We start from the raw sequence: 143,846 nt of genomic DNA, 5'->3' as shown, positions 1-143,846 counted from the left end.
TAGACACAGAAGGTGAGAAACCAGAACAAAAGTAGTCCAAATGGGCCCATTTCACAGGACAGCACAAAGTGCAAGTTGGAGGGGCCCCAGAATGAAAACAAACAAACAAACCTGAGACACAGGCCAGGAACATAGCTTCTTGCAAGAACATTACAGACATCTGCCAGGAGACCCAACAGCTCAATGATGGTATCTATGACAAAGGAAAAAGAAGTGACCCAAAAGGAAGAAGTAATGCTGTAGACCTCATGACTCATCTAAAGATGGCATACAACCGGCCACCATGTTCAGTTGCTTAGTACCACATATCCAAATATATTCTGTGTCTCATCTTTAGGACAGAGAAGTGTCTTTCAGAGACAAAATTTAGGTTTTGACTATAAGGATCTCAAAGGACACATCTGCATCATCCCCAGATACTGATTCTAGAAATAGTTTTTTAAGTATTACAGAGGAAACATTCATTATACCCTCTCTGCCAGTTTGATCAATAGACTCAATAGCCAAGCTTGACAGAATTCCAGAAATAGAGGTTTCTTCCCCATAGGCCCAGGAAGGGTCTTGTATATAATCTGCATATTATGTCTCTACCAATGGGACAGTCCCGGGTTCCATTCCTGGCCATGACCTAAGCCTTGCACATAAGCAATTCATCTTCTCCATGGTCTCTCTACAGAGTTGGACCCCTTGATACTATGAGACTCTTACCTCATTTAGCATGAGTCCTTTCTAGTTAGTACTACCAGCCTTTCTCCTGTTAATCCTCCTGCAATGGTACACTGAAAGGCTAGAATGACAGTCCCAGATTTTTTCTAGTTACCTATTGACCGAGACACTCACCTCCACCAGAATCCCTGTGCTGCTGCCTGTCTCACAGAAGGTCCTATTTCCTTGCCTTAGCTTTCAGATAATTCCCATAAACATAGCCTGCCCCTAATGGATGGGAAGTATAAACCTTTCAAGGTAGCCCAAGGCAACCAGCCACCCAAGCTGAGGCTGTCTTTCAACATCCTCAGTCTAGACCTCTGACTTGCCAGCATGGTCTAAGATGCTCCAGCACCCTCCCATGAGACCATCTGAGTCATGCTCAGGGTCCTCAGAGACTGTGCTGCCTGGCCCACCCAGGCTCTACAAGAGAAGGAGATAAATCAAGAAGAGCCTTCTTGCTGCTCCCTAGGATACCTTGCCACTTACCCCTATGACTCTGAGACCAAGTTAATTATCAGAATATCAGAGCTGTCTGTAAAAGGACATGTTGGCACACCCAGATCTCTGGCCACTTGTCTTGTAGTACCAGCAATTTCTGAATAAGTTGTAACCTGCTATGTCTGCTGTACCTGTGAGCTCAGCTTCAGGGAGAAGTGGCCCGGGGACATACTATGTCCTGAATTGAGTCTCACATTCTCAGGTTAGAGAATGGAAGATGAAAACTAGAAGATCTCATGAATAAGAAGTCTCAGTTATGCAGAGCCTGGAGGAAGACAAAGGAAGTTGTGAAAGTTATACTCACCCCCACATCTGCCAGCCCAGATATTGGCCATGTATCTAGGTGTAGAGCACTAGAGGAAACTCAGCACCTTTACCAACAGTCTGTCCTGACAGACTCTATGCCAAGGGCCCATTCCATACATTTTGTGAATAGCCTACAAGGAAAGGCAGACCCTATAAAAAAAGGAAGCAAAATCCCACATTTCAGAATCACAGAGAGTAGTCTATAAAACCTGAGATCTCACTGAAGAAGAATCAGACTCGTGCTCAGCAGACCAGAGATGAAGAAGACGACAAGCTACACACCATTTTAATGCCACAAGTCCCAGGTAGAAGGGAGAGGCAACAGGTTTTAGGCCATACAGACTAGCTAGACCATGGGAAAGGACACAGTAGAGACCTCTGGTTTCCAACATGTGGTTGTATTTTACTTCTGGGCATATACCTCAGAGAGCAAAGATGGAAGATGAAGACATCAGGGCACATAAAGCAGTCAGACCTGGGCAGGTCCCTAGCCTGAGGTAAAGCCAGGTGATAGCTGTCCTCTGTAGGGGACATAGGCATCTGAGTGACATCTTATGTCCCCAGGACTGTCCAGTCTACCTAGGTCCAAGAAACTAACCTACCTACCAGCCAGAATTCTCTAGCCTGAAACTCAACTTTCTCCTGAAGGTAGAAGATGTCTGTATATGGATACATATGTCTGTAACTGGATACATATGGCCCCAGGAATTTCCATATTTCTGCCTTTCTGAAGATGCTAGAAGACTTTCACTTGAAAGTTAGGTGTCCCAGAGATACTGGGATCTCAAGCTTGTGAGATTCCCAAGGGTACCCTGCCAGAGTCAACACTAGGACAGCCAAGTGACTTTCATGTTTCACCTCTTAGTGAGGTGACGTAGAGGACTGATAGGGCTCCTGGACCCCGTCCACTCAGCGAGTATATTCAAGAGTTTAATAGCAGAGATGTTCTTTACCCCACCCACAGCATGACCCACTGCTCAGCTATCACTGACCTGTGAGATCAGCACCTTCAAGACCAGTTCTAAAGCAGAACTGGAGAGTGTCTCATAGACCTCAGAAGATCCAGGGTACAAGGGAAAGATGGCAAGAAGATATATTGCTGTGCTTACCTGTTCGTCAGGTCCCCATCACTTTAGTCCTTCTAAGGTCGCATGTAAGAATGCTGCTAGTTCTCAGTGGTCATGAATCTGGTTGAGAAACAGACACATCTAGTTCTGAGAGAAAGCCACAATTAGAGCAAGAAAAGATGAAGAGTGAACAACAGTGGATAACATGGATTCAGAATAGATATAAAAACAAACAAACAAACAAACAAACAAACAAACAAAAAACTTCACAAAATGCTAGATCCCAAGAGTGCAGAGTCCATGACCAGAACAAGGAAAGACAATTTGGGGAGCATGCCAGCCTAACCCAGAAGGGCTACAACTGGATTAACCCAGGCACGGCTAAGCAGGGTAAGGTGGTTTAGTCACAACAGATTACAGGACCTGGAATGGGCAGCCCGGAGGCCAGCCCAAGTGTAGAAAATACCAGGAACTTGCAGCATCTCTGGGGTCACTTAAACACAGGAAGTAAAGAAGAAAAAGAAGTGTGTGGTAGGTACCCAAAGGTACTGCAGGGCAAGGAGAAGAGTCTGGAGGGATGGGCCTCAGAATCAGGAGTAGAATGGCAGGGTGAAATGCTGTTAAAGAATCAGAGCTTGAGAACTGCTCTCTCAGCAAATTTCCAGTATACAGTACAGTACTATGTTCTCACCAAAGAAGGCAACTATGTGAGGTGATGAATGTGGTAAGTTCATTGTGGTAATCAGTTCACAGTGTATCTGAAATTGTGTTGTATTGTCAATTATACCTTGAAAAAAAATAAGCTTCTAGAAAAGAGATAGATGCCATCATGTCATGTAAAAGCAAATCTATAGGAAGCCCTCATGACAAAGGGAGAGGGAAAGTAGAGACCCCAGAGGAAAGGGAGAGATTCTAGACCATATGGCCATCATGAGCCACATGCTTGGCCTCCCACTGCTGTATGATAATTCTATGTCTGCTCTTAGCAACAGGGATAGTGCCTAAAGAATAAAAGTTCTGAGAACAATAGGCTACGATGTATATCTTCTAAAACAATTCTTTCTTAGGTAGGTGATGGGGGAGGAGAAAGACCAGCAAAACATATAAGCCCTCAAAGTTGGGTTTTAAAAAGTATATTTCATTCCAGTTTTTGGCTCTACATGTAAGGAGTTTGTAACTTGCCACTCTGTTCTGTTCTAACATGTTAAAAAAATAAACAGAACAGGGGGAGGGGCTCTTTTTGTCCATAAGAGAGAGGAGGACACAGGACAAAGCACTCTTCCCTCCCCCAGATTGGAGAGATAGATAAATACAGAGAATCACAATTTACCAAAGCAGGAACTCAGGAGCTGAAACTGCTGGGTAGGAAAACCTGAACTGTAATTGGCAAGATGCTGGAGGCTCAGTGCTGACAACTCTGAGAGTTAGACACTCCAGGGGACCCAGTCTTGGGACTGGGGCAGAGGACACAATATTGTAAGATTTGCCTCTAGGAGTCTGACCAGGTCCCCACAGTAGATATCACAGAAAAACGCCTCTGGCTATGGCAGGAAGGGAAAAGGAGCCATGGTGAAATATGCTAGAGCGCTGTTTTTAACAAGGACTGCCTCAGGGGAAACTAGTTAACTGGGCCTTCACCTACTGGGTATCATCAGAGCCTTGCTGACCTGGGGAAGGGAAAACCCAAATTCAGCCTCCTCTAGCCATCCAGTCCCACCCAAGTGGGGAGAAAAACAAACTGAGAAACACTTGGGAAGTTCACCGTCCAGAGGCACAGACACTAAGAAACTGAGACCTAATCACAGGACTGTAGAAAACTTCTCCTCCCCACCCACCTCACCACATTACTAAAGGCCCATTTATAGCAGTTTCTTTCACCCAGTATGTCATGTATGGCTATCAAGTTACAAGTCATACTAGAAAGTAAAGAAACACATTTTAAAGAGACAAAACAGACACCAAAACCAGACACGACAGGATGTCGGAATCATCATACTGGGAGTTTAACTGATTAATATGCTAAGGGCTCTAATAGATAAAATAGGCAGCATGTAAGGTCAGATGGGCAGTGTAATAGGAGCTGAAAATCCAAGAGAAGAAAATCAGAGAAGAAAAACCAAAAAAAAAAAAAAATGCTAGAGATTAAAAAAACACTAATGGAAACAAATAATGCCTTTGATGTGCTGATTAGAAGACTGGACATGGCTAGGGAAAGAATCTCTGCATTAGAGGATATCGACTGAATCCTCAAAAAACAAAAAAGCAAAGAGAACGAAGACTGAAAATAACAGAATACGTAAGGAATGAGGGCAAGGTTTAACATGCACATAATGGGAACGCCAAAAGGAAAAGAAATATTTTTTAAAAAAAGATAATGACTGAAAATGTCCCCAAATTGATGTTAGACACCAAACCACAGCCCAGAGAACACCAAGCAGAAGTGGCACACACACGACCCAAGTTTCCGTATCATTTTCAAGTTATAGAAAATCAAAGAAAAATTCCTGAAAGAAGCCAGAGGGGGAAAAACACCTTACTTATAGAGGAACAAAGAATTACATCCTACTTCTCAAAAACCATGTAAGCAAAAAGAGTAGAGTATAATATTTGAAATGTTAAGAAAAAAAAAAACACAACTAACCTAAAACTCTACCCTGCAATGTTATTCGTATCCTTTAGAAGTGATGAAATAGAGATTCTCTAATTGAATTTGTTACCAGTAGACCTGCCTTGCAAGAAATGTATTTTTCTTCTCTTGAAAGAATTTCCAAGTCAGAAACTCAGATCTAAATAAAGAAAAGAGCAAAGAAGGAATAAGTGAAGATCAAATTTTTTATTCTTAATTGCTCTAACAGATAACAGTTTACTCAAAATAATAGCAATAATGTATTTGGTTATGTATGCTGACCCATAAGTAAAATGACAGCAATGATACAAGGATGGCAGAAAGGAATTAGGGTGGGTTTTTTTTGTTTTGTTTTGTTTTTTTGCTATAAGGTACTCACACTACCCATGAAGTGGTATAGTGTTATTTGAAATTGGACTTAGGTTAGTTATAAGAGTATATTGAAAACTCTAGGGCAACTACTAAAGAAAGTAGAACTAATATGTTAAGAGAAAATAGAATAAAAAATGCTCAATTAAAGCTACAGAAAGCAGGAAAGTGGAAGACAAAAACAGGAAAAAACAACAAGGACAACAAATAGAAAATACTTGTGACTGCGATAGATATTAATCCAATTTTATCAAAAAATACATAGGGAGGTGGGACTCCAAAATATAAATTTTGGAGGGACACAATCCAACTCTAACACTGCAATAATCTTCAACCTAAGGTCCAAGTGTCTGCTAAGTTTAACTTGAACCTATTACTGAGCTCACAGATGTAGCAGTACACCTTCCCCTTTAGGGAAGGTTGCCAACACTTCCACCAACAGTTCTCCTCGGGCCTCATGTCAATCCCTTTACCCATTCTTGCCAGATAGTCAGAAAGGAGTAATCTCCTTTCCCCACAGCCACCAGAGTACTCGGTTTGGTTTAGGGGTTACTCTGCCTCAAGCAAAGCAATATCCATTGAGACAAGTCCCCACAGATCTAGATGACCAAGGGCAACCTAGAGGATTTGTATATGTATACTCTCCCCCTTTCTACCTCTGATCTTTATAAATGGAAGAATAACATGCCATACTACTGAGACTTATCATCCTAATAGGGGTGATATGCAGGTTCTCATGAATACCCTCCTGACTCTGGAGGAATGGGGGATGGTATTAGAGAAGGCTTGCCAAGAAGCAGGGAGGCTCCATGATTTAAAATGAAACAATCCTATCAGGATCCCAATAGTGCAGGCCGTCCCAGGGACAGAATCAGATGGAACTCCAATGACCCAGGAAGCCAGGCAAAGTTAAAACATTATTAGGAATGTTCGATAGCAGGACTTCACAAAGGAGTCCCAAAATTAATGAGTTTGAATAAGATTCAGGAAGTAGAGCAAGGACCTGAGGAGAACCCATTCACCTTTCTTAAAAGTATTTTTGAGGATTACCAACAATATGTCAATATTGATCCAGAAAAGTAAGAATGGTTAATACAGACTTTATGGGTCAGAGTGACCCGGATATAAGTAAAAAGCTACAAAAATTGGAAGGGGGTTTGGGAATGCCAATATCTCAAATGGTTGAGATTGCTTTTAAAAATGCTTAACAGCTAAGATCAAATTTAGGAAAGGCAGAAGCAACGCTGCATGAGACAAAAAGCTGCTCTGCTCACAGCAGCTCTCAGCCATGACCAGCCAAGGCTCAATAAGATGACTACAGAAAAATACAAACGACCATGGGTGAGACTCCCGGGACCCCTACGACCCAGCTGAAAAGGCCACTCGTGTGTTGGACTGCAACAATGTGCCTTTTACGGACAAGGAAGACACTGGAAACAGGAGTGTCCCAATCTATTTTGGCAAGAAGGAAAAGGCCATTGCTCCAAAAACTCCCACCAGATGCCATAACTTGCTGATAGCAACCAGGAATGATGGGGCCAGAGGCTCCTTTTAGAGCCAATCAGCAAATTGTAGACATCTGGTGCTGTTAAACCCTTATACTTTGCTTACAACTTTATCTGGGGACTTACACTGGTTTACAGTTCTGAATTTAAAAGGCGCCCGTAAGTCCTGAGTTCCAGGAACTGTTTGAATAGAATGATCTAGAGACTAACATGAAACAACAACAGTACTGAATGGTACTACCACAAGGATTTAAAAGTGCCCCCACCATTTATGGAGAAGTCATAATACACGCTTCATGGGGGCCTCAGTCTGTAGGAAGAACAAAAGGATAAATTGGTCAAAAAACCAACTTAACTTGGGATAAGGTCTTATCAGTGCTTTGCTTAGGGTTAGAGTAGCTCCTAGAAGCAAGCTCTGATGAGCCCCTATGAAATGTTACATGGAGACCCTTCCTTAAGACTAAATATTATTATAATCTTGAAAATGATCACATTGTAAAAGAATTAGTTGCTATAAAATGTATACAGTTTCTAGGTACTACTTTATCTGCTATATATAAATGTGCTTCTAGTTAATGTTTCCCACAGACGTTCCCTGACATTGCATAAGCCCTGGGGCATAAGGTCCTCCTCAAGTCCCTAGACCCCAAGATTGAGAAATGAACAACAAAAAGGGGGATTTGTAACTGCAGAACCAGCTCAAACTGGCCCTATCCTGTTTCTTGCAAGATAACTGAGCTGTTCCTCAGAGACAATAAAATAAAACTGCAAGTCACAGCACAGAAGAAACTGTACTGCGAATTATGCAGCCAAAGCACACAGAGGAAAGAATGCTGCACATTATGCATGGAACCAAAGGACCAGGACATGACCAGGACCTGAATGCCGGGACCCTATCGAAAGTGAAGGGTCCATCACCCAGGAAGATTTGATGCTAAAACCCCTTAAATCTCACCTTGAAGCCTGGATTGGGGAGAAAGATCCGAGACTTGCCTCCTATCTTCTCACTGGTTTACTTCACAACACAATGTTTTATTTTCTCAAAAGCTCATGCCATAGGATTGGCCTCTATGTGCATTAAACAGTGAGCCCTTGCTTGGTAACAAATTCGTACAGAGCCTCAGCTTGCAAGTATCTATAGAAACAGAAAAATTTAACCAAAAATAATATCAGCTTAAGATGGCTGAAATGGGGCTCTTTTGATACCTCTAAATTAATTTTTGCATGCTTAATTGGAAAAAGCCAGCTCTAAAATTGAACGGAATAAATGTGGAGCTTAGCTTGAGTGGAAAATAGAAGCCTCTAAAAGGAAACAAACAAACTCTTTGGGAAATTAATAAACTTTTAGAGACTGTCTCTGAACTAAAGAAGGTTTTCAAAACTGCTCAGTGTCAGCACCCCACTTCCCCCCATTCTCCAGCTGCCCCACTACATTCTGAGCTCCCTTGTCTGGATTTATCCTCCCTTTCCCCTGCCTCCTTTTCTCTCCTCTACACCTTCTCCACCACCACCCTCTACTTACTTAGGGGAAACTAAGACTAGAGAGCCAGACCAGGAGAGACTAAAAGAACCAGAAATCCTGGCAGCTACCTTTGGAGAAAAGCCAGTCTCAGGATGAGGAGAACCAGAAATAATTTACTCTCCTTGGACTGAAGCAGAATTAAGGAATCTAACCAAAGATTTTCCTGTTCCTCTACAAGACCCTATTGGGTTCACAAAGGAATTTGATTTAATTGTTGGAATATATGATCCTGGCTGTTTTGACCTGCTCCAACTAGTATCTATTGGTTTCTGAGAGCAAAGAAGCAGATGGCTAAGTAAGGTTTGCTGGAAAACCCTATAGAGAATTTTTTAAAAGAGAAGAGACCTGGAAAAATTCAGGGGTTTTGCCCACTAGCTTCACTAAGCCACACCTGAAATTTTCCCCCAGAAAACTAACTAGATGAAAATGCAGCAATGTAAATGAAAACCTAATGAAACTGTACTTGAGCTCTTTGAACATTTTGAGAAAACTTTCAAATAGTACTCGGGTTTATTTCCAGGGAGTGTTAAGGATCAACAAAATGATCCACTGCTCAATTTGGCATTTTTGGAAGAATTAGATGAGTTTGTAATTCTGATTAAACAATATGAATTAAAACGACTGACCACACGTACTGATAAACTAGCAATTCTGGTCAATCGACTATTTAAAACCACTCAAAAGAAAAAGATAAAGCAACTAGAATCATGAGTTTACAGCTCCAGCAATTAAGCAGTGAAGTCAGATCTCCCTGAAGGCCTTTTCAATGATGGGAAAGCTTACTTTTACCGCAAAAAAAAAAAAAAAAAAAAAGTTGGGTCATCTCAAGAAGGATTGCAGAAAACGGAAATGAAATTTACAAAAGGAAAATAGGAGAAAGTATAGGATAGTTCTAAGAAGTATGAGAGGGAATTTCTCTTTTCCTTACCAATACTTTTGGAAACTACTAAGGCCCTCGTAGATAATTTGGGCTACTTCATCTGCTTTTAACCCTACCCAATTAAGTTGCCCTCCCCCTCAGAGTAAAGCTTCTATATGAACGGTAGGAATATTTAATCAACTAATGTTTGTTTTTTAATCAGAATCTATTCCCTTCTAGCTACGAAAGTTTACAAGACAACACGTTTTTTTTTTTTTTACTAGTCAAATCCACCCCAATTCACCTGATAGGGCAAAACTTCCTTAAAACCCATGACACCCACAAGTTCTTTTCTCAGAAGGGTGAAATGTATTTAAAACTAAATCAGATCCTGAACCAATTGAGAAAGCAATTTTAAAGGAAACTTCACAAGAGAAAACTAATCTTGAGACTGAATGTTTGCTGCAGAAAATTTCTATCGGTCTCTGGGCTCTTTCCAGTATGGATATTGGCAAGATTAAATAAGTCACTCCTATACAAATAACTACTGACAATACTTTGCCTCTACCTACTATTTATCAATCTTTCATTCTCAGTGTTCTAGCTGGACTTAAGCCAATTATACAGCATTACTTTGAAAGGAGGCTTATAATTCCATGTACGAGTCTCTATAATTCACCTACCATTCTAGTAAAGAAACCTAATGGAAAAGAATGGAGATTTGTATAGGATCTAAAAGCTATAAATAATTATTCCCAGATATCCTGTGGTTCCAAATCCACATACCCTATTATTAGCCATTCCTGTGAACTGACAATATTTTTCAGTAATAGTTTTATGGAGTACCTTCTCCACCATTCCCGTAGAAAAAGACAGTCAATATTTCTTTACCTTCACCTGGGAAGATGGCCAATATACTTGGACTGGAATGCCCCAGGAATACAGGAAAGTCCCATCTATTTCTTTTAGATAGGAAAGGCTGATTTAAATGATGTTGAATTTCCCAGAGATTCCACTCTAATCCAATATATGGATGATTTACTTTTATGCTCTAGGACATTACTAGACTCCCAAAAGGACACAAATTACCTATTATAACAACTAGCTATAGAAGGGTATAAGGTCTCAAAAGACAAGCTTCAATTTTATTTGCCCCAAGCAAAATACCTTGGCCATCGTATATCTAAGAATGGGCTAATAATTCTGAAAGACTCAGAGAAATCTTATCCTTTCCTCTTCCAAGAATTAAGAAACATCTTAAGGGATTTCTAGGGCTGACTGGATACTGTCATAACTGGGTTTCAAAGTTTTCATTAATGGTCCAACTTCTCTATACCTTATTAAAATCATATTGACCTGATCCAATCAATGAAATCCCAAGGGGAAATAAGCTGTAGGAGCTCTAAAGGAAGAATTATCTAAGCTCCCACTTTGGGACATTCTAATTATAAACTTCCTGTCTTCCATTTCAAACATGAAAATAAAGAAAATGTTTTAGAAGTTTTAACTCAGAAACATACAGATCATCATGGACCTATAGGATATTATAGCCAGCCAGTAGACTCAGTAGCAAAAGGGCTCCCTCCCTGTATGAGAGTCATTTCTGCTACAGCCATGTTATATATAAGCGAACAGAAGAAATAGCTTTGGGTTCTCCTTTAACCATTTATGTTCCTCACTCTGTTGAATCTTTGCTGAACTCTCACCAGACTCAGCATTTCTCAGTCAGCAGACTGGCTTCTTACAAAGTATTCATCCTCTCTATGCCTAATATTACTTTAGCCCAATGTAGCAGTCTTAACCGAGCAACTTAGCTACCTTCTTTACAGGACAAAGTCACCCACAATGGCACTTTAATTACTGACCATTTTCTTGCTCCTGGGAATGATTTAGAGAAAACTCTTATTGATAATGCTGACTTAATTTGGCTTACAGAAGGATCTCATCTCAGAGAAAGGGCAAGTACTGAGCTGGATATACAGTAACTTCCATGGTGGATGTAATTGCAAGTTCCTATTTACCTGAAATGAGATCTGCCCAAGAAGCCAAGTTAATTACTCTAACTCAAGCTCGTCAACTGGCCAAAGATCAAATAGCCAATATTTATACTGATGGTCTCCATGTCTTTGGTGCAGCTCATGACTTCAGAATGTTACACAAGCAACAAGGTTTCTTAATGTCCTCAAGGTAGTCCATTAAAAAATGGAAAACAGTGCAGACATATTAGATGCCATACAGCAACTGAGACAATTGGCAATTATCAAAATTACACAGTATTCTAAAGGTACCACCATGAAAGCAAAAGGAAATCCTTTAGCTGATACTGCAGCTATACAAGTAGTATTTAGCAGTCAAATTATCCAAACCAAAGAATGTGCTTTGCTCCCTGCTAAATCAATAAAAGACTCTTTTACAGTTCCAAAAGATAACTGCAGAAGAAGATATGGCAACAAAAAGGGGGAATCTTTGACCCAGACAGATATGGGTTGAACCCAACTGGAAACCTACCTTACTTATAAGAGCTATGCTTCCATATGTACATGAGCATTGGGGTTCTCAAAAGATGACTTCATGGAGTAAATAATATTACTGGAAACTTTCTCCCACTGTAGCTCATAAAGTGTATAGCAGATGTACTATTTGTCCAAAATATAACCCTGAAAACCACTCCATGGATCCAATGAACATTTCCCACTTCCTTTAGGTCTGTTTGAGGTTTGGCAATTGGATTGTACCCAAATGCCACCATCTCAAAGATATAAATATGTATTAGTTGTGATTTGCATGTTCTCTCATTGAGTTGAGGCATTCCTTTGCAGACGATCAACAACCTTAATGTTAGAGATATTTTTATTGGAAAAAATAATTCCCAATTGGGGAATTTTTTTTCTGAGTTGAATAGTAACTGAAAGACTCATCTCACTGGGTAAATAATGGAAACCATTTGTAACATTTGGCCTATTCTACAGCATTTTCACTGTTCTTACAATTCCCAATCCTCTGGATTGGTGGAACATGCCAATCGTACAATAGAATCCAATGAGTTAAATTTTCAGAAGCTTTTAACCTCCCTTACCCAAAAGCTCTCCCTATAGCACTGCTTAACCTGAGATCTACCCCTTTTGGTAAACATAGCCTTTCTCCTTATGAAATAGCCACTGGTCATCCTATGCATCTGAATGAAGGGCTATATGAACCAACTTTACTAAAATGAGACATTCTGCTTTATTGTTAAGAGCTTATTAACCAGCTTAAAGATATAGATAAATTAGTAAATGATTAATTTTGTTGTGGTTCACTCAAATCTAAGACTCACCGAGCCAATTGAGATGAATTGTGAACCTTTATTTAGCCGCCCAGCTTCTGACTCTCTACCACGCAAGGTCAAAGGAGATCAGCCCTGAGCTCCCAAAAGAGGCAGCTAATAAAGCCTAGAACCATACCCTGGTTAACAGAATCAGAAGTTGGCCATTAGCATATCTTTGAGCAGATTACCACACCCTGGTTAACAGAATCAGAGTAAATCCTTAATTCTGGTTTACTGGAAAATTTTCCACCCTTATCATTCCCCACTGGTTTTCTAGGATAATTCAAATCATTGATTTGTCAACCTGGAGTCGTGGGTAGTGGGCTCTGAGAATCATGAGTTTCACTGTCTGCACCTTTTTGACATACGTGGGTAACAGTAGGTCTAATCCTCTCCTATTCTGTCAGGTTTCACCTAAAGCCATACAAAGACCCTCTTACTTTAGGATGGAGAGAATTAAGATCGTCCAGACTGGACCCTTGATAGTCTTATTTTTAGTGGGTCCTCTGTTCGACGCAGGGTCCATTGTCCTGATGTCTGTGGTGGATGCGCAGCCTTGATCCTGGTACGGTGAATCCAATGATGACGTCCAGCTACCTTGACTGCAGTGGGTGTTGCGAGGATGACAGGGAAAGGTCCGTCCCAGCGGGGCTCAAGAGAGGCAGGATATACCTTTCTCACCCAGATCCAATCGCCTAGAGCGTGGTTGTGTGGCTGGACTGGATACTGAGCGGTTGTTCTGGTGGCAGAGACCAGTTGGTGGATCTCCTGTTGTGCGAGAGAGCTTGCAAAGACTTAAGCAGTGACCAAACATTATTTCATAAGGCGTGATGCCCTTACAATAGGGTGTGATTCCCTTACAGTAGGGGTGCACCGTGCCCTTAATAGGGCGAAGGGAAGGAGACTTACACGGTTTTCGCCAGTTTCTAGCCCGAACTTAGTTAAGGTCTCTTTCAAGGTTCTATTCATTATTTCTACTTGCCCTGAACTCTGAGGCCTATAAATGCAATGTAATTTCCAATTGATCCCTAACACTTTTGCTAGAGATTGGCTGGTCTGGGCGATGAACGCTGGGCTGTTATCAGACCCCAGTGTTGTTATGGGCAAGCCAAATTGAGGCACTATGTCTGAGACTAATTTCCTTGCTACTTCCTGAGTGGTCTCCTGCTTGGTGGGGAAGGCTTCAGTCCATCCTGAAAAAGTGTCAATGAACACAAGCAAGAACTTGAATCCGAAGTTTCCTGGCCTGACCTCAGTGAAATTCAACTCCCAATGTTCCCCTAGTGCTTGTCCACAAAGTCGCGTCTCTTGTATTTCCTTGGAGGGCCCTGGATTCACTTGTGCACAGATATGGCACTGGGCTGATCAGGGTGGATCGGTGGAAGGATGCCCGTTGGGCTCTAATACCGTTTTTGCAGCCTCCCTTAGGATTCGTTCCCATTCCTCTGAAGTGAACAGGACTTGGAGGAGTTGCTGACAGTCGTCCCAGGTCAGCTGAAAGGCTGTTTGCAGGTCAAGTGACCCCTCTGATGGCCGCTCTGTTCCAAGTATGGGCCAATCTAATTGGCAGAATCTCTGAAAGTCAAAGGGAGTGACACTAGCTCCATAGGCTTGGGCTCGTCTCCTGAAATCTTTAAAATGGTTAAGGAGGCACTGAAGAGGGGTAGGATGATTCGAAGAAGAAGCTTGATTTATGTTAATAAAAACAGGCAAAATCTCCACAAAAGCCAAATAAACCAGGGCTAGGATCAGCCACTGACCCAGAGTCTAGTCGGATGGGGCCATGGAGGCCAGACCTAAAGAAAACAGTACGTTTGACCAGTCCAGACAGACAGACACAATACAGACAGATAAGAACAGTACATTCGACCGGTCCAGACAGGCACAATATAGACAGACAAAAACCAGTCTAGACAGACAGACAATATAGACAGACAAAAACCAGTCTGGACAGACAGACACAATATGGAACACAAAACGCTAGCATACCCAAAAACCTGTGGTCAAGTCTGACATCCCAGACCTTAACCGAACTAGGGAAGTATTGCTGCATCCAGCCTTCCACTAGTTTCCCTCTGGGCCCACTGACAGACAGATACCCAGAAACCTGGATACCTGTAGTGCAGCCTGACTCACCAGTGAAGCTACTCCAGAATTGTACCTTTTATCCACCTGGCCTCCTGGGCGAGTCTGCCTGGTGTCCAGGGCTGAGGAACGTCTCTCAGCAGCTGTGCCCTGGACGGGGCAGGTCCTTGCCCAAGGTGGCCACAGTCATGGGTCTTAGGAGATCTCCCCCTTTGGAGAAATCTCGCTAAGACCTCCAAATGTTGTGGTTTTCTCAGAGCCAATTGAGATGAATTGTGAGCCTTTATGAGCTGGCCGGTGACTGACTCTCTACTATGCAGGGTCAGAGGAGATCAGCACTGAGCTCCCGAAAGAGGCAGTTTATAAAGCCTAGAACCACACCCTGGTTAACAAGTAAGTAGATTATCATACCCTGGTTAACATCAAACAAGTAAGCAGATTACAGAAGCAGAGTAAATCCTTAATGCTAGCTTACTGGAAAATTTTCCACCCTTAACAATTTCATAGTGTGCTCCTGGGAGACAAAGACTTCAAAGACCATTGTTTAAAAGCAGGAGATTTTCTTTATTTGAAGAGACATCAAATAAAAAGCTGTTTCCAACTTTTTATGGAAGGGACCTTATCAGATATTACTACTGCATGTTTGGTAAAACTTAAAAGGTTAACTCATGGTTCCATATTTCTCATCTAAAAAATGGACATCTACCCTCAACTCTGACACCTCTATCTACAACAAACACCAAAGATTCCTCAAGGATAAGAAGCTGCTGATATCAGAAGTAGATAGAAGACCTGTATACCAACAGATCAATGTTGAACTCAGAAACCAATTGTGTGATTATCCTTACCTAATGATATTAGTCATAATAATATATTTGTTCTTTATATTTGTTCTTTGGGTTTTTCTATATAGTCCAACTGCTAATAATTACTGAAGATATAAAAGGTAACTTTTAATACTTTTTATGGCTTAAGTAAATGTTAGACTAGCTGAAAAATATGAGAGACAGATGGATAGGGACAGAGACAGAGAAACAGTAAAACTCAGATGATAATAGTTGAGAATAGAAATGATCCATAGTTTTTTTTTTTTTTTTTTTTTTTTTTTTTTTTTTTTTTTTACAATGAAAGCCATAAGATCAGACTGTCTTTCATTTATCTGCCCTTCCCTTTTGGAAAAATTCGGCTTCAACTCATATCCCATGGTTACAGTATTGCTTCATCCGCAGTGGTCCACCATTTCAACAAGATGATGTCAATGCTGAGACCTCCTAAGAATGACCATTCCTAGCACTGTCTAACCTTATCTTACCCTATCTAACCAAAAGGTTGGTCCATCAGTGTATCCTTCTGATTGATTCATGACCAAAAGTGGGAATTATGAATGAAAAGACGCTCCAAAATAAATCAGACAAAGCTCAGTGACCAAAAGTAACCACAGGGTGATCTGATTACAAATTCCTAACTGGCTAGTTACACCTCACATCTTTAACTTCCTTAGTAAAGGGTTTATTTTTGCCTTAAGCAAGCCCTTTCCATTGTTCTTGTGTATCTAGGTTAAAGCACCCACCTTTCAAATGCCAGAGTAAACCTCTTTTTCAGACACCTCAGAGGTGTGACCACCCTTAAGGGAGCACATAATCCTATTTTGTGATCCAGTCATAGAGATTTCCCTGCCTTGATTTCTCCCACTTTTATGTAATCTTTCTTATATTGTTCCCTCTTTAATTCCAATGTATAAAAAAAATTGTAAAACTGTCACCCTTGGTAACATTTTCTTAGTCCTTTGAGAAAATGGCATGTCCTCTGTTTGGCTCAAATAAATTCTAATAAGCTCTTTTCTACAGGTTTTCACATTTTTAAATTGACACTATCTAGAGATAGAGGACTATTTGGCAGGGTTTGGGGATTCTTACATTGACAGTCTCTAGAGACAGAGCACTATTTGACATGGTACTACTCTGTTGTAAACAGTTAAGCTATTTATTCAGCCTAGGAGTCTGAGCCATGGCAGGGCCCTGTTGGTGGAATATGCCGATCCACCCCTTGATGAGAAGGGAAGTTCTTATTGCAACTGGCTGTTCTATCAAGGTCTACCTGATCTCTCTTCTGCTTCCATATTTGGGACCAAATTCCAAGGCACACTCACCTCTTTTGCCATAATGCCCAGTCCACGCCTTTCAGGTTTACTGAAATATCTAATTCAAATTGCAACCTTGGCCTATGAGACATCCCCCCCCCCAATTTTTTTATTTGACCAGTATTTTGCTTTCTCAAAGGCAGCCTGTTGTTCAGCTCCCCAGTTTCATATATATTGCTTTTTAACTAGGCAATATAATGAGCAAAAGCATTCTGCTAAATGGGGTATGAAAGTTCACCAGTACCCTATAATTCCGAAAAGAGATAAAAGCCTATATCTCTTTTGGTATGCGGTAGGCTTGTGCTTTGTCTATGACAGCCTTGGGAACAACACAGGTCTTACCCAACCATATGATTCCCCAAAACTTTACTGTATAGCCCAGATCTTGAATTTTTATAGATTTATTGCCAGCCTCCATTGTAGATGGTCCAATAAAACCTACGAAGTTTTCTGTAGCAGAGGCAATCTTCACAGGTTAACATATCATCAATATAATCCCATTTCACAGAGGCTGGGAAGGAAAACACGTTCCAAGCCACCATCCCATGGCATATAGTAGGGCTATATAAACAGCTTTGAGAAATCACTTGGAAGGTATACTCCAAGTGGGAAACACATTTTTTAACAGTTTCTTTGTCACTGTGAGGGTATCAGCCTTTCCACGGAGAAAGGCTTCGGCCCATTCAGAAAATATACATACAACAACAAGAATATGTTGATAACCCATATTAAGTGGCAACTGAAATAAGTTTATCTTAAATGCACTATGGTTTATGAAGAAATGCACAAATAAATAAATAAATAAATAAATAAATAAATAAAAATAATGGGCCTTGCCAGGGAACCTAGAAGAACCAAACAGCTATCTTGGGTTTCCCATAATTTCAATGATTCATTTAATTTACAGCTATTGTTTATCCATCCTAATTTCTAGTTCAGGAGCGGATTGTCACCATATTACAAGGACACCAAGTTAGCAAAAGTCTGGAATTAGAGTGTATTTTTGCAGAAGCAGAGTGGGCTTTATCCACATGTACCAATATCTTTATAGATTTTGTTGCTGCTTCCTTTTTACAAGTTGGCTAGACCCTTTCAAATACAGGTTACTTTTTACTATCAAAATTCAATTTTATTAAGTAATCAAGGACCTAATTAAGACAACATAAAACATAAAAAGATATTTCGATATGACATAGAATCTTTGTATTCTAGGCAGAAAGCTTTTCACAATATCTTACCAAGAGCAGACTCATAGTACAGGAAAGTCAGCAGAGAGAGAAAGAGAACCAAATTCTAACTTTACATCAGCTTACTTTTGATATTTAAATTCATGTACTTAATTTATTTCAATCTTATCTTGACCACATTAAACTTTCTTTCCAAAGAGATTCCTTTTCCATAAATCTACAACTTTTTGTCCCTTTTCATTTGTCTCTGACTCATTTAGAAATAACCAAGGCTAATTTCTTCAGTTTCCTGGATGGTTCATCCAAGAGATTTCCCAGGCCAAGAGACTGGAAAGAGTCTGACAACCCCGGCATTACATCATGAGTTTATTAAGGGAACTTACATAACAGGCATGTCTTGGGTGGCAGCAAAACAACAATGTGCATGTCCTCCATGTCACTTCACAGATGGTAAATAATTATATAGAACAGGGAAAGATGGTTAAGGGTACTAAGGTGTGACCCACACAGACAAGGAGAAAACAATTTATCTGTTTGTCAGGGGCAGGGCAAAGGCCTGCTCTAGGAACCAGCATGCCTTAGGGCAAAGGGTGGGTCACTTAAACAGTCTCTGAGAGCATTTATGGAAAGCAATCTCTGTTCTAGCTCAGATCTAGCTGGAGGGTCCAACAGCAGTCACATCATGGGACAGTCTCTCCTCCACATTAGATCACAGGCTCAAGCTACATCCTTATCTTGAGGTTTACAGCACTGGACCTTCCAAACAGCCAGCCTTAGCTAGACACCCAAATCCCAGCATCTCTTAGTACAAGGAAGACCCACAACCAGCAAGCTCCCAGGCCATCCACTTACTTAGGAATACTGTTCAAAGATAACACCAAGGGTAATACTACCACTTCAACCAACACTGGCAAGACCAATGTAACTGGAAAAAGTAGCAACTGAAACCTTGAAATTCACTTGGCCAATAAACAAACCAATGAATAATAATCAGATCCAATCTTAAGATAAGGCATGTACTTTGGTAGGCCTAGGACTAAGCTTAAAGGTATAACATTTTTTTCTATAGTCTTTTCTAAAATGTCTGAATTAAAAACAGAACCAAGGCCAAGATTCCCAAACGTACCCTGAAAATAGAGACTCTGTGGCAAGAGGAAGGGAAGATGTCCTGGGAATACTCAGCTAACTGTGGGAGGCAGCAAGTAGACTTAGAGATGCAGATAGAAATAGAGAATCTGAAGGGCAGCTGATGGGACCCCAGGAGTGCAAAACAGAGATTGGGACCAAGGTAGAATAATATCAAACCAAGTTGATGACCGCGGAAGTCAGACCCGGAGGATGAGAAGAGAACAATGAAGGTGACTCAGGGGACAGAATGAGAAGGGTCCCAGGATGAAAACACCAGAAGACAGTCTGGAAGCCATTCTCTTTATAGGAGCCAGCACTCCCAGGGAAAGAGAGGGAGGTGGCCTGGCTTACTAAGGCCCACACCTGTGCGAAGATGCCATGGCCAGAGGGAAGGCCAAGAGACTCCACTTGTGAAGAAAAGGAAACAAATGACCCTGAGGCAAGGGGAATACTATAGGTCATGCAACTCCCTGTAGAGCAGATACTGCCATGCTCAGTGACAATATGGTAGGGCCATAAGTATCCCCAGAGGAATCCTAGCATGGGCCCAGTGAGAAAATCAGAACATTCTACTAGGGGTCCTTGCAACATGGACCCCAGCAGAGGTGAACAGGGCAGATCCCAGGAAGAACCATGGCTACCCAAGAGTGACTAGAGGCCAGTAAGCAGAGCAGTTTCCTGCCCAAAGTCTCTGTTCAGAAAGATATTGCCCTCTTAGCAGATGCAACTGAGAATTTGGCTAGACCAAGGTCCAGGCTGGAGAAATGTCAAGAGAGAAGAACCATTATTGTCAGCTAGGAAAGCTCTCCTAGTCAGAATCCACTAGCAGGAACATCAGCCCACATGGAGAAAGTAGGCACCAAACCCATCTTACGGCCACACATTGGATACCAAGCATCTATAGCATGAAGGGATTAATACCAGTGGAAACAGGTGGCCAGGAGCAGACCTTGATCAATTCCACCTCATAACAATCTTCTCTGAAGACCTGACCCACACCCAGGCCAGTCACCAGCCCACAGATCAGTCTGGCACCAGTCTGGTGGCTGCAGTACCAGCTACTGTGGAGCTAAGGACAATAAGCAGTCCCACTAGAAGATGAGGGAACAGGAATAAAGAGGCAAAAGAGCCCAGCAGACAAGAATCCACAGCCAGGAAGAAGCTTGAGGTGAGCAGTGAGGATCCCCCAAGGCAGTCTATACCCTTCCACAGGAAGAGAACAGCTCTGAGTAAGGTGAGAGGTCTAAGGGAGAAGCCACCTGCTTGGCCATTAGAAACACTTCTCTAGTTCCACTGTAGACAAAGGAATCAAACAGAGTCCACAGGAATTACCCCTGCACACTCCTGACCACTGAGCCATAGACATTAGCACAGCTCATCTCTGATCTTGGGGACCTGTCTCACCTTCTTTCCCTTAGGCTGCCAGGCAGGGACCCCTACCTGCTTCCAGGCAATAATGTGCCACTGCCTATATAACCAGCCTCTGCTAGTTCCAAGCATTTTTTTTATAACAGCCCAAAATAGGAAACCAAAGAGTTCATCAACAATAGGCTGGCTATTCAAATTGTTGACTATTTATAGAGTAGTCTATAGCAGCAACATGAACTATTACTGCTATTTGTGCCATAGATAAGGTCTCAAATATTGGAAAAATGGTAAACACTATGAGGTTTTTATAAAGTTGAAAGACCGAGGCAAAAATAGAACGAGCTACATTTTCTTTGTATCAGTTGAACTTCTCTGTCTGAACATGAGGGGTTCAGACAAAAGAAGCAGGCTCCAGAGGAATCAGGAAAGATTTCCCACCATCAGCCCCAAATCTGTAACAGCAGAACCTGAAAGTCACGGAGGGCCAAGTATAGAGCTATCCAAGTCCAACAACTTCACCAAGCGGCTCAGACAATCCGCTAAAGACTGCAAAGCTCCTCGTCATCAGAAAAGGGTGCAGTTCTAAGAATGCCCAGACCGAAAAGACACCAATTTATCCTTTACCTCCAGCCAATATTGTGTACCAGGCATTCCATAGACTTGTGCTAGCAACTCAAGCTGAATGACCACGGCATGAAGTTAGAAGTGTAAGCAACTCTACCAATGTGATTGTCCTAGTCAAGTTGGTCCTGCCAGAAAAAAAAGAGGAAATTTCTAGAAAGAATACATTTCTAGAAGCTCAAAAAGCAAGCTGAGGGAGCCATCGCCACTAAGGGGGCTGATACTTTTGTCATTCCTATTTCGGCCTAAAAATGCTACTTTACCTTCATGGGCAGAAATTATAGGGGTGTGAGTGGCCTAGGCAACCACTTTCTATTATTCCCAGTGCCACACAGAAGTCTAAGTGTCAGGTGGCAAGTAGTAACATGGGATCATCTCCCTACTGGAGATGCCAAACTTTGGAGAAAAGAATGCTGATGTCTAAGATAAATGGCAGAAAATGTTTTAGCATGCAGATATCCTGAATTTTATTTGGTAACCCTGTACCCTGAAGATACAAAGTTAGCTGTCACCTATGGTTTCTTACTGGATAAACCCAAAAAATCATGAGAAAAGAAATATCCATTACCTGTCTATAGTCTGCCACATCTTCACTTGGAAAACAAGATGTTGCTCCTTGAACACATTCCAGATATAGAAACTTGATGAAAAGCTTCCAACAGGACGATACAAGAAGACAACCAGGGCACTTTCTTGGCTTAAGCGAACAGTGAAAAAACCAATCTCAAGGAATTCCAGTGTGCAGAGGGCTCTCACCCTCACCCCCGCCCTCCACGCCTCTGGCCACAAGCAGATGACAGATGGTGCTTACTCTGGGCTCTCGACTTCAAGTTCCCAGTGGTGACCACCACTCTGTGAGCTGGTATACAGAGACACTAAATAGAAAAACGTTTTTCATACTGCACTTAGCCATTCATTCCAGTTCATGCTGTTTGCGCAGCCTACATCTTAACTCTCCTCTGAAGCAGAGGCAAGTTCAGTAGCTCTTCAACAGGAAGCTTTCCAGCTGAGCATCATTAAGGAATTGAAAGAAAGAATTGGAGTTTGTTTCTTAGTGTTCCTGCTCAGAAAGCATTCCACCCCAGCAGCAGTCCCTTCTCAACAGGCATGTAGTTTGGATCACTCAACTGCTGGATTTTAAAGAAAAGTGAAGCGGGGGGACAATATGTATACACATGATAGTCACTATTCTTAATCTTCAAACCAACAGTTTCTGGTTTCCCAAACAATCTAAGAGTTCTGCAAAATTGGCACCAAGGTCAAGACAGGAGAGCTGTCTCCAAAGTCACCAGAAGAAAGCAGTTATGTTTTCAGTGCTTAAGTAATATCAGATAAAAACTCTGTAAGTATTTAATGAATGAAGATACCTTTTTAAAAAAAATCTAAACTACTTAGTAATCATTTTTATCACATGTAAATTCTCAATCCAGAGCAGGACTAAGCCAGTGAGCAGAATTCTTTAGTTTTATACCGAAGTTTAATCTTGAGTAGCCAGGAAGAGACCTGGTTTACTTGTATTTTTCATTGCAGTGATTTCACAATTAGGAACTTTCCTCCATATAATATGTAAAAGCAGCACAGCTCTATGGAAAATAACTACAAAATTTCAAATGTCCATGTTAGAGGGCCAGCAGGCATTGGAGCCACAGGGTTTGGCTCTCAACTGGGGAAGAGAGGAACCTTGGGTAAGTAACCTTTGTACTTCAGTTTCTTTAACTGTACAAGTGATACATATGCATATGTTCAGTGTCCCTGGGATGTGTTAATTCAGTTAATCTTTAAAACATGTTTGCAGCACTTCTCTGCCTCAGTTTTCATGTGTGATATAGATGTAGCATTCACCTTACAAAGGGTGAGAATAGGCAGTTAGACATGTGAATTGCTTAGTATTCTCTAGCATATCATACGCATTCAGATGCTAGTTAACATCTGCCACATGAGAGCTCCATAAATATTAATTCTATGAAATAAGAAGAGCATTCCCCTAAAACACCAGGGAATAAGATAATATTTTTTAAAATGGGCAAGACTAATGTAAACCCATAGGAGTCAGGATTCTATTACCTTGGGGTAGTGACTAGCCCTCAGGACAGGACTTTAGGGGGACTTCTGGAAATGCTGCCAATGATTTTTTGCTCCAAATGCCAGTTACATGAATGTTTACTTTGATAGTTTATTCACCTATGTACTGGAATTCTGCACATTTCTGCATGTATGTTATTCACAGATTCGAGGATGTTCATAGCAGCCATATCCAAAGTAAAACTAAGCTACTGTGGATGAAAAGGGGGCCACACACTAAACCCAACAAGTTCAGGGCAAGCAGGCCTTACAAACTCAGACCAAAATCAAATAGGAATTTTTAAGTTCAAACCATCCAAACTAAAAGCAAGTCATGGCGGGTAGTCCTGTCCTAGAACTGTAGTTTTCTTGACAATGGTCAATCTTTACCTTAAGTAAGCCTATTGTTTTTTGTATCTAAGATAACACAACCTTAGAATGGCAGAGTAATCTTTTCCATACTCCTCAAGGCACAATAGCCAGCACCAGAACAGGAGGCCACAGACACCTCATTGTTATCTTATTCCCTGCATACCATCTCTATGTGCTGTAAACTTTAATTATTAACTATCCTGTACCCACCAATGTAAAAGAAGGTTGTCTTTTCATTTTACTTTTAATCTAATCCCAGAGATGTCTCCATTTTCCTTTCTCCCACCCCCTTAATTCACCACCAAAGGATTTCATGTAACCCTCCTTATGTCTCCTTTGATTCTAATGTATAAAATAAGCTGCAAAACTGGAGCATTTTCTCAGTCCTTTGAGATTTTGCTTCCTGGCAATTGTCATCAGTTTGGCTAATATAAACTCAAAAAAATTCTCTACAGGTTTAGACGTTTCTTACATCAACACCATGGTTCCATGCATACTTTGACGTTACAAGCTAAAAAAAAGTAAGAAAATAATTTCCTTAAGAGTCAAGCTAATTGTTACCACTAACAGATGAAGAAGTCAGGATCTATAAGGCAGTTCAGGACACTGACAGTTCTATGGTTGTACTCTGATGGTAGTCATACAAGAGTTAGTTTTGCTAGACTTTAAGTATTTACTGTCAAACAGTACTCATAGGCAGTTTAAGTTGTAATACAGTTTTCTTCTGTTTACTGAAGAATGATAACTTTAGGAAGCCACAGGGCTCTTCATATCTTACCCACTCTTGCATGACTACTTTGAACCCAGGTGTACTGGGATTCTGAAATGGTTGATGGGTTGGCTGATCCTCCTTAGGATCTTCTTGGTTAAACAGGTGGATAAGGGCAAAGAGATCATGGGAAAATTGTGGGCTAGACTTAAATGTAGTACACATTCCTTGTCATGTTTTACTGTCTAGAACTCAGCCAATGACCATATCTAGATATAAGGAAGGCTAAAAGCTAGTCAGGCTTGGTGGCCAGGAGGGAACTCCCATGTCGAAAGCACTGGAAGTCTCTACTACAAGCGTATATATCTTTATAGGTGTTTAAAATAATCATATCTGAGGTTTTCCCCAAGCCATGTATCTTCAATATACCACACTAGATCCTATTTAACATAGAGCAGGTTTTGTTTAAGGGTCATTGAATCTATAGTGTTTAGAAGAAACTTGAGTTTTACTGATAGGAATCCTTTTAAACAGCTTATCTGATCTGATCAGTATAAATATGAACCTAAGTGACTTTAGGAGTCAGGACCAACGTGTCCGTAATGTCTCAGAACTGTTTCTCCGCTTTTCCCTAGCTTTATAATCTTAACACTGACATTTCAGAAGTTCTTATTTTTAAAAAAGTGTTTGTTTTTTTAACCTGACAGCATTCTTTGGGGGTAGGTTTCAATTTCCTGCCTATTCTTTTATCAAAGGCTAATAATTATACACCCAGGCAATTTTGACCTACACAAACTAATACAATTTTACCTGCTTTACAGATTTCTATAAGCACTCAGTGTTCTATGAACTCACTTTTGAGTACCTGAAATGCCATGCATTGTAATTGTTGTAGAAGAGAGACTATACTATATGCTTATCTGACCATCACAAGATGTTTCAAACTGCTATCATTAGATAAAATATAGGTTTTTTTTTTTTTTTATCTTTGGTTAAGATACAGGAACTTGTAGATAAAGAAACCTTCATTTATCTTGCCTTTTTTTTTTTTAATGGATAGCTCTTTAGAGATAGAGAATGATAGAATGCTGCCACATTGCAATCCCTAATAAGTAGAAATAGGTGATAATCAGTGGCTGTCAACCTCAACAAGCAACACGAGAGGGTACATATCTCTTGCTGGTCATACACAGTTACCTAAGAGGTAGCCTTTTCAAGAAGTAAACTTGAATTTCCTCTTTTAGACCTAACCACAGACCTATAGGAAACACAGGAGAGAGGGGGGAACATATCGAAGTACACCGTGGAGATGCCATTAGCGAAGTTCTAAAAGTGGATGAACCTGCAGGTCTAAGGACACTGCTTCAAAGAATTGCAAGGAAAGATGGAGAAACGTGTACCTTGAGACATAAAGACTGCCACCATTGTAGTATATAGACCTATTTAGAACCTAGTTTCTGTAAAAAACTAGAAGGAACTATAATACAAATGATAAAATGTGAACTCTGAATGTCATTAATGATTAATAACTTAGGTTTGTTTAGGTGCGAGTGGTATCGATTGCCAAAACAGGATCACAGAACTTGCTCACCAGGGCAGCTGATACCTTTGCCATGACCTAAAGGTGAGGAACTAGGAAATCACTGCCCAACTTCTTTCATGCCTACGAAGTTAGTGCCAGAACTAGAACACCTCTGCCAAGAAAGTATCCCCAGATCCCAGCTTGCCAAGAGAAGGCAGCCTCAAGTGCATCTACTTGGCAGAATTTGACTGCATCTAAAGTATTAGTTATAAGAATGTAGGAAAATAAAGACTGGGAAATAAGTTTTCTATTTTTATGCATTGTAGGAAGAGGGTGGAACGGTCAGAAAAGAAGCTGAATCTACCATCCTTACTACATACTCTGACCTTGTCCTATCTGCCTTTTAGCCTTACTTTATGCTTTCTCTTCTACGATTTTAGTTACACTGTCAAGCACCACTAACCATTCATACTCCAAGCATTGAATGGAATTAGGTTGGCTTCTGATTGCAGCCAGTGACTGAGCCAACCTGGAAGATTGGAGATAGAGGTATCTAAGATGTTCCAAATCCTTCAGGACTCACTTAAGGTTAGGTCAAAGAACCGAGGTCCTGGGACATCTAGACTGCTCTACATCCTAGCAGTCCCAATATTTGTTCTATGACCCGAGCAGTTGTGGTTTTGTTACTCTTTAGGGTAGAGGAGCTATCCAGAGACCTTCATGGTCAGAGCTACATAGATGCTTTCTGGTCATCAGCAACTCTTTAACATTGAGAAATTGCCACACTGCTCAACAGCAGCTGCATCACTTTATATTCTCACCAACTATGTATGAGAGTACCGACTTCTCTATACCTCTCCAACAACTATTATTATCTGTCTTTATTGCAGTCAACATAATGAGTAAAGTGGTATTTGCAGACAGCCTATGTCAATCCGGTTGGGTCATTCAGTGGTATGTATACCCTCTATTTCTGTCCCTATCCCTCTCTTTACTGCCTATATACCAACCATACCCCTGAACCCTATACCTAAGTATTCAACTAATGCTTTTATTGATGAAAATTAAAGCTAATCAAGTACAATCTTATAATACAGGTCTACTGACAAGGTATTCATACTTGATAGCACCTTTTTACCTGAAGATTTTCCAAAATGAAACACATACAGATTTCACTGTAAGTCAGCATTGAGAACTCAAATTTTGTGATAAATTTTGATAGGAAAACAGAAACTTTGAACCTCAAATAGTTCTCAAAACAAATTTAGTTCTTTACATTTAAGAAACTTTATGACAAGTTGTACTCAGTTATATTTTTAATTTTAGAAATGTCTTGTGACGTTCTCTTGTCATTAGTACCTCCATAATACCCTGTTTTGCTTCTTAGCCCACAAAACCTAAGATATTTACTACCCAAACCTTTATAGAAAAGGTTAGCTGATCTGTTTTAAGAGGGAAAACACCATAATACAACTTCTAGCTTACTCTATATTAGCAGTGTATTTTATTAATATTAATTTATGTTATCTAATTTCCACCTCCAAAAGGTAGTATAAGATCTCACTCAACCCCTGGCAGGCAGGTTATTGCATTTGAAATTGTGACCATATGCAAGTTCGAATAGTCTTACTTTGAATTTAATGACAAGGAACAGAAATTGGACAATAGCTAATTCAGGATGGAAGGAGTTGCGGGCTCGAACCTCAACATATTTTGCTGATTCAGCAGCCTTCATTTGCTATTAAGTGGTTTCTTGTGGCTTTCCTAAGCCTATCATCACTAAGCATTTCCAAGGTGAAGAAAAGATTCAGTCATTAAACAGGTTGTGAAGATACCACATGTGAGTGAATAAGCATGGGAGGTGCTACCACATCACAGCCCCTGCAGCCTTGTTCACTAGAGCAACTGTATTTTAAACTCAGGCGTTAACTTCAAAATTTAGCTACTGTTGGTAACTTATAAGACAAGCTCACTTGAAAACTTGCAGGTCAAATGAGAGGAATTAAGAGCTGCATAAAAAGATGTTACATTCACTTTCAGTCATTAAATACATCTTGAAGAAATCAGATCAGACCTTCTCCATGAAACTGAATGTTTTGTCCTGATGTTATGCCCTCAATGGCTTGAAAAAGTAGATTCAGTTTCATATCATCTTTCTTTACCATCACTCCACGAATCAGAGATAGTTATAGCCCACCACATTCAGAGAGATTGAATAAGATAGGGCAAAGTATAATATACAAAAGAAAGCTTTTTGAAAATCCAGATTTATGCATCCCTCACTACCGATGGAATACATCTCCAATTTAAGTCCTATTCACCATACTAATAGTTCTTGTAAAAGCCTTTAACTTATAGCCCTAGAATACCCAATAAGTTTTTAAAGTTCAGAAACCAAATGTAAGAAAATATGAGACTTTTCCTCTAAGATCTGGAAGAAGGCAAGGATGTCTATCACCACTTCCTTTCAACATAATATTATAAGTTCTAGCCACAGAAATCAGACAAGAAAAATAAAAGGCATTCAAATCAGAAAGGAAGAAGCAAAACCCTATTACAGATAACATGGTACTAAACACTCCACCAAAAAAAAAAAAAACTAATTAGTTTTAAAACTATCAGAATAAATGAATTCCGTAAAGTCGCAGATACGGAATATAGAGAAATCTGTTGTATTTCTATATGCAATAATGAATGATCAGAAGAAGAAATTAAGAAAACAATCTCATTCACAATGGCATCAAAAAGCATAAAATATCTAGGAATAAGTTTATACAAAAAGGTGAAAAACCTGTCTTTTGAAAACTGTAAGACATTGAAGAAGATAAAAAAACATGGAAGGATATACGTTGCTCATGGATTGGAAGGATGAATACTGTTTAAATGTCCTTACTACCTAAAGCAATATCCAGATTCAGTGGAATCCTTATTAAAATATTGATTACATTCTTCTCAGAAGAACCAATCCTAAAATTTATGTGGAACCACAAAGGACCCTGAATAGCTAAAGAAATCTTGAGAAAGAACAAAGTAGGAGATATCATGCTCCCTGATATTGAACTATACTATAAAGATACAATAATCAATACAGTATGGTAATGGTATAAAAACAGTTATATGGATAAATGGAATAGAATAAAATAGAGAACCCAGAAATAAATTTTCACTTCTATAGTTAATTATTCTACAACAAAGGAGGCAACTATATACACTGGGGTAAAGACAGGCTCTTAAATAAATGGTGTTGGGAAAACTGGACAGATACATGCAAAAAAAAAAATGAAATTGGACCACTGTCTTGCACCGTGTACAAAAATAAACTCAAAGTAGATTAAAGACTTAAAAGACTTGTAACCATAAAAAAATAAAAGACACAGTAAATAAACTCTTTGACATTGCTCTCAGCAATATCTTTTTGGTTATGTCTCCTCGGGCAATGGCAACAAGAAGAAAACAAACAAATGAGACTACATCAGACTAAGAAGTTTTTGCACAGTGAGGGAAACCATAAACAAAATGAGAAAACCTGAATGTGAAAAAATATTTGCAAATGATACATTCAATAGGGGGTAAGTATCCAAAATATTAAGGAACTCATACAACACACACACACATAATCTGATTTTAAAAATAGGCTGAGGACCTGAATAGACATTTCTCCAAAGAGGATATACAAGTGGCCAACATACATATGAAAAGATCCTCAACATCACTAATCATCAGGGAAATTCAAATTACAAGATCACCTCTTACCTGTCATGATGGCTATCATAAAGAAATCAACAAAGTGTTGGTGAGAATATGCAGAAAAGGGAACCCTCATACACTGTTGGTGGGATTATAAATTGGTGCAGTGTGGAGCCAGTATGGAGCTTCTTCAAAAAATTGAAAATAGAGCTACCATATGATCCAGCAATTCCACTTCTAGATATTTATTTGAAGCAATCAAAACACTAATTTGAAAGAAATATGCACCCCCTATGTTCACTGCAGCATTATTTACAATAGCCAAGATATGGAAGCAATCCAGGTATCCACAGATAAATGGATAAATGAATGTGGCACATATATACAATGAAATATTACACAGCAACGAAAAAAATGAAACCTTACCACTTGTGACAACACAGATGGACCTAGAGGGTATTATGCTAAGTGAAATAAGTCAAACAGAGAGACAGATACTATATGAGTTCACTTATAGTGAAAACAAACAAAGCAGAAACAAACCCACAGATGTAGAAATAAGCTTATGGTTGCCAAAAGGGTGGGAGTAGGAGGATGGTCGAAAAGAAAAATCAGTATTTTTTAGTAAATTGTTGTTACTTTCTGTATAAACAATACAGATCTTTTAAAAATAAAAATAAAATATCTGTGTAAAAATAAACCTAAGTATTTTATCTAGACTAATATCCCAAAATAATTTGATAATGTGTGGCAAAAAGAAGAGAAAGTCTGAAACTAGAAATGGGAAGATATCAGAAAAAAATAAAATATTACAGAAAAGCAACAAGGACCTAGGAATTTCCCAACTGACTTCTTGGTGTGTTTTAACTAAGTACTTAGTTTCTGTTTGCTATGAGTGCCAGAACCAGTGCAGTCCGGTTTGTAATCTGTCAGTGCTTTTATTGAACTTTGAGAAACAAAGAGATTGGGTCTAATTCTTGTTTTAAAAATGCTGATCACAATTGCTAGGTTCTCCACCAGGACTGGTCTGCAAAAGACTAAGATGTCAACAAACTGGAGAAAAGACAAGCAGCCCTCGGGTGTGGGGGGGCTGTTTTGACCTGGTGAAGGGGCAGGTGGCTCTCTTCTGGGACAGGAGGCAGCCTGGCTGGGTGTCAAGGAGTTATGAACCAAGGTAGTTTGAATTCTGCATCTACTTCTTCCCCATTACCTTGAGACAGGGTCTGCCTTGGACCTGCAGCAACTCACCACTCTGGGCCAGATGTCTTCAGCAATAAAATCAGGACGTGGCAGAAGCCCTGAGCTAAGGAAGAACATGAATTTCATGGCATTTCTTTAGCAAGGAAACTTCCCACCTCTGCCACCCTTCCTCGCTGACTAGGAAGTTATAGTCTGAGAGTGTCCTATGGCCCCTCTGCCTGGCAGGCCCTGCCTGAAGAAGGCCTATTCTGGGGTGAATCCCCCAGGCTCCAAGTCCTTTGAGGAATGTGGTCAGGACTCCCCCCATTGGCCTGATCCCCAGGAAAAGTGGGACATTAGGAATGCAACTTTTTCAAGATGGATCACGGATTCCAGAGGTACAAGTGTGAAGACAGACCAAGGGTTTTAATGGTATTAGCAATATTAAATTCAGCATGAAAAGAGTTAAAATGAAGGCTACGATAGATCTGAGAGAATCAGCTTAGCTAAGGAATAAACTTACTTGAAATCTAGGTTGAAGAATCTCACAGAAGGGCAAAAGTAAATGAAAAGAAAAGCTAAGATATGCAGGACAGATGTGTCAACACCCAGAGAAGAGTCTTAGAGAAAATAGAAATATCTGAAGGAAACATCCCAAGGTTAGAGATATGAAACCCAGAATGAGAAGGCCCACAGAGAGAGGTAAGGAAGACCCCAAGACCTCCAAGAGCTGGCTCCTATATTCCTACAGTCCACTGGAAAGAGAAAGAAGCTGCAGGAAGGCAGATCACACACAGGAAGTTGGACCCCCACCACGGCAACTTTGGGTAGAAGGGCAAGACTGGGTTCTTTAAATGAAGTGACCTTCCAAAGAACAGAACTGGGAGGTAGCTCTCAGGATACACACAGAAAGCTGCCCCTGCCTAGAGACACTGCCCCCAGCAGGAAGCTCAGGGAACAGTTGAGACAATATCCAGACACCTGAGTAAGGGCCCATCACAGCCACACAGTGGTCGGAGAGTCTTGTCCCGGTGCCAGGACAGGAACACCCTGGGTCCCTTAACAACTACAGGGACAGCAGGGGGCAGCAGTGTAAGCAGAGCAGCCTGGCCCATGAAGCCCTACCTGTAGGCCTCAGACCTGGGAGGGCCAAGGCAGCCCAGCTGAGGAGGCTTCGTAGCTGGTTAGGGAGGAGTGCCTTCAAGACATTATATGCCATTTAGCTGCTTCCACTTACCTTGGTACTAGCCTCACTCCAGCCCTTCATAGTAACTTGGCCTTCCATGCATAGTCCACCTATTCTCCTAGCCCTGAGCTCTTGCTCTAGAGAGACTCCAGCTTGACTTCAAACCTTGGTCCAGTCTCTACCATGGCCTGGCCTCTTAGAGAGCGAGAGGCAATAACCCTCATTGCTACAAGGGAGAGAGCACATTTTTCCCACCTGCAGCCCATATTCCTACTGCTACCCACCTCCTCCTCACTCAGAGTATAGAGGCCATGTGGACCTTCCTTTCCCAGTGATCAGCCAGCGTCTGGTCTTACTTCTCTCATAGGAGCCTTCCTTATGAGACTAGAGGCCTCGAGGCAGAGTGGGGCCTGTCCTGTTCATCCCTGGCACTGGTACCCATCACAGAGCCAGGATCACACTACATGGAGGGAGTTTCAGAGGCCTATTGGGGGGCTGGGAGGATGTGTTCCTGTAACAGCGAAATGTTCAGTCTCTGACTCCATCTTGTTCAAGTCCGCTTTGTTCCCATAGCCTCCAGGCTAATAACTTCTGCTTAGACTTGCATATAGACATACTGATCACTAGAGGAATTCTGCTTGCGGCTTGAGGAGATAAGGGAAGTATGTATCGTTTATTAAAGATTTGCAGGAACCTCATGACCAGACTCACATCAACTAGGATCAACAGACGAAGCACTGTCTTCCTCAGACCCTGGCGCCCAGATGTCTGCGGTTGTCAGTCACCTCTTGTCCCTTCTATTTCTCCTTCCCTTGACATAAAAAAAATCTCAACTCTACTTTTAGACTTGAGGGCTAGGTTTCCTGTCTTCTCAGTTGGCATCTTTTCAATCAATAAATCTTTTCTTACTTCAAACTCTGATGTTTTGAGTTTGGGTCTTTTGAAGGATCAGGCTCATGGACTTTGGACTAGAAATGTTTCCAGCTCACTGAAGAGCCTCTGCCTTGGGTCCTGAACCCAGCTCATGAGCTTTCCTGAGTCGTTGTCCACTCGACTACTACTGTATCACAGGGCATGCCCAGGGAACACAGAGCCATTGTCTACTTCTCAACAGTCAGAGAGCCTGCCTTGTGCTGGGGAGAACAAGTTGGGTGGCGGCAACAGAGAACCCATCCAGTATCGGAGGGCTCTCCTGCCAAGGAAGCATATATACGAGCAGCATGGCCGGGCCTGTGACAAGGCATTGCTAAGACAAGCATCAGTGATGGGGACACTGCGGCCTGGCCCCCTCTCTGTCAAGCATCTCTAAGCTATTTCTTCACTAGAGGTGAACATTTCGATGCAGATCCTAAGTGTATCTGACTGAAGTGATGTTTCCTGGCCACAACCACAGTGCAAGAAATCCTCAGGCCACCAGTCTAGACTTCTAAGCTCAGGGTCTTCCTGGCCACAAGCTCATCTTCCTCAGGTGGCAGCTGAGAACAGATAATAAGGTTCTGCCACCCCCTAGGCACCAGGCACCACCCAGCTAAGCTTCAATTTGGGGCAGTATGTAGCTAAGACTGGGGCTCTCACATAGGAGACCTGCACACAGGACCTAGGGCTCTGCCTAGCCCCTTACACCAGGTACCATACTCATGATGCCCACACAAGTGTTCTGAGCTTGTGCACTTCAGCTCCTTCCTGAACCACAGACCAAGCCAGACTAATGCCAGATCTGGGGTTTCATGACAGTTTCCAGGGGTTCAGGTGACACAGAGGTTACTGGAGAATTTTATGGCCACCTGGTCATTAGCTTCTAAGTGAGCTGGACAGTTCTTAAAGACCTTGATCACCTCTCCAGAAACCAGCCCTGCTCAAAGAAGCCCCTTAGTCCCAGCAGCCAGGTACAAAACATGTGATCCCAGGTCTAACAGTGGCCTCCACTGGGATCTTGCCTATGTCATTGCCTGCATATCTGAGGCACTAGATAAGAGCAGCCCTTCCAAGAGCAGAAAAGCGGTGGCTGGGGGATCAGTCTCATGTCAGTGACCAAGGCCAAGACTCTACCTTTTTTCCCCAAGGGTCCCTCAGCCCCGCAGTCCTTTTCCCAAGGTGACTGGGAAGCCCCCAGTTAGGCTGCTGGCCTGAGCACTCTATCCCCCATTTCCCTTGAGAAGTGTTACCTTAGAACCTTCTCCCCTTGGGGAAGCTTCCAGGCCCCATCCAATTGGAATGGCATTGGGGTGGGGGCTGCAGTGTGCTGATAAAGGCAGGACCCACATCCTCTCAGGACTTACGCCCAAGCTAACAGCTTCTCATTCTGAGCAGTGGCCACTAGGATATATCATGCTGAGGACAGGCTGATCCTCGGAGTTCCCAAGTCAGAGAGGCATAGCCAGTCATCAAGCTAGTTATCTTCAACCAGCCCAAAGCAAGCACATCACCTGGAAAGGCAGCCTTCAGCCCCTTCTGTTGGGATACAAATTCTGGTGGTCTTAGCCTTCAATCTGACCTTCATCTTCAGCCACAAGTGAGCATGTGTTCCCTAGGTCATGGCTCTCCTAGAACATGCAGTCTCCTCCAGAGCCAGGCAGGTATGGCGACCTCCCAGTTCAGGCAGTACTCCTTGCCCATTGGCCATGGCCCGAGGGGTTTACTGACTCCACTCAGACATAGATCACTTCATCGCTTCACTGGAGCCACCTTCTTGGGCCTGGGATTGAGTTGCTAAAGATGAGTCCTCCAAGGGTTCAGCTTGGCCTTAAGAAGGTATGGCAACAGGCCCATCTTCCAGTCCAGCCAAGCCTCTGTGTGAAGGTTTTTATATGTCCCTGAAGGATTCTCTTCTAGAACAGTGGTTTTCAAACCGTTTACATACATTAGAATTACCTGGAAGGTAATTACATACATTAGAATTACCTGGAAGGTAAACAAGATCATTGGGCCTAAGCCCAAGAGTTTCTGATTCAGTAGGTCTAGGATAAGATCGGAGAATTTGCATTTCAAATGTATTGCTAGTGTGAGGCCCACATGCTGAAAACCACTGTTTTAGAGTTTCCAGAAATGAAAAGGGCCTATGCCTCCCCTGTAATAAAGATACAGGTGGAGCTGGGTTTACAGGGGTAGTTTTAGGGTTTGGAGGTTGATAAGGAGAGTGGCCCGCCTTGGTTTTAAAGGGTCCTAGGGTCCCTAAATTAAACCAACCCCATGGGGTACAGGTATCTCCTGGGAATGAGAAGGCAGTGCTGGGTGTTTCTATCTTTCCTACTTCTGGGGTTCCTGGAGCAGAGTTATGGCAGATGGGGAACACAGGCAGAAAAGGGTATGGAGAGTATGGGGAGCACATCCTAGTAATTAGAGCAGGTGAGTTCCTCAGGGTCACCTGCTGGGGGTGGACTACATCTATCATAGTTCAGTCAACGTTCATTTAGGGTCTGTTGTATGGCGGGCACTGTGCTAAGTGCTGGAAGCAGGCAGTAAAAGGTACAGCCCTTTGCCTGGAGGAGTTTGCAGCCTAGTGGGGGAGAGATAGGAAAACAGGGGCAAGTGAGGTGACAGTGGGGAGCCCCTTCTGTTGCCCTCTGCGTATCCTTTCACCTGAGACCCGAAGAGAAGTAAAGGCAGACAGAGGAGAAGGGTGGTCCAAGCTCTAGAAAACAAACTTTCAGAGGGAAGCATGTTATTTAAGTTAGATGCAAAATCGAGCTTTTAAAAATTTATCCTTCTAACTCCTGTGAAGCTCATTTTGAGGCAGATTGCAGGCCTATGGAAGTCTTATATGTTTTATTACTTATACTAAGCTTATAGTTTACCAAGTGTCATACAGGTTAAGATGCTGATGCCCAGGCTCTATCCTAGAGCAATTTAAGCAGATTCTGGAGGCAAGATCCAGGCATTGAAGGTTCTCTGTGTAGCATCTTTAGTTGGTTGGTTGGTTGGTTAGTTGGTTGGAGAATCACTGCTCTAGAGTAAGAGGAAAAAGATTTCCAGAGACCAGCTGGGCTTGGGCAGTTCTAGCAGAGAGGAGGCAGTATAGATAAGGGTTCAGAAGATAAACCTCCCTGTGTGACTGCTGGAGTGGGCAATGAGAGAGGGTGGAAAGGTGAGTTGGGCTCAGTTTTACAAAGGACCTTCCTTTCGAACTAAGCAATTAGGCTTTTCCTTCTTGGCCAAAGGGGAGCCAAGCCATTGAAGGTTACTGAGGAGGGGCACAGTGTGATCATAGCTGAGTACCAACCTCAGTTTCTTCCTGCTTCTTCCCCACCTCCTAGACTTTATTGTTTCAATCATGTGATAAAAAAGGAAAGGGCTTGGGCCTTGGGAGCCTATCATGTTAAAGGATGCAGCTTTGGGGGGACATTGGTGAAAGGATATCCCAAACCCAGAGATCAAAGGATGACAACCGTCAGAGCTGATGCCCACTCTTTGCAACCATGAAAAATTTCTTCTGTGGCCTCAAAAAGGTAAGTTAACGTCTCTGAGCCCAAGTGGTCAAAGATGGCTCCTCCTGCCTGCTTAGGAATTCACAATGTGCAGAAGCATGCTTTGAAAAGGTGAAAGCGGGCCCACAAGCAAGCTTCCTCAGTGTCCTTTGATGAGCCTAGCTGGGGCAGGCGGTGCTGAGAAGCCAGGGAATCAGATGATAGGGAGAACATTTGAGCATGATCACTTCCTGTTAAGTCCCAAACCTGGGAAAAGTGTAAGGAAGCATGGAGTAAACACATCTATTTTTCATAATCTCTAGCTCAAATGTGAGAAGACGGTAGCAGGGTGATATGGGGTAGAAAGCAGATGAAACATTGATAAGAACCAGATTAATATTACAGGAGGGGCCAGGCTACAGTTGTGGAGGCAGGACCCTAGGGCTCCCCTTCCAGATGCCGCTCACCTGGAAGAGTGTAATTGCACCCGTGGCTTTAAAGGGAACTACCTGAGAATGAAGGGGCTAGGGCGGGGGCTGGGGGATTTGAAGAGGAGTTTCCTCTTCAGAATTCCAGGCCTAGTTTTGCCGTGTGACTTGGACACATAGTGTCACCTTTCTGGACCTCATTAATGCTAATTTACCAGCTCTCCCTAATTAGGCTAGAACTCGAACCCTTGCTTGGGTTATTAACACATTGCTCTGATCAAGTTGACATCAATATAGGACCACATGGTATAAAGTGGTAAGATGAGTCTAAAATGAGTGATGAGAAATAAAAGAGCAACTTAAATAATCAGAATCCTTCAAAGTGGTTCACTTGGCTCCCAGCCCCATCTCAGCCTCAGGCCCCAGAGACTCAGCCAGCAGGGCCTTCCCCAGGTGACCAGCCCTAGGGCAGCCCGCCCAGCTCTATGTGACCTGCCTGAATCTAGCTCCTGGCTTGGGATGAGTCCTTTGCTCCCCAGCTCTAGAGACTGGCTGTCCCCAGATAAAAGTCTTGTCCCCAGGTTAAGCTCACCAGTTATTATACAGCCAGAGAGCCAGCCTGCAGCCCTACCAGAAGGCCCCTCCGCTGTAAGGCCTCAGTCTCCAACCCTCCCACCATTCACCAGATCCCCACCCTTAATTCCACTGCTGCGAGTTGGAGAACCACAGCCTCGCTTCAGCTTTTTTTTGTTGTTGTTTTTCTTTTCTTTAAAAAAAAAAAAAGTGTTTTTTTTAACCAGTATGTCATATCAAACAACCTAGTAGCATACAACACAAGTCACCTTATTTTAACAACTGCCATGTTCCTGTCCCCAACCAAGATACCAGGGAAATGAAAAGGTAATTTAAAAGTTTGTCTTCTCTATTTTCTTCTTTACGCAAACACTCACTGAGTATTTAATATGACCCTGTCACTTCTACATACGCCATCTGCCTGAATGCTCACAACAGCCCCACCAAGGAGCAGGAAATCCAGGCTCTGAGAATCACAGGGCTGGCTGAGCCAGGATCCCAATCCAGGCTGACTATCCCCTAGTGGCTCTGTTACTATTAGGGCAAAGCTCCACTATGGCCTCAACACCCTCCTCTGGACATTGGATATGGTTTGCTCTATGGGGTGGTTTCAGGGAGCTGAGGGGAGGCAATGACCTTGAGAATGCCACCAGACCTCCTTGTAGCTTCATCCCAGCTACTCCTCTCCCACCCATGGAAACGAGTCCCACTTCAGATAGCATATGCCAGAAACCCCAAACCTACTTTGGGGCAGAAGAATGTAGTGAGGGATTGAGATTTACAGCTCAACGCACTGGTTTGCATTACAGCTCTCACATTCATGGTCTTCCACCGCCTGTGTGGCCTTGATAAGTTGCTTAACTTCTCTGAGGCATACTGGCTTTTTGCTTATTCTTCTCTCAAGTAGGGCATCATGTTACCTCACAGGGTTGTTCTGAGACTTTGACATGAGAGTGCAATAACAAACTCAGCAGGCTCACAGCTGATGTTAGCATGAGCAACATCAACTTGCCATAGACAGAATGTAGCTGAAGAGAGGCTGACTTACACACTACCTAGAGGGCCTAATTACCAAAGATCAAAGATGCCCTGGCCATGTGGCCTCACCTGTAAATGACTTCCAAAGGGTGACCCAGGGGGTATGGGATGAAGCGTATGGAGTGTGTTGCCTGAGGGTATGTGTTGCTGCCCCCTCCTTTACTTTTTTGGGACCCCCCCCCGCCCCTGCCTTCCCCACCCCAAGCTGCCTGGCCTCTGACACCTGCTGAAAGCCAAGACCCTAGACTCTGCCACCCTCTCTGGAACTTTGGAATATTTCCACACTAGCCAAAGAGCCGAGAGGAACCTCATTATCCACCAAGTCCTGTGCTCCCGTTATACAGAGAGGGAGACAAGACTCAGAGAAGAGAAATCACACCATCCACACACCCAGGGGTGGCCAGGACCAGACCCAGCTTCCCCGACTCCCATTCCAAAGTTCATTCAGTTGTGCTGTGCTTACTAGAATTGTTCTTTTCTTGGGAAAAAAGAAAAAACTACCATTTTGTAGGCCAAACTAGTAACTGGGGCCAGATTTGACTTACTGATAGATTTACTTTTCCAGTACCCCTCCTTTCAATATTTAAAAATTTTAACCCACATTTAAAAATCAAGATTTTTACATAAAAATCCACACTCTCACTTCCCCTTGATAGGTCAGTGAAGATGGTAACCCAAGACCCTGTTCCCACATGGCATCATTAGCTATGGCCAAGTAGTAGCCCCCTATTTTACACAGGACAGGCACCTCCAGTTTGCCATAATCCCCACCACTCGCCCTCACTCCCAGCTACCCTTCATTCAGTGTGAATTATTGCCTGTCTCCTACGGGAAGCCCTTTGAGGGCAAGGTCTGTGTGTTCCCTGTGTTTCACCCCCATTCTCTCCAGCCCCCAAAGTGTCTGGCCCAGGTCTGCCCAAATGACAATATGGCCACTCTCAGACCTTCACGCTGTCTTTCTTGGCTTTAAAAATGCTTTCCCAGCTTTTCGAAGCAATATTATGTCTGCTTCCCAAACCACTGAGGTGCATGTGTGTGTGTGTGTGTGTGTGTGTGTGTGTGTGTGTGTGTGTGTGTATGTGTCGGAGGGGGGCAAAAATGAGTATTAACAGCCCCATTTTACAGGTGAGGAAACTGATCAGCAAGTGGATGTGGGATCAGAATTAAATAAACTGATAGCTGCCTACTGGTGTGGGGTCTAGGGACACTTCCTACCTATTTGAATATTAGAATTGAGACTTGGGGGAGTGTGGGGTCTAAGACCTGGCTTGGCCAAAGGGTTTGGAAAAGGTACTCTGTGAGGTGGGCAGAGCTGGCCCCCCAGCCTGATACCCTCCCTCCCCACCCTGGCCAGTGGGGGTTTTGCTCGGGGAGGAATGGTGAGCAGGCCGAGGGCCTGGACCCAGCCCTGCATACATTAGGAGTAACACAATTGTGTGGAGAGCTGTAGAACATTATTGCCTGTGCATTATTGATAGTTATTGTACTGTGCAAGACATAAATTATTGACAGGACAGAGAACTGAGAGGTGGGGGCTGCGGGCCAAGGGGAGAGGACTGAGACCAGATGTGCAGCAGGCCTGCCAGGGTGAGATGCAGTGGATTTGGTCAAGAGAACCCAAGTTGAGGGGAGGGGTACGGCTATGTTCAGCCCCAGGCAGGCTACTCGTCAATCTTCCCTCGACTTCCCCCTTCCTAGGCACTGTCATCTCTTCCCTCCTACCCCTTCCTCCTCCTCCTCCTGCTTTTTGACCTGGAAGAGGTCCTCTGAAGGACTGACTGACATCCAAAAGAGGCCTCAAGGACAACTACAAGTGCCAGACACCCAAGTACAGGGAGTACCGTGTCCTGGGAAGGGGGAAAGTTAGGGGAAACAGATATTTGGGTGGAGTGGAACCAATAACCTGTTTTAGGCAAGTTCAGTTTGAGAAAATTGTCATACTTCAGGTGGAGGTATAGCGGGGTTCATTATAACAGTGGCTAACATTTAGTGGGCACTTTCTACAGACGAAGAGCTTTAGGCATGTTCACTTAGTCCTCACATTAACACTAGGAGAGAAGTACGGAGGGGTTAAATAATTTGTACGAGGTCATAGAGCTAGTCAGTGGCAGAACAAAGATTCAAGCCCAGGTAGTTAGCCTCAAGCCTGAGCTCTTAACCATCACACTAGATACGCTAGTGTCCCTAAATGGGAGAGATTAGGAGGGGTTTTATTTGCTTTTTGTGCTTATCTCTATTTTCCAAATTTTCTACATGAATATGCATTGCTTTTGTAATCAGAAAAAGCACACACAACAAATTACGTTTTTAATAGCATCTCCCCTCCTCCCAAGCCCCTAGATGCTTCTAACCTATCTCCCCACCCCAACTCCAGGCTCTGGGTGTAGGGGTCCCTCTGGCCCCTCTTCCAAGCCTGGCAGGTTCTCCTTTGACTTTTCAAGGACTGAGGGTCAGCTCCAAGCTACCCCCACTTCAGTTCTATCTGCCCACAGCAGCCAAGCTGGCAGTCGGGCCCAGGGCCAGGCTAGTACTGTGGAAGGGACCCTCTGTAAGCCATTCCTAGCCCTTCCTATGCCTCCCAGAATACCGTCTCCAACTCTTGGTACCAAGTTCCCTGGATTAATTAGTGTTCCCAGACCAGAGCTGCAGGAATGCTGTTCTACTTCCATCCTCACAGCTTCAACTAGGACATTCTCCTATGCCTCACCATTCTCTTTCTCCCCTTGGAAAGGCCGAGAAGGGTCCAGGAGGGAGCCAGAGCCCATTGTAAGGCGTGATGTCTCAGGAGAAAGGCTGGGGGCTGCCGCCAATCTGCATGCTCTACTTGCCCACCTTCCCAGAAGTGGGCAGAAGGTGATGCACCATCCGCACAGTCACCCAGGCCTCCAACATCCCGGGGACTTATGACATCCATTAACAAGGCCGGTGGCAGGGGCTGGCCTAGGGAGCCTTGAAGCATTGTTTGTGTACACACACGTGCACACACACAAACACACACACAAACACACACGGTACCTGAAAAACTCGAGTGGACCACTGGTGGAGGACGGGCTAACAAAGTCATGGTGCATCCAGTCCGTGGAACGCCAGGCAGGTGCCGAGAAGAGTGACGGAGATCTTCATGCACTGCCCTCCAATAACATTAACATGATAATGTCAAGTGGAAAAGCAAGTTGTGCCCCAGCATAAAATATATACCCATTTTTGTTTTTAAAAATAGATATTTTAGCTACTGACATATCTCTACAATCAAAGCACTTGATTGAGACATGCACCCAGAAATTGTTGAAAGAGGTTCAGTGGTTAATTACTTTCATTGGCTGAGTAAGAATAGGCCAGAAGGAAACTAATGCACCTTGTTTTACACCATGCAGAAAAAGAACTGATGACATTATGAGCTATTTTTTTTCCTACCCATACTAAATAACACTTTAAAAAAATTAAACGTGGTGGCACATTCATTCTCCAGATGCTGGCAGTGACTGTACAGCAGTCCTGTAGCTGCAGATAAGGTGCCCACATGTTTCTTCCTGCCTTGGAGCAGTGTTCCTCTCCAGGGCACCCTTGGAGATACACCCTTGATGGCTGATGGCTGGCAGGGCACCATGGCCAGGTAGCTCTTTGCTCCTTTGCAGGACTAACCTCGGCTCCAGGAAGTTTCAGTCATTCATTCAACAATTGTGTCAGGCACTTCCTATGCCCCTGCCTCCCTATCTGGATCTTTCTATCACATTTCCATCCTGTGTTCTAAAAGATTGGAGAGGGAACTCTGACTTATCCCTTATAATCTATGCCTTTTACAACTTATCAACCCCCGATGAGTGCCAGGTATTACGCTAGATGCTCCACTTTCCCATCTTGACATGGTTGTGTAACTTCCCTGGACAGAAGGATGGACAGATATAGGAACATCCAGGGGTGGAGTAGGCTAGTCTAATCTGGAAATGCACATGTAACATATCTATTGTTTTTGCAATAACAACTGCACAAAGTTAGATTCAAGGAAAACTGGGCTGGCAGAAGCCACAGAAGACAGAGCAGGGAGTGTGAGTGTTCACTTGAAAGAGTTTAATGTTTGGAGCTCATAGGATGCCATCCAAGCTCATGGACCAGAATGGGGCAAAAAAAAAAAAAAAGTATCCCAACTTGAAGAAACTGATGGATAGAGAGAGCTGGTACTTCTTTTGATGGAGAATTAACGGGGGAGGAGATGGTGGTGATATGGGAGCCAGTATATATGATACAAGGGGTCTCGGATCCACTCTGGCCCGAACAGTGGCGTCTATAGGAATTGGCTCTGGGACATGACTGAGCAAATGCTCCAGGTATTAATGGAGGAAATCACAGGTATGTGCTGGATTTAGCAAGCCTACCCTGCTTTCCTCTCAGAGGTCACCATCTTCAAAGAATGAGGAGATCTCAGCAAGCAGATGGAAAAGCCGAGGCCCAGAGAGGCTGGGTGGGCCAAAGTTGGAGTGGAGGCAGGCGCTGTCCTGAGGGAACTACCATGCCCTCTCAGTGCCTCCTGTGATCTTCCTCTGCCACCTCCTGCCCCGGCCCTGGTTGCTTCTTTCCCTGCTCCTGAGTTCAGCTATCTGAAAAAGGGGCGCAAGGATGTGTGGGCCTTTCCTCTCCCACAGGCAAGGCCTGGAAAGCCCCAGAGAAGGGTGTGAGTGAGGGCACCAGCGTTAGGTCTTAGGTCATCATGGCTGTATCTGCATGCCTGCGCTCCTGGTCCAGCTCCAGGGGATTGAGGGAGAATGGGGCATAGGAAAAGATCTGGGGAAAGGGAAGGGTGGCTCTGGGTTCCAGCTCTACTGCCAACTTTCCACATGGTGACAGATGTCCCTCACAGGCTGTAGGGACAGGAAATGACAGGCCACAGTGAGAGTCAGGGGCCGTCAGGGTGGGGGCGTTCCTCCTCCCCAACATCTCCTGCTGGCAAGAGTGAACACCGTGGGGTCTGGGGCAGAGCTTAGAGGTATGGACGAGAAGGGAAGGTATCTTGGGAAGTGACCTGTGTAAAGGGATAGAAAGGCAGGTAACTGAGCACATTCAGCAGAGGCTGGAGGGACAGGAGCATAGTAGAAGGCTGCAGATGAAATTTAAGGTGGTAGTCTATATCTGTGCTATCCAATGCAGTAGCTACTGGCCACAAGTGGCTACTGAGCACTGGAAATATGGCTAGAATAACCAAGAAGCTGAAATTTCAGTTTTAATGTTAATTCATTTAATAATTTAAAAATTTTAATTCATTTAAATTTAAAATTAAGTTTTAAATGTAAAACGAATACTTGATTTACTCATTGGAAAACTTTTTAGTATGTTTAGAACAACATGGGTTCTTTTTTGCTTCAAATTTTATGAAATCTAAACATCGATCAAATATTTCTGATGAAATCGTAATGTCTAAATTGAGATGTGCTTGTGTGTAAAATGTGCACCAGACTTTGAAGATTTAGTATTTAAAAAAAAGAATGTTAAAACTATTGATAATTTTTATATTGGTTACATGTTGAAATAATATGTTGGGAATATTGAGTTAAATAAAATATATCATAATTAATTTCACTTGTTTCTTTTCACTTTTTTTAAGATAGCTACTAGAAAATTTTAAATTACATATGTGACTTGCATTATATCTCTGCCAGACAGAGCTGAAGGTCTTGAATGCTGGCCTAAATTTAGCATTAGAATATGCATTATCCATTGTCTAAGGTGTGAGTGGCCCTAGATGTCTTCCTTGCTCTCCAAGAGTGAGTAGGGCCCCTCTGGTGTACTTCCAGAGCACCCCATGCTCATCTCAACATTTTTAAAAAAGCACTATGATGCTAAGGCTTTATATTTTATTCAAGATGTCCAGAATCTGTGACCGCAGCGTGTGAGTTTGAGGTTCTGGTTCTAGGCTCTGGTGCCCCCTACCACCCTGAGCTGTCAGCAGGCCCATGCCCAGAGTGTCTTAAATGCAGCCAGGCATGAAAAGCAGGCATCATCTACCTCTCCCGCCTCCCTGACTGTCACATAATCGCAACACAGACAGGCCCAGGGCGGTGTCATCACTCCAGCCTTCTGCAGGCTTCCTGTGGCTAGGTGCTGGCAGGAAGCTCCCAAGGGAGCACATTGTGACACATGATGCTGTAAAAGGGATACGCAGGCCAGTGAAATATGACCCCTGTTCCTGCCTCTTAATATCTGGGCTTGAGTCACCAGCATGCAGGGCTACCCAGGCATGGAGGCTCCCAGGGCTCCCCAGCCTGCCAGAAACACCCTACTTCAGGTTTGCCTGAGGGTAAAAAAGGCTGGGGCCAGTTCTCCCCAGCCCAAGGGAGAAACCAGATCGACTTGCCTGTCCTGTTATATTTCTCTCTGTCCCTAATTTCTCTGTCCTTTTCATGGGGTAGGTTTTCACTCAGTTCTTGAAATCAACTTTGACCTGTTCCTTGTCACAGGGAGAGAATCTAGAGGCCAAAATTCCAGACAACACAGTTTCTAGAGGCTGTAGTGCTAGACTGGAATTGCTGTGTGGCCTTGGGAGACTCACTTTGGTTCTTTGTGCCTGTTTTCCCCAGTGGAAGACTCTCCTGGAATCCCCTCTCATGTCCCGCACCTGGTGTCAATCAGACCTTTACAGAGGAAAGAAAGCTGGGGAAGGAGTCCTGTGTGTGCAAGCACACAGAGGTAGACCAGGTCACAGGCCCAGCTCCCAAAAGGAAGTAGCTACCCTATGGAGAGCTACCTTTGCAACCCCGATGTTAAGTGAAGGCTGCAAACATCCTGCCTTCCATTTCTCTTCGGAGACACTCTCTCTCTCTCTCTCTCTCTCTCTCCTCTGTCCTCTTTAGGCACCTTACCTGCCTCTCTGTACAGGAACAGGCCCATCTTGTTCATTCAGTCAACAAATATCATTTAGTATCTATTGTGAAAAATGCCTGATCTGATTTTGAAAGCACACTAAAATGTGTTATTATTACAATCATCATCTTCTATGCCAGGTGCTGACGCACTCTTCCCCTGTAGACCATGTGCTTCACTGAGGACTATGACCAACTAAAAATTCTCTCCCTGGACCAAACCAGCCCAGGGGATGACACAGATGCTTCTGGCACAGCCTCACGAAGGGGCCAGCCTTTGCCTCCATCTTTCCAAAGTCCCCACCCACTCATGCTCCTTACCTGGATCATGGTGGTTTCTAAGTGTATTTCTTTTAATAGTGAAAACCTTTAAACAGATCCTCTAACGTGTAAACCAGCTATTCTTTAGGAGGGGGTTGAGGTTCTGGAATCCTCCTTACTCAATAACCCCCTCACCATCCCGCTCTATGGCAGCTTCCTCTACAGAACCATGGGACTCCCTGGAACATAGATTGAAAATCACCGAGGTGGAGAAAAGTCCGGGAGTCCAAAGGATTGGGCTATATAGCATAGGCCATTGTCTTGCTGTGTGACTTCAGGGAAGTTACTACCCTCTCTGGGCATCAGGTCCATTTTGGTTGAAAGAAGAGGTTGGGATGGGGGAGGCTAAAGAGATTACCTCAATCCGCAATGGGGAGAAAGGGAGAGTTACCATTAGTATGAGCAAGACCACTGTCCCCCTTCCTGAAACAGGTGACCTGAGAGCAGCCACATCTCTTCAGGTGGCAGTCTCCCTTCAGAGTGAGTCATTGCGAACAAGGAAGGCTTTGAGGTCCTGCTTAGTCACTGAATGCCTCAAAATATATCTCCTCTAGCCTTTCACCATGTCCAAAATTCCACCATAAGCACTTCATCCCTTTGGATACCCAGTACTTTATGTTCCACTCAGATCTGCGACAATACAGGTAGCTATATATAAGAGACAAAAGCAGCTCGTCGACTAAGACCTTGGTGACAGTGAGCTGGCATCTGGCAGAGATGGGCTAAGGATGACAGTCAAGGGGCTCAGCCTAAGAACCAAAGACCAACTTCACCAATGTCATCATTTTTTGTAACTGATACTGAGGCAGACGAGCTTGAAATTCTAACCGACTGCAGATCAACCTAGTGCAGCCAAGCTTCCCCTACAAACTCACCAGCCCCATTCCTGCCTCTTAGCACAGCCACCGTGCTATGCTGGCTCCACTCTACCAACAGCTACCACCCAAGCACCTATTATTTGCCAGGCACTGTGCTCCGTGCCAGGGTTTCAGCCATGAGAGAACAGACAAGACCCCAAGCCAGCACAGGAAGATGCACAATAAACAAGTAAACAAATAAACAGCACCCCTGCAGACTGTGCAAGTAGTATGATCTGGTGTATGCTTTAGAGTCACTGACAGCTGAATGGAGAATGGATTTCCTTAGGGGACAAGAATGGAGCCACTTGCCCATAAAGCTGGAAAGGGAATAATAACCACCTAGTCCAATCCCTCATTCACAGCTGGGGAAACCAGAACCCAGAAGGGGAAGTGGCAGGAGCATGGTGTAGAGAAAACAACCTACGCCAACTGGCCTCATCTTAAACCCTAGCCTTGATGTTATCTGTTGGGTGGCCTCACTGGAGTTACTCAGCCTCTCTGAGCCTCATCTCCCACATATGGTAGTGTTCCCCACCCATCCCACCTTGTAGGTGCCTATAAGTGTGGATGGGATGACTTGTGCAAAAAGCCCAGAGCATAGTAGGTGCTCAGTAAACAAAGCCATTATTATTGCTATTGGCATCAGGGTGAACTGCCCAAGGTTACACAGGAAGCAAGGGGACAAGTCAGAACAGGACCCCAGGCCTTGCAGTACCCTGTTCACCCCACCAAGATCCAGTCAGCTATTGGCAGAGTTTCCAGGTCAGATGATGGAGGGTGGAAAATATTTATAGGATATTATGCAATTGACTAGCATCGGGATAAGTGATTTAAAAAAAAAAATGAAAGTGCCTAAGAAGACACACACAAGCCACTACTCTCTATTTCCCAGCATGTTTTTCCCTGAGGTAAGCTCACTGGGAGACACAATAAACTACTGTTCAACAGGAAAAGACCATCCCAGCCCAGGGGAGCCCTCCCGCAAAACCAGAGCCACCAGAAAGGGAACTTGTTTCTTTAGCAAGAATGCAGGAAGACTGCAGAAAAGTCCATCAGCCAAACCAGGCAGGCCTGCTGGGACAGCCTCAAGGAGAAAAATGGCCAGCAAGGGGCCAGCCTGGGGCAGTGCACAGAGGAAGGCTTTGGAGCAGCTGATGAGCCGAATTCCTGACATTTCCCTGGGGAGCCATCTAGCTTTGGGCAGGAGGTTACCCAACCACTAGGAGCCTCACTGTCTTCTCCTGCAACCACAGTGCTGTGAAGGTGGGGCTGCAAGAATCCCATGGGACTGCGTATTGCAGAGCCCAGGAGCACAGGGGGACTTCAGATTTGTTTGCCTCCCTGTGGATCCAGGTCCCCCCTTTCGAGGGCGAGGGGAGACATGGCTCCTGGAAGGTGAGAGCAGGATGAGACTGGGGGCAAATAAAGAGGGAGAATCAGTAACTTCTTCACCGCATGGGGAAGGGGTGGTAGCAGCTCCAGAGTCCCTACTGGGAGGCACTCGGAGGAAGAAACTCAGATATTGAGAGAGTACAGAGAGCATGTGAGGACTCATACCTGGTTGTCTGTAGGATTGATAAAGTAACACTTTCTAAAGGGGCTTGTATTGTTTTCCTAGGCTTACCACAACAAAATACCACAAACCAGGTGGCTTAAAACAAGATATTTATGGTCTTGAAATTCTGGAGGCTGCAAGTCTGAGATCTAGGTGTGAGTAGGCCTGTGCTCTGAGATTAGTTAGAAACCCGCCTTGCCTTTCCTTAGCTTCCAGTGTGGCCAGCATCCTTGGAAGTTTCTTGGCGTGCCGCTGCATCTCTCCAACCCTCTGTCTTCACACGGCAGTCTTTCTGTGTGTCTTCATGTCATCCTCCCTTTGTGTCTGTGTCCAGATTTCTCCTTTTATAAGGACGCCAGTCGTATTGGATTAGGGCCCACCTAAATGACCTCATTTTAACATGGTTAAACTGCAAAAGATTCAATTTTCAAATAAGCTCACATTCTGAGGTACTCAGGGGTAGGACTTCAATGCATCTTGTCTTGAAAAAAGGACACAATTCAACCCATAAAATACTCTTAGGCACACTTTTATATAAGCTTTAAAAAAAAGTGCTAATTGTTCATATCAAGCAATGGTATTTGGAGTAATGGCTTGGAGGAGGGGCAGCCGGCAATTATGGATGAACTAAAGCCCCTACACACGGCCCCCCTTTGTTGTTTATCACTGATAAGGCAACCCCTCCAGGAGAGACAAGTACTCTGACCTCAGAGGGCTGGAATAATTAATCCTGAACAGGAGTTACTGTGTGTCAGGCACTGCACTACTCTTATCAGATGGTCTATCTCATTTCCTCCTCATAATAAACCCATCAAGCCCATTTCCAAGATAGGGAACCAAGAGTGAGACAAGCTGGAGGTCTTGTCCAAAGTCACACAACTTGTCAAGGAGAGAAGCTTGGATCTCAATCCAAGCAGTCTGATTCCTCAGCCTATGGGTTTTACCATTGAGCTACGTTGCCTTCACAAGAGAGAATCACATGGTACGATGCCTTCTTCCAGCACTTTAATTCCAAGGTCCTATCAGAATCAAGTCCAAAGGTAAACCAAAAACCACCTGAAACAGCAGCCAAACCCTTCCTCACCTCAATAACAAGATTGAAAAGCTTCTCATTGCACTTGATGATGGTGATAGAGCTAATCACAGGTGAGCTCAATCTAATTAATGCTGAAGCCTAACACCAATCAGCTCAACCTAGGAAGAATCTGATTGGTCTACTACCTACCGTAATACAGAGGAAAGTGTTTAGACTTTCTGTGTAAGACATAAGCATATAAAGCAAAATTATATTTCAGTCCTCATGTTTTTTCTAGGTAGTATTCATAAGAAAAAAATATTTTAATACATATAAGGAAGTAGGAAAATATTCAATGGTGTGGTAGAGCCATCTCTGCTCATGAGAGCCAGTTGTGCACACTTTTTATAACTGTATTCAGTTATGTTATTACGTTGATAACCTGAACTCAGTTATGGTGGAAGTATTAACACAATGGAAATTGGCAAACACTACAAATCAGGGCCGCTGCTGCTGCTTCTGCTTTTTCGTTTACTCCTCTTCCTTCTCCTCCTCTTCTTCTCCAGAGAGCTAGTTGTTAAACGTTTATAATATACTAGTGAAAATATGGCACGAAACCAAGAGAAAAAATAGCCACTAGAAGTAGGTCCTCAGATGAACTACTTTTCAGAAGAAGCAGAAAAAGACTTTTAAAAAGTGTTATGAATTTTTCAAAGGATATACAGGAAAAGATGGGCATAAAGAGAGAAGAAATGGAGACATTCAGAAGAAAAATAGTAACTCTAACATGAACTAAACAGAAGTAATAGGAAAAAAAATCCATTGTATGAAATAGAGAATTCAGTTATAGACTTAGACAAAAAAAGTGATAAGTGAAACTTGAAGCTAGGTCAATATAATTATCCAAACAAAAGCAGAGAAAGAAAAATGATAGAAAAATTGTGAATAGAGTATCAGTACCTTTGGGATGAGATATATGTAGAATCCCAAAAGGAAAGGATAGATAATGGGACAAAATTTTTTGAGGAAATAGTGACTAAATGATAAGAAATATTAATGTCACAGATCTAAGATTATCAATGAACCCTAAACAGAGTGAGTAAATCCAAAATAAGAAACAACCTTGACATATCATAGTCAAACTGATAAAAATAAAAAATAAAAAGTATGGTTTTGTAATGTATCTACAAATTCTTTGATACCTGTCCCTTTAAGAGGTAATGTCAATTTTTCTCCCCTTAAGTGTAGGCTGGACTTAGTGACTCCCTCCTAGTAAAGAATATGGCAGAAGGGACAGTGTATGAATTAAAACTATGGCATTAAGAAATGACTTCCTCTATGCTCACTCTTGGATCACACACTCCAGGGAAAGTAAGATGCCATGTCATGTGGAGACTTAAGAAAACCCATGGAGAGGTCCACATGGTGAGAAACTGGGACCTCCTGCCAACAACCATTGAGCAACTGATGCCCACTGCCAGCAGCCATGTGAGTGAATGATCTGGGGTGTGTATCCTTTGATCTTAGTCAAACCTTTAGATGATTATGGTCCATGTAAGTAGAAACTAAAAGAGAGCAGAGGTAACTACACTTATATCACACAAAATAGACTTTAAGCTAAAAATGGTTACAAGAGATAAAGAAGGTCATTACATAATGATAATGGGGTCAATTTATCAAGAATATATAACAATGGTAAAAATATACGCACCTAACATCAGAGCACCTAAATATATTAAGCAAATAGTAACATATCAGAAGGGAGAAATAGACAACAATACGATAATAGTAGGGAACTTCATTGCCTACTTTCAACAAAGAAACATTGGACTTAAACCATACATTAGACCAAATGGACCTAACAGACTTATAAAAAACATGTCATCCAACAGAATGATTTTCTCCTCTAGTGCACACAGATCATTCTCCAAAATAGATCATAGGATAGGCCACAAAACAAGTCTTAGCATATTTAAGAAGACTGAAATCATCCTAAGTATCTTTTCTGACCACAATAGTATAAAACTAGAAATCAATAGCAGGAGGAACGATGGACAGTTTGCAAATATGTGGAACGTAAACAAAACACTCCAGAATAACCAATGGATCAAAGAAGATATTTTAAAAATCAAATAATAGGTTAACACAAATGAAAATAGAAATACGACATACCTAAACCTATGGAAAACTGCAAACGCAGTTCTAAGAGTGAAGTTTTATAACAATAAACACCTAAAAAACATTAAAAATCTAAAAATAAAATACTAGTCCCAAGTGGCTTCACTGGTGAATTCTATCAAATACATAAAAAAGAAATAATATCAATCTTCCACAAACTCCTTTCAAAACTAATACAGAAGGCAACACTTCCGTATTCATGTTCTGAAACTAGTATAACCTACACCAAACCTCACAAAAATATTATAAAAAGATAAAATTACAAACCATCATTGATGCAAACACCCTTAATAAAATATTAGCAAATAGAATCCAGAGATATATAAAAAGGATAATATAACATGGTTAAGTATGGTATACTCACAGAATGCAAGGCTAGTTTCACACTTGAAAATAAATCAACATAATTCACCACACTAACAGAAAAATGAAGAAAAATATATGATCATCTCAATAGATGCAGAAAAAGCATTTGACAAAACCCAATACCCATTCATGGTATTGAAAAAAAAACTCAGCAAAATAGAAGTAGAAGAGAGTTTTCTCAACATGATAGCAGATAGCCATGAAAACCCAACAGTTAACATCATACTTAATATTGAAATATGAATGCTTTCTTTCTCCCTAAGACCCAGAACAAATGAAGAATGTTCATGTCACTACTTCTGTTCAACACTGGACTGTAGATTTTAGCCATTACAATAAGGTAAGAAAAATAAATACAATTCATAACAATTGGAAGGAAATGAGTGAAATGTTTTTTATTTATAGATGAAATGTTTGTGTATGAATAGAATCCAAAGGAACTAAGAATAAAACAATTAGTATTGATAAGTAAATTTATTAAATTGTAAGGTCAATATACAAAATCAATTGTGTTTTACACAAACAATTGGAAAATGAGATAATATTTTAATAGCATAAAACTCATGAGATATATAAGAATAAATTTAATAAAAATGGACAAAGCCTCTACCATGAAAACTATAACAATACCGAAAGAACTTAAGAAAATTCAGAGATGTGCCTGTTTGTGGATTGGAAAACTCAGTATTAAGATGTCAGTACTCCCCAAATGGATCTATATATTCAATGCCATAAAATCAAAATCTCAAGGTGTGTGTGTGTGTGTGTGTGTGTGTTTAAATTAACAAGTGATTCTAAAGATAATGAAAATGTTAATGATCTAGAAGAGCCAAAATAATATTGAAAAAGGTGAACACCTATAGTAATAAAGATAATGTGGTGTTGGGGTAAGAATAGAAAAATAAATTGATGAAACAAATTAGAGGATCCAGAAATAGATCCACACTTACACAGTCCACTGATTTTGATAAAGGTGGCCAAAGCAATTCGATGGGGGAAAAGAAAGTCTTTTCAAAAAGCTGATGCTGGAACAACTGAGTAATCACGTGGGGGAAAAAAAATGAACTTCAACCTCTTTTCGCACTATACACTAAAAATCATTAGAGATGGATAGACTTAAGGAAGTCAAGAAATCTAAACTTCTAGCCATAAAATAAATAAGTCTTGGGGACATAATGTACAGCATGGTGACGAAGGTAAATAATATTGTATCGTATATTTGAAAGCTGCTAAGAGGGTAGATCTTAAAAATTTTCATCACACACAAAAAATCGTAACTTGGTATGGTGATGAATGGTAACTAGACTTATAGTGGTGATCATTTTGCAGTGTATACAAATATAGAATCATTATGTTGTATACCTGAAATTAATATAATGTTAAATGTCAATTATGCCTCAGTAAAAACAAAAAAGATGGACAGACTTAAAGATAAAGGCTAATTACTATAAAACTTCTGAAAGGAAACATAGGAGAATACCTTTATGGCACAAAATGCAACCATAAGAGAAAATATTGTAGAATTGATCTTTATCAATTAAAAACTTATAACATTAGCTCTTTGAAACACACTGTTAACAAAATGAAAAAGCAAACTATAGACTGGGTAAAAATATTCACGACATATATCTGACAAAGGATGTGTATTCAGAATGTTTAAGGAACTTCTACAAATCAATAATAAAAAGACAAACATCTCAATAAAATTTGAGCAATAGGTGTGAACAGATCCTTCATAAAGAAAATACACAAATGGCTAATAAGCAAATAAACAGGTGATTGGCATCCCTAGTCATCAGGGAAGTGCCAATTAAAACTAAATTGGGAAACCACTTCACACCCACTGGCTAACACTAACAAGACTGAAGATGTCAGGTGTCAGTGAAGATGTAGAACAACTAGAACTCTCATACATTGAGGGTGGAAGTATAAAATGTTGTAATAACTTTGGAAAACAGTTTTGTCAGTTTTCTATAAAATTAAGCGTATTCTTACCTGATGACCCAGTAATTTCACTCCTAGGTATTTACTACCAAGAAATGAAAACACATGTCCACACAAAAAAATAAAAAATAAAAAAGATTTGTTCAAAAATATTCATGGCAGTTTCACACTGGAGTAAAATGGGAAAAATTCATATGCCATTTTAAGAGAATTAACAAATTACAATGTGCTAAAATAATGAATACCAATTGGTAATAACAAGGAATGAACTTCTAGCACCACAACAGCACAACCTGGAATGAATGTCAGTCTGTATGCTGAGTGAAAGAAGCCAGTCACAGAAGACTATATATTATCTGATTCCAGGTATACGCCATTCAGGAATAAGCAAAACTAATCTGTGGTGTTAGAAATCACAACAGTAGTTGCCTCTTCAGGGTGAGAACTAACTGGGAAGAAGCAGGAGGGAATTTTTGAGATGACAGAAATGTTCATATCTTGACTGGGAGTGTGGTTCTAGGTGTTTTCACTTGTCAAATGTCAGAAAAATTCACATTTAAAATCTGTACATTTCACCATATGCAAATTACACTTCCATCAAATTTTTAAAAAGAAACAGAGGAAGCACTGAGCAGGAACATGGATGTGCTAGTTCTTTACCTTCCCTTTCACTGGCCTTGACTTTCTCCACCACTGGGCTCTCCTGGTTCTAGTAGCAACACGAACCAGGCGATATCAGTCTAAGTCCTGATTTCTGCACTTGTCCTTGGGTGATGCTGTTCTCGACAGCAATTATGGGAATTTTTTATAGCTCTCTTAACTTGGGGCAGAATTTTCCACTTGTTTAAAAGTTGCTCACCAAAAAACTTACCAAACAACTTGGAAGAACAGGTAAAATTCTCAAAAAGCTTAGCCATGTCGTAAGAAAACACATATCTCTGCATGCACATTCACACTGACAGCCTCAAGTTCTGCTTAAAAGATATCAGCAATTATAGAGTCATCAGGAACAGCAGATCTAGAAGCAACCAATGAAAAGCTAAATGGGTCCAACTTCATAGCTCATGATGAAATGGATTTATAGCAAAAGAGACGAATGAAGAGAAATCTAACTATTCGGAACAAGATGAGTTAACTGCTGATGTTACAAGAAAGAGCAGAGGATCTGACAAGGAGCACTCCCCATCTGGCCCTTCATCAAGGAGTTGGTATTCAAAGGAAAGTTTTTCACTATCCCCTGGCACCGAAATACACACGAAAACATACACTCTCTACTTCCCTATTGGGTTCCTTTCCTCTGCCTCTTCCTTCAGTTAAGATCTTTGTTGCTAATGCAACCAAAAGAACCTGCTACTGAATTTCCAGAACCACAAGAAACAAAGGAATTCTGTCTCTCTTTCAAATTAATTCTGAATTATCTCTCATTTTTAGTATAAGGAACTGCTTTAACTTAAGTGATTATACTTTTGCCCAAATGAAAGCTTTACAGAATTATAATTATCAAGATAGCATTTTGTACAGTTAATTTAAATGCGACTCTCATCGAGTAAATTATTTACAGTCTCTTGTACTCTCTAGATAGTATAAATACTGCGTTTAATTTGATTAACAGTCCACTTTACATGACTGGAAGCATCACAGGAGCAATTCTGAAATCGGGCATATTTGAAATGCAATGGCATTTGTATATGCCAAGGGTTGAATTATTATAGTTCAAAGACAAATGTGAAGTATCTTGATCGAGTTTTTATTAAAGCAACTTGATGTTTACCTGAATAATTTAAATTGAATGTTTAAAACAATAAAATAGGAGAAAGTTTAAATGGTCTATCTTGCTAATTAAAACCCTATTAGACTGTCTGTCTCCTCCTCTTACTGCTACACAGATAATTCCCCATTCATAACTCCAGGTAGGATCTGAAAGTGGCTAGTATAGTGAAGAATGTGAGTTCATAGCTCAGTCAGTAGTTACCAGATGTCTCTTCTCCTCTGGGATTCTCAGTTTCCATTTTAACAGGTCCAGGATTAACACATATCTCCAAGAACAATGGAGATGAACAATGGGAAACTGAGTCAAGATAAAACTACCAAGCACACTCAGGGGTTTTGGAAAGTCAGTCCCTTGTATTTGTTAGAATGCAGGCTCTGAAACTAGATTGCCTAGGTTTGAACCTGACCTCTGACTCTAGCTAAGCAGAGAACCTGAGGTACGGTTTTCCCATTTTAAAAATGGGGATAATCATAGTATCTACCTTGTGGGTTATAACAGAGGTTGAGGAGCTAATTCACATAAAGCTCTTGGCACGGTCTCTGGCTCACTGTAATTGCTCAGTGTGCATTAGCTGGTTCTTATTTTTTAAGACGGTGACCACTCCTGTAAGCACTGGTCAGTCCTGCATTTACAGCTGTGTGGTGGAAAATCTACAGCCACCTCTAACTCACAGAGTCCAAATCCAAATTCTCCACCTTCTTCCCAACCCACCCCTCCTCCACATCTGACTATTTCTCCCCTGTCCTCTTTCCATCCCCCAAACCCCAAATCAACACTCTCAATGAGGCTTAAAATCCTGAGACTTCTTCCTCCCTCTCAGAGTCCTCAGGCCCCACCACCTGCAGCCCTGGGGCAGGGTTACATTGCCTCAGGACCAAGCCTCACTGGCCTTCCCCAGCTGCTCTGAACTGTCCTCAGTCTGCCCCACACCACAGCCTGAAGTATGCTCCCGCAGCATATAGTTCCCATAACACCCTCTCTCCAGCTCAGTTAGCACCCATGACTTCCCATTTCCTATAGAATCAATCTCTAGCACAATAGCCTGTGCCCTCCCTGACAGATTTCGTCTCCTGCTTTCTCTGCCATTTTATACCCTGGTGAATATGCTGTTTGAGTGAAAAGACCAGGACCTGGCCACACCACCCGAATGCTGACCCTAATCTTTTCTCACACTGTTCTGTATGTCTAGAATGCATCCTCTTCCATATTTGTGGCATTCTTCTTGTTGGTCCTGGGACTACCTCCCAGCTCTCTCTTCAGAGCACAGAAGACCCTCCCCAGTCAGTACCAGGCATGCTGGCCAGTGTGCAGCATGCCCCAGCCATGGTTTCACCTGCCTTTTTGTGCCCCATAAGCCATAAAGAAGATAGGCTACAAAGTTTGTGGAACCCAGTGTAAAATTATTTTGAACAGGACTGCTTATTCAAATATTATAAAGAACTTCAGGACTGACAAATCCCAGTTGAAGGACCTTCTACAAAATACCGGACCTGTCCTCAAAACTATTAAAATAATTAGAAACGAACAAAGTCTGAGAAACTGTCACAGCCAAGAGAAGCCTTTGCAGTCCTGACTACTATGTGTAATGTGGTATTCTGGAGGGGATCCTGGATCAGAAAAAGGACATTAGGTTAAAAACTAAGGAAATCTGAATGAACTTTAGTTCATAATAATATATCAATATTGGTTCAGTAATTGTAGCAAATGCATTATAATAATGTAAGATATTAATAGGGGAAATCGGGTTGAAGGGTAAATGGGAATTCTGCACTGTTTGCAGCTTTCTGTAAATCTAAACCTGTTCTAAAATAAAAAGGTTATTTAAAAAAATTAACAACAATAAAAATTTTTTTGAGGAGGTGACAGCACAGTAAACTGTCCAAGATAGAGCCAAGATTTGAACCTGGATATAAATGACCCCAGGGCTTTTGTGACTAACTGCTTAGGCCTCTTGGACTTCAGGGAGAGAAGGCCCTCCCCTAGGGAAGAAGAGAGATGTGCAGGAGGGTAGAGGATAGGAGGATGAGAGTCGTCATAGTATTTAGTAGAGGTTAAGATTCCAAGCTTGATGGCCCAGGTCACACACTGTATGACTCCTTTTATATAAATTTCCCAGAATAGGCAAATCCATAGAGACTGAAAGTAGATTCCGGGTTGCCAGGGGGTGGAAGACAGGAGAATGGAGAATGACTGCTTAACATTATGGGTTTTTGTGTTTGTTTGTTTGTTCATTTGTTTGTTTTTGTGATGATGAAATGTCAAATTAGATGGTGGATGGTTGCACAACATCGTGAATATACTAGAAAACACTGAATTGTACACTTTAAAATAGTTAAAATGCTAATTTTTATGTTATGGGAATTTTGTCTCAATTAAAACTAAATGAGTACAAGCTTGTGATCCAGCGTGTCTGGATCTGACCTGGCACCATTTACTAGCTGTATGTGGCCTTGGGCAAGTTACCTCTCTGTACCTCATTCCTTTATCTGGTAAATGGAGGTAATAACGATATTTACCTCATAAGGTGGTTGTCAGCATATAAGAGACCAAGACAGTACTGCGCACTAAGAAAGCACTCAAAGTTAGCTATAATAATATTTCAAAGAGACGGTAGAGCCTCAAAGACTTCAGCCTAATGTGCCTACCTCCCCAGGGTCTAGGATCCATTCTGGACTGGATAGGTCAGGGAGGGATTGTGAACACATCATCAAATCTTCCCACTCAAGATACTGCAAACCCAGTCATCTGAGAGCCCTGGCAATTCCGGGGCGAGGTCCTACTCCTGGGTGGCCCCCAGTTGGAAGCTGAAGGTACTTCTCTTTTCCAGACACCGTCTCAGGATGGAGACTGAAACCTCCGCAGAGGAGGTGTGAGCTGCAGCCCGCCGCCTAGTGGCACCTGTGAGTACTAGAGTACCAGCCGCAGAGTGAGGCGCCACCCAAAGCCACCGGCCACCTTGCAGGGAATCCTTAAAATCTTCATTACTATAAAGTAGATAGCTTGCAGTCAGGGATTTCTGTATATTCTTTTTAATTCTACGAGCTAGTGATTGTTCCCATTTTACAATTGAGAAAACTGATTTTTGGAAAGGCTCAGCAGCCAGCCTACGTCTCCCAGCAGGTAAGAGAAGCCCTAGCCATCTATCAGCTCTGGATTCCAGAACTCTGTCTCCGACAAACTCTTTTGTTTTGGGAGAAATGAGGGAGGCTGTGGAAGCATTTGCAGTTCCCACTAAGGGTCAAAACTGGTTCTGGTACTGATTACAAAGCAGCTACGTTGCACAAAGGCTACACCACCTCCAGCCTCAGGCCCCCCAATTGCCCAGAAAACTGAGGGGAGGTGAGAGGCTCATTGTGGGCTCATTTGTCAAGGCTGTAGGCCCAGTTACCCCTTCTCTCCCCAGCCTCACTGATGTATCCATTCAACCAATCCTGTGTATCCATTCTACCAATGCTGATGTATGTCTACTATGTGCAGGAGACTGTCTTAGATGCTGGTTATATAATGGTGAACAAGAAAGGAGGGATCTCTGCCTCTAAGCTGTTCACTTACTTGTTCTCTTTTTTAACACACAGCAAGACTCCTTTGCTGTGAGTCTGATGACACTGATTTTGGGAACACCCAGCTATTCCGATGTGTCATCCCAGTGGTGAGGCTGACCCATTCTTCACACATCACTGGGAAAGATGTGGGCTCAGGGCAACCTGACTCCCTCTGAAGCCCTTTCCATGGACCCAGGAAATGCCCATCCTGGTGAGCAACCATATCTGCAGTGGGTTTCTTAGCTACAGGTGGTTATGGAAGGGGCATTCTCCCATTGAATGGCATGGGAAGGGGTGTAGGAAAGTTACAGAGGGATCCTGAATATGGTAAGGCCTCCATCCCAGTGCCAGAGTCTTAGAGGGAAAGCAGGGTCTAGGGCCTCCTGTGGGCATATTTCAAGAATTAAAAGAGTTTTTAGGCTGGGGAGAGAAATGGGGCAGGGACCTGCAGGAGAAGGGGAAATGACCACTTTCCCTTGGCTTGCCACCCCCCCAGTTCTCCATCTCTCCAGCCAGAAATTAAACAAAGTCATGAAACCTCACACTTACACTGGAAGGGCCTGCCTGGTGCAATTATTTTGTGAACAGGGCTGGAAATTTTTGAAGAATCTCCAATATCTCACTGACCTAGAGAGAGAGAAAGTGTGTGTGTGTGTGTGTGTGTGTGTGTGTGTGTGTGAGAGAGAGAGAGAGAGAGAGAGAGAGAGAGAGAGAGAGAGAGAGAGCGCTCACTATGCAGGCTACCTCCCTGCGAGCTGTGTCTTTGCTGAGGTCCTGGCTGAGTTACTCAGCATAGTGTCCTTGACCATGTGCTATGTTCAGAAGATGACAGGCAGATGTGGGTCTTGGTACCTGTGTCCCTATATGTGTTTCCTGGTGGTAGTTAAGTCTCTAAATATCCATTTGTCCCTATGTATGCATTTGTGTCTGTGATAAGGTATATGTGTGTACCTTTTTGATTCCTGGGTTTTAGGTATGTGGTTGTCTCTGCAGTTAGGTACCTATTTGTACATTGTTTTTGTGTCTTTGTTGTATGTTTACCTGCATGCACCTTTATAGTGTTCCCTGTAAGTGTGTCTAGGGGTGTACGTATAGGTGCTTTTAGCTATGTGAATGGGTGGAGCCAGCTGGGTATAATGAGCTATTGACTCTCATCTACTGCCCTTCCCTGGGCTGTCCTGGGCCAAGCTAAAAATAACCCACCTACCTTTGCCCAGAGGGACCTTTCTCAGTTGGCTAAAGTTCTTTTCCATATCCACCTTCCTGACCTTGGGTGCCCAGCCTGAAGAGGGCTGGGGAGTTAGACCCATTACACATACTCTCCCCTAGAGGCTCCAGACCCCAACCTGTGGGGGAGTGTGTGTGTGGAGTGGGGTACTTGGCAGTCCTGCCTTTATCTTTCCTTTGGGGAAACAGTTGGGGCAAGCCCTTGTTGCTTCTCTTTCTGCATGAGGTCTCCTTCCAGCCTGCAGGTCTAGCCCTAAGTCCTTTCTCTCCCAATCTGGGAAGCACCCCTGGGAACACTTGGCCCTATTCTAACTTACTCTCTACTGGCTCCTGGGCCTGGCTGGACCACTCTCTGACTTCCTTCACCCCTTCCAGAAGCAGCCTGCTACATCTGTATTTGAGGAGGGATTCTAGATCCCAGCTCCAGAAAAATCCCAAGTAGCAAACCAATCAGGGCTAGGTGGAAGAGGCATTCCTACTGGCCGCCAGCCCCTTTTCATAGTCCAATCCAGCCTCACAGGAAGTATGAGAGTGAAGTTCTCTTTCTAATTCGGGGGGCAAGGAGGATTTCTTTTTAATCCCATTTCTCTTGCCCCTTTCACTCACTCACTCACTCACTCAAAGCTATGTGATGCAAATAAACTTTACATCTCTGTGCCTCCGTTCCTTTATCTGTAGGTTGAGGATACAAATGGTACTTACTTTAAAGAGTTATTGTGAGGATTCACTGTCACTGCATTTAAAGTGCTTAATGCTGTGTCTGGCACATAGATGGTCTCTGGCACATAGTTGATCTACCCTTTCTGATGTCTTTGGGTTTTAATCTCAAGACACCCATCCCCAAGCTCCACCTGGCCGCACATGCCCCCTTGCCCACCCTTAGGTGGCCAGGACTTTCCCCCAGGAATCAGACTGGCTGAGAAGGGAGATCTTGGAAGGAGACTATACTGACATTCGTGCTGTGGTTTGTGTGTGTGTGTGTGTGTGTGTGTGTGTGTGTGTATTTCCATTCAATTCTACATCCCTTTATAAATAGCTATTGTCATTCTCGATTTTACAGACAATTATGAAGGGAACATCAAAATGGTTAAGGAACTTGTTCAAGGTCACACAGAAGGTAAGGGACAGAGCCCAAATTCACACTGAGCCAAAAATGGCTGCCCCACTGTCACTTGGGGACTGGGTTTTTAACATCCCTAGGAGCTGAGTGCTGCGGAAGGTTTAGAGGGGTCTGGCAAACAGTTCTGTCCAAGGTCATACAGATATGTAGGTCCAACCAGGATAATCCAAATCTGTGCCCAAGTTCACATAGCTGTAAGCCAGCTGCAGCTTAACCAGGACTTGAATGTTAGATTTTCTCATTTAGGGAGGCTTTTGGAAAGACCACCACATGTGGAAGGCATAGAACTTAATACCAGGGGACTAAAAGTGAGAGTCTGGAGTTCAGAGAAGAAAGCTGACACAGCCAAGCCAAAAGAGAAAGTAAAGATACGTTTCATTAGTTTTTGGAAAAGAAAATTGAGCAGACTCCGCTTCCAGCTATAATCCAGCGGCCAGGTTTTCCAACACGCCGGACACAGCGTCTAGCGAGGTCCCCCCTGAAGGGCCCCAGTATTGCCGAGGCCGCGCCCAGGTGGCCGTGGGCCCCTCCCCACACCGCCCCCCCCCCCGCAGCTTCCAAAGCCCCCCGCAGGCTCCGCCTTCGGCCGCCCAGGCCCCGCCCCGCGGCGCCCAGTGCTCCTCCTCTCGCGGACTCAGTAAAGCGATCGAACGGCAGCGCTTGGCATTGTGGCAGGGGACCCGCGAGGGCGCCGGAGCCGCTGGCAGCAGCGGCGGGCGCAGAGAGTCGCGCACTGGGGCTCGGACGGCTCCTCGCGGGCCGCTGCGAGCGCCGCTTGGCGCACTCACCTTCGGTCGCGCAACTTCGGAGCCAGGGCTCGGGAGTCGGGTGAGCGCTCGGAGCCCCGGAGCCTAAGAAGCGCAGAGAGGGGCGCGCCCGAGCCTGGCTCGAGAGCGGACGCCCGGCACCCATCGCGCTCCAAGCACCGAGCGGCCCTCTGTGCAGCGTGGCTGCCGCTGCTCCCACGGAGGGCACGGGCTGGCGCGGCCGGGCGCCGGGGAGGACGGCGAGGAGGCGGCGGCGGCGGCGGAGACGGCGGCGGCGAGGCTGGGGCCAGGGAGAGAGCCCCGGGGGAGAGGCGCCCGAGCCGGGCCACGGGAGCATGTGGGCCCGGAGCGGAGCGCGGGGCGCGCTGCTGCTGGCGCTACTGCTCTGCTGGGACCCGAGGCTGAGTCTAGCAGGTAAGGAACGATTGGGCATAGGGTCGGGGAGCGAAGGGACGGACCGTTCCTCCTCACTCTGGCCCGAAGTTGAGGTGGTCTGTCGCCGCGTCGGTGCGCGCAGGGGAAGCAGCATGGGCACCCAAGTTAGAAGGTAGATTTCTCCGTCCCACCAAAGTGGGAGATGGGCGCAGGCCAGGGGTTTCAAAGTAAAGCGAAAGCCTCCTGCTCTCACCTGAAAGGGATCGCTTCTTTTCGTTGGGACCAGTGTCCCAGTCTGGGTCTGCGCTTCCCCGAGGACCCGCCTCCAAAGGACCCCTGGCTCCACTGCGCACAAGGCGGCGGCGGCGCCGCCTCAGGAAAACTATCGGGCTAGGTGTGCGCTCGCTTGCTGTTCGTCGGCAACTTCCTAGTCCGGATCCCAGCTCGCCCAGGCGAAAGAAAGGGAGAGAGACCTGCGGAGCACAGGAAACGCGGGTCTGCTCCGCCAGCCGAGGAGACCGGCTTGAAGGGCTTTGGGTATTGAAGTGGGTAGGGCTGAATCCTGCACATACAGCTTACCCCGAGGTCGTGGGACCCACATGTCTGGAAGGACATTTTTCTGGGTGTTGGTGTTGTTAGGGGGCGGAGGTAGTACGTAATGATCTTGCCGAGTTTCCTTTTAAATGGGTCACTGACATTTTCTCCGTCCGGGGGGCAGACAAGGTGCGCTCGCCTCGATGCAGCTCCTACTCTGGACCCAGCAAGATGCCTTTAGGGGGTTGGTAGGCTCCTAAAATGCAGTTCCTATATCCCTCTCTCCCTCCATGGATTTGTACATGTCTCGCTAGTCTGTAGCTGGGCCCCGCGACGCTGCGTCTTCTCCCGGAGCCGGCGGCCGCACGGGAACGAACCTCTCCATGGTGCCGGAACCTAAGCAGGTGGGGGGCCGCGGCCGCCGGGTGCCTGGGCTCCCAGGGCGGGGTGGGGCCGGGGGAGCATCCTGCACCGAGTCCTCTGATCTAAAGCTGAGAATGGGGCAGGAAAACTGGTGCAGAAAGTGGACGAGATGACGCAGTCCTCCCCTCTCCACCTTCCGCTGCGATGTTGACATCCGTCCCCCCCCCCGCCCCCCGCGCCCCAACCAATAGACAAAGATTCCTCACTCTGGAATTAATGATTCCCACGGCCCAGGAGTGAGGGCTTGGTTTTAGCACATCCCCCCCCCCCCCCCGCCTTTTTTTGTTCAGCTCTGCGCTGTAAAGTTACGACACAATCATTTGATCCAAGTTAATTATGATTTGGGAAGACTCTGGTATTTAAAGCAGTGTTTTGAAGTTGGAAGGTAATGATGGGGGTGGGGGACAGGCTGCTGAATGACCAACTTTGTTATGAAGAGTGCAGTTGGATGTGGGAGGTGCTGAGCTGGGCTGTTGGTTTCTGGTTTGAGGGTGTTTGAGGGAAGGTGATTGAAGGGTATAGGGTATAGGGTATAGGGTGAAGTTTCTGTAAATGGCACATGGGCAGAGTTGGGTCTTGGGAAGCTGTTTTTGTAGCAGCAGGGCAATGGGAGCAGGAATAAATACTGAAGTTACTGGGTGGGTGGGGGGGTGTTTAGGAGGCAGGAGAAAGACAAGGCTGGTTAGCCTAGAGTTCTCTGGAGCTGCAGAGTAAGCTCAGCTGGGGAGACTGGGGGTGGCCTGCCTTTCCTGCTTAACAAAGCTTCCAGCCCCCTCCTTCCCTAGAAGAAACCCCAGGCCCAGGGCTTTGATGGATTTGGGCACGAATAGTGCCCAGCCTGAAATGGCCTCTAATACTCGGCTTTGATTTCTCACTAGCGAGCAGAACTGGTGTTGGAATTGTGCTCATTACTTAGCGCAGCAGGGGCTGCCAGCCCACCAGCCTGGAGAGGGGCCAACTGCAGCACTCCCTTTGCCCAGAACGTGCGGCCCTTTGAAACCTGCCTTCAGGAAGGAGAAGATGCCCCTTCCTCCTCTGCAACTCCAGTGCCAGAGGCACAAGCATCTTTTAAAATGTTCCCTGGGTCTTCCCAATGGATCCTTCCCAAGTCCCATTTCAATGATGGGGAAAACCAAGGCCAGAGTGTTGGCTTTCCTCAAATCTTGCCTTTGCTTGCCCACAGATCACAGACTTATATGCAGGGCTCTTGGCCAATAGCCAGGTTGATTCAGGTCACATTGGACTCCTCCTCCTTGTGGGCCCATCCATCCACCCCTCTACCATGAGCCTGAGATCAAACTGAGGCAGAGAAGGCTGTCCCTACAACGGGAGCTCTTCGTTGGTACTGTCCAACCTCCTCTCAAGTGGCAGGTACCTCTCTCCTTTTCCCCACCCCCATCCCTAGTGAATATGAAGTGTTTTTTTTGTTTTTTGTTTTTTGTTTTTAGGCACGAAGTTTGATGGAGAAATCAAACCTGGAACTATGAAACCCCAGACCCTTAAAAGGAGATGTTAGCAAGTGACCGACCAGGAGAGGCCACTTCAAAAGCAGGGTTGGCCCTTGGAGCCTCTTCCCACCCCACCCCACCCCTCAGCCTTTCCTGGCGCTTTTAACAAGCCTTTCCCTGGCCTCTGGCTGGGATGGTTGAGGTGTCATGATAACACTTCTTTTTAAGCTGCAATTACAATCTGTTTTTCTAGTGTCTCTGCTGTGTGTGGGGGGGGGGGGCCGGGGGGCGGGGGGGGGGGGGTCATCCTTGGCTCCCTCTGCACCATAACAAACACCCATCTCACTTAAATGGAAAATCTAATGTCTTAATGGGTCTCTCATTAAAGTGAAAGTACCACTGCAGGGGAGGAATTTCGGATGCAATCTCTCCTCCCTCCTCTCCCCACCCCCAAACTGGGAATTCTGTAGGACAAAACAATTCCCCCTTTTCCAATCCACATATTTAACTACCGAAGCTTTGGAACAGGCCTTGACTTGCCCAGACTTACACTGGGGCTCAGGGAAAGAGCTGGTATTGGAACTCAGGCCTCACAAACCTGTTTAGTTCTTCTGGCTCCTTCATTCCACCGGTGCTGCAGACCCGCCATTAGGCCCTGACACTGATATTCTGAAATCCAGGGACCACCTAAGGCAGACAGCTAAAGAGAAGGTTGGTTTGGTAGCTGCATTAGACTAACATAGCAGGATTGGGGGAAGAGAGGAGTTGGGAGCATGGACCCAGGAGAGGTGGAACAGGGTAGGGTCAAAGGTCAGAGGTAAGGCCCTGAGTCTGGGTAAATGCCCAAAGAAAGGTAGCTTTACCCCCAGTCCCCCAGTACTTATCTTCTCAGCAACTGCCCTGACCTGCTTCAGGTGAGATAAATCACAAACCAAGCTCCCTTGGACCCATCTTCCTCACCACCCGCCTTTGCTGTTGAGTTTTTCTTGGGCTGGTGGTACTTTGACCGTCTTCCTGGCTGTTAGGCCTAAAATGAGGTCTGCCACCGCCCCCCACCTCTCCACCCCCTCAGCCCCTGCCCCTCCATTCTAAATGCTTAGAGAGCAAGGTTGGTGCTTCTTAATGGCCTGTACTGGAGCCTCCCCTAGGACCTGCTCTCTAAACATATGGTCTTTTGAACCTCAGCACTGGCGTTGGGATGGCAAGGAGATAACTTGGAGCCCACCAAGGGCTGTAGGAATGGGAGGGTAGGAGGGGGTCATAGTTTGGGACTTGGAGTTTGCCTGTTGGACGTGGTCTGAGGAGTAAAGAGAAACTGCTACCTATGCAAAATAGCCCCCAGTGGGGAGAGAAGCAGGGGCTAGCACTTCTGGCCACTGCTCCCTCCTCCTCCTCCTCCTCCTCAGTTTCCTAAACAGCTTCCACAAAGTGAGTCATTAAGGCTGTGAAGGCAAAATGAAACCAAACAAGTGCACTCTATGCTTTTCTGTTTTTTTGTTTTTTTAAAGGAAAATTTAAAAAAATAATAATAATTAGAATAATACAAAGAAGGGCAGTTCCAGGAGGCTGGAGGGAATATGCACTTCACCCTTTTGATCTTCTTGTGAAGTTGGGGCTGGGGTACACCTCCTGCCCCTTTAGGGCCTGCACTCAGCCAGGCGCCTTGGGAAACTTTGGAATTTCTCCCTGACTAGTGCATTTTGGTGAGCCTGAGTGCAGCCAGTTGAGACCCTATGGGCTTTTTAGGAGAAGTTTGACATTCCACAACTGGCCTGGCTGGCTCCTCACTGGCATTTGGGTGGTAGGCTGGATTTGAACTCTGGCCCAGCACCACCCCAGACACTGTGCCTCCACAGGGCAGGGGCAGTGAGGTCAAGCCACAGGTCCTCCATGGGGCCCCTTTCTCTCTGATCCTCAGCTTCGGAGATGCTAATGGCAGGGGAAACATTTGCTGAAATACTGGCATAAATCATCAGGCCTTCCAGCTCCCCCCTACCTCTTTTATTTCCTCTTCTTTCTCCAAAAGCACCAGGTAGCTGGGACCTACTGAATTTACTCCTGCCAACCAATAGACCTAATTAGCATTTGCAGCAGCCTATGGGGTTCATCCACTGCCACTGCACTGTCCAAGCACCTCAGCAGGCCCGCTCCTTCTCCGCTTTCTCTCCAGCACCCCCCTCATCCTCCTTCCCTCTCCTCTGCTGAGCTAAATCTGTCTACAGGAGCCCTGGGAGCGCTAACGCCACCGAATGAGCGAGCACTCTGAGCCTCCCTCCTTCTCACCTCCCAGAACAGGCTGCCCCAGCGCCTCACAACTTCCTTGCCCCTGCAAGGCTCATTTCTCAGAGAAAGGGGGGCTGTGGATGTAAGAGTGTGTATTAAGGGTGTGTGGAGGAGGTGAGAATATGTATTAAAGAGGTGGGTGGAGGTGGGATGTGCAGTTGGAGGTGAGGCTAAGTGTGGTGTTGTGTGGGGTATTCGGGTATGTGGAGGCGACGTGTGAGGAGGAATGGATGTGTTTTGAGAAGGTTGTATCTTTTGTATACAGGATGTGATGTAGATGGCTATGTGTGTGTGTTTGGGTGTGTGGGGGGGTGCAGTGTGCACATGGGCATGGCTGTGGTGTGTTTGTGTATAAATAGAAATAGGTATGTGTAGTGTGGGGACGGTGAGTCACCAGCAAGCATGGGAAGCTCTATCCATTGTTTTCTGTTGTTGGGGATGCCTCTTCCAGATGGGACCCAGGCCATTTGCCCTTCAGCGTTAAGGAGACCTTGTTTTGCCCTGCACTGAGGGCTGTGAGAAGGATTTGGTCCCAGTGTCAGGTTCTAGAGTTGGAAAGGTAGAGGTTAGCTTTCTCTGTTGAGGACAGATGAGACAGGCCTGCCTGAGGAAGCGTCCTACTGCTCCACAGGGCAGAAGAGTGGTCGTGGATAGGCCCTAAAGCCAGCCCGAGAGCTTAGGGACTGCCCCAATGAGGACAGAGGTCTGCGTCCTGGGGTCTGCTGCAGTCAGCTCCCAGCTTACCCAGCGCAGTGGCAGGGCCTCAAACATTAGCCCTCACAGGGAAGCAAGGTCTCCTCTAGACTTTGCTGAGAAGAGGCGGGCTTGGGCGAGTGGCATCCCTGATGGAAAGCAGCCCAGGCAGGCATAACTGGGCTGAGACTCACCATGGAAGCAATGAAAGATGACATATGCACACACAGACACACACAGGAGCCCTGGACTTCACTGTCCTTACCACTCCTCAGTCACAAAGGCTGCTCTTCTCTCCATTTCCGCCCATGCTGTGGACTGCCATCTTTAATTCTAAGATGTGCCATTGTGGAGTAGAGCGACATAGAGGAAACCACAGCTCCACCAATGTACATATTGCTTTAGTTTCTAAAACCCTCATATAGGTGGCATCTCACTTGGTCCTTGTAAAACCCCACAGGGAGCTGGGTGCCCACTTAGGAAGCTGACCTGGGACCTGGGTCAGAGCCAAAGCAGCTTTGACCCCAGCCCTCAAGGGAGGTCACTGTCTTTGTGGGATGCTGATGTCCATTCTAAAAGGGGTAAACGATGTCCAGAGTGTCTTGGATGCCAAGTGAGGGCAATATAGGAAAGAATACAGCAGAGAACGAACATTCCAAGCCTTGGGGCTTCCTGGAGTGGGTGATGGGAGCCAGACCTGTCTCTTTCCTTTTCAGGTCTTTCTCAGAGCATGCCCTGGAGAAAAACTAGGGTGGGGGCTAGCTACCTGGGGCATCTGGGCAGAGGTGCCTAGCCCCAGAACTCCCCCACTGTCAGGAACTGGCTATGTCAGCATCTGCTTGGCTGCCATCTTGGTCAGGTGCCAACCTTTGGTGAGCCAACTCCTGACCATATTTCTACTCTTGGGCCTCGCAGGCCCAACTGAAGGTGTGCAACATGGGTAGCTGCTCCTCTCAGCTACCTCTGACTATAAGGAAGGGGTTTGAGGGGAGAAGATTTTTTATTCTTTGATTCTTTCTCTGTGGCTCTTGAAGATAGAATGAACCCAGAAAATACTTTTTTAGGCACTAGTTGGGATTATCTCGGGGGGTGGAGGCATGGGGAGGTATATTTCTCTGCCTTTTGCCATGCCCCGATCAGAGAATGCAGCGTGGATAAGAAGGGAAGGATAGAGTCCATGGCCCTGGAGCCAGTTAGAGAGGGAAAGCTCATTTGTCATCACCATCTCTAGGACCCTCAGCCTCTCTATACACCCCTCCTTACAGAAGCTCCTCCCTAGGGCCTAAGTTACAGATGAAGAGGGTGTATAGAATTTCGAGGGGGTTAACATAGCCTCCCAGCATTGCCACTTACTAACTCTGTGGCCTTGGGCAGCTCACCTAACTGCACTGTGCCTCAGTTTTCTCATCTATAAATGAGGATAATAATATTGTCCTCACAGGGTTGTTTTGAGGATCACATGACCTAATGTACAATAAAGCACTTAGTGTGGTGCCTGCACCCAGTGAGAGCTCAGGAGAGACACTGTGACACAACCTCCTCTGGAGAGAGCCCTGCAGTGTCTGAGATATCTTCCTCCAGGGGAGCAGGATGGGGGAGAAAGCAGGGAGGCTAAGGGCCCAGAGGCCCAGTAGCTCCTGACGTGGGAATGCAGAGACTCTGGTTCTTGCCTTTCTTCTGCCGTGTGACTTTGAGCAAGTACCTTTTCCTCTGTGGTCCTAGTTGGTCTCCCCATCTGTAAATTTGGGGTTGGGAAAGGTGTAAGAATGATCCTCAAGGGCCGTAGGGGATTTTTGCTCTTGTTATCTGAAGAGGCCTCAGCAGCCAGTAAGAGAAGAGGTAGCCGAGGCCCAGGCTGCTTGTATTTAGAGTCAATATATCGACTACAGTGCCCTTGTGAGCGTTATGCAGCCCAGGGTGTCTCTTTCTCTCTAAAGCCATAAATCACCCTCTGGGACTCAGTTCCTTTTTCCATAAGCATCTCCTGCCTCGGAATCCGAGAACCCCAGACACCAAGTAGGGTCCAGGAGGCAGAGAAGGGCCCCATCAGCAGAGGCACGTGAGAAAAGAGGCACTTGCTCCCCCAACCCTGCCATCTTCACCAAGGCTTAAGGGGGCCCCTTGGAGGGTGTAGCCACACCATTTAGTGTTTCATTTCTCAGGGCTGGGGGTGGCTGGTTTGAGGGGTGCAAAAAAATATGATGGTGCAACAGAGAGGAGCCATTCAAGGACTAGCCTAGATGTGTATGTGCTGGGTGGGATTTGGCCTGGTGCTTAGAGGGCAGGCTGAGCAGTGAGACTAATTGGGTTCAGATCCTGACTGTACAATCATCTGGCTGTGTATCCTAAAGCAAGTTGCCTACCCCCTCTGAGCTTTAGTTTCTTTATTTGTAAAATGGGGGTAGTGATAGCACCAACCTCATCAGATTGTTTCCTGCATGAATGAGATCATGCATATGAGTGCTTTGCACATTCTAAGAGCTCAGTAACTTTCACTGTGATCCTCATCATCATTATCATTGGTGCTAAATCCTGGGTGACATGACAGGAAATGCTTAAGCTGTTGAGAGAAGGCTCCTGTGGGTGGCTGGTCAGGAAAGGCTTCCTGGAAGGAGGGAAGGGTGGCATTTGGCTTTTGAAGGATGAGCAGAATTTGAGTAAACAGAGAGGGTGTTCCTGTTAGGGGATGTGTATGTGAAGATGTGGGATGGAAACATCTGCCACATCCTCCCAGGAAACAAATTCCAAATTCAGCCATTGGCTCTTATCTGATCATTTGGTAAAACAAGACCTGAGAGTGATGTGATATGATGTAGCACGTGCAGTCCTGGCACAGAGTAGGTTCCATTGATTTCCATTGCCCTCCCTCATTCCTGCCTCTCCCCTACGCATGATCTGGCCAACCCCTGGGCAGAGCTGGGCTCTGCTTCTCTGTACATATCTAGGCAGGAGAGCAAGGGGACAGAGTTCCAGGTGGCATCTTCCAGGTTAAGTGGAGAGCCAAGGAGAGGGACAGGAAGAGGGAGGCTGCTTTTTCTGGTCTCTGGTGCCCACCTGGGCCTGGTAGATACCAGGAAGCAGCCTCAAGGTCTAAGAGGACCATCTTCTGCTGAGATCACATAGGAGGAGCCTGCAACCCCTAGAGACCCCGAGGGTGTCTGGAGGTATTACTGGCCAGGAGACAGAGCTGAGGGAAAGCAGCTCTATAATGTGATCAGAGGTGCCCGCCTGCCTAGCCTTGGGCTCAAGCACCCATGGAGGATGCAGAGCTTACAAGAAGTGGAGTCAGAAATCCAGGAAAGTTGTTCCTGGCTCCCTCCCCCATTCTACCATTGGTCATTCTCTGATGCAGCAGGACAGAGTGAGACTCAGAGACAGAGTGAACAGTGACTGGGATGGAATGAGGCACATCTTGTGGGGCAGCCTTTTACTCTTCGTTTTACTTGTCGTCAGGCCAGGGCCCTGGGGATGGGAAGGCCGGGTCAGTGGGTGGAAGCAGGATGGGGTTGAAACAACTAGGCGATGGGCGAGCAGCTGTGACACTCGGTGACTTAGGAAACTGGGTACGATTTGCCTGATTTTGCGCACACTTGCATGTTGCTGGTGCCCAGCACAGCTCCTGGCACACAGAAGGTGCTCCATAAACACTGCATAATGGACGAATGAAGAACTCATGGTGCGACCTTACTCACCCAAGAGGCTGCTGTGATTCAGCCCTTACTGTGTTGGACTTGCTACTGCGGAAGAGTAACCAAAGAATTGGAAGATTCTCACTGCTTTGTTTACAGCCTCCATTCCTCTTTGCCTTCCTCTCTCCCTTCATTCTCTCATGCTTTCTGTCTTTAAGCATTTACTATGTATCAGGCACAATGGAAGTCAGAGCCTAGTCTTCAGTGGTCAGAGCCCCTAGGTAGGAAAGAATTTATTCACTAAATCCAGTGGATCCACAACGAATTAATCAAGTGCTACAGTCAAATGCCTTTGGCCTCTTGTGTGGAGAAAGCAGACTGGTGGACATGCGTTGGGCTGGTAAACTATACTTACCTGCAAGGTGCTTTCACAAGGCATGGCTGGTCCATGCTCTTTTAACATGTTTGTTTCCTACTTGTATTCCCAAGCCCACTGATCTGTCCTCCCCCTTTGCCTTTTGTGGCTCAAGAGAATACCTGGTGCATGGACATTGGCCCTGAGGTCTGGGAACAGATATGGCCTGAGAATATATTCGAAGGCCCATAGGCAGCATCTGACCACAGGCCTTCAGCCCTCCAGAGCAACTGCCACCGGTTTCTTGGCATGAGCTGGGCTTGATCTAGCGGAGCAGTTTTATTGCAGGGTCTGGCTGAGCCAGGTTCTACCTGGCACTGCATCTAGTACTAACATTCAGGGAGCATCCCTGGGAGATTAACTCCCCCAGGCCCTTGGCCGAGACAGTGTTAGGCCTGGCCCAGCTACCACTCTCACAGCTGGGCATCTGAAGTCCTTGCCAGGATCCCCTACCACAGGCTGATCTGAAATTCCTGCCTGGCAGCCCAAGACAGCCAGTGCTGCTAGGTATAGTGATTCCTGCTGCTAATCTGATCTGGCCGCACATTTTCTCTCTGTGTGTGTACGTAAGTAGGGTACGCCAGACAACAAAAAGAGCCCTGAGCTGAGATTGAGAAGCCTGAATTCTAATCCTGCCCATGCAGCTAATCTGCTGTGTGACATTGAATTAGTCCCTTTCTCTCTCTTGGTTTCAGTACCCTCATCTGTCCAAATGAAGAGAGTCTACCCTGGAATCAGAAAACTGAGTTAGGTCCTGGATCTGTCACTAACTGCAGTTCCCTGAGTCGGCATCTCCACGCTATAAAATAGGGGCCCTTATTGATTAATGGAGAGATCAAAGCAAAGGGGTGTCAAACAAAATGGGGCATGGTCAATAAAGGTCAGCTTCCTTTTCTTTCTATCTGGGAGGAAATCAATCCACAAATCGCTGGTCATACCTTCTTTCTTTCCACTAGTCCCCTCAACATGGGGTGTGTTAGAAACATAAGGTTCAGGATGGCCCACAAAGTGACCTGGCGATTTGTCTGGGGATCATCATGAGGACCAAAGTCTGCATTTGCATAGGGAAAGAGCCCTGGCCTAGGAGTGTCCGGAAGCTTCAGCTATAAGACCAACTCTGTGTAATGAACAAATCACTAACCTTCTTTGAGCCTCAGTTTACCCATCAGCAAAAGGAATAATTTAAAAAAGCTGAATGCTAGGCAGGGCTAAGGGAGAAAACACCCCGAGAGGTGCTTTGGAAACTGTTTTTCTGAGGTACAATCTGAGGTGAAAGGAGGCCTGCAGATCAGGGTCTGTTACCTCAGGGCCTGCAGTACGTCCTGAGAGCTGTTTGCTGTGGGGCAGGGAGGAGAGTGCCCACGTTTCCATATCCCTGACTAGAACCTCCTCCTGGTGGGTGGGCCCTGGCGTCTCCCTATGGCCTGGCTGGCCATGGCTGTTGAGCTAGATGACAGGAGATTGGGTCACTTGCCATCCCTCTTTGCTCCACGCCCCAGAGCAGAAGAGGCTGGGGTGCCATGTCAGTGAAGGTTAGTGTCAGTGCTGGGTTTGCTGTGTCCAAGCCAGCACACCATCTGCCATGCCCACCAGAAGTTACATAATCCCTCGGCCGGCTGCCCGTTCTTAGAAAACAGGGCAGGCGGGACCAGCAGGGAGTGAAAGGGTAGGCTTTTCTTCTCTGCACTTTGTTCCCTCACAGCCCACCACCTCCCTGGGCCAGTCTTCATTCTCCAGGTTGCTCCCACACCTTGTGTCACGTGAGACATAAATGCCAAGACAGCGAGGCCGAGGTTGGGAGGGGACTTGGCGGACCTCAAGGACTGCCTGCTGCCTTGCTTTGCAGACCCCGGAGGCATCCCGCAGATTGCTCGCTGACAGCACGCCTGCTGGTGGTACTCACAAACCTCTCACCGTTTCTCTGCTGAGCTTGGTCGGGTAGATTCAGGAGGGCAGCTCGAGCTTCCGGGAAGTAGGGACAGACCCCCCAGTTCCTACAGAGATGATACCCATCCAGCATCTTGTCAAATAATAAGCATTTTTAACATAACAGCCAAATGACACTGTCCACATGTTACTGAGACCCAATATTCAATCCCGTCTCTGTTATTTGCTAGCCGTATGATGTTGGCCAGGCTGTCTCACCATTGTTAGTCTCGGTTTCCTCATCCGCGAAATGAGCATAATAAAGCCTGCTTCACATAGTTATCCTGATGATTGAATCAGATAATAATACATGTGGAGGACAGAGAAAGTGTTCAATAAATGGTATACCACAGACAAAGAACTAATATCCCTAATACATAAAGAACTCTGAAATATGGTCTCCAACTCCATGTCCCTTTTTTTTTTAAGAAAATAATGCATAATGACCAAATATGTTTTATTCTAGGAATGCAAGGTTGGTTTAAAATTAATCCATTAAAATGAATATATTATATTAATAACATGCCAAATTAATATCACATACCATATTAATGAATCTAAGTAAACAAAATCATATGATTATCTCTGTGAATGCTGAAAAAGCCTTGGACAAAATTCAGTACCCATCCATGGTATAAACAGTCAAGAAAATAGGAATTAAGGAATTTTTAGTTTGATAAAGTAAATATACCAAAGTCCTCCAGCCAATGTCTTATTTAATGAGAAACACTAAAGACATGTCCATTAAGATCAGTAATGAAACACAGAGATCCACCATCTCTTCTACCACTCAACCCTGCGCCAGAAGTATCGGCCAATGTGATTAATCAAGAGAAATCAATTAGAGGCATAAGAATGGGTAAAGAAGTAAAACTATCTCTACCAGGTGTTAAAACATACTATAACACCTCTGTAATTAAAACAATGTGGAACTGGTGCACGAATTGACAAATAGATTGGTCAAGGATGAGAGAAAGTCCAGAATCAGACCCAAATGCGTGGGAAGTGTGTATGTGACCAAGGTGGTATCTCAGATCACTGGGATAAAGACAGACTTTTTAATAAAGGGTGCTGGGACAACTGGGTAGCCTTTTGGAAAGAGATAAAATTTGATTCATGTTTCACAGCATATGGAAAAATAAAATCTAAGTGGACTAGAGATCCAAAAGCAAACAGTGATACTAATAAGTACCAGATGAAAACTTGGGTAAATTCCTCTGCAGTATTGGGGTAGGGAAGACTTTTTAACTATGACTCAAATTCCAGAGGCAATAAAATAAAAAATCGATCATTTTTATTACATAAAAATTTTAAATCTTTTTTGACAATAAATCACCCTAAAGAAAGTCAAAAGATAAAATATTTGACAAACCGAGAGAAAAGGTTAATAACATATACCACAAAGAACTAATACATATCCCTAATACATAAAACACTCTGAAATACTGAGGAACAAAGGACCAAACACTTGATAAAAAGGTAGAAAAAAAGACACAAACAGACGATTCGTAAAATAAGATATAACAGTGACCCTTAATACATGAAAAAAGTGTTAAAACTCATAATTAGAAAGATGTCAATTTAAACAACTCTGAGATACCACTTCTCACTTATAAGACTGGAGAAAATTAATCACGACCACACATTCTACTGAAGAGGCTGTGAGAAATAGGCACTTTCAGACATTGCTGGCGTAAATGCAAATTGATACAATCTCGTGTACAATAGATAATGTGGCAATACTTAAAACTGCATATACACTTTATTTTTCCACCCAACAATCCTACTTCTAGAAGTCTTCCTTTAAGATATACCTTTATCAGTATAAAAATACACATGCACATAGTGATTCATTGCAGCATTGTTTGTAATTGCAAAATATTAGAAACAACCTGAAGGCCATGGTAGAAGAGTTGAATAAACTGTGGTACGGCCACACTCTGGAGTACTATGCAGCTCAGAAAAAGAATGACAGGGGGTCTCCATGAGCTGATGTGGAGAGATTCCCAGGACATATTGACAAATAAAAGAAGTAAAGCACAAAATAGTATCTATAGCATGCTACCTGTCATGTATGAAAGAAATGGGTGTAAGGCCAGACCTAGACATCTCTTCTCATTGTCTTTTCATGGCCTCTCGAATACATTTGCTTGCTCATCGGGTGCCCCTCCCCACTCTGCTTGTAGGTGCAAGAGGTGAGCTCTGTGTGATGGACACATCCCCTGTTCTCCTAAATACAATAGGAGAGGAGTAGGACCCACAAGTGCCATCCCTGACCAGGCTTGAATTGTGACTCCTGGCTCCATGTGGTCCTGGGACTTGATTTCTTTTTCTGTAAGTGGGGAATAATGAGTCCTGTACCATGCATCTCAAAGAGAAGAAGTGGTGTGCAAAATGCTTTATGCGATGTGGAATATGATGTCATTTATTTGTCTATGGGGGCCTCAGATAAGTCTTGGATCCTCCTTTTCCAGACTCTTGCAACACACACACACACACACACACACACACACACACACACACACACACACACACACAGAGCTGCATTCTGTACAGAGCTCTGGAAGATGCTGAAGTGGCTGCCTAATTTGCTGTTGCCTTGACTTACGAGAGTCCCATCAACATAAACTCCACCTGCATGCCAGGTGTGGAATATGCGCTCTGAACCCTGGCCTCCCTCTGACTCTGGGCTCACTCTTGTGCCCATGTGGGCCAATTGTCTCATTTAATCCTTGTAATGACTCTGGAGGGAAGAGCTTAGAGAACTAAAATAGGGCTCAGGGAAGTAAAGTGACCCACCTTAATATTCCAGCTTTTGTGTCGGAGCCTAGCCTAAGTGTAACCCTAGTCTCTGGGTTCCAGATTCAGAGCTCCTCCCAGGAGCCCACTCTGCATCCACTTTCCAGGGCCAGGGCCGGGTCTTATCCACTATGTACCTCCCTGGATGTCCACCCCAGTGAGTCCCAGCTGCTCAGTGATGACTTATGTGGTGATTGCATGGTGGGTGAACAGAAGAACTTGGACCTGCTTTGTGGTGCAGAATCCTCCACTGATGTGATTCTGGTCTTAATAAAGAGTGGTTGATTGATGAACAGAACTGGGTTTTTCCCACAGGCCTGTCACAGCCAGCATCAGTCAGCCCCTTTCTCTCTGACCTGTGCCATTGTAAGCAGTGGTCCAAGAGGGCGTATTCGTTTATATGGGTGCATGGGGAGGATCATTTGCAACCCCAAGGCCCACCTCAGTTGGAGCCCTGAAGGGGTTTATCTGCATGCCTTGGGCCCCTGCAGGTTGGAGTGGTAGGGGGAAGGGGCCAAGCTGAACCTCAGCCTCCACAGAGTAGGAGTGGGCCCTGGGTGGGCAGTAGAGAGCATAATTGCCGGAAGGTCGTGCTCCAAGCACTGAGAGCTCTGCTTACCAGTCAATAAGTCATTTATTATACCCATGACAGCATCCTCCTCTGCCTCCCACCCCCTGTACAACTTGCAGAGGGAAGGGCAGTGCTGGCTGAGAGGCTAGCCTGTCTAGGGAAAGGGGCTGCTGGAAGCCTGAAGTAAGCCATCCTCCCCACCTCCCTGTCATGGCCCACTGGGCCAGAGTGCTCACCCAAACCCCTGGGGGACCTGACCACTGTGGAAAAGAAGTTCCCAGGTGCTTGAGCATCTCCATCTCACTGCCCTGGGCTTCCTTTTCAAGGCTCCTTCTAGGGAATTGTGTTGATGGGGGAAAGAGTGCAGTCTTCAGAGCTTCTTAGGAACCATAGCCTGACAGACTGTATGAAGCGGCACATGAAGGCCTGACATCCCCTTCGCTTGGGTAAGAGCTGATCGTGAGAATCTGCCTCGTGTTGTTTCTGGCTTCCCGCCCACCAAATACCAGGGTGGTTGGTGCCAGTTGCTCACAGGTGTGGAGCACTTCATGCAAAAAGCACCTTCACATGTGAATCTGAGCTTCTCAACAACCCCAGGAGGTTGTTGGGGGGCATTTTCACTTGTCTTTTACACATGGGGAAGCTGAGGTGGGGAGCTGACCTGCCCAAGTTGTCTCTGGACTTGCTTTGTACAGCCTGATTTTCCACCCTTGCCAGCCTCTGTCCACTCTTACATGGCTGAGAAAGACTGAGAAAACAAATATTCTATACATTCTAGATTGTCCTTCCAGGGTACCCCGTCTTGCCTCCAGGTTATACCTGTGGGGAACTCAGGAGATTGGGAAGAGCTGTCAGGGATTTAGGTCTGATTGGTCAGAGAGGGTAGGTGTCCACCTGTTCAGGGAACAGGAGCTCTCCCCTCTGTGGCCGAGGAAGGAAGCTCCTGACCCCAGAACACACAGCCCTGGCCTCTGGCTTTCCTGGCTGCACCATATTCAAAGGTGGTGATCGGGGGTCAGCAAGAGCCAGCCTGTGGCCACTTTCAGTAATTTGTCTGTAGAGTGACTCCGTGTCCCAGCTTGTCTGTCCTGGGCATATTCCAGGGACAGCCACCTGCCTTCTCTCTGTCCACTCTGCTTTCCGTGCCACATCGGGCTTCTGACCCTGGGTACCTGGGCCACCAACCCCCTCCCTAGAATATGTCATACTCTTCCCTTGGTGCTCATCATAGTTGGACAGCTGGGACCAGCCTTCTCCATAAGGGAAATTCCAGATCCCACTAAATTCCAAATTCCACTGCCTTATCTGGCACCATTCTGTCTGGCCTTTGATGGGCTTCCCAAAGTGGGAGGAAGACCTCCCCACCCTCAGAGAGAATATTACCCACCACCCAAGCTCCCTGGGTGTGTCACAGGCTTATACCAGGACTGGAACACACAGGTTGTTTATACAGAGAGCGAAAAACAGCAGGGACTTTGGGAGAGCAGGGAAGGTTAGACAATGGGCCTGACCAGAGCAAGCAAGCTCCATAGTAGAATCATTGTCCCATTTAACCCTTTCAGAGATGAAACCTCCACTAAGGCAAATCACTGTCTCTCACTGAGCCTCACTTTCCCATCTGTTAACTGAGGTGATTGGACTGGTGAACTCTGAGGTCCCTTACGGCTTCTAGCTATACGTTTTCTAAGACTTAGCCCAACAGTCTGTAGAATTTTTGGGGGGCCAGGGAAGGCAACTGTGACATCACTGGCCTCTTCCCAGTGTTTCCTGTCTAGCCAGTAAGCAGAGGGGTTGACCAGAGTGTGGGTTCTGCAGCTGACAGAATCTGCAGTTCCCACGTCAGTAAACATGCGTCTGTACTAAGTGCTATTCCCACTGAACTTGGTATGGCTGGCTCCTTCCTGTCATCCAGGTCCTGGCCCAAGTGTCCCTTCCTCGGGAGCCCTTCCTCGATCCGCCTGCCTCTTATTTATCTTCTAGCACTTATTACCATCTGGAATTATTATTTATGCGTGTACCTATATGCTTGCTAGTTTATCATCTGTCACCACACTAGCATGTGAACTCCATGAGAATGGGGTCAGTACTGTAGTTAGTACTGGAACATGTGCCTGGCATAGTGTGGGCCCTTGATGCTCAGGTGCTCGATGAATGAATAATCATGGTCGTACATAAGAACCTCTTAGAGTTTTTTCAGAATCCACATGCCTGGCCTTTACTCTAGAGATTCTGGTTTAGGAAATCTGGCCATATGAATCTTGACAAAGTACCCCAGATGATTCAGATGCACACTTCTTGTTGAAAAGAGACACACTCCAAGGTTCTCCACCTTAGCTGAACAGTGGGATCACCTTTGCCAGGGTCCCACCCAGAAATTCCAACTTCATTGGTCTTAGGGTCTGGCCTGGGCATTGGGAGCTTTAAAAGTAACCCAGGTGGTTGAGTTGTGCTGCTAACGCAGAGGGGCTCCAGGAACCGATCAGTTCCAAGGCCTCTCTGGTCCACAGTTCTTGGAAAGCCCTGCGATGTTAAGCCACTCTTTGTTCCACATGGCCAATTCAAACCTCCAAGGGAGGTCAGCTCCTCGCCCTACCCTCCTGCACAGATAGAGAAAGCGATACCCTGTTTGACCCTCATAAATGAGTTGGAAGGGTTGCACCTCTTCAGTGACTTCCCAGGAATGGCTGGGGGCTCTGTGCACAGCCCCAGCACCTCCTTTTCCTGGTAGGACAGCTGAGCTGTGTTGGAACCTGTCTCTCCTCCTCCCCTGATAGCACACAGTTTTAAATAAGATCTTCATTTACCAGAAGTTCACACCACAGCTTATGTGTTATATGAGAAGCAGCAATCTTGTGTTCATGGGGGAAGTGCTCTGAGATGAAATCAGGGAGGGGGCTCCAGGAGAAGTGATGGCTGAGGGGGCATATGCGGGAGGAAGGAGGAAGCCATGGAATCCGAGCTGGCACCCCGCCCCGGCCCTGGCAGTGCCATGCTCCTCTTGGCTCAGCGCGTGGCCAGTGGGGGAGGTGCCACCGCTCTGCAAAGCTGACCTCGCGCTGCTGGAAGGCTTGGAGCTGGGTGGGAGTGTGATGTCACCGCCAGCTCTGCCAACTGGCACCCCTGCCCTGCTCCGGGTCATTTACATGTCTCCAGTTGGTTAAGATGATGCTCTTGTTGTCGATCTTTTAGTTACCTTCTGCCTTGCCTTGGAGGCAATGATAAGGAAGGAATTTGATGGCCATGGACAGACACCACGTCCTCCCACGGCCGTCCTTCCTCACTTCTTCTGACCCCAGCCTATGCAGCATCTAAAGCAATAAACAAATTCCAGTTGTCTAGGACTTGACAGTTTCAGGGTGTTTCCTGCAGTCCTTCCAACCGCTCTGTGAGGTAGGTATGATCACAGAGGCTCGGGGTTCTAAGAACCTTGCAAAAGACTCCTGTGGCAAAGCTGTGACCTCGTGCCATGATTTCTGCCTGCACCTGGTGGGGAACTGGAGGGTAGGTCACTGTCACATCTCTCGATGTGGCCTGTGGTGTTTTCACTCCAGTGGTGTTTGTCTGTTCTGGTGGCTTGAAAGCCAAAAGATCAAAGATAAATACCAGAGTGCTTTGTGACTTTGAGCAAGGCTGCTTCTCTCTCTGGGTCTCAGTTTCCCCAAAGGCAAACCCGAAGAGTTGGATTAGGTGGTCTTTCAGGAAGGAACTGCCCTTCAGCTCTTCCTTGCAGGTTTTCAAGCGGGCCCTGACAGTAAGGATATAGAGGAAGAAGGTCTGCGGTGGCCCCGTCATGGGGTCCGTGGTCCAAGGCTGATAGATAGGCTTGTAATAAATATTGAGCTGACAGATGCTAAGCCACATCCCCAGCCTCTGAATAAGTAAAAAGTTGCCCAGAATAACAGCCTGGAAAATACTGGGGCTCCAGCCAGCCTTCACCTTCACCCCTCCCACTGGCCATGCCTTTGTGCCTCCTCCTCCCACTCCCTCTCAATCCCTCCCATCTCCCTCCCTGTCCCGGTCCATCACCCACTCCGACCCCAAAGGCAGGCGGGCGCTGTCCCAGACTGGCTTTAGTTCGTGGCTCTGCAGCCTGCCTTCCACCCCACAGCTGCCAGAGCAGCTAATGAGGACCAGCCCCTGCAGATGACAGCTGGGGGACAGGCCAGCCAGGCCCTTATGTGGCTGGGGGTAGGGGCACAGAGGAGTGTGCTTTTAATCCCCAGTGCCAGCCAGAAGTCTTTCTTTCTTTGTCAGACACTCGCTGGCATTTCTGGCCCCCTCCCTGGGGGATGAACTAGTCTAACTCCAGCAGGGGGCTGTCCACTCTGACTGCCCCTGACTGAGGCCACCAGGAAATTAGGACCAGGTACACAAAGATGGCCCCAGGATGTTCCAGGATGCATGGGTCACACTTAGCTTGATGTTTCTTTGATGTGTGCATGAGTGTGTTTCTGTCTCTTCTTGTTATAGTTCAAGTTTTAAGAAGCAGAGCCCCAACTGTTAGGTCAAGTATAAAGTCACAGAATGTTAGACTTAAAAGGACATCTCTCTCATTTAACAGGTGAGGAAACTGAGACGCCATGGTAGGGATGGAGGGGTGAAGATATCTGCCCTGGGTTATAGAGCCAGAAAATGACAGAGTCTGGATTTGAACCCACATCTTGGGCCTGTGCCAGTGCTCTCCTCTGGGGGCCTTTGTTGGCCCCATAGAGTTGACCCCTAATCCTCAGGAACAGCCCAGCCCCAAAGAAGTCCAGGCTAGGGGATCAAGGCTCCTTGGTCTGGTTCTTGGCTTATGGATCTCCCTGGGACAATATTGCCCCATCAGAAAATCTGCTTTGTTGTCTGTGAAAGAGACTGCTGCCATGTTGTAGGGATTCAAAGAAAGTATGGGGGCCAGTCCAAGAAGTGAAGCCGCTCACGTGGCCTTCCTTTAGGCTCCCAAGCTGTGTGAGAAACAGCAGGGAAGCCTCCTGGGAAGGGAGGCTCAGAGCACCAGGCAAAGCCCTCCCTCCGCATTGCCCTTTCTGTCTCTTACACAGTATCTCCATGGAGGATACCATTAGTTCAGTGTAACAGACAGTGGAGGTTTTAATTCCCACTCTACAGGTAAGCGCCTGGAGGAATGGACTAGTCAGGGAACTTGGCTAGAGTCTTATAGCTAAGACAGTGGCCCAGTCTGGGAATGTGGTGGACTCACCTCCACCCCCACCTCCTAACCTGTTCACTTGCAGAGGTCCCAGGGCTAGTCTGAAATGTGGGGCTGAGAGCTGGACCCGGCAGGGGAAGAATTGGTATCTAGACTCCCTCCTGAGCAGAGCCAGATATCTACTGGTTCTCAGGCTCTGCTAGTCCAGAACAGACCATCCTGTCCCCCTCCCTCCCCAGTGCCCAGGGCGGGTCCCCTCCTCCCCTCCTCCCCCTCTCCCCTCCTCCCCTCCTCCCCTCCCTGGCTGCAAATGCAGGGCCTCTGTTGCAGGACTCCTGCCTTTGACATTCCGCCCCAGAAGATAAGGATCCTGTCTGGCGCCTGAGTGCCTTTTTTCCTCCTTCTTTTGGAATCTGTTCCCTGATTATCTGCAGACAGCCCCTCACTAGGGGGCCACCAGGGAGGGCCCCACCACCCCCACAGAGAAAGACAGGAGAGAAGGCAACCGGGAGTCCTGCAGCCACCAACAGGCCCTGCAGGCCAGACCCTGCTAGCCCCCTTCACCCATCTGGGGGCTTGGTGGCCATTTCCTAAGCCCCACTGTAGCTTGAGGGCCCCGCTTAGTGGAGAACTAAGGACTGGTTTCCCTGGTGGATTGACCCACTTCAGTGGGCAGAAGGGATATGTGGATTGAGGTCCGTGCCAGGGTGGGTCAGGAGGGGGAGAGAGGGTGGGGTCATTTCCGTGGTCAGCGTTCCTCAGCCTTGGACCTGGACAGTGCCCAGCGGGGGGATGTGGTCAAGGCTGCAGCCAACCAGACAGCCACATCCTGTGGGAGACGCTGGCCCTTCCCAGGCCAGACGGGGACTGAGGACACTTAGGGACAGGGAAAAGGAGGGTGCTAGAAGGCTCTTGGAGCCTAGCCTCTAACTCCGGGGACTGGTCTCAGAGGGCTGGCATTACCTCTGGGCCTCAGCCCGAAAAGGAGGGGTGACTCCCCACCACCTGGGCCTAGGACCTGGCACCACCGTAGAACCCCAGCCTTAGAGTGCCAGGGCTGCCCCCAGAGAACATCTGGTCACATTCAGGCAATGTACACACAGGGAGACTGGTTCAGAGAGAGAAGGGGTCAGGGCTATCTCACCCACTGGCAGGTCAGATACTCTTCCACCTTCCAAGGGTCAGGAGTCTGCATCCTGGGCCCCACTGAACTGGGTGTTGGGAGCCCTAGATTCGGGTCCATGCTTTACCCCTAACATGCTCTGTAACCTTGGGCTAGTTTCCCTCACTGGGCCTTAAACTCTTCAGCTGTGAACTGGGGAGGCAGCCTGTGTGGTGGGGGCAGGAGGGAGCAGCGGATACCTGAGCCCACAGATACCACCTTGTCAAACTTCCCAGGGCTGTTGCGAAGGTTAAATAAGATGTTGGAGTTGATACCCTGGCTTGGCGTGGGCACCCCATAAATATGAGTACATCCAGCCCTTAGCCGCTCAGGCTAGGACCCCAGGACTGGCAAAGCCTGCTACAGGAGCCTGGGTAGTGGAGTGTCGGGAGGCTGAGGGGTTCACTATTTTCCTCCATGAGTATTTGCTTCTGCCAGCTTTGGAAAAGGCCCTACACCTTCCCTGCCCCCAACTCCCACCCTCCATTCCATCCCCCACCCCCTAAAATCATGTAAGGGGAGGGAAGCAATGCAAGATCATTTTTTATGGCTTCCTGGCCTGGGAGCCAGAGGGCTGAGGCTCTGTGGTGTGGGCTGGATTCCTGAGCCTCCCCCTCAGAGCCTTCAGCTCATAAATATGAAGCCCAGGGCTGGGAGGAGCTGGCCGTTAAGCTGTCAGCAGAGCACCCACTTAGAAAGTCATAAAGTGCTTCTCGGAGCTCCTCGGAGCTGGGCCCAGGCGTCTTCCACCCCGCCTGACAGATAACGGCCTCCTTGATAGTGGATGCTGGGCTCCCTCTGCCTGATCCCCTATTCCAACCACCAGTCACTCCTGTTCCCTTCCTACTCCCACCGATTGCTGTGTCTTGATTTCTCCTCTGTGCGAAGCAGGTTTGCTGTGCTTCTCTTCTGTGGGGATGGATCAGGAGGTCCAGGCTCAGGGGTCCTCAGAGTTCTTTAAAGATCAGAGGAGGCCCCACAAAGTCAGAGAGGGACCCTGCTCCTATATGTGTTAAGAACAGTTAAACTCTCATTATTTTTATTTCCTTTCTCTGTGCCTAGCCTAAGGGGACCCAGAATCTGCCCGTCAGAAAATTTCAGTTAGGAAGAGAAGATGGATGCCTAAAATATCTTACATTTTCTCTAGCTCCGAGAGAGGGGGTCTTCAAGGCTGAGATGGAGGAATGCTTCTTGGAGGAGGCAGCAATGTGGGTGGGACTCCAGGGGGAATCTGGGGATGGGAAGTCGGGGTGGGTTGGCTAGCGGTCCTGCCTGGGTAGAGGACAGCTAGGAACACAGAGCGGGTGCAGAGGGGCAGAGGCCAAGGAGCCAGGACCTGAACTTGGAGGCTATGAGAGCCACAGAGCATTGTGAGCACATTCCCCAAGGATCCCTCTCCCTTGGTCACCATGACTCATGCTTATGCAGACAATCTCTTGGCAACAAAAGGGGTCAAATGCCATCTTCCCCACTCCTTAGCCATGTGTCCGTGGACAAGTTGCTTAGCCCATCTGAGACTCATCTTCAGCCTCAAAATGGAATTATAGCAGTTTACCCCCATTATGTCCATCAATGTAAAGCTTAAATGAGATTATGTACAGAGGAGAATATCACTTAGTGGTTAAGGGGTCTGGAATCTGGTAGCCTGGATCCAAAACTCAGTTCTGTCTCTTACTGACCATGTGACCTTGGGTGATTTTTTTCACTTCTCAAAACTCAAGTTCTCCCATCTGTAAAATGAGAGTAAGAGAGGTGAGGCTTTGATGTTGTGTGATGTACATAGTATGAAGTGTATATATGGCACCTGGCCTGTCACAGAGTAGGTGAGGGTTAAGTTTGCACTGGGAGCCTCCTTCCTCAGCCTGCCTCTAAAGGGTCAAGAAGGGACAATTTTATTGGAGGCAGGAATGGTCTTTCTAGGGCTCCTTAAGTCCTCTTTTTTTTTTTTTTTAATCTGAAAAAACTTTTAATGCTTACCTGAAGGCAAATAAAAACAATAAAATGCCAACCAGTTCATTTTCCTCATTTGTGGTGAGTTGGGTGGATCAGGGGGAGGAGGGGATAGTAACCAGGCTGGGAGGGATGAGGAAGGTGGAGGAGGCTCCTGCAGCGCAGGTAATTGGGAATGGAGGGGCCTTCTCTGTCTTCCCACAGTATGGCAGGAGAGAGAAAGTGGCTTCTACTATGTCACCTCATTAACTTCACCACAAATAGCCTGACTGCCTGTAACTCCCTCAGGCAGAAAGCAGGGGCCATTCAGAAACTAAATAAACAGACGTGTGATCATTAAAAATAAGACAGTCCTGGCATGGGCCCCACGACCCCCTCCCCCAAGATGGAAAGCCTGCTTCCTAATAAAACACCAGTCTCAGGGCATTTGTAGCCTCAGGAAGGGGTTGCTTGAGGAACTCAGGGGTAGACTGTTCTGGAGAGTGCCAATGGCTACTGAAGTGCCAGGCTTGGTCAGGGCCAGCCTGTGGACTTGTCTTCAAGAGGCTTCCTGTGACCCCAGGCTTTGCTGCTCCTACTCACTCTTGTCCTCCAGGTCTTCGACGTTTGCGAAACATGTGAGGCTCCTGCTCTGTGCCGTCCATTCCCCTCCACAGTTAGGAGTACCCCCCCATGTGTGTCACTGGGCAGATCACGTCACTTCTCTGCTCATTTCCCCCTCCCGAGCAGTTCTACCTCGTGGAAGGCCCCAAGGGTCAGTTGGAAGATCCTTAAGAAGTGCTCAGAAGTGCTCTGTGCCCCTCCTGATGCTAATATTAGTATTTGGTGCTAAGCTGGACAGGGCGCAGGATAGAAAGCCAACTCCACACACCCACCCCGTTCTCTGTTCAGCAGTGCAAGAGCAGGTGTCTCTGGGGTGGGTGGTGGATAGCAGGCTCCTGGGCCATGTGTAGTAGCGTGTGCCAGAGGGTTCCAGCATGAGCCTGAAGCCCAGATTTCTCAGGTCGGCTTCACGGGGTTCTCTCCTGTTTCTCTGTGTGCACCCAGGCCTTCCCTTGGGAAGCTGCCTGCTCCATGGGGGAGACTAGCCTTGGGCTCATGGAGAAATAAACAGGTGCCCTGTGTGGGGTGCTTGGAGGTAGGACAGCTGGTCTCTGGGAGCTTGAGACAGGCGAGAGAGGGTGGCACATTAGATGCTGCCCCTGCTGCACGAGCCTCCCCCTTCTACCCCACCTCCTGCCGCGTGGTCTCTCTCCCCCCACCCGAAGCTCTGTTCCCAAAGACCCCCAGAGATTGTGAGCTGCACTTCTCACATGACAACCTCTGCTCCCCGCTCCCAAGTGGCACACTCACTCTCCTGTCATGTAGCCTGCTTCATTTTTGGATGACTCGGACAGATGTTGGTGTCAAGCCCAAATCTGCCTCCACTGGCTTCTAGTCACTGGCTCTAGACCAGCCACTTGCCACCAAGGACTTTACAATTCCTCTGCTAACATAACCTCCTAACCCCTAATTTCCTCTTCCTCCCAGGACCCCAATTTCCCCAATAATAAAGCTCTCAGGGTATGGGTAGTGCCTCCAAAAACCAGTGATTCCAGCTGTGGAGATGATGTGTGTGGTCTGCCTCTGGTATGCTCAAGGACAGGCACAGGACCAGCAGAGTGGGTGTAGACAGCGAGGCCTGGCAGGTCCATCCCTTATCCTGCCTTCTGCTCCTTCAGAGTCTGGCCTCCCAAGGGGCCCACACAATCACTTCCTGCTAGGGTCATGGCTAAGCAGAGGCCAGTAGCAATGACTTCCTCTCTGCCCAGCAGACATACCCTCCTGCCCCTCCATATACCGCCACCACTACATGTCCACCATTCAGTCTCATTGCTAAGAGACAGGGGCAGAATGGGTACAGGGGAAAGCAGAGGCATATTTGATATTTCTGGCCATCCTTCTGTCTTGTCCAAGAACACCTGTGGCTGAGAAACCACAAGTTTCCTTTGACGGAGGCCAGCTCCTTGGTACCAGTCCTCAAGGGCCTTAAGGGCCAAAGAAGACTTTGGTGGGATTCCTGCTTGGAGGGGAGTTTGGGATGGCCTGCTAAGCTTCTTTTCATTTAACAGCCTGGGAGTCCATGATTCTATGTTTCTTTTAATTTTAGACTTGATGTTACTAAGAGTCCATCATCGTGGTAGCCCCCATGTAAGTCAGAACTATTCTCTGCACTCTACTTGTATTGACCTCATTCATCTTGAAAGCCTCCTTAGACAGGAACTCTAACTGCATCTTTCAGGGAAGCCAAGTAACCAGCTGGGGTTGCACACCCTGGCAGCACGCCGCAGACCCCACACTTAGAATCGCTGCGCTACTAGTGTTTCCTCCGTCATACCTGGCTGACTTCGATTGCTCTCAGAGCCTGCATCTTGAGGCTTAGTTAGCTGTGATTGACTTTAACTAGAGGAGAGGTTGCCCAAGTCTCCCTGAGAAACCTTATGGGTCACAGATACCCAAGGAGCCCCCTAGTGAAACTATAACTGTGTGGCTTCAGCAAGAGCCCCCCACAGACATTCTAGACAGAGACTTGGCTTGTTGCAAAGGCATTTGAAGGCTTTCTTATACACTCCATGTCTGTAATGCAGCTTAGCCCCCTGGAGTCAGAGAACTGGCCTGCGTAATGGAACCTAGTGGCTGACCATGTCCAAGGTTAGTGCTGGTTCCAGTGTCCCTGGTCTGCTCAGGAAATGAGCCAGAGGCCGTAGTAAGCACATGAGCCCTAGATCCAAGAGCTGTCCTTGGGATGGCCTTGCTGTCTTCCCCCATGCTAAGCACCATCCAGGTAGCCTGGTATTATCTGAGCAGGGGGAGGGCAAGAAGGGAGGGGAAATGTGCTTATCAGGTATATATAGCTTTGTCCCTGGGAGCAGGGACTGGATTTGAACAATAACAGTAGTAACTGGCTGGAAGTCAGAAGGCCCGTCTTCCTCTTGGCCTGGCACCTCACCAGGAGATCCCTATCTTTAAATCACAGGCTGTCAGAGCTGGAAGGAGCCTCCCATTACCACTGCCCAAGTTGAGGCCCAGAGCCTCTAAGTGCTACCCAAGGATATAAGATCATAATGGTGTTCCTGGGCCATTAAAATGGGTTTAAGGCTAGGTTAACCTTAATGATAAAATAACAATAGGGATTATAACAGCCCAGGCTACTGATGTTATTCTATACATCACCTCCAATGAGATTACAGCCCAGAGAGGATATGGGGCTGGCCTGGAGTTGCAGAGCAAGAAGGTAAGAATTGCCTGGGAGTAGTCCCTAGCTCCTGGTGAAATGCCCACACATGGCCTGGTGCTCCAAGGGGCTGAAGAGAGGCCCGTTGTGCTGGTCTGCTTTGCTGAGGCCAGAGACCCTTTTTCCTGGGGTGACCTCAGTACTGTGGAAGGGGACAGAGTGGGAGAACAGGACTCAGTCAGTCAGTTTGCTGTGAGCCTTCCCTCTGTACCCCTTCCTGTGTAGCATCTCCTGGCCATGTGCTAGACACCCTGTTCACACACATGAGCTCCCCTGATCCTCCATGAGCGAGATGGTCTCCTTTGTGCAGATGAGGAAGTGGAGGCTCAGGGGGCCCAAAACAATAAGGCCAGAGAGTATCAAAATTTATGGGGAGGTGCTGAGAGATCCCTCGAGCTAGTTCAGCCAGAGAGGGAGGCCCACTGAGGGAAAGACTGCACTGGGTTCCTGTGCAGGCAACACCTTCTTCATGTGGCTCCTGCAGCATCGGGTCTGGGCTCCCCTCTTCCGCCTGGAGGTGGAGGTAGGTACAGAGGGGCTACCGTGTGCCGCTTCTGAGAGCAACGGACCCAGCACCTGTGAGCATCAAGCTTCCAGACTAATGCTTTGCAGCTGGATTGTGGTGAGCCTCCCATTGAGACCCAGCTGCCCCTCCTGCCGTGTCTGGTCCTTGTAGACCCCTGGGTCTCAGCTCTGTCAGGAGTTCCCAAAATCTCACACACATGTATAGGAGGCACCTCGGTGAGGCCTGGGTGAAGGAGAGCCAGCTGCGTGTGTCACCCACTCTGTCCTGGACTTGACCCTGCTAGCCATGGAACAGGTGAGACAGCGGAACATCTGCTGAGGACCCAGCCTTCCCCTGAGGACTCTGGGGACCAGCTTCTTCAGGGCTGAGCACAAAGCGCTGTTTCCCCATCTGTGCAGGGGGCCATCACACCCTACTCTAATGGAGCACTGGCTAGTGGAACTTCCTGTGGGGATGGGGACGTTCTCTACTTATGTTGTCCAACGTAGTAGCACAACTGCATGTGGCTATCAAGCACTGGAAATAAGGCTATTCAACTAAGGAACTGAATATTTCATTTTAATTAATTAAAGATTAAACAGCCACATGTGGCTCTTGGCAACCATGTTGGATAGCACGGCTCTGAAGATTCTGGAAAGGTGCCATGTATCGTGTGTCCAGTACAATGTAGGCACTCAGCCATAATTAGTTCCCTTTCATGCTCCCCAAAGGGTATCCTCAGAGACCACTTCCCACTTCACCCCGCCTTAATGGCCAAGGCAAATAGACCAGGGGTGCTGAAGGCCTTCTGCAACATGGGGGAAAATACATGGGTTCTGAGAAACCGTGATCACATTCGGGGGCGACTTCTCTTAAAATCTTTAACGTGCCCTGTAATAATACCATTTGAGTGCTAACCAAGCAGCAAACACTGCAGAGGGCTCAACATGTCATATAACCCTTGGAGCTAAGCGTTGTTCTCCTCATTGTGTGGTGGAGGACACCGAGGCCTAAAGAGCGAAGCAACTTGCCCAGAATCACACAGCTAGTGTGCAGCAGCTCCAGGATCTGTTCCTGGGTGTTTACGGCTCCAGAGTCTGTGCCCTTTTCACAACCCCAGGTCACCATGTTTCTTTATCTTCTGCTGTGGCTGATACTGGACCGGGCATCTTTGGGGACATGGAATTGTACAGTGCAAGGTCCCTGTCCTCCAAGTCTCCTTCTCACGTTATTTCCTGTACAGAAATGGTAATGGGCAGCCCAGTGCCCAATCAGCAGGAGTCTCTGAGCCCCAGCTTTCACAAGTGCAGCAGGTCCATCCCTCCAGCCTGGGCCAAAGCCCAGGGTGAGAGTGACTCCCTGCCCTGGGACCACGTGGGCATATGGCTACACCCTAAACCTGGATGCTGAGGTTTAAATCAGCATCTCTTAAATGACACCCGGCACCCAGCAGCTTCCCGGCATTGCAGAAAGCTTGCAGTAAATATCAGTTGGATGAATAGTCTCCAGTGTTCTCTCTCTGGCGAGTCAGGTGGGAGAATCATATCTTGTTATTCAGAGGAGGAAATTGAGATCCAGAGGAGCTGCAAGACTTGCCCCAGGTGCCGCCCCTGTGCAGGGCAGAGCAGGATGGCCCCCGTCTCTCCTGCCATCTGCTCGGGGTTGCTCTCTACCTCCCATGCCTGCTTTTCTAGGGAAACCAGAAAGCAGGTGGGAGGAAAACACTCAGCTTGCGTACTCAGGGAGGCAAGTCATAAATATTATAACATCCAAGAGAAGAGGGAGGGGGAAGGCGGATGCTGACAGCAAGGATGTCCGCTTCCGAGAACCCGTGTTCTCCGGCCCCGCTGTGAGCAGACACTTTGCAGGGTCTCGGAGACTGCCCCAAGTGTGTATGCGCGCGTGTGCATTCCCAGCTGTGCCGACGGGCTGCATGCTGGCATGGCAGCGTGCATCTGTGAGTGATCTTGGTACACAGACCGTCTCCCGCTCTCTTTGGGCCTCCCCAACTTGCTTCCCAGTTCTCTGGCTGACAGATGTCTCCCAGATGTTTCTCACTTCCTGCCTGGCTCCATGCAGTGCGTGCGTGTGTTTATTTTGGACAGCCCACTAAATAATAACCATTTTAAGAAAAGCTTTTCATAACCCCGTTCCCACGAGGAGTCAGAGTTCAGGAAATAATCCCAAGTCTATTCACTATTGTCCCCTCGCTGTCTTCTCTCTGACTTCCACACCCCCCACCCTCGGGACCACTTTTGAAAAGACTTCTTTTTATTCCGTATGACGTGTCCTCTCTCGGTGGCGCTGGCTCTCTGGCAGCTGGGCTGGATGTTCTTGAACAGCGGACGAAGCTGGAGCTCAGAGCAGAGAGCCCTTTAGAGCTTTGCTACTCAAAGTGTGGTCCCCGAGCCAGTCTCACTTGGCATCTTGCTAGGAATGTAGTCTCAGCCCTATCCCAGGCTTCCCGAATCAGAGCCTACATTTCAGCACAAGTCCAGGTGATTCATACCTACTTCAAGTTTGAGAAGTGCTGGTCTGGACCCATCTCTGTCTTGTTGATGAGATAATAAGGGCTATCTTGAGAGGTGGAGGGCCCTGCCATCAGAACTTCTTAGTAAAACCCAGGTAGGGTCTGATAGTATAGAGTAGGAGGCCCTGAGTCCCAGCGGTTGGAGCCTGGACTGCCATCTGGGTAGATTAGGGGGAAGAGGCAGCCCAGCTAGCTCCTGATAGGGGAAGTTGAGGAGTGGATTTCTTCTGAGATTGTCATCCCACTGCTGGCAGCCAGTAGGGGAGCAGGCTAGGTGCCATACCAGCCTGTCCATGGCAGCATGGTAAAGAGTTTCGGGCCAGCCCTACCATCTGCTTCTTGGGCTCCTTTTAGTTCCTGCCTTGCCCCCAGCTGTCCTCTGGAGTTTGGTCTGGCCCCCTTCATCCCTAGGTGACCTGGGCTCTCTGGTGAGATGCTACAAAGTCTGTTCTCCTGTCCCTACCTTACCTGGCTTATGGTCCTGCCTCCTATGAAAACACAGCAAAAAAATGTCAGCTTTGCTCACCTCATGGGGGACCTGAGGAGCCTGAGGCTGTGATCATTCCAGTGTTTATTCTGTCTCTCAACGAGGGTTTTCCGCAAGCTTGCCTCACCTGGCTCAGGATGGAGGCCCTCAGAGGCCCGAGACGCAGGTTCTGGTTAGATCTCAGGCATCTGGTGATTTAACTGGGGAAACAAGACTCCTGCCTTTGGAGGGTTAAGGAAAAACCAGACCTCAGTGCAGGAGATTACTAGCTGTCAAAAGGTGCCCATCAGTGGCAGAACATAGGGCTGATTGGAGTTCCTTCGTGGGCAAGGTGGGGTTGTGGGGTTACTGCAGACTGGGAGGAGTAACATTCAAAGGGAGTAGAGAAGTCCTAACAAGGTGGAGACCCCAGGATCAGAGGATCCCAGAGGATCCCAAGCCAGGGGAGGGTGAGGTCCTCAGACGATTGGGGTCTGGATGGTCAGGGAGCCCTCCTCAAAGGAGGTGGAGCCGAGGCAGGGAATACCCCTGTGGACACTCTGAGCTCCTCCGCTACAGAAGGTAACCAAGTCACCTGTGAGAGTAGGTGCATGTTAAATACTTCTACATCAGTAATCAGTGGATGAATGATTAGCTGAGGGACTGGATGGAGAGAAGGAAGAGAGAGGAGAGGGAGGAACAAGTGCATGGATGGATGGACGAGTATATGGAGATATAGAAGGAAAGAAGGAGGGAAGGATGAAAGAATGAATATGATCATCCTAACATTCCGCATTTGTCAAAACCATTTCACATCTACCATCCTTTGACCCCACACTTGCCTTTTGAGGGAGATGAAGCCAGCATCTTTCTCCACGGGATGGATAAGACTAACTCAGACGCAGAGAGGAGACACCAGCGGGCAGCTGACCAGCCAGTGGTCTCCCATGAAAAGTACTTCTCTACCCTTTCGGTTTCCATGTCCTCCCTGCAGCAGGGAGGGCTTGGCACGGAGTCATGCACACTCCCTTGCCCATTCCCTGTGTGACCAGGGACCCCCCTGCAGGCCGTCTGGGCCCATCTGATCATGTCCTTACTGCCTGGAGAAAGCCGGCACCAGCAGCCTCTCAGCCTCCAGCCTTTCCCCAGATTCCAGCACAAACAAAGTGACAAAGTTGATGGCCCTGATTGTCCCTCAGAGGCATGTCCAGGCCCAGCAGGGTTGTCCGAGAAACTCATCACTAAACATTTATTGAGCACCAGCTGTTTGGCAGTGGTTTCTTGAGACAATAAAGATAGTAAGAGTTAATGCTGTGTAAGCACTTGTAGTATCTGAGAACAGAGGTCACAGGGAGGTGGCAGCTGCTCAGGTGGAGGCATGAATGTCTTTAGCACATTGCAGAAGGCTTCCTGGAGTAGGTGCCCTTGGCACTGGGCCTGAAGGAAAGGTCAAGGCCCTTGTTCCATTTGGCCAGCCCCTTTAGCAGTTCCCCACCACCCCAGCCCGGTCACATGCCGGAGAGGAGAGGTGAATCAACGAGACTGGCTTATTTCTCGCCCGCAGAGGGCTCTGATCTTGGACAAGCTCCCAGAGGTGGTAGACACTGTCAGCTGGTAGCCTCATCCTCTGTGAGCTCCCTGGACCTGACCCTCTGCACGGCTAACCCAGTGATACCCACTCCCCAGCCCAGCAGAGCTATTTCAGACACCTGAGACTAGGCCTTCTTCACCTCTCACTTCCAGCCTCTAGGCCTGGCAAGAAGTGAGCAATGACCACAGCCCTCAGACTGGAACCTGTGCATAGTTGAGAGTTCTGTACTGTAAGGTTCCATGGGAAACCAGGCAGCCAGTGGTAGACAGCAGACAGAGCCTTAGGAACGACGTGCTCGCCCAAGGTTTGTCCTGTGGTCTGATGCCAGGGAAAGTAAGGCTCCCTAGTGATTTGGGTTCTCAGTTGTGTCTAGGAGACCCCTCTCAAGGCTTCAGAGAAAGGAAAGAGGATGGGAAATACACCTGCCTTTGGCTAGCCGCCAGTTCCCATCCTCCTACAGGCTTTCATTGCCCTCCTTTGTGTAATAAAGGGCAGCAGACTCAATGACCCCCACAGCCCATCTTCTAGTGCTGCCTTGCTAGGAAGGAGTGTCATATTTCAGGGAGGGAGATGACGCCTTCACTCTGGGGAACTGTTCAAGGGGCCAGAGACTCTGGACCAGCTCTCATCTCCTGGTGGTAGTGCCTCTGAAGAGCAGAAGACTCGGGCTCTCTCCCATTCCCCCCTCCCCACCTGGGCAGGCAGCTTTGCCTCTGGCCTCAGTAGCTCTTCTCTAAGAAGGAATGCCCTGGGAGGCTGCATCTGGAGGAGAGGGAGGAAGAGAGAGAGGGAGGCAGTATAGAGAGAGCCAGAGAGAGGGATTCCGGAGGGTGAGGGCCTCCCTTCCCTGGGCTTCTCCTAGGTGTGTACGTCCTCACCCCTAAACAGGAGAGGCGGACCAGCGGAGGCCCCCCTGCCCCTTCTTCCCCTGAGTTGGCACTTTTTTCTCTGAGTGTTAAACTCAGTTCTCCCCTTCTTTTTTCTTCCATTCCTGACTGCCTATTAAATAATTTAAATATTTGGGCCTAAAGGGCTTCAATTATCCTTTAATTTACATTAGTAATTTATGTATTAGGCAGAATGGACACATGGTTAATGTAACAGCCCCCAGTAGACTGGCTAGTATCTGCTGCTCTCAATGTTCTTAAGAATTTCATTTTCCTTTGAAGCCCAAGGTCTTTGTTGAAAAGTGGCTCCTACACATGCACATTTACACAGACTCATGCATGTGTTCATGTGTGCGTACTGGAAGATGCCTGAACTCACACACACACACTGAGGCAGAGGACACAGGTTAGACACAGACAGACACACAAAGATGCAAAATGCATACCCCATTAACCTGCAGTCTCCACTCCCACCTGTACACTCTTCCTTATCCCCGTGGACAGTAGTGTACACATATGCTTGTGTTTGCATCAGTTGGCCAGGTGGTCCCAAACATAGCTCCCTCTGGCACAGAGGCCCAGAGGACATTCTGGTGGGCTATTCTGTGTCCCAGTTTTCTGTCTGTCCTTGTGCAGCCCCACACAGGTACTTCACTGATACTAGAGTTGTATGCACACATGAGGACATGATTGTGGCCACTTCCCTAGCCTGCTCACATGCCACAGGCTGGCACCAGCTCCAAACTCCTTCTGTGTGCCTCAGGCATACTGCCCACTGCCCTTGGCATGAGAGTCTTGCAGTCTGGCCACCAGCAGCTTGAGATCTTGTCCTGACAACAGCCAGGCTGCCAAGGGGAGCCCATTCGGGATTGCCAGCTTCTGGCTGCCCCCCAAATACTGGCCCAGCTGTCCCAGTACCAGCTTGCAAAGGTCTGGGGGCTTATCAGGGGACGGAGACAGTAGTGACAAAGAGCAACGTTCCTGTGCCTAAGTATATGTTTCTGAGCTCAGCGTTGGCTGAGATGGGTCCCTAACCTTGTGGGACCACCCTTTGCAACTTTGTGCTGAGATCTTGCTATCTAGGGAAGGCTCTTTGGATATAGAGCTATCCCTGAGGATACGGCTTCCCAGTTGTCATCCCTAACTCCAGGAGAGCCCCTGGCATGCTTCTTGACCCCTCCTCCTCATCATCCATCATCTATCCCCTGTGAACCTCAAAGTACAAAGTGGCTAGGAGGCAGGTACTAGGCAGTGCAGATGTCTAGTTGGTAGGGTAACTCATTATACAAAGCAAAGCTGCAGGAGATTAGGCCACAGGATGGAGTAATTGGAGAGTCCCTCATAAGAGTACTAGCCATGTATCCCAGTGGGGCCTTTTGGAGGCCAGATTTCCCTCTTCCCACTCTGGTGCTCAGGCTGTGGCTCCCTCCTGGGATCGGGTGGGGATGTAGTTCCCTTCTCTGAGCACACATCTGGGCTCAAGAGAACAGCCCGAATGAGCCAGGCGAGAAGTATGTGTGCCAGAGGTACCCATCTTCCTAACCACGCAGGAGACTAGTGTGGCATAGGTACCCTGCCACTCCTGAGCAGGGCAGGGTCACTATGAGCCTGTGGCACACTCCTCCAGGCCTGAGCCTCCTGGCTGCTGGAGGTCTCCTGCTATATGGAAGCCCCGGGCTCTGATCCCCAAGATGCTTTTTAATGAAGGGGTAGTACCAGTGGGACAAACATCAGATCCCCTTGTATCTGGCCCCCAGGGATGACCATGACCCTCTAGCTATTCTGCTGGATCCAAACAGGTTGCTCCCTGCTTCAGCTGGCCTATCTCCGATCCTCCCAGGAATCCCCACCATTTCCCTTCTCCCAGCTTTGGTCTCTCTGTCTCACCTGTCTGGTCTGGCTTGGGTGTTTGGGTACTTCCTCAAATATTGGCTTAATTCCTGCCTCTCCCAGGAAGCCTTCTCTGGTAACCCCAGCCTCCCCAAGACTGTATAGCCTATACCTCAAAATCTAGGGCAGCAGTGGCAAAAATGTGGCAAAAAAAAAAAAAAAATCTCAGGTGGCTTTTGAAAGCCTGAGAATATGTTGTGTTGAGAAGAAAGTCTGAGAATATGTTGTGTTAAGAAGAATTCTAGCGCCACATCTGGCCTCGTTTGTAAAGGTCAACATCAGTTAGTAATATCTGCTATGGGTAAAGGGTTGGAATATGGTCGGTGTCTACCATCAGAGATCCAGGGCTAAATCACAGAGTTATCCTGCTTCCTAGTAGTTTCATGAAGGGTTATCCTCTTGGCTCTCAGTACCCCAAAAGTTTATAACTTTCTTTGTGAGCAAAAGATACTTCTCTGTCTCCCACAGGTTCAACATAGGGCTAGATACAGAGTAGAACTGAAGAGGGGAATACTTTGAGCATGCTAAAGTTGGAAGGAACTCTAGAGGTCAAGTTCAAGGATAGTAAATAGGTTTCTTCTCATCTGCTGGCTTTGAACAAGCAGTAGTGACTTCCAGGAGTTGTGCCAATTCAGAGACTAAGATTAGGCTCAGTTGGAAAGAGTGTCATAATCGATTAGTGATGTCTGTCATGGGCTCAGCCATAGCAGTCATTGGACAACCGTGTATTGCTGTCCCCTACAAATATATTGATTTGGATACTAGGACTCAAAGAAGGATAATCTGTTAAGAGATCATTCTAGTGCTTGTTTGAATGATTAGAGAATCCTAGCTCCTGCCTAGGGAATCAAGGTAAGGAAGGCAGCACATGCTCGTGAATTTTCCCTTGTGCTTACATACTCATACTGTCACTGAAGAACATATAGCCACATACACTCATACCCCAAATATATACAAATAAACACAACACACTCACACACACACATAGACATAAACACACACACACACACACACACATACACACTCAACTTTGCCTTTCCTCCTGACAAACCTCATTCTTTCTCAGCTGTTTAGTGAGATGCAGGGACAACTCAAGAAAGCCTGGACAGACACACTGATGATGTGTCTGTCTGAAGCAGGTCCTATGGCTGCAGTCTTCATGAGTCTTCATGCAGTTTTTAAACTTTTAAACTTTCACCTTTTACCCTTTAATATCATAGGTGGTTGGTGTGATAGAAGCACTCTGTAAAGACGAATTGGACTTTCTTCAGGCAGCTGCCCTGGACTTCAGACTCACAAGGCCACTAAGCACACCTTCCCATCTGCAAGAGCAATTTTCCATTTGTCCTACAATGGTTAATGAGAATCCATCAGATGCTAGTTTGTCACTAAGGTGGCCTACACTTTAATAAGTTTGCTTTTAAATGTTGCCTGGCTCTCGAGATTGTTTCACTCGTGCCCACAGACAAAGTGATTAAAGTTGCAGAGTGTACACGATCCCCACGAAGACCCTGAGCTTCACCTCTATCTGAATCCCCTGTTACACAGTCAGTCTTTGGCTGGTAAAAGAATGAATGAACCAAGAAATAACTCCCATCTTATGAGAGGCTTATAGCTGCATGCTGAAGCACAGGTGGAAAAGAAGTAGGGATGATATTTATTTTTCTTAAAGTTTTTTTCTCTCAAAAAAAACCACAGGCTGAAATGTGTATTTCAAGCTAGTCATTTCATTTGCTCTCAAATCGACCTTATTTCTCTGGGATGCTGCGTCTTTAAGTATACTAGGCATGCCAATTTTATAAGTAAATGAAGTGAGATACAGTGCCTTCCCAGCAAAAAAGTGATTTGAGATCTGAGTTAAAATAAGTATTATATATATTATAATATTTTTCCAAATGTCTGTACTTTTTAGAAGGAGGGTGGGGAAAACAGTTAATACTCTCTTCGGTGGTATCTAAATCTTTTTGGGTATGGTGCCTTCAGAGTTCCTCACTCGCTGTGTGCCTGTAGACCAGTCTGTTGCCCTCTGTGGGTCTCAGTTTTTGCATCTATCAAATGGGGTGCATTTGGGTCCAGGGCAGCAGATACCGTGTTAGCGTACGAGGCGATGGCAGGCACTCCCTTTTGTGGCTCCATGCCAGGACTGGGCAGGGTTTGACCTGCTGCCTACCAAGGAGCCCTGAGAACAGCAGCCTCCACCCTCAGCCTCACCCACTTCTGTTTACCGAGTATGTTCAGTCTCTCCTCTCTCTAAGTCTCACAATAGCCCTGTGAAGGTGGGACTTGCATTGCATTGTACAAAAGAGGAAACTGAGGCTCGGGGAAGTTACTAAAAATAACAGCTGCTGACAGTGTTCCAGCTTTTATGATATGCCAGACACTGTGGTGAGTTTGTATTAAATTGCCTTATTTCATCCTCAGAACACTTCAATAGGTAGGCGTCAATTCTCAGATTTTGGAGTAGAGGAAACAAGCTCAGAGAGGTGAAGTGACTTCTGCAAGGCCAGACCCCTTCATGAAACTTGCCTCATTAGACAGCATCTGGGAGCTATGGGGAGACGGACAGCATTGGAGGCCAGAGAGAGAGGAGAAATGACTGAGAAGCTGCTAAGACAATCAGGGCCTGAGTCAGACCCTGGCAGTCCATCCTCCTCAAGGAAGTATAGGGCAGGTGGGAAAGGGGGTGGCGAGAGTCAGGGGAGAGGACAGGGTGTTTCCCTGGCTAACTCAAGGGGTAGGAGAAGGGGCTCCCAGGGACTGAGGGCATTTTCCACCCTTTCCTTCTTAACCTCTTCACTTTTTTGAGGTTCCAACCTCTACCTCCTCCCCACACACCACATCCCTTATCGACTATGGTTTCTGGGCCTGTACCCTCTGTTCTCTATACTTGCTCACTGTAGACTCCAGCCTCTGGGGACCCCCAAAGGCCCAGCCCTCCTAAGCATTGAGTAGCAGAAGTGCCAAAGCCCTGCTATTCAGTAGCCACAGCCTCATTTCCCATAGCCCGATGCAGCCCTACTGGCAACCCCACTGCACGAGGCCCAGGCACCAAGTAGACAGTTCCAAGTTTTGGCATCCTTCCCTTCCCCCGACACTATACCCCAGAGATCCTGATGCAAGGAGCAGCAACAACGGTGGCAGAGCTTCCCAGGAATGAGCTTTTCTTTCCATCACCTTTTTTCCCCATTGCCCAGGAAAATACCGGCAGCAGGTGGACAGGCTTGCAGGCAAGGCCGAGGTAGCTGATGTTGGGACTGACATTCCGATGTTGGGAGTGGCACTGTTTTGGTCCAGGCTGCAGTGGTGGCAGCAGCAGTGGTGGTGGTATGTGTGATTGTGAGTGTGTGTGCTGAGTCTACTCTATCCATGGACGGCTTGTGGCTTTGCCTCCCTTTCCCTGGCAAGCTCCCTCGCACCTAGTCCAAAGCATTTCCTGAGTGTCAGAAGCTGCCGGCTTCCCCAGGGCTGCCAATTAAGGAGAAGCAGGAGAGCTGGCCATGCTCATTCTCCCTCTCCAGGGACCCACACAGTTTGGGGTGAGAGGTGAGCACTAGTGGGCGGGGGTGGGGGTTGGGCAGGAGACCAAAGTAGCTTAGCTCAGGGATGTTCCCAAGTGGTGTTCCGGGAACACCTGTCCCAGGTGCAGTCACTTTGGGGGGGGGGTGTCCCAAGGACCCCTTTCTTGCTCCATGTGTGTCCTTCATCTTGCCTGCTATATCATGTCAACTTACAGACCAATAGTCCAGTCTCCAATTCAGCAGATGGGGAGGCCAGTGTCTGGAGAGGTAAGAAATTTGCTGAAGGTCACATCCTGTTAATAGTCTTGTTAGGACTAGACTCCAAGGTTTCTGACTCTTGGTTTAATGCTCTTTCCGCTATAGCAGGTGGTTATGCAAATTAATGTAAAATATATGCAAAGATCCATGGCTTTCTACCCCTAGCATGGGCGGGGGGGGGGGGGGAGGGTGTATCCTAGGGGAGCTGATGGGGATCCCTTTCCTTCACAGACTATTAGATGCTATAAGGCCCATGGAGATCTTAGCCACCCAAGGCCAGGCCCCAGATGAGCTGTGGTGCTATGGGAGGCGTGCAAGAGGCTGTGGGACTTTGGGCGCCTGGCGTCCTGATGCTGTTGGGGGTGTAGAGTTGACAACACCAGGAAACAGCCAGAGGAAGCCTCCAGGATGGGCCCCCAGAGTCTGTAAGATGGCGTGGGCCCAGCACAGGGAAGTTTTCTCACGAGTCCTGGGAAGTCTGCTTGCTCTCTCCAGGCCCCCTGGGTCCCCATCAATAAGCCAAATGAATGGAGAGGCCGGGTTGGGGGGTGGAGATTTATTTCCTGGCTTTGGAACCAGCCATCCTCCCTGCCCCCACCTTCCTCCTGGCCAGAGAACAATGGGGCATCCCTAGACAGGCCTTCCTGGGGCAACAGGTGCTCAGAGCAGGGCCAGGGTGGATGGACACCAGCCCCACAAGTTCCCAGCCTGAAGCACTCTGAGACTGCTCACTCTCTTTTTACTTGCTAGAATCCCTGGGGCTCTGGCCCTCTCTGCAATACCTCTGGGTCCAAGAAATGTTTGTTCATTTATACACTCTAGATAATATTGCCAAATGGCCCCAAATAATGGGAAACAAAGTTTTGAAAAATAATCAACAATAATCTCACCGCCTGGACGCAACCACTACTTGCATATTAGTATCTTTTCTTTCAGGCTCAGGCCCAGTTTGGTTTTATGGTATAATCAAAGTAAATGTTTCATTTGACATTCTAGTTCCTCACTTAATATGATTCCAGGAACCTTTCTTGTGTAATTACATAGACTTCATACTTAGCCCTGTTAATACCTGAGAATCATCTACACTAGGGGTAGACTTTAATTTACTCAATCTGTTTCCCCATTGTTGGACATTTTACCTGATAGATAACACTGTATTGAACATCTCCATGCACCCAGCTCTGTTGAGCTCCTCAGAGAGCTTCCAAGAAGTAGAACTCTAGGTGAGAAGACATGCCCTCCTTGGGACACATGTGGCCATATTGTTTTATGGATTTAGAGCAAGAGCCATCCCCATCTTGTCATTCTCAGTAGTCCCAACATGTGTGCAAGGGCCCAGAAGAGAATAAAAACTATTTCCCAGACATCACAGACTTCCAAACTTCACCGGGTGCCGTGAATTCCGGGGGAAGGGAATGTGAATTGGAGACAACGGGAGCTCAGGGCTCTCACTTTCAGAGTCCCTAACTTAGAAACACTGAGAGCCCTGAGGGACCTGCTTTCCAACACGGGCCACTCCTTGTTGGTAATTAGTGCCATCCATCTGCTGTGAGATCTGGAATGAGCGGAAGCCCTTTAAAGCAATTTGCTCTTTTAATATCACCCCTGTGATCTCATTTAATTTTCTCAACCAAACTTTGCTCACTGAAGATGCCAAAAGCACCTGCACCGACCAAGCAGGCCTGAGTTCTCACTCTTTCCAGGTGGTCTGACTCCAAAGCTCTGCTGAGCTTTGTTCTACCTGTGGCAGTCTGGATCCCAAGCACACAAGCTGTCCTTGTCCAGCCACAGAAGAGAAGGGTACAGTGTCAAAGACGTGGGTTTAAACACAGGCAAGCAGGCTACCACTCCCTACTCTGAGCACCCACGGGGGAAGGCAAATGATGTTTACTGAGTCATACTCTGGCATTTTATGTGTGTGTTGAACTCTGTGGGGTTGGTGTATGATTACCCCCATTTTACAGACCAGGAAACTAAGTCTGAGTCCCAATGACTTGCCAAGTTCCCTACCATTTCCCCTTGAGCGATTGTAAGGTGAAGCTGCACAGAGAGCTAGAGCGTTACTGTAACATTGTCATACCGCAGAGGTGATGGGGTTGGTGGCCATGTGCCTGCCACACTGTTTGTGCCACTGCCCTTTACACAGACACTCCGGCCCTGGTCCCAGCTCTTCCAAGAAGGGAGACAGCTGAGCCAGCAGAGCTCCCAGGCTGTCAGCAGCCAGGCTGGGAGAGAGAGCCACAGTGATTTATGGCCACCTCGTCCCCCAGCACCCCTTCAGGCCCGGTGTACATACTGACTAATGGAAGCCCAGCACAGAGGGAAATAATTCTGCCAGTAGCTGGCTCCAGTGACAGAGGCATCCACCACTGCTTCAGGGTGAAAACGGGATAGGGAATAGAGGGAGCTCGGGCAGAGGCCAGAGACAGAGGTATATCGATGGCTCTGAGAACCCAAGCAAGGACTTGGAGGTATAGAGGGCGGCACAGCCTAGCAGCCCAGTCCCTGACCAGCTTTTCTGGGGCCCCAGTAGGGAGCGAAGGGGTGAGCCAGGAGCCCAAGGAGTCCATGCCTACCAGCCTACTAGCCTGTATGTTTCATGTGGGTTTTTGATATTCATAGAACATTAGAGGTTCTCACTCAACCCCTCAATGACAGATGGGCAAGCATGGGCCCAGAGAGGGTCAGGAACTGGTCCAAGGTCACACAGCATGTTGGTTACTGAGCTAAGACAAGAGCCCAGATCTCCTGCCTCCCTGGGATGTCACAAGAACAATCTAGCCCTGGTACAGCCTACTGTGATGGAGAGGAAGACCACGAAGAAGGCACAGAGTGTGAGGCAAAGCAGAGAATATGGAGTGTGGGGGAGGCAGCTGGGGTCCAGGGAGGAGGATGGGCACCAAAATCAAGGAAGTTTACTAAGGAGGAGAATTGGGATAGTCCCAAAAGCAGGAGGAGAAGGGGATTCCGCAGCCAGTATAGACCATCCTGGAAGGGCAGGTTAAGAGGGGACCCTGGAAAGCCACACCCTCTGGATCCCCTCTATTAAGCAGCATCTGTTCCCTCATTCTTTGTGAGACACTGAGGGCAAGTGGGAGAAGAGTCAACAGCACCCCCAGATCTCATCTGGCTTCTCTCTGCTGGGGTCCTCTCACCACATGCCTGGCCTCATGGTGGAGAGAGAAGAGCTCTGGGCTCAAACCCCAGCTCTGCCACCAGCTGAGCGTGTAAGCCAGGCCTACTACTCACCACTCTTGAGCCTGTCTGCTCATCTTTGAATGGGACCGTTCTATCTACCTACCAAAGAGACAGTGAATCAGAAAGTTTGGGCTGAGAGGAAACCTAAGTGAAGAGGAGGTGCTGGCCTCGGGTCAGGGGTCTGAGGATCCCTGGTGCCCCTCTTGGACCCCCGCTTCCTCCAAGCCCAGCCAGACCAGTCACACAGGTGACTAGTGCCTCAGTGATGCGTCCTGTCTGTGAAATGGTCAGAACCAGAGCTGCCTCCCCAGGCTTCCCGATTCCCTGCAGCCCCTGGTTAGAAGGCATTCCCCACTGGGTGGTGAGCTCCCGCCTCCTCGTGCCAGGTGCTGCATGGAGGTGCCACGTGGGTTTGCAAGGTGTTTTCCCTGGCTGGGGGCCCAGCAGCCATCTGGAGCTTGACAACCAAAAGGAGCGAGAAAACCACCCGAGCTTGTTGCAGGGCAGAGCCTTGGCTCTGTCCTCTCCCTGGAACCAGGGTAGACTGTGGGGAACTCTGCCAGGTCACCCAGCTCCCACGGCTTCCATGGATGCCTAGAGTGCCTGTTATGTGCCAGGGCTGTGCCAAAGCCTTGCATACATGGGATCTCTTGGAATTTGGCGATGCCCTGATACCCACTTTGCAGACAAGGAAGCCGAGGCCCAGAGACTTGAAGCAACGTGCCCAAGGACAGCATGCTTCAACTAGGAACCATTTTTGAGCCTTTACCTTGAGCCAGGCCTTGGACTAAGTATTCCACACACGATCACATTTTTTCCTCCCAGTTATCCTCTAGGCTAGGGACTATTCACAGCCCCATTTTACAAGTAAAGAAACCAATGCTCAGAGAAGTAAACTCACCTGCCTAAAATCCTATAGCTGTTGATACTGAGATTCTCTCTTGGGTGTGTTGGGCTTTTTCCACTGAGAGTAAGGGCCCTCACCTCCCGGGTGAGACGTGGGGTGCCCTCAGTTCTAGGCAGGGTCGTCTGCTCTTGATCTAGGGTGGTGGAATCAAGACATCGTCTCCTGCTTATCTCTCTGCCTGCTTGCTGGCCAAGCCCAGGATGGACGGAGAGGACTTGTAGATTAGAGAATCTGGGGTAAAGCCTTGATAGTCTCAGCCTCTCTTCTTAAGAGTCCAGGAGGTTACTGCATGTCCTTCCAAACTGAGTCCTAAAGCCCCTCCAGGATGCCTGGACTCTGGCTGAGCCGTGTGGCAGGACCAGCTTCCCTGTGCCTTTCCTAGAACCCTCCACTCCCAAGCATCCAAGAGCAGCAAGACAAACTATGTAGTTGGAGAGCATTCTTTTGAGGAAGAAGATGGTCCAGACAAAGGAAGGGACTTGTTTGAGATCACACTTCTTGGGGTATCCCATGGAGCCTTTCTGGAGTGCCATCAGGGGAAGGGTAGCAGAACCAAGGATGGGCTTTGCTCAGCTGGCTCCTGCCCATGCCCACCTTCCCCGGGTTCTCACAGGTTCCCAACTCTGTCTCTATCCCACCCCTCTGGCCTTTTCTCTTGGGGTTGACTGGCCAGGCAGAAGATTCCCTGATGGGTAAACGCTTCTCCCAGAGAACTGAGCTTCCAAAGCTCCTCCTTCTCATCCCTCCCCAAGGAGATTCAGTCACCTCCCTGTCCAGGAGACAGCTGACAGGCAATAAGGGATGCACTGAGCCTCATAGGAGGCAGCTCTGTGGGGCCACGTGAGCCAGATATCACCAGTTTAGAAATGGGCCAGCCTTACCTTGTGGGCAGGGTGGAGGGAGGGTAAGTATAGCCATTCATTAGAAAAACAATACTGACTAATCTTAGACTCGGACAGCTCTTTACAGGTTATAAAGCCCTTTCACATCTATAAAAAGAAGGTACTATTCACTTCATCGAGGCTCAGAGAGGTGAAATAGCTTGTCCTGGGGTCATACAGCTAGTTAGTATATGGGCAGGACTTGAACCCAAATCAAGATTTCTGAGTGCCTCAATCAGACCCGATGCTGATTACTCTCACTACATTCTGTTTAACTGAACAAGTCTGGGAGAGTCACATGGATCTCCCCATTTTTAAAGAGGAGGAAATGAGGGTGCAGAGAGGATCTGGGGACCACAGTGCCACAGCCACAGCCAACCTCAGACAACTCAGTGGGCCTGGGCCCTCTGTCCCTCTCCTGACATTTAAGGGCAGTGAGCCAGGGCAGCTCCAGGTCTGCCCGTCTTGCATGTGGGAGTATACTGCTGGGGGGACCCACAGCACAGTTGAATTTGAGCCAAAGCCTCTAGGAGACAAACCTCTGCCATTGTCCCTTCTGGTAGAGAGAGTGGGGAAGCACACAGGGTCAGGGATGGAGGCTCTGGTGCCCACGTCCTTCAGTGGCCCAGCCTAGGAGTGGTCACTGCTCCCAGCCTCTTGCTCAGAGGGTGATTTTTCCACTTTGCTGACTGTCTCCAGCAGTTGCCTGAGACCCAAAACTCAGCTCAAGAAACCACGCCTGAGACATCCAGCATTCCCTTCCAGGGGCCCCACTGCGGGGGCAGTAAGCAGGGGTGCTCAAAGACCATCCCACCCCCATAAACCCAGGGAGGAGGTGGCAAGCTGGGCCTGGGAGTTTAGAGGCCTCTGATGGCACTGGGTGTGGCCTATAATCCCACTGGCTGGCCACCCTGTTCCCTAATTAAAGTGTCCTTTGAAAATACCCTCAGGTCCGGGACCAGCACTGCCAAGTAAGGCAGGCACCTTCCAGAAATCTCGGCAGCTTTTGTGCCTTCTCTGGAGGCCCTCTGGGCTCAGGACCTTTGGACGAGGCTGGGGGATCACATGAAAGTGAGGACTTTGGGTTGCGCCTATCCTGTCATGGTCACCGAGACCCAACTCTTCCACATCCCTTGCTGAAGGCAGCAGGGGGTCCTTTGTTTATGAGCCTGGAGTGCCGGGATCAAAGGCTCTATTGAAGAGGCTCGTCAGAGCGGAGGATGCCAGGGGCAGAAGTGGGGATTGGGTAACAAGAAAACTGAGTCACCATGGGCCAGTTGTGGTGAGTGGGCAGTGGGTGGCTGGAGCCAGCTTTTCGGGTAGGAGGAGGGCTCTGCCGAGAGGCCCAGGAAGGGGCGTGCAGGCAGTTCAGGGTATTCAGAGAGGCTGCCACTGTTGCACCAGGACACTTCTGCCGGTGAGCAAGCCTGTTCCCCTACAGTCCCTTACGAAAGCCACCTTCTGGCCAGGGCAGCAGACCAGCTGGCTGGGTCAGTACTTTGGGGCCCAGGGGTAGGAGGACTGAGTGTTCCCCACACAGGAGGCCCAGAGTTCACGGGGCTGTGCCGAGGGTGCAATGGGAGTGACAGTGGCATCCAGGGAGGCTGAGGATCAGGGAGTAAGAGCCACTCCATTACTGAGGCAAGTCACCCCAACTCTCGGCCCCTTTTCCCCCTTGGGTTAACTGGCATAGCGGGGAGTAATGAGATCAGGAGTGGTGGAAACTAATTTTCATTGCTCGATTGGCGTGGTTGAGTATAGTCCTGTGCTGCGAAGGAGTCTGAGGCCTTGTCCAGGCGTGTCACAATTGACTGATTAGTTACCTCTGCCACAGCTTTGGGGCGTGCCAGACTGCTGTGTATTTGCCCCTGAACTAGATTTTCTCTATATTACTTGCACTCCGAGATCCTGAGATTATGAGGTCAACAAGGCCCTCTCCATCCTGGCTCTGCTTCTGGATGCTGGCATGCCATTGGAAATTAGAATCTCACGTCTCCATTCCTAAAAGGGAGAGAAAGACTCGGCTGTATCTCTTAGGCCTCGACTTGCAAAACACATCATTCTCCAGGTTCACTCAGTCTTTCCTTATGCTCCACCCTGTGCCCAGTGCAGTGAGGGGCTCAAAATGGAGTGTATGTACCTACTTGTGCTCTGGAATCTTTTCCTGTGTGGGCCTGGCTCAGGCCCTGGATCTGCCTCTTACTGACTAGGTGATGTGGGGCAAGTTAGTTAAGCGCTGAAACTTGGTTATTACGAAAGGGGCGATGGTGCCTGTACCCATGAAATACAACTGCACAGAGCCCATGAGCATGGACCTGGCACAGAGTGCTCAGCTCTTGATGGGGTTCTGATGAAAGGATTGGAAGAGCAGCCTCAGTTGGTTTCTTTGCCCATTCTTGACCTTGGCTTTGGATGGGAACTTTGGTGAGGGTGGAGCTGGGAGTGGTGTGAGGATAGTTTCAAAGCAACACAGGCCTAGACTCTGAGCTTTCCACTCTCCCAAGACCACAGCCCGGGCTGAGCTGGCTTCTCTGTAAACTCCCCAGTCCCTCCTTCTGACCAGCCCCATAAAAAGGGAATGGGGCAGGAGGGAGTCCGACTGCAGACTTTGTAATTTGGCTTGGAGGCGGCTCCTGTTCATTTTAACCAGGCTGTAATTATGGCTGGCACCCAACACCCCTCATTACGGGAGCCTGGAAGGAGGACTCTAATTATAGCATGCCGGTTCCTGGCTATAGCAGTGGGGGGCCAGGCAAAGCTAGGGGGTGCTAGGCCAGTAAGCCCTCTGGGGTGGGGCTGCCTTGGGCTATGAGTACCTTCCCTAAGGCTCCTCATTGCTCTTACTTCCAGAGCCATCCATGGACAGGGTGGCATAGATCCAATCGAGGCCTCTTCTTCAGGGAAAAGAGGACCCAGAGGAGCCCAGGATGTTCATCCATTCATTCAAGAAGCACTTATTAAGTATCTCTACTGTATGCCAAACTGGCTCTGGGGTCAGCAGTTGGGCACACATGTGCCATCCAGCCAGGGATGGGTGTTCAGGCAGAAAGTTCCAGGAAGGCCACCATGCTGCTGAAATATCTGAATATACCCACGCTGGATGGCAAATAGCCACTGTCCCAAGCCTCGATTGCTCCTGTTGCCCCTGTCGATCCCCTGGGGCCCACCCCCCTTTCCCCCCACCACCCAGCCTCGCTTGGCACAGCAGGAGCTCTAGATTCTGCTCCAGAGCCCTCACAGATAAGTTATATATTGCAACTGTCACCATGCATCAGCCCCCTGGCACCCCAGGATCTGGTGGGGACCCAGGCATTAAACAAGGAAATACACAAATGAGTCTATATAACTAAAAAAGGTGACACGGGCCATAGGGGAAAAAACACCAGAGGAAGAGCCATGACCTAGGTGTAGTTGGGAGGGGCACAGTCAGAGCCAGGCTCTCTGAGGAGGTAACTAAGATGGGACCTGAAGACGGAGGGGTACAGCCAGGTGAGGGGAGGAAAGTGGTAGGACAGAATTCCAGGTGTATCCACTGGAAGCCAAGAGAATGGGAGGCGTGCAGTCTGGGATCTCGCCCTCTGAGGCATCCCCACACTGTGTGGGAGCGTAGACAGCAATCGGATTTCTCTTGCACATGGTGCAAAGAGCACTGAACCAGGAGCCTCTAGACTCACAGTCCAGGCCCAGCTCTGCCAGAGTACTGTGACCTTAGGCCAGGCATACCCCCTCTGGGCTTTGGCTTCCGAGGCCCCTTCAGGACACAAGCTCTCCATCTCTGCCCCAACCAGTGAGGATTTTTGGAGACTGTGACCAGTGAGGCCTATTTAAATGCCACATTTTGGGATGCCTAATTCTGAAGTTAGGGACCAGGCAGCCAGGGCAGGGGTGGGGCCAGAGAACTGGGGCTAAGAGCTCCAGCCTGTCCCATCCCCTTCGCTGAGTTATTAAGAGCCACCCGGAAGCAGACACAAAGGGAATTGTCCTGAGCTGGAGTCAGCACCCAGCCCCCTAGCTGAGAACAATTGGGGAGGAAAACCAAGGCCATTTGTCCAGCTCAGAGTATGGCAGTGACGGTGGCTGGGAAAATGCCGAGTATTTCTCAGCTAAAATTAGCCACCTACTAAACCTTTACATCAAAGGCAAACCTGAAGCCTCTATTGTTTTGAACTTGGGATCCCAGGGGATGTGGGGGGCAGGAGGGTCTCAAGAGAAGCAAGTGACCTCCTCTCCCCAGGGCTGGACCAAGCCAGCCCTCAAGCTTCCAGGGTGCCCAGTAGGAGGAGCAGGCCAGGGGACAAACATACAGACAGGGAGGGAAGGGGGTTTGGCTGCCCAGGGTCAGCGAGTGTGGGTGGCTAACACAGCCTCTTGTTCCCTGTTGGAGACAGTCTCCCTTTACCAGTGACACTGATTGCACTCTGGGCTAAGCTTGGGGATCTAGAAGGAAGTGCAGGAAGCATAAGTGGGAAAATAACTCTGCATCCTCTCTGGAGGAAATGGCCAGAGCGGGCATCTCTCTTTGCTTGTAGTGGACGGTTCCTACCACGGGGTCTCAAACCTGGCTTAGCATCCTTCTGCCGCTTAGTGACTTTGGGCAAGTTACTTGTCTCCCTGGTAATCAGTGGAGGTAAGTGTTGATACCAACCTCCCAGGATTGTTGGAAAAGTAACAAAGATGATGTAGATGGTAACAGTGGTAGTAATAATAACAGTAATGCAGCTTATACTGAATAAGCCCTTTTGATGTGCCAGGCAGTGCTCTAAGCAGCTCGTGTGTATAATATATTTAATCCTTCCTAGAAATACTATTATCCCCATTTTGCAGATAAGAAACTGAGGCCCAGCGAGGCTAATTCGCAAGAACACAGCTGCAGGTGATGGCTGTCGGTATCTTTATTACCTCACACTGGGGCCTGATTCAGGCTAAGGTAGCCAGCACTATGCTGCTGTGTAATTCCTTCTGAAGAGTCTCCAGCTGAATCATAGAAGTGCTCAGGGAAAGGAAGCTGACCTGTGTTAAGCTCTGTTATGTGTGCTATTGTGTGTTTTTATTGGGAGGCAAAAGAGTGTAGAGCAGCAACAGCACCTGGGAACTTGTAGAAATGCACGTTCTCAGGCCCTCTCAGGCCTGCAGAGTGTGAACCTGGAGGTAGGGGAGGGAATCACTGCGCGCTGGGCCTTACCGGCCTCCAGGCGCTCTGTGTACACGCTATAGTTTGTGAACCACAAACCACTGGCATAGAGGTTAATGGGCATGGGTTCAGAGTCAGGGAGACACAGATTTGAGTGCTGACAACCCTGTTCTGTGACCTCGAACAAGTTTCTTAACCTTTCTGTGCCTCAGTTTCCTCACCTGCAAATGGGATCAGAATGAGAGGGGCTGCTTTGAAAGCTGTGGGGAGGATGTGATTAGACGATGTACCCCCAGTGCTCTGCGCAGTGCCCGAGACTGGGTTATCCTGCAGCTGTGCTGGTTCCTCGCATGACCTGTTGGGATGCAAGTCCATATTGAAGGGAAAGGTGGATCTCTGTGGCCCAGGAAACCCATGCGTCCCAGCTAGACTGCAGCTCCCCATCAAGAACAACCCAGCAGAACCGAGGGCCCAGTTAGAAAAGATAGCCCCACTCCCCTTGGGCTGAGGGGTCAGGATGACTGAGATGGACATCTCTTTTCCACCTGCTTAGTTCCCTGGCTTTCGGGAGCCTTCAAGGTCAACCGAAGAGACACATGAAGTAGATGAGGTACTTTTCTCTTCCGTTTCCTTAGAGAAAGAGCAAAGTTGTCTCCAGGAAAACCAGCCTTGAGAATTATAGTTGGGAGACAGGGTGATCCCCAAATGCTGAGCTCATAGGGTCAGGGGCCCTCAGCTGCATGCAGGTGGCCTTGCAGTTTCCAGGAGTATGTCTTGGCTATTGTCCCTGCCACCTGCATGTTTTTGATGGCTCTTTGGAGGCCTCTGGAGAGCATTCCATGTCTTCCATGTCTTCTTCCCCAAGGGGAGGCTTCTGGGACCAGGCCAGGCAGAGGACACAGCTGACAGGCCCCATACCCCTCCCTAGCCTCTGGAGCCCCAGATTCCTGGTGAGCATCCCCCCTAGCTGTCCCCAGGTTTCCCAGAACATCCACATGCTTCAGTGTCATGTTGCACTTTCACACCTTTGGGCCCAACTGTCTCTGTGAGGTGGGCACGGTGATGTTGGGCCCATCTTACAGATAAACAGGCCAAGGCCCCAGGAGGCGAGGCAGCTGGCCTAAAGTCACTCTGTGACCTGGTGGCTGGCCCGGGACTATTCTGGTGTTTTTCTTCCACCGAGCCATGCTTCCGTCCTTTCTCTTTTCCCCTCTTAGTCTTCCTATTCCCCTCGAGAAATTTATGGGGAGAGTGACAAATTACGTGCCCATCATGTACCAGGTCCAGCGATGAGGGATAGCTCCCCGGAAGTAACACGGTGGCAGCGCTGGCGTTGACCCAGGTCCTGCTTACTCCAGAGTGTGTGTTCATCTGCCTGCCCCTCCTCAGGCTCTTTCCTCCTTTCTGCTGGGGCCCAGCTACCCCTCTCTGGAAAGATCCCTCTCATGGTGCATGCAGCTGTGTGCCTGGGTTCCTGCCCTCAGCACCTTTCCACCTTTCCTCTGGCTCTAGCCTGGAGGCTGGGGTGAGTGGGCTGAGCCCTGAGCCAAGGAGGCCCAGTGATTACATCAGCAGGTGCAAACAAGCTGGCAAGGGCAGGGCCATCATCCCCCAGGGGCCGGAGGTGGAGCTCCATCCGCCCCACTTCAGTCTGTTTCATTCCCTCTTTCTAGCTTGCATCAGCCTTTTGCAGCTTCGTGTCATCATGGAGTGGGTTGGGGCAGTGGCTGGGAGGCTGGAGCTGGGTGGAAATGGGGAGTGGGCTACCTGGCCGGCACCTTGAACCCAGAGGAAAGCCCTGGAGCCGGTGGTTAGGATGTCAGCCAGTGGCCCTGGCAGCCCCAGGAGGGCACACCCACCATTTCTTACTACGAAAAGCAATAATCAAAATTATCAAGTGCATAGGGCTGCTTATCTGACAAAATAGTTTCACACTTCTGACCTTGGTATTCCCAACAACCTTGGAGGTGAAGCAAGTAAAAGTGACCCCATTTCTCAGAAGGGAGGATTGAGGTCCAGAGGGAAGTAGTTCGCCCAAGTTCACTTCGAAAGCCAACAACGGCACCAATGTGTTTCAGCCCAAGAAATATGAGGGATTATAGGAGCCTAGATAATGAGACAGCCTTATAGGAGTCAAGGTGGATATAATCAAAGCCTGTTTCCTGGAGGAAGTAGGCTGGCTCCTTGACTAAGAAGGAGGGCACTAGAGACAAAGCTGCAGATTTATTCCTGCCCTGATAGTGGGTCAGCAGACAGAGGGACATCACATGACTGCAGGGCTAGGCTGGAGGCACACCGAGCACAAGTCAAAGTCGAGATGTCTGGATTCTTATCTTTAAATCTTTGCTATGAGCAAAGGCCCAACCTTAGGCCTGATCCAGGGGATGCACTCAGGAAATGCTTGGTGAAAGAATGAGGGCAAGTCCCTGCCCACGACCCTGCCTCCCTCAAAGTACACCTGAGCAGCCATCCGTGCCTTCCCCTCGGCCAGTGGCACTGTCTTCCCTCATCTCCACTGCCAGCAACTCAACTGCTCATCCAAACTCAGGGCCAGGGTCTTTCCCATTGTGGAAACCAGCGAGAGACAAGGGAAGCACGTTGGGCTGAGTACCAGGATGCCCCCATTTCACTCCTAGCTTTGCTTCCATCCTTCTATGTGACCTGAGACCAGTGACTCCCCACAGCTTGTCCCCACAGTATTCCTGGGAGCCTGAGTCTGCCTTCTGTGGTCCCAGTCCTGGCATTTGTGAGAAAGGCAGAGTAGGAGTGTAGATGAAAGCCAGAGATAGATGGCCACCTTCTTCCCCTGTCCCAGGGCCAGAGGAGGAACCCAAGTGGATTTCGGGCTTAGAACCTACAAGGAGAAGCCCCCACACAGATCACTCACCTTCCACCGCTGGATGCTCTCGGTTTCTCTTTCTCTGTCCCTCCCCCCATGACTCCATCTCTACCTCTCTGCTCATCTCTCCTTATTTGTCTTATGCCTCATTTCACACATTGACAAAGGCCAGTCTGGGCATCCTTTTCCTCTCTCCCTGCTATGATTCTCTTTATGCTACTGTGATACCAAGATACCAGGGGTGCTGCAGCCACCGACTGGCTGGCTGACCTTGGACAAGTCATTGCTCCTCTCTGGCCTCATGGTCTCCCTCTGGAAGTGAAGGGTTAGATTTAGGTCTAAATGCCCTGTTGCCCAGGGTTTGAGGTGCCTCCTAGTACCTGCCAAGTAGCCCACAAGCAGCACTGGGGCAAGGTCTGGCCAGGTGTGGTGATGGTGCTGATGGCAGCAGGCAAGGATCATAGTATTTTCACTTCGTAATGTGTTGGCGGTTGTCTCTCCTGTGTAAGGAGGGGTTGTTCGGCCCTGGAGCATGACGGTGGGAAGGTGGGGGAAATTTGTGCCTTGAGACACTAAGAACAGGCCTGACCCTGGACTTTCCAGGGTGGCATGGGGACACTTCATTTAGAAGGGCAGCAGAAACTTAACCCACTGCCCTGTCAGGCAGTCCCTGGGCCAGAGGGTATATCCATGTACATTTTGAGTTTTCCAGGAGACAGGGACAGGACACTGGGCATCTTTTTGCCCAGCACCCAAACATGCAAAGCCAACCTAATATCGCTGTCCAGTGGCTCCCTGAACGAACTCTGCATCCTGTAGCTCTTCCAGCAACCTGGAATGCCATACCAGGATGTCGGCCCAGCTGGCCTGCGCCTGCCTGACGTGTGTGGCTGTGCTAAGAGAGAGAGAGAGCGATGCCTGGTGCATTTTTGTTTGTAGTTTAAAAGTCCTCAGTTAACAGCCTTGGAAGGAAAACATAGGACACACAAGCGTATGTAGCAAGGCCCCTTTAAGTCATAAAATATGTGTGCATCTAAAAAAAGACAGGGAGGACCAATGTCAAGGGCTAATTCTGGTAAACTGGGGATGGAAATGGGTGATTTCTAGTTTCATCCTTATTTAAGAAAAATAAAAAAGTTTTTTTCATTAGAAGGAAGAGGTATATTTTAAAAATAAATTCCTCCAACCTCTCCCAAGAGTCAAGCACTCAGTTTCTCTTACTGGCTCTGTTGCTCAGATGCTATGTGATCTGAGGCCAGGCCACACCCTCTCTGGTCTTCATCCTAGAGGACAATGATTACATGGTCTCTGAATTTGCATCCTACAGGATGGGGGTTCCAAAGGGACTGGCTCCCTTGGCCCAGGTCAGCCCTGCCTGTGCCCATTGCCCCTGTCTGCTCTTTCCTACACCCACTTGCCACCCCAGGTATTTCTGAAGAGGTTGAGCAGTATAGCGGGAGAAAGTCCTGTGCCCCCAGCAGACCCAGAAAAACAAGCAACCGGTTATTAACAGGCCCTAAAGGAACTTGCCTTCCAGAGAGCAGACCTGTCCAGACACAGACAACAAACAATCAAATATAGGAAGAAGGTAATTCCAGAGAGAGATGAGCACTGTCGAAAATAAAAACAAACAAAACAAAACAAACAAAAAACAATGCAGAGATAGCCTCAGGGGAAGTAGAGGATGATGAATTTGTATTTAGTGGTCAGGAAAGGCCTCACTGGGGAGATGGCAGGTGGTACTTGAGCTGATATCTCAATGACAAAGAGTTAGCCAAAGAATATAGGGGGATGGGGGTGGGGAGATGCATTCCAAAAGGAGAGAACAACAAAGGCCCTGAGATGGGACTAAGAAGTCACATTCACGTTCAGGGGTCAGGAAACACATCTAGGTGGCTTGGAGCACAGTGAATGATGGGTTAACCTCTGACGTCTAAGGGTTCGGTGGGAGTTAGGACTTCATTCCAGGTACAAATGGAAGCCATTGGAGGGTTTAAGCAGAGAAGCTATTTATTTGTATTTTGCAAGATTGCCCCAGCTGCTATGAGGAAGGTAAATCTGAGGGTGCAGGAGAGGAAGTAGGGAGTACAGTGAGGAGGGGTCTGGGCAGGAAGACATGAGCTTGGAGACAGTAGGAGGTGATGATGGGCGGTCATGAGGTTTGAGGCACATCTTGAATGTTTACCTGGCAGCACCCAAGTCCGTCAGCATCATGGGCTGGATGCAGGGGAGGAAAAGGAGGCCTCCCCAGGTAGAACCCAAGCAACTGTGGTTCGGCAGAGTCTGAAAGTACAACTCAAATTTGCCTCATCCCAACTCTGGATGGTGGAGAAATGGCCAAATAAAACAGCAGGTCTCCCACAGGCCCACGTCACTGCCATTGTCTTAGAGCATTGACAGAGGCAGCCCTGAGAAAGGAGCCACTGTCCCAGCCTGGTTGGGGCTTTCTGGGCTTCCAGGGAAGATGGTTATGGCTTGTGACCTTGGGGGCTATACCAGGCTAGCAGCGGGCCCTTCCAGGCTAGGATGGATCTGTTTGTCTGGGGCATCCCCAACAAGTCCAGGACTTGTCAAGCCCACAGAGACAGGAAAGCCAAGTGCTGGGGTTAGGAAGCCACGACCCTCTTCTCCTCCAGCAAGCTAGAGAACTATGAGAGACTCCTTTCACTCATCTGCAAAATGGGCAGAAAATAGCTGCTCTCTGCTGGTCCCTCAGGGCCGCTGTGGGCCAAGGGAGGCTTTGTGGCTTAACTGGAGGAGTTTTGGGTTTCTCAGCTCCCGCCTACCCCGCTTCTCCTCTCCTAGTTTTGCCCCTCAGTAGCTATGAGCCTGAGCATGTCTTTCACTTAATTGAGCCTCAGTTCCCTCATCTGTGAAATGGAACACCTACTTCACAAGATTGTTGTACTGATGATGATAATCACATTGTGTGCTGGACAAAAGTTATTATCTGAAGTATGACAGATGAGAGAGCTTTGAGCTCCCTATTTGGGAGAGGAAGGTGAAACAGATTGCCACTCTCCTGTGGTCTGGGCCTCTGGGCACAGTGACACCCTGGAACCTGGGGTCTTGAAGAGGCACCAAAACTTAGCCCTAGAGTGACCCAGGCCCAGGCTGAGGGGAGCCCAGTGACCAGGAGAAGGGTCTGGAGGGTCCAGGCCAGTGGATGTCGACTGTAGCCTCCCAAGTTACCACTGACACCTGAGGGTAAACCAATGACCAGTAACCAAAGTGCCCTTCCCTGCTTTGTGAATAGTGTGGCCTCTTTTAAATGGGGCCTGGGCTTCATTCCAGGGCTCCATGCCTATCTTAAGGCCTCGCCCCAGCCTCCCATCAGCTCCTTCGCTTGTCAGGGGAGGGATTTCTCAGATTCAGCCAGACCCCCTCTCCAAGATGCAAGCTCCTGACCCTGCTGGTCATTTTAGTGAGGCCACTTCCTGCACAGGAAGTGATGTCATGGGCACAGGCAGGTCTGCAGAGGGTATGGGAAAAGGGTTGTGCAAGGGGCTCCTTTGTTAGGAATAACTCAGCCTCCCCAAAGCCTGCCAGCCCCCATTTGTCATCAGTAACGGCCATTGTAACTGCCTCTGAGGGGGGCCCCAGCCTGAACCCCATAGCCGCCAAGAACCAGAGCCAGATGGAAGAAGGTCTTTGTGTCCAGGGAGGGGTCCTTCCATGTGGGGTTTGTGTGTTTTTAAAACATAATAATAAATGGGCTCCTCTCCCTTCACTCTCCCTGCTCCCCACTGAGCACATCAGCCTTGCAGTGAATGGAAGAGATTTTCCATGCAGTGGGAGGTCAAGTCTGGCGAGAATTAGCCGGTGTCCAGGGGCTAGAGAAAGACTGTGATTGCTGATGATAAATGTGCCCAGCGTGGGGCATTTCTCTTGCCCTCACCTCCCGCCTGCCCTCCTTCTCCCCTCCTAGTTTTGCCCCTCAGTGTGGGCACTGCCTCATGCCAGCCCGTCCTGAAGACACAAGGCCCTGCTCAGGTGCAGATGCCCACCCCCTGGTGCTGAGCCTGGGGTCTCAGGCCTGGTCTTGTGTCACCTGCCTGGGACAAAAACCAAGGACAGGTGTCAAGTCCCTCCCTACCAAGCCACTATAGTCTCATGCCAAGGTCTCTGACCTGGGCATTAGGGCTGACCAGAGGTGGACCCAGCTGAGACTGATGGGAGTGAGTTACCACCCCAAGCGTGTGACAGACAAAGCTCGGGCCTTTACCCACAGCCCTGCCATAGCTGTGCTGTCTCCCTTCCTTAGCCCCAAATCAGAAACTGGGCACTGGTCCAACTTGGCTGTTAATTTGCTACTCAATGTTACATTAGTCACTTCCCTGCTCTGACCTGGTAGAATGCAAGGTTCTAGGCCCTCTGAGCATCGACTTTCTGTGCTTCTGACGTGTTGGGGCTCAGGTGTCCATACTCAGTGCACCCCGAGAGGATTTCCAGCCTGGTGCCTCCCCTGGCTGCACGGGTACCTCTCAGTTAATACAGCACATTTACATCTATTTTCTCAGCTGATCTTCACAACACCTCAAAATTGACAGAGCACTTATTATCCTCTTTTATGGATGGAGAAACTGGGGCCCTGAGAGGTAAAATAACCTTCCCAAGGTCCCAGTGGCAGAGTGAGGATCTGAACCAGGTCTGCTGGCTCTTAGGCCAGCCCATTCCACTACGCGTACTTCCAGCCTGGCCCCCGGGCTCAGGGTCGCCATTAGGAAGCCGAACCCTTCTGGCTTTCCCTAGCAGCTGGTGACAGTGTCCTGTTCAGGAATGTCTGCATGCTATAGTTTTAGCCTCTCCCTCCTCTCAGGGGCAGCTCTGGGAAATAGTTTCTTTATCTTAGTCCCGAAGTCACTTTCTTCACCTTCAAGGCCCCTCGTTATGCTTCTAGTGGCTTAGATTCTGGCACTTCTTGAGCAAACCTGCGGCCTCAACTTCCTCCTCATTGGGGCCTCCTACCTGCTGGGTGGCGGCCTGTGTCTCCATGCCGGGCACTGCCCAGGCCCAGCCAGGAGCGTGCGGCCTGGCAAAGGTCCTGCTTTCAGGTGGAGACTGGGCCCAGGCTCCCAGCTCTGTCCTGAAGACTCCACTGCCCTCTCAGGGCACTGGTGTCCTGTCCTGGACACTGTGGGGGACACAAAGAAGGGCGTGATGTGCTCCCTGCCCTCCACGAGCAGCCAGCTGCCAGAACTGCTAAGGAGCCTTCGAGCTGCCAGAAGCAGGGAAGTGCCCCAGACCCCACCCTGTTCCCCTCCCCTCCCATATTTTAAGCAGGTTGCAAGCAAAATCGAACTTGTCCGTGAGGAAACCAGGTTGGTGGTGAGAGGATGCAAAATTTTGTCTTGTAAATACTCAAAAGAAATATGAGAAGGCCAAGGAGGGCAGGTGGCAGCCTCCAGAAGCTGGGAAGCTGTCAAAGAGAGGAGGAAGTGTACTGTCTTGCGTCACCTCAGAGTTTAGAATTGTAGCAATGGCTGCAACTTCCTACAGCAAATTCCAGCTGAAAGTGAGGCAAAGGCGAACCTGGCTGAGAAAGGCAGAGGTGCGCTCCCGTCCCTGGAGGTATGTGAGTCAAGGATGGATAAGGAGTTAATGGGGGATATTGTTTCTTCAAGTTGGTCCTTGAAGTAACCTCTGTCCCTGTGAATCTGTGCCTCTAAGGGAGACTAGCTGATAAGAGACTTCACACAGGCAGATGTAGGTGACTTTGGGTTTGCATGGTGCTCGCAAGAGGTCCCACCCAGAGATGCTGGTGATCATTTTGATCTGAGGCCTGAGTTGGGTGGGCTGGGGCATGTTTGGGAGAGCCTAGCATCATGTAATTCCTCCTCCCTCCCTCCCAGGGACCCCCCAACAGTCTGCCTTAGGACCACAGTGTGTGCCGGGTCTTTGAGCCACAAATAGCAATGACAAGAAAGGTGACCCCACGTCAGCAAATTAATTTCCTGAAGAAAAAATTTATTTAGTAGGATACTGTCGTACATTAACAGGGTCTCCACAAGGCATCTTCAAATCTCAGAGTGTTAGAACCAGAGTAGGACTTGAGAGATTGACTCAACCAACTTCCTGATTTTACAGATGGCAGTTCGGAGACCCGAGAGGAAGGCCACTTAGCAATGCCAGCTGGGGTGCAAACCCAGGTCTCCTGACTTCGGTGGTTCTTTTCCTGTGTGTTGACTGTCTGTGGTTATGTCTGTGCATGGGTATATCCTCTCCTATACCTTCATCTTGTGATAGCTGGGCCATTCATGTTTGTTGCTTTAAAGGCAGGTTGCTATTTTGCAATCATAGGTCCAAACGAGTTCTGCTATTAAGAAAACACACTTTATGTAGGACCTTTTCCCGCCAGCAGGAAATTCAGATTGTGCCTGGCAGAGGCAAGGTCTCCTCCCAGGAAAGCTCTTAGGTGTTTTATTGCTTCTGTCAAGATGAAGCATCAGGAGAGCTATAGTGAAGACAGAGGGACGGCTCCAAGCCGAGCCTCCTCCCGCTGACCAGGAGACCTCGGGCAAGTCCTTTGATGCCTCATGTCTTCATCTGTGAAATGAGAAGATAGTCCCCACCCTGGGGATGTGAGAAGTAAATTAGCTGAACTGTTTGAAGCACCTGGCAGATAGCGTACACAAAAATGCCTGTTCCTGGTGCAGAAGGTAGATTCGGGTATTGATTGGACTGCCTAAATTTGCTCCCCAGCTCTGCTACTTACTAACTAGCTTTATAGTCCTGTGCCATTTACTTGAATTGTCTTGGTCTCAGTTTCCTTCTCTATAGTATGGGGATTATAACAGTACCTAACACACTGAGCCGTGGTTTCCAGAATGTGCACTGAGGCACCCCAGGGTGCTGCAGCAAATTCGCAGGGATGCTGTGAGATATTTTTAACCTTCAAGGAAACACAGCAATCTGGACAGCTGCCAGACTCTGGGACAACTACTAGCTTAAGATAGCTGACAACTTCAACATTACATCACATTTCTTTCCCTTAGATGGCATCGCATCTTTGCAAAGCTGGGCTTTCGGGAGTACCCTGAGACAAATGATGAGGGTGACAGTGTCCGCTTTGATAACAAGATTTGAGAGCTTATCTAGTGTCCAGTGGGTACAATGTCCCCGTTAGTATGTCCTTGTGGCTGTTTGGGAATGGAATACAAATATTTTTTCCTTTAATTTATGTGTATTATGTTTTTCAAATGGCTACTAAGGTGTTAGGATACACACACGCACACGCGCGTGCACACACACACACACACACACACACACACACAAGCTGTTCAGATTTAACTACTTAAACAGAACCGCTAGGAATTTCTTTTGGCCTTGGGATAAAAATTACCAAGAAAAATTACCCAGGTCAAAATTACTGATGCTAAAGACCAAAAGTTTGGGAACCTCCATCTAAGGTTTTTGTGGGCTCAGTGCATTAATGTGAAACGCTTTCTGAAAGCATCCGGCAGAGTAAGCACCCAGGAAAACCGAGACTCCATTTTTCTTCTCCCTCCCAGCTGGCCCCCAAAGGGCAGGCTCAGATGACCCTCATCTGGGACACCTGTGGGTCCTCCCTCAGGCACGAGGTCCAAGCTAGGGCCAAGGAGGAGGGGAAGTGCCCAGTGGTTAGGGTGGGGGCCCAACTTGGTTGCTACTCAGGCCCTGGCAGCAGCTTCCAATCTCCCTTGGTTTAATTTGCATTCACCGAGCATCTACTACATGCCAGCCAGCCTGCAGTCTGCCAGTGGTCCCTCTGGAAAGGACTCTTAGATCAGTCTTTGGTTCTTCTTCCTTGTCTCCTGGCAGCATCTGCCTTCAGGACTCCTGGGGCAGTGGAGATGTTGGCAAGGGGGCAATAGCTACATCAAGAGCCACCCAGCGCTGCCATGACAAAGAGGCACTGATGAGGATGTCCAGCCATATCCCTGCCAAGGCCAGAGCGGGACGTTTGTGCCAGGCTGAGAGGAGGGGTGGGGCAGGGAGGGCGGGGCCTGCTGCACTAATGGATGTCTAATGTTTACTTTCCTCAGTCGCGTCTGTGCATGCTTTATAAATGAGCCGCATTAGGGTTATAAAACAAAGTCATAAATACAGCCCGACATACCGTGGAGAGCCAGGGCAGCCATCACCTGGGGGCCAGGGGGCACGTGGTTAGAAGGTAGAATCAGCATACAACTGGACCCAAGGGCTCCCACACACCTCTCATGGCTGCCATTCCTGAAGGGAGGCCCAGCGCCCCTCCCCCATTTCACAGATGAGGTACTTGAAGCCAGTAAGGGCTGGTTCAAACCCAGGCATGTCTGAGTCTGAAGCCCGAGCCCTGCTTTACACCCGTCAAGCCTGAGACTGAAGCAGGATGCTGGTGGTGGGATGTGGACCCGGAACTTGGCAGATTCTCTGCTGCTGACATGTCCTTTTGGCTCTACCCTGCTTTCCCCAGAGCTGTCCAAGCTGGCAGAAAGGCCACAGTGACCAGCTGTCAGGCCACTGGGAGACCATGTCCAGCTCCCTGGGCACTGCGTCATCTCGCCACCAACTGCCCAAGCTCCCAGACCTTAGAGGCTGCCAGTTTACCTACAGAAAAGGTATCTTTCTGCCTGGCAGAGGGAAGTGGATATGGGGGAGCAATGGCCTGGCCTTAGGAATTTTCAGTACTATTCCCAGTTTAGCTCCCCACTAACCAGCTGGTCACTTGCCCCATTTGGATGATCTACGGTTTCCTCAGCTTTGAAACAGGAAAGATAGACAGACGGTCCTAGCTTTACTGGACCTTTGATGAGAGAGCCCCATGATTGTAATTTCCTGACCAGTGTCAGGATCTACTAGGATTCTCAGGTGTGGGGACTCCCACAGTGTATGGAGCTACCCCATTGATAGGCAGTGTGGAGTCCTGGGCAACATCCTAAATGCTACGGTCTGTTTCTTGGGTTCAAACCTTGTTTCTGCCTCTTGCGGTTGGGCAAATTGTTTAATCTCTCTGGCCTCGGTGTCTCCATGTATAAACTGGGATTAATATAACCTTAGGAGGTTTGTTGAAGAATTATGTACGTTTTCTATGTAGAGTGCTGAAAACGTGGCACCTGATGTAAGGTGAGCATTAGTTGCTATATTAATATAGTAACTTGTACCTACTATGTGCCTGACCACTCCTAGGCACTCATGCACGTTTTTTTATCTCGTGTGATCCTGCCCTCTTCAGAGACGAAGTAATGAAGTCATAGTTAAAGGGCCTTCCCTGGGTTACACAGAGCGTGCTGGATGGAGCTGGGCTCACACCCCTTCCTGCTGGCTTCTCCTTCTCTCCCCCGGGTGTTGGTCTGTCAGTCTGTCCGTCTGTCTCTCTCCCTCTCTCATTTTTTCACTCTCACATCCTCCAACAACATGCACATACCCCATCCAGAGCCTGGGGCCAGTGACCACCCATGTATTTTCTCAGAGGTCCCGAAGCTCCCCCGATCTTAGCTGTTGCTGCTGGTGCACAAGGAGACAACGTGGCTTGGGCATGTCAGATATATTTTGTTCCTTACGCTCTGGGGGACAAGTACATGATCCCAGGGACTGCTCTGGCCTCCGGGAACCCAGCCCCACTTGAGGTTCTGGAGCTCTGGGACGGTGACAGGGCATTGGAAAGACAACTTTCCTAAGCGGATTGTGAACCAGTAGCCTGGCCCAGCCTGGTTTCTCCCCCTCCTAGCGCCGGCGGCCGGCTGCTCTCCCTTCCTGTTTGTCTCACCTCCTGAGGTGCTGTTCTTTCCAGGGAGGCTGGTGGCCAGGGTTTCCTTTTGGCCCCTTTCAGAGAGGAGATTGACAGCCTCACTGTGTTCCCAGCTTCTAAAGTTTCCTCATCCTTCCGGCAGAGGGTGTGGATTATGCTGAGGTGGGAAGGCTAAGGGGTGGGTCAGAGCCCCAGACCAGACAAGGGAGGCTCAGGGTGGGGGCTGCTGGGAAGGTAGGTTACCCCTCCATGCTGCCACCTGCCTTGGGCTTCCTGGAAGAGGAGGCCCGCCAAGCTGCACCAGGGAGTCCAGGCGTGGTGCGCCACCCCACCTCACCCCACTCCACACCACTGCAGGCCTTGGCTCTTCTCCCCACTTTCATCAGCCTGGCTACAAAGGGCAGCTGTGGCTTCGGGGCAGAACTGGCCTGGTTTGAGCTTCAGCCTCAGCCTCATTCCAGCCCTTCATGTACTGTGGTGAACTGCAGGAAGGCCGGGTAGGGCAGCACAGGGGACATTAGGGAAGGCTGGAGGGGTGTCCTCACCCTGATGGGTCACCTCACCTCCCCAGGCCGCTGTGAAACCTCCATCTGTAAAGAAACAGAATCACACATAGCATTATAGATCTGGGACTGTCATCAAAGCACTTAACGGCAGGGTGGGGTGGGGAAACTGAGGCCCGGGAGAGCCAGACCTTGCTCAGGTCAAAGAGGGCGTCTCCAGCAGGTCTCCTCTGGTTGCTCCCTTACTCTTCCTTGGACTCCTGGGGGAATCAAGGGGTACCCCAGCCTGCCAGCCTTTGGCATCACAGAGCCCTCCTTCCTTCCACAGGCACTGATTCGGGCAGCGAGGTGCTCCCTGACTCCTTCCCATCGGCACCAGCTGAGCCACTGCCCCACTTCCTCCAGGAGCCGCAGGATGCCTACATCGTGAAGAACAAGCCGGTCGAGCTGAGCTGCCGCGCCTTCCCCGCCACACAGATCTACTTCAAGTGCAACGGCGAATGGGTCAGCCAGAATGACCATGTCACACAGGAGGACAGGGACGAGGCCACCGGTGAGCCACCCCACTCACCTGGTCACCCCCAGGACACTCGGGACACCCCGGGCCCAGAGGTTCTCGGGATGCTGGGTCCTGGGCCTCACTCCACCCTAGGCTCCACGTGAGACTTCACACAGCCTTGATGCCCCTCTGGACCTCAGTTTTCCCTCTGGGGTTCACCCCGGATCAGTGTTTCCCCAGGGAGGGCTGCATGTCCTAGCCTGACTTTGGGTGACCAAATGATACAGCACCTAATCCCTTGCTGGGCTGAGCATGTGTTCCCTTTTCCATTTTCTTTCCATCCTGCTCATATCAGGGAGCAAGTCCAGTGGGGGAACAGGGGGGTTCTTTCACCACCACCCCCAGCACCTGCTGCGTGGCCCATTTAACAAAGAGGAACCAGAGCCTAACCAGGATTCTAGACCATCATTAGTTTCACCGACTGTTTGCGGAAGTGATATGTTTCTATTCATAGCAATGATATGATGTTTCCTTCATAGAAATTGTTTTAGTTTTTTTTTTTTAAAGGCTTTTTAAGAAAGGTTAATAATATTAAGTGAATAATCATAGATGTGCTGTGAGGGTGTAACCCAAATCTTGAGAGGCCCCTCCCTTCTGGTGCCCCTCCCCGCCCCCCCCCCCCCCCCGCCCCAGGGGAAGGAAGAGGCAGAGCCCTGGGCTCTGCACATCTCTCAGAGCCTGGCCTGCACCAGTGGTTGGTCACCTTAGGCTAAGTTGGTGGTGGGGGGTTGTCTGTCCCCAGGCCCCTGTTTGCAATATAGGAACCCTTGGGGGTGGGAAGGCTTTCCCAGGGCTCAAGACAGGGAAGAGGGCCATCCGCTGCTGGTCGCCTGCGGCCAGCCAGCTTTGGGCAGCCCCAGCCAACCCAAGTTCAGGGTGGCTCCCTGGCCGCAGTGCATGCCTTAGCTTTTGTCTTATTTTTGCCATCTCTTCCTTGATCCTTTCCTTTCTCCTGCTTTTCTAGCCCTCTCTTCTTTCCTTCTGTCTCCCGTCTCCTTCTGTGTCTGTCTGTTTTCTTTATGTGTCCCTCTCTCTCTTACTTTCATTCTTTCTTTTTCTTTCTCCTTCTCTCTCTCAGGCTCAGTTTCTGTATCTCTCCCCTGATATTTTCTCTCTCTCGCCTTCTTTCTGTCTCCTCCAACTTCTGTTTCTCTATAAAAAGCTCACACATTTCAGAACCACCCAGGCTTAAAACTATACCCCATGATATACTTAATGCCTCTGAACTAAAAATGGTTAAAATGGTAAGTTTTATGTTATGTGTATTTTACCAAACATTTAAGAATAGATTTGGAGTCTCGTTCTCACCCAAGATCTAAAAATAAAAAAGGAATTTTTGAAGAAAAAATATATATCCTAGCTGCCCCCACTCTCTGGCTGTGTGACCCTGGGGAAGTTACTCAGCCCCTCTGAGCTCAGTCCACCTCTTTGTAAATTGGAATGTTGACAGAAGGTCCCGGTGAGGACAGAAGAAAGTGATGCCCACACCATGCTGAACACAGTGCCAGGACCCAGTAGGCATTCCATAAACATGTTTCCTCCATCTTCTTTATGGGTTTTTCTTGTCCTCTCTAGAAACCTGGACTTACTTCTCCGAGTCCCTCTGGTCTATATTAGAGGTCAGCCATGAGGGTCCAGGCAGAGTAAGGGGACAGTATACCGTGCTGGGGAACCACGCAGCCCCTGCAATTATTAGTAATAGTAACAGCATGGCTTTTACACCCCTGCTACTAGGCACATAAGCCCTGCCATTCCTAGAAATTGGGACACTGTTGTCCCCATTAGCTACAAAGAATGGACGTTGCTCCTAGAGGCTACTCCCTGAGCATCAATGTGGCTACCTCCAAGCAAGCCTTCTATTCCTCACCCCTGGCCCTTCCTAGCACTCTCTGAGGCCCTGAAAACACAGAAGATGACAGCTTTGGGCCAGGAGAGGCAGGACAGGCCAGCCCACCAGCTCATGCCAGGTTGGGGCAGGCAGCCTAGCTCTGTATCCTGGCGTAGGTACTGCCTGCCACATGGCCACCATGCTGGGGAGGACACCTGATTCTCAGGCCCAAGTCTGGGGGACCGAAGGCCTCATCTTCCTCCTCTCTGCCTGCTGGAACCATTGCCAAGGTGTTGAGCCGCCCAAGGTGATGGTTTTCCTCTGTCCTGATGGGTGCTGCTGAAACCTTCTGGATGGATGACTCCCCTGAAAAGAACCACTCTTCGAGGCTCATTGCCTGGAAAATAACAGGCAGGGATCCTGCTCCCCTGCCCCGGGCCATGCAGCATCATTTGTTGGGTCAGCACCCTAGGCAGCCACTGCAAGAGGGCAGAAACCCCCACCTGCCCCCAAAGCAGCCTTTCTCTTGTGTTTCCTGACAGCAAACCCTACCCCACTCCCATTTAGATCCCTGGCCATCAGGAGGGGATTCTCCTCACTGTCTGGGTTCCCTGGGCAAGACCCACTCCCCCTATGATGCAGGAAAGTGAAGGCAATGACTTTATCGGGAGAGCTCCAGAGAGGCATCATGTGTTAGGAAATAGAGCTCTAACCTAGGGAACACACCCAGAGAGCTGATCTTGGTTTTGCTGGCAACTTGCTATGGGACTTTGTACCTGCTGCTTACCCTCTCTGAGTCTCAGTTCCTCTAAATATAAAAGGAAGAGGCTTGGAAAGGTCCAAACGTGCTGCCAGAGTTGATTTGTATATAGCTTAAGCTATGTGCTGTGGCAGAGTAACTGCCATGACTCATTTAGAGTTTACCCTGAGCATTTTACTATGATGAGGGAACTGAGGCTCAGAGAGGCTAGGTAACTTAGTGAAGGTCACACAGCTGGGGCATGAGAGTGAGCCCAGAATTCAAACCTGTCCATCTGTCCAGCCCTATGCTTAACCACCATGCCACAGTATGACACTGTGTACAGCTGACTGTCCTACCCTCAAGGAGCTTATCAGAACCCATGTGCAACTGAGTGAGCTGGGACACATCATGGCAAGGAGGAACAGCTTTAGGAATTCTGAGATGGGTGGGTCAGGGAGGGCTTCCTGGAAGAGGAGGCCTCACAGTCCTCCTACAAGCTTTGGAGAGGAGCTTAGGATGAGCACCCTAATTCAGAAGGGCTCACTCTTTTCCTGAGCATAGAGGCTTTGTCAAGAGAGAGATGGCAGAAAAATGAGTGATTTCCTTCTCTGTGGGGCAGTGGATGCAGTTGTCCAGGGAGGCCCCCAGCCCTGGCAGGGAACCACTGAGAGGTCAGGGGCCTCCCAGGAAGATGGGCGTCCCCACAGCTCTGGCCTCACAGGCTCCTGAGTCATGACTAGGGAGAGGCCACATGCTCTTTTCAGATACGTCGTTGAGCCTCTTTTCTGAGCCACAGCAGTAAGCAGGGCAAAGCCCCTCCTCATTCTCCTGCATGAGATAGCCAGTTAATACATGAACACATCAATAAATAATATAATTCCAAATACTGGTCAGTGCTATGAGGAAATCAGGTTGGGCAGGAACAGATCAATGTCCAGTGCAGTAGCGGAAGCGCTGAGTAGCACTTTGAGAGTGGGTGGGCCAGGGTTGGGGGGAGGGGGCTTCCCTCCACAAGTGAGGTCCAACCCAAAGCTGACCGAGAGTTCACTGGACAGAAGGGACAGAAAGGAGTTGCAGGCAAGAGACTGGATGAGCAAAGGCCCTATGGCCAGAGAGGCCAGGGGAACGTAAGGGTCTAAAAAATGCCCAGCGAGGCTGCAGTCAGATCGTGCAGGGCCTGGGGCCCAGGTAGAGTGTCTGGGTCTTTATGTTGAGAGGACTGGAGGCATTACCAGGGGAATGACATGCCATCTGTGCATTTTGAGGAGCTCACACTGGCTGCAGGGTGGAAAGTGGATTGGAGGCTTTGCAGAGGGCTTGTGCTAGCCATTTCAATTTCCAGGTGAGCTGCACTGGTAGTAGGGTGGGCTCAAGGCAGAAGACATAAGAAAAACAGATGGAAATGAGAGGCGCTTGGTAGAAGGGCCAACAGGACTGGGGGTGAGAGAGATTTCATAGTGCCATGACCTATGTCTTGTGTCCTCAGACCTGCACCCTGATGCCATCTCTCTCTTCTTCCCAGGCCTGCGGGTACGAGAGGTGCAGATTGAGGTGTCTCGGCAGCAGGTGGAGGAGCTGTTCGGACTGGAAGACTACTGGTGCCAGTGCGTGGCCTGGAGCTCTGCGGGCACCACCAAGAGTCACCGGGCCTATGTCCGCATTGCATGTATGCCGCCCTGACACCCCCACTCCATTCCTCGGGCTCTTTCCCCTTCCCTGTGGATCCTGGACAGAGAATTCCGCATCTGCGTGGGCATCTGGCTGATGCCCACCACAGAGGCATCAGGGCCCATGGATGTCAGCTCAGAGAGGGCTTCTAGACCCAGAACCTGGGCCGCCTCTGTCTCCTAGATGTCTAACGGCCCTTTTTCACCTACTTCTGTATAAGGAAGTTGCCAGCTTCCTTACCACCCCAGACCACCATGCGCTTAGGATCCTAGAGTTAGGGAAGGAAGCCTGTTCCCTCAACTCCACCTGGTGAGGCCTCCACTTTGGAGAAGAGGGACTGCCTTAGGTAAAGGCCAGGTGTTCCCCATAAATGTTCTCTTGATGTGCACTGCCACCTAGTGGCTAGAGTAGGACACTTCAGTCTCCCACTCTGCCCTCCCTGACTGTGTCTTGGGACCCTTTCCCTCCTCCCAGACCTGCGCAAGAACTTCGATCAGGAGCCTTTGGGCAAGGAAGTACCCCTGGACCATGAGGTTCTCCTGCAGTGCCGCCCCCCGGAGGGGGTGCCTGTGGCTGAGGTGAGCGGAGACACGGGGAATGCTGGGCAGAGTGGAGGCCAGCCAGGCATGGTATTTACCACCAGCCATAGTGCCTCGGCCACCCAGAGCCCTCCCCATTTTACAAAGAAAGGAACTGGGACCTCTGCAGAACTCAGCACATGCCAGACCTCAGCTGGGCCCTCCGCTGGTATAAGCCCATGGGATGGGGTAGAGCTGGGCTAGACCTCAGGGTCAAGGGACATGGCCATATACACTCTCCCCCTGCCCCACCCAGAACCCAAGGCCCAGCTTTACGGACACCAAAGAGTACCATAACGCATATGTCTCGAGTGCGTCCTCACTGCACAAGCTGGCCACCCCTTCCCCTTACCACATGGTCTTTGCATCCCTGGGCAGTGCCCACCTTTCCCTGCTCTCCACTCCTGCTGTGTCCCAGACATGCTGCCTCTCCCACTTCCTGCACTGGTGGTCCAGCAGCCAGAGCTGGGCACGGAGGAGAGCTCGGCTTTGCTGCCAGAGATGCCGGTAGGATGGATTGGGGAAGACAGGCCCCTGCAGTTCCAGCTCAGAATCAGCCCATCTGACCCCAGAACCTTGCCCTAACCACTTAGCCTTCCCCAGCCATGCCCTCATCTGTAAAATGGGCCCAGACAGACACCCCGTATGATAGCTACCTCTTGTTGGGCTTCCACATGTGCTGGGCGCTCGGCATGCTGGTCTTCACAGCAACTGTCTAAGGTGGATGTCACCATTCCATCTATGGCTGGGAAAACAGTGCTGTGAGGGGTGAAACGGTCACCCAGAGTGACCCAGCTAGTGAATGGCAGAGCTGGGATTTGAACCCAGGGACCATGTTTTTAATCACCTGCCAGGCCTCTCACCTTGGCTGAGGGAGTCAGTTTGAAGAGTTATGACGAAGGTGTGTGCTACTAGCCAAAACTGGTTTCGTACTTACTGTGAACCAGGCGCTGTGCTCCGTACTTGCCACCTGCTGACTCAGTCAGTCCTTGCAACAGTCCTGTGGGGCAGATGCTGTTAAATTTCATCTTATATTTGATGAAATTGAGGCCATTTCCCAGCTGATGGGTGGTCATCTTAACCACTGTGTTCCGTAGCATCCAGCACAGTGCCTGGCACGTGGAGGTCCTGCCTTGCTATGTCACCACTGTGGGTGGACGTGGACAGAACTGCTGTCCTGTTTATGGTCAGGCCTCCCGAGCCCTCCAGAGAGGGCTCACTTCCTGGGATGCCTGCCTGCTTCTGCTACCTTCTGGCCCCCGTGCCTTCATACCCCTCCACCCTGCTTTTGTGCAGGTGGAATGGCTCAAGAACGAGGACATCATTGACCCCGCCCAGGACACCAACTTCCTGCTCACAATCGACTACAACCTCATCATCCGCCAGGCCCGCCTGTCAGATACCGCCAACTATACCTGCGTGGCCAAGAATATCGTGGCTAAGCGCCGCAGCACCACAGCCACAATCATTGTCTATGGTACAGCCCTGAGTCGCGGGCCGGCACGGCAGAAGGAGTGGGGAGAGCCCAGGGCTAGATGGCCCGCCTGCCCTGCCCTGCCCAGGAGGCCAGCAGGGCCCTGGTGAATGGCGAGGAGGAAGAGGCCAGAGAGGGGAGGTTCCTTCACCAAGATCACATAGCTACGCTAGCAGTAATGTCAGGCACACCTGGGTCCCTAACCAGGAGCACTCACCTCTTCTTAGGCCGTTTGCCTGTCCCTGAGGGAGACCCAGTCCTTTCAGAACTGGGGCTGGGGCAGGGCTCGGTCAGCATCCCCATAGCCCCATCCATGTACCATGTCCTAGCAGACTAGGGACTGTTGGCCAGGCCCTTGGGCTGTTTATTGCTGTCCCCTTGGGTGTGAGGGGTGGAGCCACAGCTGAGATAACTGGAGTGTTATAGAAAAAGTCATGTATTGGTTCAGTGTCAGCCCTCTCTGAACCTTTGTTTGCCATTAAACAGTGGGGCAGGGAATAGACAGTTACCTCTTGAGTCTCCTCTGGTGCTGATGGTTGCACCCCAGTTCTGCCCATGGATACCTGAGTTCTCAGCCCTGCAGGCAGGAGGGGCCCAATTAGGAAGGGCCAATTCTCAGTGGAGCGGCCTCCTCAGGGGTGGGGAGTGAGGTTTGAGGGGCCCATGGTTTGCAGAAGCAGGCCAACTGGGTGATACCCACTGCCCCTGCAGTAAACGGCGGCTGGTCCAGTTGGGCAGAGTGGTCACCCTGCTCCAACCGCTGTGGCCGCGGCTGGCAGAAGCGCACACGGACCTGCACCAACCCCACCCCACTCAATGGAGGAGCCTTCTGCGAGGGCCAGGCCTTCCAGAAGACTGCCTGCACCACCATATGCCCAGGTAAGGCTGCTGGCCAGATGGCACCCTCCCCACATCCAGGCCCACGTCTAGCTCCCAGCCCTGCCTCCTGTGCTGCGGGGTCTATCAGAGTCAAGGGAGCCATTCTCTCCCGTTGTGGGGAGCAGCAGGTGCTTGTTCCAGGACCCACAGTTAGCCAAGAAGGCTGGACTAGATGCTACGACCGCTGACTTCTTGTCCTTCCCCGGGCTGCTGGAGAGTGGAGGCAGAGGCTCTGAGCTGTGGTCTGAGGGGTGGCCTCTTCTGCCACCAAGCCAAGGATTCTCAGTGTCAGTCCCCTGAGCCAAGGTCCCAGAGCTGCCCTGGGTCAGGAAGCCTGTGCTCCCGCACTCGACTGTCAGGCACACTTCGGCCACCAACCCTAATCCTGTAGCAGTCGTCTCCTTTCATCTTTGTCTGATTCCGCATCTCCATCTATTTGTTCTTACGTGTCTTGCTGTGTGCTCTTTTTTGGTTACATGTTGTATGAGCAGTGTGGTATTTTCACCCTGGGTTTGTGTCCTTGTGAATACACTTCTGCAATGGGCTGCATCTGTGTGAGTGACCTTATGCATATACTTGTGTTCATTTTACCCACCTAGTACACCTGACTCTGCATCGGCGTGGGGCGCGTTGATATGGCATGGATTTCTTTGTATGGCTTGCGTGGTACATTGCTATTTTCTGTGCACATAATTGCGTGTACATGTCTATGTGCACGCATGTGTTCCCATGTGCTATGTGCTGTGCTCCTACAGTGGACGGAGCATGGACGGAGTGGAGCAAGTGGTCGGCCTGTAGCACTGAGTGCGCCCACTGGCGCAGTCGTGAGTGCATGGCGCCCCCGCCCCAGAACGGAGGCCGAGACTGCAGTGGGACTCTGCTCGACTCCAAAAACTGCACCGACGGGCTGTGCATGCAAAGTGAGTCCTCAGGAAGGTGGGGCCTAGGGGTGGGAGCTCCGGAACTGGATAAGGGACCCCAGCCCACCCCCAGGCCTCCGTGCCCAACCTGCAGTGGAGCAGCCCTTTGAGGCCTTTGCCCACCCACCACATCGATCATTTCATCTGCACCGTTCCCCATCACCTTCTCTACCACCTTTCCTTGCCGCCTGTGTCATTGTCTTTCCCTTTATTTCCCTCGACAGATAAGAAAACTCTAAGTGACCCCAAAAGCCACCGTAAGTCCCATTTCATGGCTGTCTTCTTTCCTCTGGGGTTCTCTTGGCTGGCTTTTCCAGGGTGTGGGGGGCAGGGCCATGGGAGCTGAAGGTGACTCCCCACCAACCCTCCCTGCGGTTCCTAGGACTTGATGCTCATGCAGATGTGCAGACCCTTGGCTGACAGAAAGGCCCTAAGGCATCATTTTGACCCTCCCATAATAGAAGAATACTAGTCTCAGAGAGGAGGGACTTATCCAAGGGTCCAGCAAGGGTTTGAACTGAAATGTTTCTGTGGTCAAAGCTGGTGCTCTTAGCCCCATCCATCCCCTTGGCCTTCCTGTCTGGGACAGGGCCAGTGGGCAGGCCCGCACCTGTTCTTCTCAGAGCCCTGCACTGTGCCCCCAGCAGCTGGGCCAAAGCCTCTGAAGTCCTCAGGGTAACCCATGGTCCACGTCAGCCCCCAGAGGCTGCTCTGCCCTAACTCTAGAGTAGTAAAGCTGCTTGGGCAGATTGGCCTGTGGTAATTAAACCACAGTTTCCAAATAATTCTGGAATTATAAAATCAGTGAGGCTCTTGGCCCAGTTCACTGGGGGACCAGGCTGGTGACTGATTAGGAACAGTAAATCACTAGATCACTAGACCAGTGGCCCCCAGTGGTTATGGAGAATATCAGGAGGCAGAGCCCAGCCTGGGGAGCCAGAGAGGTAGGGGGCTCAGCCCTGAGGGCTACTGAGGGGAGACAGGGGCTAGACAGTAGCAGAAGTGGGCAAGCGTCATGCCCTACCTTGCTGCAGGCTCAGGCTTATCCCAGGGGAATGGGGCTGCAGGGGTCCAGGCGGGAAAAGCAGCCTACCTTTCTGAGGGCTCAAGGGAGGGGAGAGAGTGGATGGGTGCTGCCTGGAGCTCCCACAGGAAGCAAAGGGAAGAGCAGCTGTCTTGGTTCTGCCTACACATCCAGTGTGGTAGCTACTACATCCATGTGTGGGTGGCTATTCAGACTTACATTTACCTTAATTAAAACGAAATACATTTAAAATTCAGTTCGAAGTCTCGCCAGCCACATTTCAGTTATTCGGTAGCCACGTGTGGCTGGTGGCTGTCATGTGGGACAGTGCAGACATGGAATGTTTCCATTGTCATAGAAAGTTCTGTTGTTCAGGCCTACTTTAGACCCTAGGTCGTGACCCTTACCCCTTCCTGCCTGGCCACATGGAGTTATTTCCATCTGTATAGCAGCCTACCCCGCCGCCATCCCCACCACCAGAGCTGGGTGTCCCCCAGCCCGATGGCCTGCCTTGGGGAGGGGAGTGTAGCCAAGGGTTGTTTCTCTGAGCCCCTTCCTTCCCCTCCACCTGCTCACCTCCTCTCCACCCCATTGCCCTTCATCTCTTTCCCTTCCTCCTACTCCCCCCATGCCCCTCCACTTCCCACCCTCCACACAGAATGGGAAATGGGAAGGTCAGAGCTGCCACTCACAGAGCTAGGGCCTCTCGTCCCCTGGAGAGTGCTACGGGCTGCAAATGAATCTCTGGGTCTAATCCCGGCTCTGATAGGATAAATTGTGGCTCTTGTGACTGAACTACAAACCCCGTCTCCTCCTCAGCCGTGAGCAATGAGTTGGTTGCTCTTGGGAGTAACCAAGAGTCACTTTGCCTCTTCTTGCCACACTTAGAGGGGAGCAGGCAGGGGGGTTCTGAGACTGTTTTACTTATACAGACTCGTGCTCAGAGAGGTTCAGGGCTTGCCTGGAGGCACCAGACTGTCATGGCAGAGCTCAGACTAGAACCCAGCATAGCACCGTTCAGTCCTAAGCCACGTGCCCCCCCCCCCCACCCAGGGACCTTGGGCTTCCCTGGCTCCCCTAGGGCCTGGGTCGCCATCCCTACCCCTCACCAGGCCCTCCTGTCCCTGCAGTCCTGGAGTCCTCGGGGGATGTGGCGCTGTACGCCGGCCTCGTGGTGTCCATCCTCGTGGTGGTGGCCGTCCTCATGGTGGTGGGAGTGGTGGTGTACCGCCGCAAATGCCGAGACTTGGACACTGACATCACCGACTCGTCTGCTGCCCTCACTGGAGGCTTCCACCCAGTCAACTTCAAGACTGCAAGGCCCAGTAAGGATCTGGGAACACCTGAGCTGGTGGGTGGGGGCTGGGCAGCCAGCGGGGTGTGGCAGCCAGCCTCTACTAGTGTGGGGGCTCTAGACTCCCTCTGAGGTTTTACCAGAGTTTGTTCTAGAGATAGCTGTGGATTAGTAATGATTAGAGGGATGCATAAAAGGAAAGGGTACCCAAGCTGCTAAGTCCCTGCTGGACATTTGGGTGGGGTTTTGCAACAAGAGGGCTCCCAGCAGGAGCAGAATGTGGGACTGAGCCAGCGAGGCACAGCTGGATCTGACTGTGCTCCCTACCCCTGCAGACCACCCGCAGCTCCTGCACCCCTCTGTGCCTCCGGACCTTACAGCCAGTGCCGGCATCTATCGTGGGCCCATGTATGCCCTGCAGGACTCGGCCGACAAGATCCCCATGACCAACTCACCTCTGCTGGACCCCCTGCCTAGCCTCAAGATCAAGGTCTACAGTTCTAGCACCACCGGCTCTGGGTCAGGCCTGCCAGATGGGGCCGACCTGCTAGGGGTCCTGCCGCCAGGCACGTACCCTGGCGATTTCTCCCGGGACACCCACTTCCTGCACCTGCGCAGTGCCAGCCTTGGCTCCCAGCAGCTCCTGGGCCTGCCCCGTGACCCAGGGAGCAGCGTCAGTGGCACCTTTGGCTGTCTGGGCGGGAGGCTCAGCATCCCTGGCACAGGTGGGTCTCTCTCTGCTTGCCTGTCAGCCTGGCTTCAGCACATCCTCTCTGGACAGCCCAGCACTACCCAGCAGAAGACAGGCTTCCCTGATCCCATTTCACAGATGAGGAAAGTGAGCCCCTGGGGAAAATGTGACTATAAAGTGGAGGGCCCAGGGTCCAGGCCTGCCTCTGTCTCACTAGGGAAGAAGAACCTTGGTCCAGCCACTCTCTAAACCTCAGTCTCTCTATCTGTTAAGTGAGCAAGAATACCCCATGTAGTTGAACAGACCTATAAGGCTATCCTAGGTTCTGGCAGCAGAAAGGGCAGAGGTGCCCATCTCAGGTTGCAAAGCCAGCAGTTTATAGTTACCCGATGTCATGCTCAAGGCTGGAGCCAGCACTGAGACTTTCGGACTCCTGGTCTTTGCCCCATTTCTACACCCCATCACGATACCAAAGGCCCCTGTGTTACTGACAAGCATTCTCGTCAGTGGCCAGGCCTGTCCTTGCACCCACTTCCAGACCTCCTCTCCCCATCCCTTGTTCTAAGTTCCTGGACTCCCTTCAGAACCTCCCTGCTGACCTTCCTCTCTCGTTAGGGGTCAGCTTGCTGGTGCCCAATGGAGCCATCCCCCAGGGCAAGTTCTACGAGATGTACCTCCTTATCAACAAGGCAGAAGACACCCTGTGAGTAGAGACCCCAACCACCCCCACTCCGGGCTGCCCGCTTCCTCTTCCTCTCTCTCCTTGCTGCTTGCCCACCCTGGGCTCAAATATCACCTTCTCCCTTTGTAAGCCTGATCCTAAGGCCAGCTAGTCCTCCAAGGAAAACACTGATATATTTATGTCTACATCTGCAATATGCAGAACCAGCACAACAATCATATAACTTAAAAGGCAATTGACAAACTGGCTATAATATCCTTACTGTGCAAAGAAGTTTTAAAGACCAATAAAGAAAACTGAACATCTTAGTACAAAAATGAGCGAAGGATATGAACAAGTGATTTACATACACTCTGTTACACGCACACACATACACAATGGCAAATAGGTTTTGTAGTCAAATAGTGATTCAAACAGCTGTGAGATATTGAGAGTTTTTTGATTCATGCATTTGTAAAGATTTTTTTCAAACACTAATACCTTTATACTGGCAAAAGCACAGAACACAGCCCTCCACGGCATGCTGGTGGGAGTGTAGAGCAGTACCAGCTTTCCAGAGGACAGATTAGCAACACCTATCAAATATACTCCAAGTGCAGAACATTTGAAACTGAGCAAAAATTTGCCTGTGAGAATGTCATAATGTGATATCAAAAAACTGGACACAGTCTGAAGGTCTATGCCATTTCTCTGCCTCTCCTTAACCCTTGACCTCTGGGAGCCCCAGGGGTAGAGACCTGCCCTCCGTCACCCCAGGAGTCAGAGCAGAGGTGGGAGCCCAACTCCCATCGGAGCCTTGGCCGAGCTCTTCGGACTTCCCCTCACTGCCTCCCTCCTGCCCCCAGCCCACTTTCGGAAGGGACCCAGACAGTATTGAGCCCCTCGGTGACCTGCGGGCCCACAGGCCTCCTGCTGTGCCGCCCCGTCATCCTCACAGTGCCCCACTGTGCCGAAGTCAGTGCCAGCGACTGGATCTTCCAGCTCAAGACCCAGGCCCACCAGGGCCACTGGGAGGTGAGGAGCCAAGTCTGGGGGCCTGGCCCACTATCTGAACCTGCCTCCTTTCCCCCTGGCCCAACCTGGATGGGCCACTCTAGGGCTTTGCCTGTGACCTGTCTGCCCCACCCCAACTCTTACCCTGCAGGAGGTGGTGACCCTGGATGAGGAGACCCTGGACACACCCTGCTACTGCCAGCTGGAAGCCAGGTCTTGCCATATCCTGTTAGACCAGCTGGGCACCTATGTGTTCACGGGTGAGTCTTATTCTCGCTCAGCAGTCAAGCGGCTCCAGCTGGCCATCTTCGCCCCAGCCCTCTGCACCTCTCTGGAGTACAGCCTCAGGGTCTACTGCCTGGAGGACACACCTGTAGCATTGAAGGTAAGGCCAGGCCACAGATACCCACACAGCCCTGGTACCCTGTAAGTGCATCACCCCCGGCCAGCCAACTGCATGGTACCTTCTAGTATCCCCTTCCCCAGGATCATGGTACTTTCCAGGCATCCCTCTACCAATAACAGCCTCATGCATTCATTTATTCGTTCCTTGAACAGGGAAATGGCATCAGACTCTCAAGATACAGAGATGAATTGGGCTCAAGTTACACCCTTGCCAAGTTCCAGGCTAGAGGATGGGAGACAGACAGGGGATCACTTGACTTTACAGTGGTCTTCCAGAGGGCTGAGGGAGCACCTAACTGGAGGGGGCTTATAGGGCCTTGGTTGCTAGGGAAGGGGCTGAGAAGGCTTCACAACAGAGCTGACACACTCCAAAAGAGAAGTAGGTGTTCAGGGCAGAGAACGATGGTGGGCATTCCAGGAGATAGAGCAGCCTGTGCAAAGGCAGTTGTGTCGTTCTGTGTGACGAAAGCACGCAGGAGGTGTGAGTGTGTGAGGGAGAGATATGGACTCAGCTTCCCAACACTCTTGGGGTCATGCCAAGGAATTTGGAACCTGTCCAGTGGGCAGGGGCATAGACCGGGAGGACACCTGTTTACAGGTGCTCCTTTCCAGCTTCTTTGTCTCCCAGTCTCATGACTTGTCTCCAACTCCAAGTTGACAACTGATGCAGTAAAGGTGAAAAAGCCTCATGGGAGAGTGAGTTTCTCCTGCTGGGACCACGCTGATCTGAAATTCCAGGAGGCCCATAATGGGCTAGAGACTCCTGGGAACTGGCCTTGTAACTTGGCTCTCTTGGTCCTAGGGCATTGGCTGATGTTCAGCTTTGGCCAGAGAATGGACTAGAGATTAAGAGGGAAGTTGCCACATTTTGACATGATGCCATTCTTTGTTTATTCAGTCCTGATCTGTCCGTCCATCCATCTATCTATCCATCCATCCATCCATCCATCCATCCATCCATCCATCAACTTTCTGCCCATCTATTTATATATTAATTTAGTCAACAGTTCCTCTGTCCATCCAGCCTTCACTCATTCATCAATTTATCTTTCCTTCCATCTGTTCTTCTATTTTACATCCATTCATTTGTATATCCTTCCGTCTCTATCTATCTATTCATCCATCCATCAGTCCATCTATCCACCCATTCATCTATAAATTCATTCACATATCATCCCACTATCTGTCCATTCATCCATCTATTTTTCTATTCATCCATCCATCCATCCATCCATCCATCCATCCATCCATCCATATATACACAAGTAAGCCTTCTAAGAGCACTTACCAAATGCCCCGCCATGTACTTAACAGGGTCCCTGCCATCAATGGTTCCCTCTGCTTGCATCTGTCCCAACCCTCAAGCTTGTGGTAAGAAAGGGCCCATTGACCAATTATGATGAGCTCCCCCTTCCCATTGACCCCCTACCCCTGCCCACAGGAGGTGCTGGAGCTGGAACGGACCCTCGGCGGCTACCTTGTTGAGGAGCCAAAACCCCTGCTATTTAAGGACAGTTACCATAACCTGCGCCTCTCTCTTCATGACATCCCCCATGCCCACTGGAGGAGCAAGCTGCTGGCCAAGTACCAGGTGAGGGCTAGACTGAAGGACGGGGAGAACTGGGGTTGGGGTAGGGGTACATTTAGGGGTCTTCCCAGGGAATGCCAGTTCCCCCTCTCAGACCCAGGCCCTGCTTCTCCCTTGGCCCTACAGCCCTGCCCTTCCATTCTGTCTCCCTCCCATCCCCCTCTCCATGCTCCCTCCCAGTCATCCTTAAGCACATCCCCACATTTGGTGCCATTGACGGCCACATTCATTCCCCCACCCTTAGCACACACTCCCACATACAAATGTCTGTCCATATCATCTTCAAAGAAGCCTTATAATCTCTAACAGCATTCATGCCTGGCAGACTGTCCAGACCTATCTGTGATGGTCACATCTGCCCCCACTCATCTGTGACACCTTTGAGTCTATAGGCTTCCCAGCCCCAGGCGCGCGCGCACACACACACACACACACACACACACACGCACGCACACACATACTCTCACACACTCACTCTCACACATTCGGACTTGTGCCTTCTCCTCCCCTTTCTCAGCTGAAGGGCCCTTGACCAGCTTTTCCTCTGTCCATTTGGGCAGACAGGCCTGAACTGCCCCCCTGAGAAAACTGCCCACAGTCCTCCCTGATGCCGGCCCCATGACCTGCCTCTGCCTCCATTCCCTGAGGCCAAGGCAGGCTGGCCCTGACTCCTCTCTGTCTTCAGGAGATCCCCTTCTATCATATTTGGAGTGGCAGCCAGAAGGCCCTGCACTGCACCTTCACCCTGGAGAGGCACAGCCTAGCCTCCACAGAGTTCACCTGCAAGATCTGTGTGCGGCAGGTGGAAGGGGAAGGCCAGATATTCCAGCTGCACACCACACTGGCAGAGGTGAGGGTTAGGGGTACAGCATGCAGACTCCATACTCCCCCTCATCTGAGTGGAAATGCCATCTCCCACAAAGACATGTCCCCCTCACCTCCCAAATCTGAGCTGAGACTTGGTCACTTTTTGTTAGCAGCTGCCATTTTTTGAGTGCCAACCCTATGCTTGGCATGTACTATACCAGGCGACATAGATTATCTCACTAAATCTTCACAACCACTGGGAACACAGATCCAGTGACCCCTTCCTGGGAGATGAGAAAGTAGGTTTCAGGGAGAACAGATACCATTGACCTTGTATCAGGTCATTGAGTTGCCCAAGCCTGCAGCTCTCCACCACTATAAATCTAGACTGAGATTCATGAAGGCAAGGCCACCCAGGAAGACAGTGCTAGACCTGCCTGGCAGTACAGTGTAAAGAGCACTAGATACAGGTCTAGACCCAGCTGTGCCACTAACTTGACACGTGACTGTGGTCAAGTCACTTCCCTGTTCTAGATTTTGTTTTCCACGTGTGTGAAAGTAGGTGCATGTAGATTAGGTTGTGGCTGAGGCTCCTCGTTACCACCTAATCCTGAGGCTGCACTGGTGTTCATCCTGAGTGATACATTAGCATGGTGCACCCTCTGTGGGCTGAGGTCGGGCATGCAGCCCTGGCCCTCCGAGACTGACCCTCCACAAAAGGCCTTTGAGCAGCTGGAGCCTACCCAGGGGATGTGGGGAGTAACTGGAGCCTCCATGAGCTCAAAAGTTTTAAGGCAGGAAGTCTAGAGGGGGAAATGCACAGCATTGCACATGGGGGGCCCTCTGCCCCTCTCACTCATGCCCCGATCCTTCTAGACACCTGCTGGCTCCTTGGACGCCCTCTGCTCTGCCCCCAGCAGCACAGTCACCACCCAGCTGGGACCCTATGCCTTCAAGATCCCACTGTCCATCCGCCAGAAGATATGCAATAGCCTGGACGCCCCCAGCTCACGGGGCAATGACTGGCGCCTGTTGGCAAAGAAGCTCTCCATGGACCGGTAAGTGCTGGGACAGGCCTGGCCCACCCAAACTGCAGCTAAGTCCGAGAAACATCTAGTAAGATGTCTAGTCTTAGTAAGACACTTTACTAGAAATGGGTGGGATTTACAAAGATGTTTAAGCCTTTCTTCCTTCCCTTAGGGGAGTGCTTGGGGTGAGATCAGGCAGGGAATGATGGTGGGAGGCAGAGAGAATGGAGTACTAGGTTTCAACAGTCTCATGGGGCCAGTGACTGTCAGTGATAATAATAACAAGGTGATGAATGATGATGGGCAAGGTAGTTTTTCCATTTTAGAGATGAGGAAACTAAAACTCAGAGAGGTACAGTGACTTACTCAGGGCCACACAGCCTCCAAGCAGAGGGACTACGATTCAAACCCAGGATTCCAGGATTGTGGGAGCCCAGAGCCCACAGTTATCTCACCTCCTCATGTTCCCTCCATGCCCAGGCTTCTGGGAGATACCGAGCTTTTGGGTAGCCCAGTGTCCTTCTTCCCTCTGCCAGGTACCTGAACTACTTTGCCACCAAAGCAAGCCCCACTGGTGTGATCCTGGACCTCTGGGAAGCTCTGCAGCAGGATGACGGGGACCTCAACAGCCTGGCGAGTGCCTTGGAGGAGATGGGCAAGAGTGAGATGCTGGTGGCCATGGCCACTGACGGGGACTGCTGAGCTGTCCCAGACTGCGGGCTGGTAGGGACTGGCAGGAGGCAGGTGCAGGGAGGCCCAGGAAGCCTCTTATGGGGCGGTTCAGCCTCCAGTGCCCCCCAGCTCACAGCAGAGTCGCCCTTCCTCCTTCTCCCTTGCCCCACCCTCAGACCACAACCAGCCTTAGGAAATCCATGTACTCTGGTGTCTGGAGGATCTGGTATTCCTTCTCCACCCCCTGCTGTCTCTCCTGGCCTCTGTGCAGAAACCAGGGTGGGGCTGAGGCCTCTAGAAGCAGTTAGGGGAGCAAGGGGGTGGCCCTCCTTCTACCCCCACCCTCCACCCACAGCCCTGGGACCTCTGGGTTAAGTTTGTTTTAGTTTTGCTCTTCGTTTTCTTCCTCAGCTATTATTTCTCCCTCCTCTGTAAGCTCCCTCTCTTCACATCATTTTCCTCTTTGAAGAGTCAAGTACAATTCAGACAAACTGCTTTCTCCTGTCTAAAAGCTAAAAGGAAAAGGAAAGAAAGAAAGCTTCAAACCGCTAGTAAGGCTCAAAGAAGAAGAAAAACACCAAAACCACAAGGGAAAAGAAAACCCCCGTTTCTTAGGAAACGCAAATGATTTATTATCCAGATATTTGGATAAGTCCTTTTTAAGAAAAAAAAAAAAAGAAAAGAAAATGAAAAATAACACACAAAAAACAGAAAGCTCTTTTTTTGAGTGTGGATGAGTGTGATTGTGCTCATGGTTCTGACCAGGAGTGAGTGTGTGCAAGTGCGTGTGAATGAATCTGGGAGAGACTGAACAGAGAACGCTTCGCTTCTAATGACTCCATCTTAAACTAAATTCCTACAAGACCTCAGTCTCCCCAGTTGCACAGGGTCAGATGGGGCTTTAGCCATGGTACATATTTCCCTCTAAAATCTTAAGCAAACCCTGAATCCACAAAGTTAAGGAGCCCTGAGCTCTGGAGCGGGGTGGGGTCCTACCTCCCTCCCATGGCCCTAAGCAGAACCGCCCCCCCCCCCACACACACACATACACTTCCTATGGGCCCTGGGAAGTCAGATTAAGGGGCCTTGAGATGAAAAATGTGGGCAAGCCAGGCCCGCTGTGTGCCAAGGAGACTTGCAGTGCTGTGGTCTGGTGGCCCCTGGAGAGAAGGTGTGTCCAAGAGGTAGGGCCCTAACAGAAAGAAGTGGGGGATGAGAGTCCCCCATGGACACCTCTCTCATTCATCCTCAGAGTAGGGCCAGCCGGGACACCCCCCACCCAGCAGCTTCTAGAACAGGTAGGCTGGAGCACGTTAGCATTTTCTTTAACTCCAGGACCTATCCTTCCCCAGCCTCAGTTTCTCCTTCCATAAGACAAAAGGGATAGATGAGAGAGAAGTCCTCTCTAGCAGCAGAAGCCTGAGCTGCTGAACCTTGGCGTGGCTTTGAGGACGTTAGCAGCAGCCCTGCAGCCTGGGAGGCTGGGAGGTAGGTGGCCAAGCTGTGCTTTACATGCCCTCCCACTTGCCTGGAGTAGCAGAGGAAGGATGGAGAGTGATTTTCCTAGCTCTGATCTCCACAGGCACCTCTCTTCCACCCTCTTCTCACCCCCCCCCCCCCGTAGTCCAGAAGATTTTGAGGTAGGTAACCTTCGAACAGGAAGAGTTGCTGGAGCAGAGGGGCTAGCACCCCCTTACTAGCCTGGATATTCTGAGGAGTAGCAGGGTCCCTAAGTGGGGAGAGATGTATCCCCATCCCTTTCCAGTTGGCCGGCAGTGGCTGAGACCAGGTTCTTGCTGCTGGCACAGAGACCTCATCAAAGGCTTCTCCTTGGCACCCAGGCAAAGCAAGTGCCAGTTCCCTTGACAGCTCTGGCCAGTGACCCCAGGGCTTGCTCCAGCAGGTCTATGAGCAGCCTTTGGGACCAGCCTGGGCATATCCTGGCCTTTGATATTCAAGTCTCCTAGAGGAAAGTAGGTTTTAAGGCTGTAGTCCCAGCCAGCATCCCCAGCCCAGCTCCCCTGCATGGACTCACAGGCTTACGGGAATTCTCACCACCCATATAATCCTCTCTTGTAGTGTGGGTTGGCCATGGGCAGATGAGGGCCTGCTTTGAGGTTTCAGAGAGGATTCCTTGTACCAGGGCTGCTGAAGGTGCCAGGCCTGAATCAGGGGCTGGGCCCTCGAGACTGGGACCCCAGCTTCTTACTCCAGTGCCTCTGTGAATGCTGCCTTAGGCAAAAAGCAGTAAGCCTTCCCTGTCAGACATACCTGTCCACTGGAGCTCAGCCTCCCTGGTCACTCCTAGTCCAAGCTGTGGGGCCTCTGTGATAGCCCAACCAGTGCCACCAGGGGCTTTACCGGTGCCATTCCCATCTCAGGCTCTAAAATGCCCACAGGCAACATGGAGTCCCAAGACCAGCGCTCAGGCTTCCACTTTGCCATTAAACCGTGTGACCTCAGGCATATGACTGCCTTATCTTGGACTCATTTTCTTTTCATACGTAGAAATCCCACCTCAGCTGCTGTCTGAGGCCCCTTTGGGCTCTAACACGCTGTCATTCTAGGCTTTGGATGGGAACCCTAGTGAGTAGAAGTT

The 143,846-nt window shown here is 48.2% G+C and overlaps 1 protein-coding gene across 2 annotated transcripts; it reads left to right on the top strand.

Moving 5' to 3' along the window:
* Window positions 1-61,836: 61,836 nt before the first annotated feature.
* On the top strand, window positions 61,837-141,948 carry UNC5B (unc-5 netrin receptor B). 2 transcript variants are annotated; one of them, XM_016162306.2, is made up of 17 exons: window positions 61,837-62,385; window positions 123,744-123,968; window positions 128,067-128,210; window positions 128,687-128,790; window positions 130,087-130,267; window positions 130,976-131,143; window positions 131,899-132,063; window positions 132,288-132,320; window positions 134,218-134,412; window positions 134,717-135,106; window positions 135,688-135,775; window positions 136,600-136,768; window positions 136,899-137,132; window positions 138,594-138,743; window positions 139,426-139,590; window positions 140,424-140,605; window positions 141,112-141,948. In XM_016162306.2, exons 1-17 carry the CDS (start codon window positions 62,307-62,309, stop codon window positions 141,275-141,277), a joined length of 2,838 nt encoding a protein of 945 aa, XP_016017792.1. In that variant the 5' UTR covers window positions 61,837-62,306; the 3' UTR covers window positions 141,278-141,948. The 2 variants fall into 2 exon arrangements, with proteins under 2 accessions (XP_016017792.1, XP_016017793.1); XM_016162307.2 differs by lacking the exon at window positions 132,288-132,320 and having other exon boundaries at window positions 61,872-62,385; window positions 141,112-141,924.
* Window positions 141,949-143,846: the final 1,898 nt, after the last annotated feature.

The sequence above is a fragment of the Rousettus aegyptiacus genome, unplaced genomic scaffold (genome assembly GCF_014176215.1).
Source record: "Rousettus aegyptiacus isolate mRouAeg1 unplaced genomic scaffold, mRouAeg1.p scaffold_m13_p_6, whole genome shotgun sequence".
NCBI lineage: Eukaryota > Metazoa > Chordata > Mammalia > Chiroptera > Pteropodidae > Rousettus > Rousettus aegyptiacus.
This window is presented reverse-complemented; position numbering and strand designations above follow the sequence as displayed.

Coding starts and splice junctions, on each gene's coding strand:
- UNC5B (XM_016162306.2), top strand. CDS start 62,307: ATGTGGGCCCGGAGCGGAGCGCGGGGCGCGCTGCTGCTGGCGCTACTG. Junction 130,268..130,975: donor AGCCACAATCATTGTCTATG/GTACAGCCCTGA, acceptor CTGCCCCTGCAG/TAAACGGCGGCTGGTCCAGT. Junction 131,144..131,898: donor CTGCACCACCATATGCCCAG/GTAAGGCTGCTG, acceptor GTGCTCCTACAG/TGGACGGAGCATGGACGGAG.